The sequence below is a fragment of the Stenella coeruleoalba genome (assembly GCF_951394435.1).
Source record: "Stenella coeruleoalba genome assembly, chromosome: 12".
Taxonomy (NCBI): Eukaryota; Metazoa; Chordata; class Mammalia; order Artiodactyla; family Delphinidae; genus Stenella; species Stenella coeruleoalba.
This window is the reverse complement of record NC_137158.1, coordinates 74,320,433-74,464,611: the sequence shown is the minus strand read 5'-3', so window position 1 is coordinate 74,464,611 and position 144,179 is coordinate 74,320,433. Positions and strand designations below refer to the sequence as shown.

The following is a 144,179-nucleotide window of genomic DNA, read 5'->3' as shown; positions in this document are numbered from 1 at the left end:
GTATAATTGCTTTACAATGCTGTGTTAGTTTCTGCTGTATAACAAAGTGAATCAGCTATATGTACACATATAGCCCCATATCCCCTCCCTCTGCGTCCCACCCTCCCTATCCCACCCCTCTAGGTGGTCACAAAGCACCAAACTGATCTCCCTGTGCGATGCAGCTGCTTCCTACTAGCTATCTATTTTACATTTGCCTACCCATTCTTTTAATCTCTTATTTTTTATTCTCATACTTTTTCTTTTTCATGGAAAGGCATTTTATTTTAAATATAGCAGTGTGGATATGTCAATCCAGACCTCCCAATCTATACTATACCCTCTCCACCCCCTGCCGCTTCCCTCCTGGTAACTGCAAGTTCATTCTCTAAGTCTGAGTCTGTTTCTGTTTTGTAAATAAGTTCATTTGTATTGGTTTTTTCTTTTCTCTTTTTTTTTTAGATTCTGAATATAAGAGATATCATATGATATTTGTCTTTCCCTGTCTGACTTACTTCACTTAGTATGATAATCTCCAGGTCCATCCATGTCGCTGCAAGTGGCATTACTTCATTCTTTCTATGGCTAACATTCCATTGTATATCTGTGCCACATCTTCTTTATCCATTTCTCTGTCAATGGACATTTATGTTGCTTCCATGTTTGGCTATTGCAAATAGAGCTGCAATGAACATTGGGGTGCATGTCTCCTTTCGAACAATGTTTTTCTCTGGATATATGCCAAGAGTGGAATTGCTGGATCATAGGTTAGCTCATTTTTTGGTTTTTTAAGGAACTTCCATACTGTTCTTCACAGTGGTTGTACCAATTTACATTCCCACCAACAGTGGAGGAGGGTTCCAGTTTCTCCACACCCTCTCTAGCATTTACTGTTTGTGGATTTTTTGATGATGGCCATTCTGACTGGTGTGCGGTGATATCTCATTGCAGCTTTGATTTGCATTTCTCTAATAATTAGTGATGTTGAGCATCTTTTCATGTGCCTCTTGGCCATCTGTATGTCTTCTTTGGAGAAATGTTTGTTTAGGTCTTCTGCCCATTTTTTTGATTTTTTTTTTTTTTTTTGATATTGAGCTGCATGAGCTGTCTGTAAATTTTGGAGATTAATCCCTTGTCAGTCGCGTCGTTTGCAAATATTTTCTCCCATTCTGTGGGTTGTCTTTTCGTTGTGTTTACAGTTTCCTTTGCTGTGCAAAAGCTTTTGAGTTTAATTCGGTCCCAGTGGTTTATTTTTGCTTGTTTGTTTGTTTATTTATTTTTGGCTGCGTTGGGTCTTCATTGCTGCGCAGGCTTTCTCTAGTTGTGGTGAGCAGGGGCTACTCTTTGTTGCGGTGCGCGGGCTTCTCATCGCGGTGGCTTCTCTTGTTGTAGAGCATGAACTCTAGGCTCCCGGACTTCAGTAGTTGTGGCACATGGGTTCAGTAGTTGTGGCTCGCGGGTTCTAGAGCACAGGCTCAGTAGTTGTGGCGCACGGGCTCAGTTGTTCTGCGGCATGTGGGATCTTCCCGGACCAGGGCTTGAACCCATGTCCCCTGCATTGGCAGGCGGACTCTTAACCACTGAGCCAGCAGGGAAGCCCCATTATTTTTGTTTTTATTTTCATTACTCTGGGAGACGGATTGAAAAAGATATTGCTGCGATTTATGTCAAAGAGTGTTCTGCCTATGTTTTCCTGTAAGAGTTTTATAGTATCCGGTCTTACATTTAGGTCTTTAATCCATTTGGAGTTTATTTTTGTGTCTGTACATGTACCCATTTTTATCTAGCATTTTCCAAGCAGCAGTATCTGTGAGGTCCTGGGTTGATATGTTAGCTACATTTTTTCCAGTACACATGAAAGAGTTATGTAACTAAAGATATTTCTATAGAGATGGAAAGTAGATTAGTGGTTGCCTAGGGCTGGGGAACGGGTGCTGTTGGGAGAAGTAAGGGGATAATAACTAAGGGTATGGGCTTTCTTTTTAGGATGATGAGAATGTTCTAAATTAGATCATGGTGTTGGTTGTACAGCTCTGTGAATGTACTAAAAAGCTTGAGTTGTATACTTTAAATGGGTGAATTGTATGGCCTGTGTATTATACCTCATTAAAGCTGTTACAAAGTGAAAAGAAAAGGAAAAGAAAGAAAGCTGGTCTGAGTAACATCCCGAATCTTCCTGCATCTCTCAGTGGGGGAGGGACCACATAGAAATATTTGGCTATAAGAGATCCTGGGTCCCTTCTGCTTCTAACATCTCAGGGCTCCTGTTAAAGTTGCATCTGCAAGGAACCGACTGCCCCATGCTTCCCAGATAAGCAAGTGGCGGCAGCCTGTCTGGGAGCTGAGACAGGCACAGCCCAGTCCCATCTGGGAGTGGGCGCTCCGCTGGCAAGAACCTGAGCCTGGCTGTGGGCTGTGGGCAGGGCTTTGCCCCATCACAGTATCAAGGGCTTCACATCAAGCAGTGACTTGAAGCAGCCACAAAACATCCATCACTATTGCACCACCAAGAAAACATCTGGGGTCCAAAGTTGCAGCTGACCCCGCTCGGAGTCGCTTGACCACGAGACCATGGGACACTTCTATGGGTCCAAGGTTGACAAGGTACCTAAACCAAAGGAGACAAAGAACCTGGAGCCACTTGAAACCCCTTAGGCAAGGCAGGGCTCCTTGGGTGATAGTCATCCAGGTTGCCCAGGACTGCTCCAGTTTTAGCACTGAAAGCCCCACATCCCCAGGAAACACCTCAGTCCTGGGCAAACCAGACAGCTGGTCACCCCAGCTCCTCACAAATCCATGACCCCTGAGGCAAACTTCCAGGTAAAAAGACTCCAGAAATGCTACAAGAATTGGCTTTCACCCTCCTCTGCTCCAATATCCACAATGACTGGAATGTGTCCTGGAGAAGGGAAAGAGGAGGGTTGTTTTGTTTTGTTTTGTTTTGTTTTTGCGGTATGCAGGCCTCTCACTGTTGTGGCCTCTCCTTTCGCGGAGCACAGGCTCCGGACGCGCAGGCTCAGCGGCCATGGCTCACGGGCCCAGCCGCTCCGCGGCATGTGGGATCTTCCCGGACCGGGGCACGAACCCGTGTCCCCCGCATCGGCAGGCGGACTCTCAACCACTGCGCCACCAGGGAAGCCCAAGAGGAGGGTTTTGATACAAGCCCGGCAACCCATTTTCCAGGAACAGAAAACAACAAGAAGCTGGGCTGTAGGGAATCAGGCCCTTGGCCAGGGCACCTGTGGGGCGGTGGGCACTTGCCTCTCTCAGCTCCTACCCTCATCCTCCAGGGGATTAACTCTTACTGACTGTGATGGTTAATTTATGTATCAACTTGACTGGGCCACAGGGTGCCCAGATGTTTGGTCAGATAGTATTCTGGGTAGGTCTGTGAGGATGCTTCTGGATGAGAGTAATATTTGAATTGGAGGCTGAGTAAAGCAGATTGCCCTCCCCAGTAAGGGTGGGTTTCATCTAATCAGGCGAAGGCCCAGAAAGAATGAAAAGGCTGACCCTCCCCCTAGCTCTTCCTGCTGGACGGCCTTCTGACTGAAACATTGGCTCTTCCTGGGTTTCAAGCTTACTGGCCTCTGGACAGGAACTACTCCCCTCAGGCCTGTGGACTCAGACTGGGACTAACTCATCAGCTCTTTTGTGTCTCCAGCTTGCCGACTCACCCTACAGATCTTGGGGCTTGTCCACCTCCATAATCGTGGGAGCTGATTCTGTGTAATAAATCTCTCTCTCTTTCTCTCCCTTTCTCTCCCTCCTACTGGTCCTATTTCTCTGGAGAACCTTTATTATACTGATGAATTTAGCTCTCTCCCTGCACTAATTACTTAATGACCTTCAAATGAAGATGTTGATTTTTAGTAACTTTGAAAGGCTCAGGCTGGTGATGATTTCAATGTCAAAGCAAATAAGCCGTCAGTGTTGTTTGTGGCCTGTTACTGTGCAGACTTAGAGGATTTATAAGTGGCTGTGGAAGGAGAAAGGCTGGTGCATCCGAGTGTATTGTCTGGGGGAACACACCCGTCACTGGTCCTCCATGTAGTGCTAGAAATACTAGTGTTATTGAGTTACTTCTATTCTTGGTCACATGTACATTCTCAGACATTTCAAGACATCCAGTGTCTGTGGGGAGTTGGTACCATGAGCTCCAAGGTCTTGTCTGGCCCTGACACTCCATGATTTTTGAAAACTACTTCCCATTTATGTAGCACCACTAACCAGCTTGCTTTGAAATGGATAAAAGTACATGTCCCTACCCCACGCAGTCTTTCCTACCCAACTACAGAAACATTTCTTCCCCTCAGAGCTCACTTCACATGTGGGTTTGAGACATTGTTTTCAAAGGGCTCCAGACGCTGCCTTGGTGTTGTCAAGGATGCCAGTAGAAAGCTTCTTCAGGACTTACGACTTGGCTCAGCTCTTGGAAGGAGAGGAAAAGCACAATCGAAATTCTCCGAATTAGTTTATGTTCATCTACTTCGGCTGAGAAGGGAGCTGACCAACTGTAATCCACTCCAATCCGGAATCCTTTGTTCTGTTTTACTTAGCTGCCGAAAGAACAGGCCTCCAAATACAGCTGGTAGCGTTGGCCTGTGGCTACCCAGTCCTTCAGACCCAAGAGCGCAGGTAAGTACCTTCTCTGACCATTAGGTGTCCCTGTTGCACACAACTTGTATTGACCTGGACTCCAGGCGCTTGACAGTGCTCCAGCTTTAACCATCTAGCAGTGCCCGGCCTGAGGTCAGTAACCAGTAAACAGTGGACAGTGTTTACAGAATATAGGTAAAGCTCACTACACTTGCGCACTGGCAGTTACAGCTCCTTGTTAGTGGAAGATGTAAGAGCTGTGGGTATTGCGAACATCAGGAAAGGCAAATAAAATATATTTTTACATTGTAATTTTAAATTCATATTAAACTAGTTTGAATATACAGAAAATTGCAGAGACTATTATGAGAAACACTTGAATTGAACTGTAACATCTTGCCATGTTTGTTTCAGTGTTTGTTTTAAAGAAATGAAACATTGTTGGGGCTTCCCTGGTGGCGCAGTGGTTGAGAGTCCGCCTGCCGATGCAGGGGACATGGGTTCGTGCCCCAGTCTGGGAGGATCCCACATGCCGCGGAGCGGCTGGGTCCGTGAACCATGGCCGCTGAGCCTGCGCGTCCGGAGCCTTGTGCTCCGCAACGGGAGAGGCCACAGCAGTGAGAGGCCCACGTACCGCAAAAAAAAAAAGAAATGAAACATTGCTGATACAGTTGAAGCTCCATTGCTGGCTCTCCAGAGACAATACTATCTTGAATTTGGTGTTTTTCATTCCTGTGTATTTCTATGCCACCACTGTATTTATATGTACTCATAAAGATTGCATAGTATCGTTCTGGGTGTTTTCAATTTTTAGGTAAATGTTACCATTCGCACTATGTGTATTGTTTTGCAAGTTGCTTTTACTACCTCAGCCATTATTTTTCATTTTGGAGGTTTATTCATGTTGATATAAGTAGCTCTGGCTTTTTTACTTGGATCATTTTATTGTATTCAAGTGAATCTCTACAGCAATCAATTTGTAAAATTATTGGCTGTTTTCAATTTTTTACTCATTGCAGATAAGGCTGCAATGACAATTTTAAAACAACTTTATTCGAGTGTAACTTGCATACCATATAGTTTATCCACTTTAAGTATACAATTTAATGACCGCTAGTAAATTTACCAAGTTGTGCAACTATTTCCACAATCCAGGTTTCAAACATTTCACTATCATCCCAATAAGGCTCCATGCCCATTTACCATTAATTTCCAGTCCCAGGCCAGCCAGGCAACTACTAACTACTTTCTGTGCAATGATTATTCTTACACAGGTCTCTTTGTGCTCACGTGCAAGACAGCTTCTCCCTCGAAGAGTGGAATTGCAAAGGCCGTGGGCACGTGTATTTCAATTCTCAACTTTTGCTTTATCGTGCCTTGTGTGGTTGAATCAATTTACACTCTTACCAGTGGTGTGTAGACATTTTTTTTTAAATGAAACCATGTGTGTTTTTTTTTAATTAATTAATTACTTTTTGGCTGCATTGGGTCTTCGTTGCTGCACGCAAGCTTTCTCTAGTTGCGGTGAGCGGGAGCTACTCTTCATTGCAGTGCATGGACTTCTCATTGCGGTGGCATCTCTTGTTGCAGAGCACGGGATCTAGGTGCACAGGCTTCAGTAGTTGCAGCGCGTGGGCTCAGTAGTTGTGGCTTGTGGGCTCTAGAGTGCAGGCTCAGTAGTTGTGGCACACGGGCTCAGTTGCTCTGCGGCATGTGGGATCTTCCTGGACCAGGGCTCGAACCCATGTCCCCTGAATTGGCAGGCAGAGTTTTAACCACTGCATCACCAGGAAAGCCCTAGACTTCTTCTTTGGCCATATTATTTTCTTTAATTTTGTTCCTTTCTTTGCCAATCTGACTTGTGTAGTTATTTTGTTGTTTTAATTTGCATTTTCCTAACTTCTATCTTTCGGTGTTTATTGGCTTTTTGCATTTCCTCTTCTGTAAATTGCCTATTCATATTCTTTGCTCATCTTCTAAAGTACTGTCTTGTCCTATTGATGTGTAGCAGTCTCTTATATATACTGGATAATTATTCTTTTTCAGTTACATGCTTTGGAAATATCTTCTCCCAATCTGTGGCTTATTTCAACTCTAGGGACTTCTGTTGGACAAAAGTTGTAAATTTTTATGTAGTCAAATTTATCAACATTTCCACATCTTATAAGAAATATTTCCCTACCCCGAGGTCACCAAAATATCTTTCTACATTTTCTTCTAAAATTTAAAAAAATTTACATTTCACTTTAGGTCTTTAATCCACCTATAATTGGTTTTTGTATGTGGTGAGGAATTTTTTCCTCCATGTGGATGTCCTTTTCCTCTATCAAACCACATTCCATGTCAAGTTTCTGTTTCTGGGCTCTCTGTTCTGTTTGTCTGCGCCTGTGCCCGTACTCACCATCTCCATCATTACAGCTTTAGAGCAAGTCTTGACATTTGGAATGTTATTAAGCTCTACAAGGGCAGGGATCAGTGACCTTTTTGTTAACTATCATATTCCCAGCATCTAAAGCTATAGCACATAGTAGGTGTTCAATAAGTATTTGTTGAATGAATGAATGAATAAATGGTAGGGCAAGTCTCTTTTCTCATTTTTTCTTTTTTCTTCAGGACTGTCTTAGCTATCTCTGGTCCTTAATTGTTCTGGATAAATGTTCAGATCAGGTTGTCAAGTCCCACAAAAATCCTTACTGGAAATTTTATTAGAATTGCTTTGAATTTATAGATTTATAGATCAGTTCATGGAGAATTGACATCTTTATAATACTGAGTCTTTCCATTTAGGAACATGGCATATATCTAGATGTATTTAGGTTGTCCTTTATTTCCTTTAGTAATAATTTGCAATTTTCTCTGCAAAGGTGTGGGTGCCTATGTTATTGAAATTATTCCTGGACACCTTGTAGTCTTTATTATTATTATAAATGAATTCTTTTTTCTTTCCATTTTCCCATAGTCTCTTCTTGGTGTATTTATGTTTGTATGAATAAATCTTGAATTCCCCGAATACTTTGTTTGCATCTACTGAGATGATTCAGTTTTCCCCTTTCATCTGTTAATGTGCATTTCTTTGATAATTTATTGATGTTGAGCCGTCTTTGCATATAGGAAAAGCCCGTTAATTTTCTCCATTAGGGTGGACCAGTAGAAGTTTCTGTGGTGATGGAAATGTTCTGCTCTAAGAGAGTAGTTACCGCCCATGTGTGGCTATTGGGCATTTGAAACGTGGCTAGTGTGACTGAGGAAGTGAACTTTAAATTTTACTTAATTTGCTTAATTTAATTATAAATTTAAATCGCCACACGTGGCTCATGGCTGCTGTCCTGCACAGAGTCCAGCTGCGTGCCCGGTGCTGGCCAACCTGTGATGCTGCTCGGGGTTTATCTCCTGTGTTCTATTCCCTTGAATGGGCTCTTTGGGAAATACGATAAAGACTATTGCTTTTCCTGGGGAAATATAAAAAGGCAGCTGAACCCAAACCATGATGCAGTGAAAAGTCACATGACAGCCAGAGCAGCCACCACCGCAGGTTCTTCTGTTTCGTGTTCCTTCTCACAAGCAGGGGGATTTTGCCCCACCCCACTTTACCAGACAATGCAGACATCCACACGTTGAGGGCAACTCCTTAACACCAGCTCTTCTTGGGAAAATAATGCGTATGTGTATTCCACTGTTAAGGAGATACATATTCATTAGAGAAGACACAGGAGATACAGAAAAATGACGAGGAAAAAAAAATCAAATCAACCACGTAACATTTTGGTGTATTTCCTTCTCATATGCTTTTAATATATAAGTTTCTGTTGCTGTTGTTTGTTTGCAGATGTACAGTTGAGATCATTCTCCAGATATAATTTAAAATCCTGGTTCTTTCCTATAATATTGTAACATGAGCATTTCTTCCTCTTATTATAAACTTTGTAAACATCATCTGTTAGAACTACATATTTTTTGCCGTGGAGAGGCTATAATTTACTTAATTTATTGCACATTATTTATTCCTCTCTTTTGCTATTATGCATATAAATATGTTTGGCATGAAGCCCTTTCACCGTTCCAGAATTTACACCAAGTAGAATTACTAGGCACGAGCAAAGTAACACATGGTTTAAGGTCTCTGACGCCTATTGCCCAACTGCTTTCCAAGAAGGCGTGCAGATCTACCCCGTCATCAGTAATGCAGGGGACCCTGCACTTCATTACCACCACCACCACCCCCTTCTCCTGCTCTGCCTGACCGTGATGGGCAGGCGTACTGGTCAGACTGTCCTTTTCTCACTCGACAGCCCTTCTGTTGGCAATCTTACTCCGGGCTTGATCGTCACTGACACGTAGCTGCCTTTCCAGCCTAGAACACACCTTGGGCTTCAACCGCCCCCTGACGGCTCTATTTGGAAGACTCACTGGTGCCTGGGACTCAGCACGCTCACATCTGATATCATGACTCTCCCCCCAAATCCCCTTTATCTGTGTTCCCTGCTCAGCCATCTGCTCTCCCTGCACACTCGCCTCTTTCCGTGCTCTCCACTGTCTACCTGGCTGCCCCTGCCAGAGGCTGGGGGACATCCTTGACCAACTTCCTTCTCCACTTTATACTATCACGTAGCCAGTCCATTCTGCTTCCTACCTGCCCTCTCTTCATCTCCACTGTGATTGTTCCTGTGAATTCTCTCCTGGATTACTTGAATCATTCCCCCCCGCCCCAACTTTCCTAATAAAGAATTTTCAACATATAAAATGTTATGTTGGGACTTCCCTGGTGGCGCAGTGGTTGAGAATCCGCCTGCCAATGCACGGGAACACGGGCTTAAGACCTGGTCCGGCAAGATCCCACGTGCTGCGGAGCTACTGAGCCCGCACTCCACAACTACTGAAGCATGGGCCTAGAGCCCATGCTCTGCAACAAGAGAAGCCCACGCTGGCTGCAACTAGAGAAAGCTGGCGTGCAGCAACGAAGACCCAACGCAGCCAAAAATAAATGAATAATAAAACAAAAAAAGTTATGTTATACAACTATGCAACCTACTACTCAGACTTAATAAATGCTAACATTAGCCATTAAATGCATCACATTTTTAAAAGAATGAGAATACGAGATATAGTTGAAACTCTCTTTATGACTCTAAGTCCTGTCACCCGTCTTCTCTCCCCAGGGGTAACCAGTGTTCTACAGCTGGTGGCCTCCCTTCTATTTTTATACTTCCAACACACATATAAGTCTGCAAATACAGGGTAGGATGCATTTAAAGTGTTATATAAGTGATACCAAATGCCACATAATCCTGCCTGCAGCTTGGTTTTTTCACTTAACATTATATTTTGAGATGTAGCTCTGTTAGCATGTGTGGCTGCAGTTCATTCTAATTGCTGTATAGATTCCACGGTGTGAACTTACACATCTGTTCCCGTATTGGTGGACATTAAGTTACCGCCCCCCGCCCTTTTTGCATTACAAACCATGTTTTAATCAATGTTCTTACACTCACCTTCTCTCACATGCAGATGGTGTCCACAGGACACCTCCCTACAAGTAGAATTGCTAACAGAACACATCTGCAACCTCATTAGATTCTGCTAAATTGTCCTCTTGCAAGGTTTGAGGGCTTGTTTTCCCACATTCTCACCAAAAATGTACTGACAGCTTTTCCACTGCTGCTGACTTGATGGGTGTGAATCACACTGTACTGCGGTTTTGATTTGCACTTTCCTGTTTACAAGGGAGGCTTAGTGTCACTCCCCTTGTGCATTTCCTCGTCTGTGAGTTGCCTGCTCATGACCTTTGCCCCCACAGAAGCCTCCTGCCCTCTCCAGTCTATTCTCTGCTCTTGCTGCTGGAGCGAAAGCTTCTAGAAAAGGCAGCCCTGACCAGGCATCCACTCTGTTCAACAACCCTCTGCTTCTCAAAGCCGAAGACTCATAAGGTGGCCTCAGACCTGCACCACCCCCTGTGGCCTCCGTTCCGGCCATGCCCTTTCATCTCTCTAGACACCAGCTGCCTGGACTTTTCTTAGTCCCTCAGATGTGCCAGGCTCTTTCCTGCCTCAGGGCATCTGAGGCACAGTTTTCTCCACTCGTGGCCGACCTCCTCTCCCAACTCCTGAAACTCTCCAAGCCCAGAAGAATGTAGGGCTTCAGGGTCCCTTCAGGGAAGCGCCGTGAGCCTGATCAACGTGCTCCCAGCAGCCTCTTGGGTCCCGGGAGCCCAGTGGTCTCGTTGTCGTGAAGACAAGATGCTGGGTGCACAGGTGCTAGACCTTTCCACTCTCCCTTCCCTCATGCACCTCCTGCCACGTCTGCCCCATCTCCTCAAGCCCCTGTTGGATAAAAACGGGCAAGACTTGGGAGGATAAGAGACAGTTTCTATATATATCAAGGCTGTAAGCTGTCATGAGATTTAAAAATGCATATAGGGAATTCCCTGGCGGTCCAGTGATTAGGACTCTGCACTTTTCACTGCCGAGGGCCCGGGTTTGATCCCTGGCTGGGGAACTAAGATCCCACAAGCCATGAGGCGCAGCTAAAAACAAAAAAAAAGAAAAGAAAAAGAAAAACGCACACAACGACGAACGCTTGCACCAGAGCTGTCTGAGGCCCCCACTACTGTGTGTGGTTAAACATCTCCGGACTCCCTTCCTTCCGCCTAACGAAGGCCTTTCTCAGAGTGTAATTAAGTCTCATGTGCGCTTGAGCCTTCATAAGAGAAAAAACCCAAAGCGTGGTACTGCATTATTAATACTGGACCAAGAGAGCCTGAAAAGTGTGGCTTTGCTGACCTGCTCAGGTTCCCCCCCCCGACCGGGTTTACTGAGATACTATAACATTGTGTAAGTTTAAGGTGCACGAGGTGATGATTCGATCTGAGTGTATTTCGAAGTGAGCATCACAATAGGGTTAATTAACACCCCATCATCTCACCTGTTTACTGTGTGTGTGTGTGTGTGTGTGTGTGGTGAGAACATTGAGGATCTTCTCCTTTGGCACCTTTCAGGTGTATAACACAGTATTGTAAGCTTCGGTCACCATGCTGTGCATAGAGCCCCAGAACGTATCCGTCTTATTAGCTGGAAGTTTGTGCCCTTCGACCGACATCTCCCCATTTCCCACCTGGGCGGCTGGGCAACCACATTCTACCCTGTTTCTGAGTTCGGCTTTTTCAGATTCCACCCATTAAGTGGGATCGTCTGGCACTTGTCTTTCTCTGACTTACCGCAGTCGGCCGGCTCCTTTGGGAATGGCCTTGCTCCCCGCTGGCAGGAAGGAGGTCCCATCCGGGAGCCGTGGGAACTTCCCTGGGAGTTGTCATCCTGGGCGCTTACGGTGGGGGGAGGGGCTTTTGCTGTGACAGCCGCGGGGAGGCAGCCCTCCGCGCTCTCTCTGCGGGCTGACGGCTGGGCTGACGGACCGACCCAGCTTTTCTCTCTGGATCCCCCTCTGCGTCTGTGCTGAGGCCACTTTTCCCACGAGCTGCCCCAGCGAATGACACAGGGCGGGGCACAGGGCAGGAGCGCTCGCTCAGACCCCTTGCTGAGGGATCTGAGCTCCTTGGTGGACAAATTCCTTCAAGCACCCCCTTGGCCTGGTGCAGCTGCCGTAGAGCCACCTGCAGCCTGAGCTCTCCACCTTCCCCACCCCAACCTCCTTCCTACTCTCTCTCTCTCTCTCTCTCTCTCTCTCACACACACACACACACACACACACACACACACAGGGTGAGGTCTGCATCGCTCCTTTCTCCTCTACCCTGGTGTTTCCCCCAGCACAGCTCACACATCTAACCCATCTTGGTATCCACTTCAGTGGGAAGCTGAAGCAACACAAGTGGTGGCGGGAGGGGTCCCAGGAAACGAGATGGGGCTGAGGACGGGCTGGCTCACTGCCCAGGGCGAGGAGGGCACCGTGCTGAGTGGTATGTGGGCCCCTGACACTCCGTGGCAGCTCCGTCACTAAAGATTTCATCAGTGGTGGTCCAAGAAAAAGGTCCCGGTGGTGGAAATTATCCTTCCAACGTGAAGATGGGAAAACAATGTCTACAGGAGTGGAGTTTTTGGTAACTGCTAAGCTGCCGTAAGGCCCCGCAGAGGGATAATAAATACTTATTACTATTATTATGCCCTTAATGAGCAGTTAAAGCCTGGGCGTGAGGCCTCTTGGTAAAGAGGCTTTTACCTCCTGCAGTAGAAGAACTGACACAGCTGAAGAGTGGACTGAGGACCTGATAGACTCAGAACTTCAGAGATGTTTAGATACTCCGTCAGGGCAGGTCTGTCAGGCTGCTAAGGTCTTTGCCTTGGCTGGGAAAACATGACCCATGAGCATGTGATGGGGGCATCTGGAGGGATGCCTCTGAGGATGTTGGCTCTGCAGACCCCCCTGCTCCCCCCTCTCCCAAGCCCTCAGAGCTTGTGGAAGCGGCCCCTCCCCAGTAAGATGGCCCTTCCCCGTGCTGGAAAGACACAGCAGAGGCCACGGTCCTGCAGGGTGGCAGGAGTCTCCTCTGGAGCTGCCCTCATCTCCTCTCCTGGCCGCCAGGCTGACAACTAGGGGTCACTTCCAGCATAATTTGGCTGGACATGGACTGTTCCTGATCAGGGAGGAAAATGATTCTATTCCACAGATGTTGGGAGAATCAGCAAGCATGTGTGGGCAGGAGCCAGGGGAGTCTGTCTGGGACTGGATTTTGAGGGGCCTCTTCAAAGAGGCTAGAATATAAGACTGGATAAGCAAGAGTGCATCGATTTGGGGCACTTTATCAGACATGGGGTTTAACACCCTGGCAAGGCCTCCAGAGGAGGGGCAGACTCCTGCTGAGGTGGCCGTTAGAAGCCTGAAGTGTCGCAGCCAACACTGGGTGAGGTGAAAAGGCCTGAGTTGCCCTAACAGATGGTGAAGGAAGGAACAGAGACTGAGGGGAATGGCCACACTTGAAAGCTCATCCTATGTGAGGCCAAAGACCCCCAAAGAGCTTCCAGACGGGGCCATCAGGAGCACATGGGAGAGAGGGACCCAGCGTCACCAGGACGCTCGGCCGTGGCTTTCTGCTGCAGCCAGGGTTGGTGGTAGAAGGGATGGCACAGAGCAGGGCTCGTTAATATCCCTTTCCCACCCCCATGAAGTAGTAGAGCTGGGTGGCAATGCTTAGCTACCAGGAACTGGAGGCTACAATGATTTTATAGCAAGACGAGAGGGGACTTGACCAGCAAGAACCATGGGGATGGTCATTAGAGCATGGTGACCCTTGAGGTCAAGTAGTTGGGGAGCCAACAGGGGCACTGCTTAGCATCTACAGCCAGAGAAAGGCAAGACTGGAAGAGCGGAAAGCCAAGGGAACTCACCCAAATAAAGTCATGATCCTTTCCTCAGTTTCTGGACCAGAGTCTATTTTCAGGACTGGAACCCATTAACTGATGAGTGGCCACGTCCTTAGGAAGAAGGACCCTGTGACACCGTGGCAAGTGCGTACTGTGATGATCTCCCAGCCTCTCCCTGGAGGGACCTGTGGCCAGTTACTCAGGTGACTGTATACAGGAAGGACAATACCCAGGCATTTGGAGGCTATGACAAAAGCATTCTTTTCTATTCCAATTAGAAAAGAAGACGAGAAACAGTGCATTCACGTTGGATGGACAACAAATTCATTTGCAGTTTTGCCTCGGGGCTATGTTAACTCTCCTGTCTTCTGTCATGATCTAGTCCAAAGAGAGCTGGATTGCCTGAACTGCCCATGGAACATCACACTGGCCCATCAGTCACATTGATGATATGCTGATCGGATAGGAGAGCAAGAGGTGACTAGGAAGCAGAGGTCTTGGTAAGACATATGCTCACTAGAGGTGGGAGATAAACCCTGTGAAGATTTAGGGACCGACCACTTCAGTGACGTTTTCAGAGGTCCAGTGGTCAGGGGCATGCCCAGATGTCTCCTTCAAAATAAAAGACAAATGCATTGTCCATCACAGAGAAGAAAACTCAGTACCTGATGGGCGTCTTTGGCTCCTAGTAGCAACACATTCCACACCTCCAGCCCATATACCCGGTGACATGAAAGTTTGTCAGCTTTGCGTGGGGTTGGGAGCAGGAAACAGTTTTGTAGCCGGCCCAGGCTGCTTGGCCCGTAATATCCACCAGACCCTATGGTGTTGAAGGTGTCAGTGGTGAAAGAAGATGCAGGGTAGAGCTTATGGAGACCCCTCGAGCGGGAGACTCACAACACAGACCCTCGAAATTTGGAACAAGGCCATGCTATCCAGTTCTTTTGGGAAATAGTTCCTGGTATGTTACTGGGCCTTGGTCATGGGGTGCCAAGTGACCATGCAGGACTGTCCATTATGGGTCCTATCATATGACTCATCAAGTCATAAAGTTGAATGGACCCACCATCAGTCCATGGTAAGATGGAAATGGTCCATCCAGAATCAAGCCTACGCAGGGCCAGATGGCACAGGTGGGCTGCTTGAGGAGGTAGCCGGAACCCACACCATCACCAGTGTCATTTCCCCAGCTCACACTTGTGGCCTTAAGGGGGGTCCTATATGACCAGGAGGAAAAAGCCCAACCTTGGTTAATGGATGGGCTCATCAGTCTGTGGGTACAAGCTGCAAATGTATGGTGGCTGCATTGCAGCTACACTCAGGGGTGCCTTGCAAGACAGTGGAGAGGGAAAATCTTCCCAAGGAATGGAAGTGTGAGCTGTGGCCTCCCACTTTAAGTGGAAGGAGAAACGGCCTAAGGTGAGACTGTACATCACCCTGGGCAGTGGCCTGGATGTCTGATCAGGGGCTTGAAATAAAAAGGATTGGAAGATGGGAGACAAGGAGGTGGGGGTTAGACCATGTGACGGACATACGGGGCGGGGCATGAGATGAGAAGTTATCACACATTATGTCCATCAGAAAGCATCACTATGGAAAAGGCACTGAACAACCAAGTAGACAAAATGACTTAGCCAGCTGACAACGGTCAAACTTTGTTATTGACCCCCTGGAACCGGCATGATGGGTGCACAAATGGAGCGGCCATGGTGACAATGAAGGAGGCTACGTATTAATACATACCTAACGTGGACTCTAAGTCCACTCTCTCTACTTCAGGCCCCTGAGGGCCAATGCTGAGCCCCTGATATGTAGTCTTCCTCAAAGGACAAACGCCAACCTCTTGGGAGCACGTCAGCTACACTTGGCCCCTCCTGTTCTGTTCAGTTCTTCCTCATCAGAGTAGATACCTATTCTTGGTGTGGGTTTGCCTTTCCTGCCCACAGAGCTTCAGCCAGCACCACTGTCTGGGGGCCTCCTGCACGCCTTATCCATGGGCACAGAATCCCACATAGCACACTGTAAGGCCAGGGGATGCTCTTCACAGTGAACGATGTGCAGGAGCGTGTCCTCGATCATGAGATCTGTTGGTCATATTGCACACTGCAGCGGCCGGGAACGCTGGCCTCGTGGAGCACTGAAGTGGCTAACAGCCCAGCTGCAGCCCCAGCTCAGCAGTAACATTCGGAAAAGGAGAGGGGCCACCCTTCGGAGAGCAGTTCGGGCATGGAGTCAGAAATCTCTATTGTGGGACTGTGTCCCCAGTAAGAGTCCATGGGGCTAGGAAACAAGTGGTGGAACACAAGTGGTTCCACTTACCAGGACCACCGATGACCCACTGAGGGACTGTGTGCTTCCCTTTCCCCAACTTTGGGCCCTGCAGAGTTGCAGGTCCCAGCCCAGGAAGGGGGTGCATTCTTGCTAGAGTGCACAGCAAGTCCCACTGAACTACAAGTACTGCTGTGCACCTTCGCCCTGGTGTCCAGTGCCCAGCACGTGAGGGGTCACGATCACGATCCTGGGGGCTGGGAGGAGTGTGGGGGGGGCCCGGGTGACCCCTGTGGTCACCTCCCGCTTCCCGCCTCAGCATGGATCTTCGTAGACCCTGGCAGCCCCTGGGCTGTGCAGCCTGTGGTCGCCGGGCCTCCGAGCCCTCAGGCCAGGAGGCTTGGGTTACACCAGGGACACCCCAAAGACCTGCTGAGGGGAAGGCTGAGGGGAACTGGGAACTGGTAGTGGAAGAGGGAGGGGGTGAGTCTCCGTTGTGGCCCCAGATCGACTGCAGAGACAGGAGCGGGAGTGTGTCCCCCAGCCTCCCTCCTTAGCAAGAGCCCCACGGAAACTGTGGAGGCGCTGCTCCCCAGACCCACGTGAAGAGGTAAGGTAGGTCCGTGAGGGGCGTGGCTGAACTGCGACAGCCGTGAACGTGAGCTGCCCAGACGTCCCGCTGCAACCGAGGCCCCAGCCGCTGTCCCGGCGGATCCGTCGCCGCATCTGCGCTGAGGCAGTTTCCAGCCACTGACGGAGCCCAGCGGGTACCAGGACCTGAAGGCATGGGCGCTTCTGACAGGCCGCCACTGCTCAGGGCTCCCCACCGCCCCGGCTGGAGCTTCCTTAGATCTGTGCTGCGGCCCGAGTCTGTGTGCCCAGTCCTTCCTCCCCGCTTCCCAGGGCTCAGGCCATGCCGTGCTCTGCCGCCCTCCCCGCCCCCATCTCTTGTGCATCTCTAATCTCGCCTCGCCTCTGGTCGGCTTCTTGGAGGGTGTGAAATCACAGAGAGGCTCTTTAAAAAAACTTTTTTTTTTTTTTTTGCGGTACGCGGGCCTCTCACTGTTGTGGCCTCTCCCGTTGCGGAGCACAGGCTCCGGACGCGCAGGCTCAGCGGCCATGGCTCACGGGCCCAGCCGCTCCGCGGCATGTGGGATCTTCCCGGACCGGGGCACGAACCCGTGTCCCCTGCATCGGCAGCCGGACTCTCAACCACTGCGCCACCAGGGAAGCCCTAAAAAAACTCTTTTAAAAAAATTATTTATTTTTGGCTGCGTTGGGTCTTCGTTGCTGCACGCGGGCTTTCTCTAGTTGCGGCGAGCTGGGGCTTCTCCTGTTGCAGAGCACGAGCTCTAGAGTGCAGGCTCAGTAGTTGTGGTTCACGGGCTCAGTTGCTCCGCGGCATGTGGGATCTTCCTGGACCCGGGCCCGAACCCGTATCTCCTGCACTGGCAGGCAGATTTGTAACCACTGCGCCGCCAGGGAAGTCCCATAGAGAGGCTGTTTGGATTTAAAAGCTCTACTGCTGGGACATTTCTCAAGGGGTTAAGGGTCTACAAAGAAGTTTAAAAATGTTTAGAACAAAAGGCAGCCTTTAGAACAAAATCAGCTATGAAAACGCAGCATATTGTTCTCATTTTTTTTTATTTGCTCCAGATCGCTGAAGGAATCAGTGTGGATTGGGAACAGCGTGCAGCCTGGCGTTGAGGGGCCGCCGGAGTAGAAGTCCCTCTTGGGGGCTCTCCTGTCTCCCCTGGCTCTGTTGCTGTTTCTCCTGATGAGCCGTGAACTAAACTTGTGCTCACGTTGTGGCAGCTGCTGTGTTTTTCCCGTGAATGATTTGTGAAGAGGGGTAGGGATGGGACTTACTCAAGGATAAATGCCCTAACCCGGCCAACACAGGTGGCGGGTGAAGGCCCACTGTGGGAAGGACTTTGTTCTCAGGCAGTAGAGGTGACGGCTTCACGTGGAGTTTCAAACAGCCCCTTCTGAGATGGAGTTGGAAGTGACAGCATCGAGGTCCTGGCTGCTGGCTGCTCTGTTCGCGTCCAGACCCCTCCGTGGAGTCTTTGCTTCCTCTGCTTGATATCCGTTTCCTGTGATCAGCATCATAGGTGCTTTTGAAGGCTGCTACCACGTTTGTGCTGTCTTTTGGAATTAATCAAAACTTTAATCCTCTGCTCAAAAAGTTTCTTTTGAACTATGGAAATATCAGCCCTGTCAGAAAATATTTCTGAAGGGAAAACTGAAAACAGCTTAAACTCCTCTCTCTAAAGTTTTTTCCGAGTGAGCAATGTTTTAAACTTAAAAACGTTCCCGTGTAATTATGTCTCTGTGTGTATTCGTGCTTTTCTTCTGCTTGACTTCCATTCTGTTTACTCAGCAGTTAGGAGCCGTGCCACACAGGGCTCAGCTGATGGAAGACATCCTCACGATGTGCTCAGAAAGCGAGAAAGGGGAGCCCAAGGGGAGAAGCCACACGTGTGCTGTGTCCTCCCCAGCACGGCGGTTAAGGGGGAAGGGCATCATCTTTCTGAGATACCCTCCACTCTTCCTTCCTTATTAAAGAAAACATTTAAAGACGTGAGAAACGAACAAAAACGATGTGAGATTTAGGAATCCATCCAACTTAAAATCTGCTGCTGAACAGACCGCACATGAAGAGACAAACGAGGGTAGGGTCAGAGCGACACTTTCCAGCCTTTTGGGAGCAGTGACCCCAGAGCTGTTCACTTGCCCGTTTTCCTCTCCACCCGCCTCAACAATATGACAACCAAGACCGGCTCTGAAGAGACTAACAGCTAATGTTTGGAGCATTTTGCGACACGTCTTGACAAGTGAGGTTCTCCATTATATCACAGAAGCAGAAGCCAGGAAAGTGTCACAGTTTAATCGTTCTTCAGTAAAAGAAATGGTTGCTTTCATTTAGAAATGTATTCTCGGGACTTCCCTGGTGTCCAGTGGTTAAGACTCCTTGCTTCCACTGCAGGGGGCGTGGGTTCGATCCCTCCTTGGGGAATTAAGATCCCGCATGCCCCGAGGCTCAGCCAGAACAAAACAAAACAGAAAAACCCCCCAAACCCCCAAAACTACTAGAAATGTATTCTCTTGAATTTGAGCACATGCTACTAATGGGAGAACCTGAAACCAAAATATGACAAGACCACTCTCAAAGCAACTGGGCAACATACAGAGAAGGCACGTGAGAGGCAGTCCAGGGCTGTGAGAGATCCCGGGGGACAGGCGGGCACAGTGGTAACTGTAACACCGAGTCTGTGTCCCCAGAACCAGAAGAGTGCTTGGCACATAGGACTGCATTTTTTTTTTTTTTTTTTTTTTTGTGGTACGCAGGCCTCCCACTGTTGTGGCCTCTCCCGTTGCGGAGCACAGGCTCCGGACGCGCAGGCTCAGCAGCCATGGCTCACGGGCCCAGCCGCTCCGTGGCATGTGGGATCCTCCTGGACCGGGGCAGGAACCCGTGTCCCCTGCATCGGCAGGCGGACTCTCAACCACTGCGCCACCAGGGAAGCCCAGGGCTGCATGTTTTGAATGAATAAAAAGAAATGAAATTTCTAAATCAAGGTTTAACTCTGGAAAGCAGAAGCATCTGATAGTTGTTTGTTTGGGATTTGTCAGCATAAAATGTTACATAGTGAGTGTAACCAGAGATGTTAATTTTATATACAAGAGAATTACTAGAATTAAACAAATAGTTTAAGAAAAAGGCAGGCAGAACGGGGAAAGCTAAACATGGGTCGCTCCCTGAAGAGCATCTGTTTGTACTGCAGAATTCAAGCTGCCAGAAGGCCAGAGGCTGTGTCCTTGGGATGCTGACGCTGTGTTCCTTTATGCAACATCCAGCGGTGGCAGCATGGGAGTGAGCACCGCCAGGACAAGGCAGCTCTTCCCTCCCTCACAAAGAATGATCCTCTGGAAGGACCTGAGGACTCAAAGTCCTAGGATGGCTCTGATCTCGGTGCACATGTGGCAGAGTTCACCCGGCCACTTTCACAGCGTCCGCACGGTCACGGATCTCATGCTGAGCTCCCCAGAACAGATGACAACGCGAAGCTCCTCAGCACAGGTTGACCTCGTCTTGCTTAGCATTAATTCAGTCAATGGTTTGAGAAGAAAACTGACCAGGTGTACTGGTTATCTGATAGACAGTGGTGATAGCTTTCAGAGGAATTCATATATACTCTACTACTATGTACTTGTAAGTAAGATACAAGTTAGTGACCGTATAGATAATTGAAATTCTCACATAGGATGATGTCTGCGCGTCTTTAACTTCAGATGTGACAAGGTCACCTTATAGCTGATAATTACTAAGAGGGCACCTAGCTGGCAGCTGGCTTTGTGTTTCTGCTTTTCCCCTTATTTGTCTTTCTCATGGGTGTTTGCTCATCAGCTTTTCCCCACAAGGTATTAAAACAGATGTTTCCTCCCCTAAAGTTTCTTTTAAGATAAATTTATTAGTTTAATACATACTGTTTTAATACAATAAAGTACACTCACATAAATTGTGTAATTTTCATACAAAAATCCCCATTTTTAAATGAGTTTTGACAAATGGATACACCCATGTAACTTTGCCACAATCAAGATGTAAACACATCCATCACCCCGAAGGTTCCCTTGTGCCCTTTTCAGTGAATTCTATCCCACTGCTCTGTTTTCTGTCACTAGAGATTAGCTTTGCTGTTTCTGTAATTTCACAATAATGAAATCATACAGAATGTGCTCCTCTGGCCGGCTTCTCTCACTCCGCAGAATGCATGTGAGACTCGTCTATGTTGTTGTATCAGTATTTGCCCCTTTTTCATCCTGAGTAGTGCTCCAGTGTATATACAGACCGCATCTGTTTATCCCTTCACCTATGATGGGCATGTGGGCTGTTTGCAGGTTTTGGCTATAACGGGTAAACTTGCTGTGTGGACTTCTGTTTTCATTTCCTTGGGCAAGTTACACCCAAACCTTCCATGGCTCATTATTGCCTTATTAAATTAAGCACGCTCTCAATCATCCTCCACAGGATGGTCCAAATTACCTTTCCTGGCTTTTCTTCCCAACCTGTCCTCACCTTTCAGCCGAGCGAGGTCCCCTGCAGATCTCTGCACAGCCCCTGTAGCTTCTAGACTCCACTGGGGCTCACACTGTTTCCCACACCTGGAATGTCTTTCCACCTCTGTCAGATTCCCGCCTACCATGAGTCCCATTTCAAAGGCCTCCCTTTCGTAAGTTGTCTCTGACTCAACCATCAGAAGTCATCTCTCCCATCACTGAACTTTGTACCCCTCTGTACAGCACTTGCCTTATAATTATAGTAGATTCTTTTTATTTATGGTAGTTGTGTTCTATGAAGTCTCCACAAACACTGTATTAGTGAATACTAAACTCCCATTCCTAGGGAAATACAGGGTTATGTTCCCATGAGCCTCTGGTCACAACGTTTTCATCCACCAAGTAATACCTGACCTTGTTTCTATGTGTGTTTCATAGGTACTCTTGACTCATTGACTCTGACCTCCCTGGCAGCACCATGACTCACACCTGAACGAGGCTTACCTGACACACCGTCTCTTCTCCTTAGGCACATCCTGGGCTTCCTGAACTCAGGAACACGAGACAGCCCTTCAGCACTATGCTTGGGGGTCATCGTAAACAGCAAAATCACCAATAAAAAGCACAAAAATGCAAAAACTATGGCACTAAATAGACCATAAAAAAGAACAGGTGTTGGGCTTCCCTGGTGGCGCAGTGGTTGAGAGTCTGCCTGCAGGGGACTCGGGTTCGTTCCCCGGTCCGGGAAGATCCCACGTGCTGCAGAGCGGCTGGGCCTGTGAGCCATGGCCGCTGAGCCTGCGTGTCCAGAGCCTGTGCTCCGCAACGGGGGAGGCCACAACAGTGGGAGGCCCGTGTACCACACACACACACAAAAAAGGACAGGTGTTTATAGTAGGAGAGCTGAAACAAAAAGGCAGGGTCCTCACCTTGTCTGTCTGACCTGAGCCTGAGTGTCAGGAAACTCAAAATTTTCATCGGTCTGTGCATGTCCATGAATGACTATAGTGAGTAGACAAATTCACAAATTTTATGGAATTCCAGGAATAACAAGGATTGACTGTACTGATTTCCCTTTTGTAAGCTCTAAGGCAGTGACTGTATCTGCCATGTCATCTAACACAATGCTTGGCCCATGGGAGGAATGTGATATTGAGAAGCATTTGGGGGAAACTGATAGAAAAATAAAGTTATACTAGCTCACCCAATTTCTCAGGTAACTTAAAATTTGTTATGCACCTCCATGTGCCAGGCCCACATGGGGAGCAGGTATATAGTGGTGAACAAAACAAGAGACCCCGTTCTCACTCGCAGGAGTAAGAATAGGAAGGCTAGCAGAAGGAGTAGCAAAAATTGAAATGTAAAATTTCTCCTCAGATGGAAAGAAGATTCCAGAGACTGAGAGCTGATCACTTACTGTAGCTACCTTGGAATAAATAGCAATAAAAATCCATCTGCAAGCCCCTCAGGAGAGCCTGGAGGTAGCTCACTGTAGTGGTTAAAAGCATGACTGGAGTCAGACTGCTTGGTTTTTAATTTTGGTCCCATTAGCTGTGTGACCTTGGGAGAGTTACTTAACCTCCCTGCTTCACTTCTTCTTTTGTAAATGGGAATATCCTATCCTCTACCTCTTTGGGTTGTTACGAGGATCGCATGAGTTAATATTTGTAAAGCATTTGGAACGGTGCCTAATGTAGCAAAAAGCAGGTGTTAATCATATTTTGAAAATTACACAGTGCCCAATTCATCTGCCGAAGAAGCAAACCTTGTCAGATCAACGTGATTACCTTTCAAAGAGAAACAGGGAAGTGCAATATGAGGTAGATAATGTCCTGGGCATCTCATTATCAAGCCAGGAAAGGTGGTCTTGGGCTCTCAGGTGAACTGTGTAGTCTGAGGACGTGCCGAGTAGAGATGTTCCAAGATGTTATCAGGACTGAGTCACGGTTGGTCCTGAGGCTAAGAATCACCGCCCCATTCTGCTCGTCTCCTGGTGAGTCACATACAAACCTACTGAGAAAATGCTCAGTACGTAAAAAAAGGATTAATTTTGAATGGATGGTTAACACTGAAAGAGAAATTAAAGTTTAAATACTCTAAAACATTAGAAAAAAAAAGGTTCTATAAAAACAGCATAGGGAATTCCCTGGCAGTCAAGTGGTTAGGACTCTGTGCTTTCACTGCAGTGGCCTGGGTTCAATCCTTGGTTGGGGTATGTGGCACAGCCAAAAAAAACCCCCCCAAAAAACAAAACAAAAAACCCACAACAGCATAAAGTCAGTAGCCATGAAGTAAAAGCACTGATGGATTAAGAAAACAAAACATAACAAAAGCAAAAACCGAGTGAGTAACTGGGTAGCACAATTCTAAGGCCAACTGAGTCCATGAAATCACCCTGAAGAGCATAGGCAGAGAGCTGTGTGACAAACGCCACAGGAGGAAACCTCCCACATGCCTCAAACGTGTAGCGAAAAGCACAGGACATACAAGTGCCAGAAAACAAGCATTAAGCCCATTTTCTTTCTTATTTTAATCAATCAATTATTAATTAATTAATTAAGCTTTGGCTGCATTGGGTCTTCGTCGCTGTGTGCGGGCTTCCTCTAGTTGCAGCAAGCAGGGGTTGCTCTTCGTTGTGGTGCACGGGCTTCTCACTGCAGTGGTTTCTCTTGTTGCAGAGCACGGGCTCTAGGAGCGTGGGCTTCAGTAGCTGTGCCACGCGGGCTCAGTACTTGTGGCTCACGGGCTGTAGGGCGCAGGCTTAGTAGTTGTGGTGCACAGGCTTAGTTGCTCCACGGCATCTTCCTGGACCAGGGCTCGAACCCGTGTCCCCTGCATTGGCAGGCGGATTCTTAACTACTGCACCACCAGGGAAGCCCTAAGCCCATTTTCTGAACGAATAAAGATGTCAAAGGTTCTATGTCCAATTATAATTCATAAAGCATGGTAGAGGAGGCTGGGGCCTTAGGAAAGGAAAACAGAGTGTATGAGGAAAGACGGAAGGTCGTTATTCTGTCTAGAGGAGAAAGCTGAAGGGTTACTGAACTGTATTCTTTGAGAACGGAAGGGCATTTTTTCCTCTGTATCCTTGTAGAAACCTGAGAAAATAGAACCCAATGACTCAATATAGCAACAAAATCCTTTTACTTGTGGACTCATGACTATGTAAAAATGCCATGAAAAACGAAAGCTTCATACGACTCAAGGTCTCAAGATTTCTGCACCGTAGCAAACATAGATGTCAGTACATCAGAACATAGATGTGCTCAAAGGAAAAAAATGCCAGTTGGCCGAAGGTTTTCAGCGAGTCCTGCTTTTTCTTTCTTTCATTTGTCTTGGAATGTGGAGGCCATTTGTTTCATGTAATGTGAAGTCAGTGCCTTTTTTTTTTTTGGCAGTATGCGGGCCTCTTACTGTTGTGGCCCCTCCCATTGCGGAGCACAGGCTCCAGACGCGCAGGCTCAGCAGCCATGGCTCACGGGCCCAGCCGCTGCGCGGCATGTGGGAATCTTCCCGGACCGGGGCACGAACCCGTGTCCCCTGCATCGGCAGGCGGACTCTCAACCACTGTGCCACCAGGGAAGCCCGTCAGTGCCTTTAACTATGGTACATTAATGGTTGTGAACAGTAGAAAAGAGTAAGATTGTGGTTGATAAAGAAATACAGTGACAAGTTTAAAAAACTTTGCTGTGTGTTTTTACCATTTGCTAGTAACGTAATTATGCTCTGGGATACTGAATCTGGTGCTTCAGTGAAAGGGTTTGTGAAATAATTCTATTAAAACCCCAAAAGATAGTCATTATGACTTCAAGCCAATTCGTGTACTAAAATGTACCCTTGTTTCATGGTGCCCATCACACAGGCAGTGTCTTGGTTATACATGCCTGAGTCACAAATATACACCTAGTCCCTGCTCTCTGCTATTGTTCCTTTAGTCGGAAGCCTGTCTTTCCACCCCCTTCTTTCCACCCCCTTCTTGGGAAAGGGGAGGAGTTATTTCACATTTCACTTGCTTCTTTCTTTCCTCTTCTCTAGACCAGTTTTCTCAGGAAAAAGATTCTCTCATGTCCTTCTCTGCTTCAATTGTGAATTAAAAAAAAAATTGATCCTCGTTATGTTTAAGAACAAGCCACGCAAACATCTTTATCGAAGAAAAAGGCAAAATTAAAGCTCTAAAATGAAATCAGATGTAACAGAATCAGGAGACTCAATTTCAAATGTCAAATTTCTGGAATTTTCCAGAATATCCACAAAGCTCTCTAATTCTCCACCCTCTTCCAGAAACGTACATAAGAGATTTGAAACATTTTCACTTAATTTCACTGTTAATTTACTTACCCCAATAGTACTGCACCTTATTTCAGTATTTCAAATGCAAAGCATTCCAGTTAATTGGTGATCTGGCCTGGGAACCTATCACTTATGATATTGGTCCTATGAGAAAATACATATCAAGTTCAAAATGGCTGTACCGATTAACTTGGAATTAAATGTTAGAAATTAACTTGGTCGTCAAGAATCATTACCACCATCACCAGTTATTGACTTCTTGCTGTACATAAGGGCATTTACTGTGAGGACACAAAGCGGGTGTGTAACAATACCTGCCCTGTCAGGATGTAAATGGAGAGGTCAAAGTAGCAATGAATGACAAGTGGGCAGAAAATACAGCAAGTGCCATGAGAAGGTGCAGTTTGGAAAGTTCTCACAACCTTGACCCTTGACCTGGTTAAGTTTTGGCTGCACCAAGTTTAACCTTTGAAAGGTTAAACTTAAGTAGAGACAGGGGAAATGGGATGGACAAAAGTACATTGGGGTGATGTGGGGCGTGCAAGATCTCTTCAGGGAAGTGATTAGGCCAATTTAGCTGGAAGAGTATTCTGTTGCAAAGTAACAAACCATCCTGAAAAGACGACAGAATTGTACAAGTTAAGCCCAGTCAGCAATGGGGAAACAGTAGAGGTTTCTGAAGAGAGCATGGAGATGATGTTCTCTCTTTAATCTAGCTGCAGGTGCAAGGTAAGAGGAAGAAGCCAGAGGCAGAACCGATTAGATCACAGTGCGAAAGGCACTGAGCCTACTAGGAACTAATGGGTGGTTTCACAGGTGGGAGGGAGCTTTTTTCTTTTTTTTTCTTTTTTTGCGGTACGCGGGCCTCCCACTGTTGTGGCCTCCCCAGTTGCGGAGCACAGGCTCCGGACGCGCAGGCTCAGCGGCCATGGCTCACGAGCCCAGCCGGTCCACGGCATGTGGGATCTTCCCGGACCGGGGCACGAACCCGTATCCCCTGCATCGGCAGGTGGACTCTCAACCACTGCGCCACCAGGGAAGCCCTTTTTTTTTTTTTTAATTTTATTTATTTACTTATTTTTGGCTGCTTTTGGGTCTTTGTTGCTGCACGTGGGCTTTTCTCTGGTTACGACGAGAAGGGGCTACTCTTCGTTGTAGTGTGCAGGCTTCTCATTGCGGTGGCTTCTCTTGTTGTGGAGCACGGGCTCTAGGCGTGCAGGCTTCAGTAGTTGTAGCTTGCGGGCTCTAGAGCGCAGGCTCAGTAGTTGTGGCACACGGGCTTAGTTGTTCCGCGGCATGTGGGATCTTCCTGGACCAGGGCTCGAACCCGTGTTTCCTGCATTGGCAGGCGGATTCTTAACCACTGCGCCACCAGGGAAGCCCAACTTTTTTCTTTTTAAACTCTCTGGAAAGCACTGCCACGGTGAAGATACCACAGTATTTATTCACTATGCTATGAGGATCAATAAGCATTTTTGGAATGTAGATTGGTAAGTTGTAATGGTTCTACTATGTAAGTCGTCCTTTGGTATTCACGGGGGATTGGTTCCAGGACAGTCCCCAAGATATTCAAAATCCAAGGATGTTCAAGTACCTTATATAAAAAGGTGTAGTATTTATTATGCTTTAAATGATCTCTAGACTACTTATAATACCTAATACAATGTAAATAGCTGCTGGTGCACAGCAAATTCAAATTTTGCTTTTTGGAAGTTTTTGGAATCTTTTTCTCCCGAGTATTTTTTTCCCAACATTTATTTATTTATTTGGCTGCGTTGGGTCTTAGTTGCGGCACACAGGATCTTCCTTATGGCATGCGGGATCTTTCGTTGCTGTGTGTGGGCTCATTGCGGTGCGTGGGTTTCTCCCTAGTCGTGGCACACGGGCTCCAGAGTGCGTGGGCTCAGTAGCTGCAGCGTGTGGGCTTAGTTGCCTTGCGGCATGTGGGATCTTAGTTCCCAGATCAGGGATCGAACCGTGGCTTTGGAAGGAGGATTCTTAACCACTGGACCACCAGGGAAGTCCCTTCCTGAGTATTTTTGATCTGCGGTTGCTTAAATCTGAAGATGTAGAACCTGCAGATATGGACGGCCGAATGCAGTTGGGATCAGAGGAAAGATGTATTTCTGCCCTCAGAAGAGGGGGGCGGGAAAGAAAGAGGTAAAAGAAGGGGATCTGTAAAGAGAGGCTAGAATGAAGTGGACCTTGGGTCAATTTTAGGCTTAAAACAAATATGCAGATGTGCAAACACTGGACTAAGTCCTTTGAAGAAAGTGTTTATTTTCCTAGAGAAATAATTTGCTATTCTCCATCATAAAACGTACATTCTTTAGAGAGCTGGACATGCAAGAGAAATATAAACACACTTGATCTCCAGGTCAGCTTTGTAACCTTTGCAAAGCAATCAACCTTTTGACTTTAAAAGAGGGAAAGAATTACAGTGACTGAAATACCAAATTCTGATCGACTGAGATGTCCCTAGACCAATTCAGAGAAATAAATAGTAAACTTACCATTCTGTTCATTAATACTGTTGAGAAAAATGCCTCAAAACCCATTCATACAGAAACATAACCCAGTTTTAGGATAATCCGGTTCCTAGAGAGAAAAGAGGTTGGCTCAGATAGTTCCACATTTAAGCCCCTCAACACCTCTGTGAGGAGGGTTTAACGTTAATATAATTATCTTCCTTTAACAAGGCAAGGAAAGAAAAGCAAAGGACTATCCCAGGGTTACAGAGTAAATCTAGGGAGATGCCTGAATTGGATCCCAACTGTCCTGACTTTAAGATTTGAGGGGTCTATCTGGGGAATAAGGTGGCACAGTATTAAAAGTGCAACTGCTTTCATAACCTTCTTAAATAACTAGGTAAATTAATGAGCTATTGTACTGTAACATGGCAATTCTACTTTTGAACTTGTAATACAGGAAGAAATTTATAGTTGCAAAGACAATGCATTACCAAGCATTTTTAATGACTAACTACACTCCCTTAAAAAACAACAAGAACAACAACAAAAAAACACCAAACAGCCTACTACATATTGGGGGGGGGGAATCCAATTTAACAAATATAAAGCTACAAAGTTGTACTTTCTTTAGAGGAAGCCTTTTCTCTCAGTTGCCTAATTATATTTTCAGATGGAAACAATAAAAATTAAAATGCAGCCCTGAGTCATTTCATCTTCAAGTAAAATGGATACAATTATAGCTTCTAAAAACTAGAATCAAAAAAAAAATACGTTCACTTGTCACGGAGAAATATAAGCATTTTGTAATATTATATAGGAAACTATGCGAATACCTGGCACGCAGATATCAAATCTGGAATGGCGTTTGATGCCATTTAATATTATTTCCTAAGGCAACACGGTCAACTTCAATTACTCACAGACTGACGATTATATCTCGTACCATTTACTTAAACTTATCATTGTTCACTATAATTTCCCAACAACATTAAACTGGGATAGAGGAAACTGATGAAATGTCAGTTAACCTTGCTATTTATACATGCTTTGATTAAAATATAAGTTAAATAGCTAATATAGTTTTGAGCTATCATAGATATGAGTTTATGTACAATTTCAATTCTCCAATATAAAGTCAATTAATATTACACTGTAGTTTGGCCCTGCTTGTCATTTAAAAAAAATGGAAATTTTAAAAGAAAAATAAATTTTTATATTTTTTCCACAAAAATTCTCAATACAACATGCATCTTTGTATAACATACTAGTTATATAGTAGATACTGGCCAACATTTTGTTAAAAATAAAAGTTTTCCTGAGAAGTCCAGTTTACATGAACCGCTAACTGCCCACCTCCCCTTTCAATATAAAGCATGTCAGCACCCAAGGATGATCAGCAATGAGAAACGAAGTCCATCTTTCCATCTGAGGCTCTTAGTGCCTGCGATTCTATTTTAGTGCAATAATTCCTGAAGGTAGTCTCCAGACCACCAACATATCCAGACCTCGCATTCCCTGGCAAAGAATATTTATGTCCTACTAGGTTTTAAAAGACCAGTCAGGGCAAGGCAGAGCTTTCTGTAAGTTATGTCATAACAAGGTCAGCAAGGGCCACTCTGCTCTTTTCAAGCTCAGAAAAATTGAGTCATAATTTTTTGAAAACTCAATGTAAAGGTTCTCTTCAGGGGAAGCACCACCATCCTCAGCACTTACACATAATACGAGAGAGCAAATATTAACTAAATGACTACTCAGGCTAAATGGCCCAAGAAATCGCATTTAAAAATCCCAAAAGAAACAAAAGAAAAAGCTATAATAAACTCCGAGAAAAGCAATATTCATTTTTCTGCCTTAGCTTAAACATGATTGCTTTCACTCATTAGTTAAAAAGAAGCCTGCGGAAATTGATACAAGTAATCCAAGCAATGCAGTGGAATGCCGTGATGTCATGAGAAGACTCTAGAGAGTGAGCTTTCTCTGGTTTATATTAACTATCAAAGGTTCTTCTGGGGCATAAATTATCTCCTGTCCCACAGACTTTAAGAACAAGTCACAAAATCCACGTTAGAATAGAAGTGTTTTAATTTTTATAAATAACTTATCTGTTACAAAGATAGTTTTTACCCAGCTAAATCACAAAACCATCAACTCAAGATATCCAAATTACGTTTTATTAATAAAACAAGTAAAAACTGATTTATCAATCTTCACATAGAACTGCAGATGAAGCTGAAAAACAAGGCCTATTTTTAAAACAAAACGCATCAAATGTAAGGGCTTTGAGTTTGTCTAATTAACTAGGATTGTCATAGTTCTTCCCATATACAAGATGCAAAGCCTGGAAGTTAAGGCTTTGACATTCATATAGAATCACCTGTAATAATCCTGTTTATTTAAAAATATTCATTTGCAAACATTTACAGTGGGTGACAGTCTACATTACCTCCTATCTTTTGCTACATTTCAGCACTTCCCTTAGCCCCATTCTAAGCACTGATATATAATTCCATAATTGTTTTTTAAAATGCATACTGTTATTTCTTTTTCTTGATTTCATTTAGTTATATACACTCCTGATCATCTGAATATTTATTTTCCTTATAAAAATATATCATCAAAATAAAGAGATGCTTGAGGTTGCTTCAGTGTTCAAGTTTGCTTGTTTTTCTTTTTTCCAGCTCTTCTTCAGTTGTCCTAAATATGACTAGCCTTGTTTTATAAATATACATGATACTGCCACCAAGTCAGGTTTAGAAACGGATTGCCCCAACAGTAAAGCATTTAAACTTCTCTCCGAAAAAAGGGCTGTAGGTACTGCTGCTGTTGCTGGTTTTGAAACTGTACTTTCCCAATAGTAATCTCTTGTGAGAGTTCTGTGGGACACGAGGCAGATAAAGCAAGCTTAACCTTGTTGCTGTCAGTGGGTTAAAAATATCTTTTGTTTTAAGCTTCCCTGTGGAAGATAAAACACTGTGTTGTGTTACCCACTGCTAAAGTCAGTATATAGTGTGACCTATAGACGTAAGTCTTGTAATATTTTCTGCAATTCACTGTGCAGCATCTGTATGTCTTCACAGAACATCGGCACTCATGAGGGCAAAGTACAGAATAAGTAGAGGAAAGTTATTTTGTGCATAGTTTCATTTCATTAATGCTTTTTTTATTTTAAGGCATTGCTTCTCTCAGGTAAGGCTTAAAAAGGGACATGATCGTGCTTAATCACTAAAAGGAAAAAAGAAAATTAGTTAACAAAAGACTATTACACTATACATATAGAAATACAAGAAAATAATAAGGAAGAAAAGAAATCACTTAAAGCAGACTCGAGAGATCTGTACAGTAGGAAAGGCTTTGGGATATCTCACTCCATGTTTGTACAGACAATGCATGCTGCTTTTCTTTTCATCTTTAGACCCTAGATGCTGGCTTCACAGAGTGGAGACGTTTTCAGGGAAGACAAAGACAAAGCCAAGAGTACCACAGATTTGTGAAGTTCTTCCCCTATCCATTGGCACTATATGGCAGCAAACAGTTTTTAAATAGTTAAACCTTGTTCCTTTTCTTCATGTTTGTAGTGTTTCACCGAAAGCTTTAAAAAAAAAAAAAAAGCCATTGTTCTGTTCCTTCCTCCTGTCAAAATTCAGTAGTGACATGAGGGGAAAAGGTACTGGGAACACCTAGGTATTAATATATTGAGAATTATCCTTAATGGGCTACTGGTAACACTGTACATGGTTAGGCAGTGGGCAACCAAGTCTTTCAGCAGATTACCTTCATGTGATGAATTTCAACTGCCCATGACATTAGACTGAGGTATTATTAGCTCTGTGGGCTGACATTTAACATTAGCACAACACCATCTTGTCACACCTTCAATTTGACAAAATCCTATGTAGCAGTGAAACTTTTCCCCTGATGACAGACTAGTTTCTTGAACTTCAGATGTGGTTTTAGGGAAGATATAGGGCCTCTTGGCTCAGAAATGCCTTGGCATCTCACACTGTTCACAACGGATTAAGGCTGGATGGTTCAAAAAAGTACAGGCAGTACAATTCCACTGAGCCCCCTCATCATCTTCTGTGTCTTGAGTCTTTGGTGTTTTGATGGTGGACCTTTGATCTGTAAGGAAGCAAAAATCGCAAAGTCATAAATTACTGGCAACTTTAAACACTATTTGTACTGCACAGCATGAAACAGCTTGTTAAACAAGTGAAGCAGCTAGCTGAAACTGACACACACGCTTGATCCTTACAACCTGTCTCTGTCAGGCTGGCACCTCTCCACTGGGGAACAGCAACATGTACATGACATAACCACCTCAATATCTCCTCAAAGGGGAAAAGAGCATCATTTCCCCCAATTTATAGCAGGAGAAAAGGGAAGTCAATTCATATGGTAACTAATAGCCAAGATTACCATAATGTCAACTAATATGGTGAAAAGGTGTCCAACCACAATGTAATACTGCTAGTGCAGTTATGTCTGATTAAAGTTTGAGTTTCATTTCTCACTGAAGTAGTATTTATATTTTTGTTTTCTACCAGGAATGGAAGTTTTTGTTAAATGTTCTCTATCTGAACAACACAAATAAAATATAAAGATGAACTAATTTCTAAAATCTTATTTATTTAACTAAATATCGACAATAGACCTTGGAGGAGTAAATCAGTATAAAATTTTACCAGACTTTATTTCTCACTTTATTTTAAAATCATATTTATTATGGAACACGAGAAAGACTATTAGATTAAAGATTAAGAGTTGTGAGAATGGAGTTCTACTCCTGGCTCTGCCACTAACTCCTAATTTCTTTGCTCTGTGATCTTAGATAAGAAATCATGTATCCTCTACATCTAATCTTTCTTACCTATAAAATAAAGTCACTGCAGCTTTATGAGGCCAATGTTCTAGAATGTTTGAAAGTACAGAGGTAACTTAAATATAAGGAATAATTATATTCCTCCATGGTTGTATCTAAGATGAAATTACGTTTATGAAACTACTTTTTTGGGGGAGGGAGGTACCATTATAATTTCAGAATAGTATCCCTACAAATTATTGTGGAGACGTTTTAAGTAAAAGGAGCATGCATTGTTGGATCTCTCCAGTCAAGGTTTATAATTTGTAGTTTCCAAACTATGTTAAGATAATGTATATTAATTTGAAAATTCTACCTGCTCCATGGAGTTGATAACTAAATGATACCTTTTCTGCTATTTTAAAAGACAAACTATTGTATATAGTAGATGAAAATATCAAGTTTCTATAACAAATTTAAAATCATTAAGCTATGTTTGGTACTTTGTACCCCTTTAGCAGCACTTTACTGTTTGGCGTTAAACACTTTATTGCAAAATTCCCACTTTAAGCATTGGTCAGAATTTTTTAGGCATCACCACAATTTCTGGCACATGCATGGGCAGCATGGAAGTACTATTTATACAGTAATTTTCTTTAAATTGAATAACTTTAAAACAAATATCTATTTAAGGTTTACCTAAGTAAAAATATTTGAAAAATCAAGGGTCTGACAGTACTAATTAGTATCCTCTAAGACACATTAAAATAAATACAGTTAAAAAAAAGTTTGACTTTTTACCATCTACAATTATTTCACACTCCATACCTGGGAAACATTTTATAGCATAACTGTTTTTATCTGGGGATAATCCAGTCTACTTACTAGAATTTTGGTCTCACCAAGGTTAGAAAACATTCCTACCTGGCACATTTTCAGTAAAACCTTGTCTTTCCTTTTCGTTTAACTACAAAGGTTTTTTAGGAAGGCTACTCAATCTATATTAACACTTCAATCTATTATTAAGTGCCAGAATCTTCTTCATTATTTAAGTAATATCTAAGGTATCAATAGAGGACCTAATTTTTTTTTTAAATGGAAAAATCTCCAATGGTTTTCTTACATCTGCACGATCTCTTTTGGTACTTAGAATTATGACTCTTATTTATGAGTGGTATTTGGAAACTAAGTAACCACCAGAATTGAAAAAAGAGGAAATTAGGTGGCACAGGATGACTTGTGATTGCCACACTTCATTTTAGCTGTTAAAAAACCCTGCGTTGGGCTTCCCTGGTGGCACAGTGGTTGAGAGTCTGCCTGCCGAGGCAGGGGACACGGGTTCGTGCCCAGGTCCGGGAAGATCCCACATGCTGCGGAGCGGCTGGGCCCATGAGCCATGGCCGCTGAGCCTGCGCGTCCGGAGTCTGTGCTCCGCAACGGGAGAGGCCACAACAGTGAGAGGCCCGCATACCGCAAAAGCAAACAAACAAACAAACGAACAAAAACCCATAAAAAACCCTGCATTGTCTGTTGGTGGAAATGTAAACTGATATAGCCACTACAGAGAACAGTATGGCGGTTCCTTAAAAACCTAAAAATAGAACTACCATACGACCCAGCAATCCCACTACTGGGCATATACCCTGAGAAAATAATAATTCAAAAAGAGTCATGGGATGGGGCTCTTTGGTGGAGCTAATGGCAGACTCTGGCAGGGCTCAAGGAGAACTTCCCAGTACTTCTGCTGCCAGTGTCCTCGTCCCCATAGTGAGCCACAGCCACCGCTGACTCTGCAGGAGACCCTCCAACACTAGCAGATAAAGAAACAGAGGCTAAAGACCCGTTAGCAGGAAAGTCAGCACTGGAACTCAGGACTTCTGACTGCAGAGACCACCCACACACTTCCACATCTTCTGTTTCTCTCAAGGCCCAGCCCTGTCTTCCGAAGAGAGATCGGGTGCTGACAGGGTCTTGGTGCTCTGGCCGGATGTCAGGCCTGAGCCTCTGAGGTGGGAGAGCCGAGTTCAGGACACTGGACCACTAGAGGCCTCCCAGCCCCATGTAATATCAAACAGCGAAAGCTCTCCCAGAGACCTCCATCTCAACACTAAGACTCAGCTCCACTCAGTGCTTCACCCAGCAAACTACAGTGCTGGGCACCCTATGCCAAACAACTAGCAAGACAGGAACACAACCCCACCCATTAGCAGACAGGCTGCCTAAAATCATAATAAGGTCACAGACGCCCCAAAACACACAACTGGACGTGGTCCTGCCCACCAGAAAGGCAAGATCCTGCCTCATCCACCAGAACACAGGCACTAGTCCCCTCCACCAGGAAGCCTGCACAACCCACTGAACCAACCTTAGCCACTGGGGTCAGACACCAAAAACATGGGAATTACTAACCTGCAGCCTGTGAAAAGGAGACTCCAAACACAGTAAATTAAGCAAGATAAGACAGAGAAACACACAGCAGATGAAGGAGCAAGGTAAAAACACACCAGACCAAACAAATGAAGAGGAAATAGGCAGTCTACCTGAAAAAGAATTCACAGTAATGATAGTAAAGATGATCCCAAATCTTGGAAATAGAATGGAGAAAATACAAGAAACGTTTAACAAGGACTTGGAAGAACTAAAGAGGAAACAAACAATGACATATAACACAATAAATGAAATTTAAAATTCTCTAGAAGGAATCAATAGCAGAATAACTGAGGCAGAAGAACGGATAAGTGACCTGGAAGATAAAATACTGGAAATAACTACCACAGAGCAGAATAAAGAAAAAAGAATGAAAAGAATTGAGGAAAGTCTTAGAGACCTCTGAGACAACACTGAACACACCAACATTCGAATTATAGGGGTCCCAGAAGCAGAAGAGAAAAAAGAAAGGGAGTGAGAAAATATCTGAAGAGATTATAGTTGAAAACTCCCCTAATATGGGTAAGGAAATAGTCAATCGAGTCCAGGAAGCACAGACAGTCCCATACAGGATAATCCAAGGAAAAACACGCCAAGACACATATTAATCAAACTATCAAAATTAAAAACAAAGAAAAAATACTAAAAGCAGCAGTGAAAAGTAACAATTAACATACAAGGGAATCCCCATAAGGATAACAGCTGCTCTTTCAGCAGAAACTCTGCAAGCCAGAAGGGAGTGGCAGGACATATTTAAACCGATGAAAGGGGAAAACCTACAACCAAGATTACTCTACCCAGCAAGGATCTCACCCAGATTCCACAGAGAAATTAAAACCTTTAGAGATAAGCAAAAGCTAAGAGAATTCAGCACCACCAAACCAGCTCTACAACAAATGCTAAAGGAACTTCTCTAGGCAGGAAACACAAGAGAAGGAAAAGACTTACAATAACAAAGCCAGAAGAATTAAGAAAATGGTAATAGGAACATACATATCGCTAACTACCTTAAATGTAAATGGATTAAATGCTCCAACCAAAAGACACAGACTGGCTGAATGGATACAAAAACAAGACCCATATATATGCTGTCTACAAGAGACCCACTTCAGACCTAGAGACACATACAGACTGAAAATTAGGGGATGGAAAAAGATATTCCATGCAAATGGAAATCAAAAGAAAGCTGGAGTAGCAATTCTCATATCAGACAAAATAGACTTTAAAATAAAGACTATTACAAAAGACAAAAATGGAGACTACATAATGATCAAGGGATCAATCCAAGAAGAAGATATAACAATTGTAAATATTCATGCACCCAACATAGGAGCACCTTAATACATAAGGCAAATGCTAACAGCCACAAAATAGGAAATCGACAGTAACACAATCATAGTTGGGGACTTTAACACCTCACTTTCACCGATGGACAGATCATCCAAAATGAAAATAAACAAGGAAACACAAGCTTTAAATGATACATTAAACAAGATGGACTTAATTGATATTTATAGGACATTCCATCCAAAAACAGCAGATTACACTTTCTTCTCAAGTGCTCATGGAATATTCTCCAGGATAGATCATATCTTGGGTCACAAATCAAGCGTTGGTGAATTTAAGAAAATTGAAATCGTATCAAATATCTTTTCCGACCTCAACACTATGAGACTAGATATCAATTACAGGAAAAAATCTGTAAAAAATACAAACACATGGAGGCTAAACAATACACTACTAAATAACCAAGAGATCACTGAAGAAATCAAAGAAGAAACCAAAAAATACCTAGGAACAAATGACAATGAAAACATGATGACCCAAAACCTATGGGATGCAGCAAAAGCAGTTCTAAGAGGGAAGTTTATCGCAATGCAATGCTACTTCAAGAAACAAGAAACATCTCAAATAAAGAACCTAAACTTACACCTAAAGCAATTAGAGAAAGAACAAAAAACCCCCAAAGTTAGTAGAAGGAAAGAAATAAAGATCAGATCAGAAATAAATGAAAAAGAAATGAAGGAAACGATAGCAAAGATCAATAAAACTAAAAGCTGGTTCTTTAAGAAGATAAACAAAATTGATAAACCATTAGCCAGACTCATCAAGAAAAAAAGGGAGAAGACTCAAATCAACAGAATTAGAAATGAAAAAGGAGAAGTAATAACTGACAATGCAGAAACACAAATGAGCATGAGAGATTACTACAAGCAGCTATACGCCAATAAAATGGACAACCTGGAAGAAATGGACAAATTCTTAGGAAAGCAAAACCTTCCAAGACTGAACCAGGAAGAAACAGAAAATATAAACAGACCAATCACAGGCACTGAAATTGAGACTATGATTAAAAATCTTCCAACAAAAGCCCAGGACCAGATGGCTTCACAGGCGAATTCTATCAAACATTTAGAGAAGAGTAACACCTATCCTTCTCAAACACTTCCAAAATATAGCAGAGGGAGGAACACTCCCAAACTCATTCCACGAGGCCACCATCACCCTGCTACCAAAACCAGACAAAGATGCCACAAAAATATGAAAACTACAGGCCAGTATAACTGATGGGCATAGATGCAAAAATCCTCAACAAAATACTGGCAAACAGAATCCAACAGCACATTAAAAGGATCATACACCACGATCAAGTGGGGTTAATCCCAGGAATGCAAGGATTCTTCAATATACACAAATCAATCAATGTGATAAACGATATTAACAAATTAAAGGAGAAAAACCATATGATCATCTCAATAGATGCAGAAAATGCTTTTGACAAAATTCAACACCCATTTATGAAAAAAACCCTGCAGAAAGTAGGGAGAGAGGGAACTCACCTCAACATAATAAAGGCCATATATGACAAACCCACAGCCAACATCGTTCTCAATGGTGAAAAACTGAAACCATTTCCACTAAGATCAGGAACAAGACAAGGTTGCCCACTCTCACCACTATTATTCAACATAGTTTTGGAAGTTTTAGCCACAGCAATCAGAGAAGAAAAAGAAATAAAAGGAATCCAAATCGGAAAAGAAGAAGTAAAATTGTCATTGTTTGAAGATGACATGATACTATGCATAGAGAATCCTAAAGATGCTACCAGAAAAATACTAGAGCTAATCAATGAATGTGGTAGAGTAGCAGGATACAAAATTAACGCACAGAAATCTCTTGCATTTCTGTACACTAATGATGAAAAATCTGAAAGAGAAATTAAGGAAACACTCCCATTTACCACTGCAACAAAAAGAATAAAATACCTAGGAATAAACCTACCTAAGGAGACAAAAGACCTGTATGCAGAAATCTAAGACACTGAAGAAAGAAACTAAAGATGATACAAACAGATGGAGAGTTATACCATGTTCTTGGACTGGAAGAATCAACACTGTGAAAATGACTCTACTACCCAAAGCAGTCTACAGATTCAGTGCAATCCCTATCAAACTACATATGGCATTTTTCACAGAACTAGAACAAAAAATTTCACAATTTGTATGAAAACAAAAAAGACCCCGAATAGCCAAAGCAATCTTGAGAAAGAAAAAAGGAGCTGGAGGAATCAGGCTCCCTGACTTCAGACTATACTACAAAGCGACAGTAAACAAGAAAGTATGGTACTGGCACAAAAAGAGAAATATAGATCAATGGAACAGGATAGAAAGCCCAGAGATAAACCCACGCACCTATGGTCACCTTATCTTTGATAAAGGAGGCAAGGATATACAATGGAGAAAAGACAGCCTCTTCAGTAAGTGGTGCTGGGAAAACTGGACAGGTACATGTAAAAGAATGAAATTAGAACACTCCCTAACACCGTACACAAAAATAAACTCAAAATGGATTTAAGACCTAAATGTAAGGCCAGACACTATAAAACTCTTAGAAGAAAACACAGGCAGAACGCTCCATGACATAAACCACAGCAAGATCCTTTTTGACCCACCTCCTAGAGAAATGGAAATAAAACCAAAAATAAACAAATGGGACCTAATGAAACTTAAAAGCTTTTGCACAGCAAAGGAAAACATAAACAAGACAAAAAGACAACCCTCAGAATGCGAGAAAATATTTGCAAATAAAGCAACTGACAAAGGATTAATCTCCAAAATATACAAGCAGCTCATGCACCTCAATATCAAAAAAACAAACAACTCAATCCAAAAATGGGCAGAAGACCTAAATAGACATTTCTCCAAAGAAGATATACAGATTGTCAACAAACACATGAAAGGATGCTCAACATCACTAATCATTAGAGAAATGCAAATCAAAACTACAATGAGGTACCACCTCACACCGGTCAGAATGCCATCATCAAAAAACCTACAAACAATAAATGCTGGAGAGGGTGTGGAGAAAAGGAAACCCTCTTGCACTGTTGGTGGGAATGTAAATTGATAGAGCCACTATGGAGAACAGTATGGAGGTTCCTCAAAAAACTAAAAATAGAACTACCATACAACCCAACCCAGCAATCCCACTACTGGGCATATACCCTGAAAAAACCGTAATTCAAAAAGAGTCATGTACCACAATGTTCACTGCAGCTCTATTTACAATAGCCAGGACATGGAAGCAACTTAAGTGTTCATCGACAGATGAATGGATAAAGATGTGGCACATATATACAATGGAATATTACTCAGCCATAAAAAGAAACGAAATTGGGTTATTTGTAGTGAGGTGGATGGACCTAGAGACTGTCATACAGAACGAAGTTAAGTCAGAAAGAGAAAAACAAATACCGTATGCTAACATATATATATGGAATCTAAAAAAAAAAGAAAAATGGTTATGAAGAACCTAGGGGCAGGACAGGAATAAAGATGCGCAGACGTAGAGAATGGACTTGAGGACACGGAGAGGGGAAAGGGTAAGCTGGGGCAAAGAGAGAGTGGCATGGACATATATACACTACCAAATGTAAAATAGCTAGTGGGAAGCAGCTGCATAGCACAGGGAGATCAGCTCTGTGCTTTGTGACCACCTAGAGGGGTGGGATAGGGAGGGTGGAAGGGAGACACAAGAGGGAGGAGATATGGGGATGTATGTATATATATATATAGCTGATTCACTTTGTTATACAGCAGAAACTAACACACCATTGTAAAGCAATTATACTCCAATAAAGATGTTAAAAAAACAAACAAAAAACACCCCTGCATTGTGAAGTAGAACTGATTTCAAGAACTAAGTAAACCTCTATAAGTGAAACTAGTAACTCCCTATTTTAGCTTTAAGGCAAAAATGACTGATTCTTTATTTCTCCCAAAGTAGCCAGTACACAAGCTTCTATCTTTTCTGCAAAGGTTTTTAAGTACTGGAGTTTTTCTTTTCGAACTTTTTATCATGGGAGAACGGTGAAATAAACCCTCAGGCACTTATCCTGCTTCTACAACTCTCAAGACAAATCTTATTTCATCTATATTCCACCTCCCTCCTAACCTCAACACATAAGTACTGGATTATGTTGAAACAAAACAGGATCTTTTTATATGAAAATTTTAGTTTTTGAAAGACAGTAAGAAAGAGTGTATTAAGGCAACTCACTTAGAGGCTAAAATACCCACTTTGCTTATTTTAGGAAGCTAGGCTATACCACTGTTTTCTTTATTCCTTTATTCAATTAACATCCAAATAGCATCCAATGTCTGAACACTGGCTTCCCCATGTACTATGCCAAATACCCTAATCTCACTTTTGCTCCTTTGTAATAAGAGTTCATTACGTTCCAGCTAACAATGTTTAAAGACATTTAAATTAAAAAATATGAAGATAAAGCTAGGCCTAATTAAATTATACTTGAACAAAAACGAGTGGACAGCACAGGATACTGAAAGAGACTATGAAAATTCTTGTAACAAACTAAAAAACTAGTAACATACTTGTTTCTTTCTTATTCCCATTTTATATGTTTTTTAATGCCTGGAGTAAAAAAACCCACACAAATGTTCCGACATCTCTTAGTTTGGTGTCTATACAGTCTGTGAATATCAGTGATGTAAAAATGATAATAGGTAATTATTTTAAAAAACCATTCGTCTGAAATTCAGAGTATTTTGATTACAGAGAACTATGCGTAAACTATATAGGACAGAATACTCATGAAAAATAAACTTTCCTAAGGTGTCTTCCTTAACGTTTGTCTAAAATTTCAAAGAATGCAAGTTTCCGCACCTGGTGATCTTTTTTTTTTGGCCAAGATTTGCTATTTTGGGAGTATATGATGAATCCTTAGGACATGCATATTACTTTTCAAGAGCTAAGTACATTACATTTTTGCACCCCTCCAATTCCCAGCATGTAAGTGAAAATAAATATCTTCCGAATGAATCCATCCAAGAATGCCGAAGTTTGAAGCACTTCTAGAGTGGAAGGTTTTCCAAAACCTTGCTTTTCAAAATGCAACAGTTCTCACGCTTACTGGACACACTAACCTTTGGGTTTTGGTGGCACAGGACCTACAAATCCAATATTGTCATAAAAGTTATGAATAGCGCTGGGATTAAAATGTGGTCCTGAAATACATAAAAAGTAAGTATATCAATGCTTATAGCTCAAAAATATTAAAAAAATTGTTAAAAAAACCAAATATTTTTTTTCTAAAAAATATCACAGTATAAATAGAAGAAATAAATACTTTTTGCACCTCTAATGTCAAATTACATGTCAGGGTTTCAAAAACAGCTGAGATAGGTATAATATAGTACCCATAACAGAGGTCTAAGTGGTAAATTGGGGAAGAAGTCAAATTAATGCCAGTAAGACAGTAACAGAATTAGAACTAGACGCCTGTTCTATGTGACAAGATAACTTAAAATTTAACAATTTAAAATACAATTTTAACATGGTCTTAAGCAACTAAATAGCTTGGTTTCAAGTAAGTATAGAAACCTTGTAGTAATGTAATAAAATGCTTCAGATTTTAAACAAAGTTCAAGAATTATAGTTTCTAGACTGGCACTAACTTCCTTTTTCTCTCCAAAGTTAAATTATGGCATTTTCAATGAATGTTTCAAGATAAACAGCTTACTTACTAAAATAAAACAAATCATCTTTCAGTTTAATGGATTTTGGCACATACTAAGAAGTATGATTAAGGGCTTATTTTTCGGCTTCTTCCCTTTCCTGTCTTTTCCATTCTATATATTTCTATTATTTCTAAACTTCAGAATTAGGTTTAAGTTATAAATATTCCTTTTAGTTGTCTATGGAACTGAATTGTAAACATTTTTTTGTTTTACAATAAGCAGTTATTGCTTGTCAAGAATAGCTCAAGTATAATAAACTATCATTGTCCTAAAAATATATAAGCCGTATTTTTATTTTCTTCTCTATTTTAGCAATTAAGAAAGTACCATTAGGGTGGCGATGCCTTTTAAATTATGTTCTTAAAAGCATAATTCTTGAAAGGGAAAAAGGTATATGAGGTACGTACATCTTAATCTTATTAAATATTGTACCAGATTATACTAATACATAACAGCAATACTTTTGACAATACAGCCAGACATACTAATCACTGTCTTCCCTTAACACATGACTAAAGGGGCTTTGAAGGCTATACAATGTATCAAATTACTCCTCAACCAAATACATAACTTTGGGGGGGAGTGGAGAGTGAGTGAAAACAAAAATCCAAGTAGCACTATACGCTCCAAAGTCAAATCTGAAACAGTAAGATCACAATTGATAAGTCTGGTTTTAGCCATGGGAAAAGAGTTGGTAAAAATGAGTTTCAGCTGAGTATGCATTGAACTTTACCTCTGGCTTGAAAAAGATCAATTTCTTTGGTTAAGCAGTCAATGTCAATCTGGAGTTGTCTATTACAACTTCTCAATTGCTGCATTTCTTCGAGCTGAAAAATAATTCCATGTGAGAAGGATCTACATTGAACTCTTGTGTTATTAGCTTAGAAAGAGTGAAATTTTGCAGGGGGAGGTAAGGACAGAGAAAGAAGTATGAATTAAGAGCATTTCTAGAAAACAAGATCAAGCTTTCATACTTATGACAGATTGCCTATTCTCATGTTCAAGCATAGCAGTCACAACAGTTAGAGAAAGAAAGACTTACTGAAGGTATTTGGGATATGGAATTTGATCTTTTCAGACGCCTTCGAGTTAGATTGTTTTCCATTTCATTGACCTCAGATTTTAGTTTATCCAGCTTTTTCTTTTGAATCTCAAGTTCTCTTTGAAGTCGTTCCATTCTGGCCTTCTGATGTACCAAAAGAGCTGCAATACATATTAGTAAATATGAGGACCCACCCAGGTTAGTCAATTAACCTTTAAACAGCCTTGGGAAAACAAAACAATGACTACTTCTGTGACAAACAAGAGGCTGCCAAGAATCCCAAAGATAAAAATAACACAAAATATTGTGAGTTAAACATTTAAAATTTCAAAATTTTTACTTGAAAATTATTTTAATCATTTAAGCATACAAATGTCACTCATTTTTTTGGGGGGGGGGAGATTTTAATATGGCCAATGACAGCATTTTTGCCTATAACCGCTCAAAAGGTCTAGTAGAGTCAATTAACCTACTTACTATTTAATTCAAATTTGACCCCTTGAAAGGATAAGCCCCTCTACTCCAAAGAGTCTGACATGTTTGGACTATACATAAGGTATCCTAATATAGACATGTTATAGATATTTTAGAAGGGAACATGAGTTAGGTTAAATCCATTTTGATGTACACAACAACTAAAACTGATTTCAATTCATATGAATGTTAACATTAAATTCCTCAAACTGCAAATTAAAAACAATACCATTCAGATAAATCAAACACATTTTCTTATATTGCAATTACATTTTGTGAAAATATTTTCCTAAGATTTCATAAGGAAAGAAAATAAGCAATCAATCTTGTCACATGAATGATGAATTGCTTGGGAAACCTTATTAAACCATAAAAATTGGTATATGTTCCTGCCATCTCTGGACAATGTGAGCTTCACTTCTTAGGACACTGGACTGGTAGTGAAGATACCTGAATAGACTTCTATTAAAAGGCAGCTTGGGATGATTCTACCATGAGAAAACAGGCAGATTTTGGAAAATACAATAAATAACCTCTAAAAATGAAAAAGTCAAGTCGATTAAACAGATTAGATTAATGCTAAACAGTCATCATCAATCAAACTCAAATTTCCATGAATCTAAAAAATAAGGAAAAGGCTATATACATTCAGGCCATTCAATCTGGTAGTGTACTCTAGAATCAGAATTAGGGTGTGAGGTGCGGGAGGCTAGTTAGGCTCAAGTACTTTAAAATTAACTTTAAACAATACATAATTTTTCCCAACAAAAATTTGACACTAATATAATCCACAGGTATTTCCTCTGTAATTCTTTCTTACTTATTGGAAGAAAAGAGTATTAGGGCATTATGTTTCAAGTTTTAAAAACCACGACTGATTCTTGCTACCCTCTCCCCCATTTTAATATATATTCTAAGAACACAGGGCAGTGTTTTTGGAGGTACACATGTTCCTGGTAGAAAACTCTCCATGTCTCTGTACATCCATACCTACCCCAAGCTTGTTCTGTCAGGCTTTTATTAATGTGGTTTATTTTATTTGAATTGCAGACTTTTATCCCTCTATTTCCAAAATATAAGAATTCTGCATTAGGGTTTATTTTATTCTCTTAAAAAAGATGAGGAGTGGGCTGTTAATTTTTGAGTGGGATAATAAGAGGAGAAAGACAGAGGCACGAAGTGGGAATGAAGGGCAAGGCAAAGGAGAACTAGGAGTACGTAATACACTTTCCTTCGTTTCTAAACCCTAACCACCTACCAACATGTCTCAAGTGGCATTAGACATTTGTTCAAATTAATGATTACTTAAAAGCAGTATTTCTTAAAAGTAATGGAGATTTTCTCCCTAAAAGTTTTTTCCTAAATATGTTAAAAAAAAAAACCCACAACTTTTAAAAAATACATGTATTTATTTATTTTATTTTTGGCTGCGCTGGGTCTTCATTGCTGCGCACAGGCTTTCTCTAGTAGCCGCGAGCGGTGGCTACTCTTCTAAAACACATTTACTTAGTGGTTCTAATGATATGTGATAATTCATATGTGTGCTGAATTAGAAAATAAGATATACATTTGTTATATTATTTAATATTATATATGGAGAGGGGATAAGAACAGATTTTCTAAGAAATTGAAACCCAACCTATATTACACTCTGAGTGGTCAAAATTCATACCACGAGGGCAGGGAGAGAACCTCAAAGTAAGGAGTTATAACAATTAAATACGAAGAATCAATTATATTAGCGAGGACTTCCATTTAAAGATGATTGAGCATTGCATTTACATAATCTTCTGCCTCCTGAAACCCCATGAAAATGACAGAGGAATAAAACTGATAGAATCCAACAATGATAAAAAATAGGAAGAAGGCAATAAATGGACGAGAAATTTCAACAAGTTTCTGGAGAATGAAAGTAGATGAAGTGGCATAGGTTTATGAAGGAGAAAGCTGCAGTCTCATAGACAAGTACTGTACTGCAAAGAGGCAGCTAACTTGCCTGCAGAAACCTAAAGAGGCTCCAGACTTTGGAGAATGAAGGTAACAACAGAAGGCAGAAGTGAGCAGTGGGCCAGAAAAGGGGGTTAATTGGATGTCTCTATGGAACAGCTGATCTCTCCCCATCCTGTGGAAGGGCAGGTAGCTGTATGCTTATTCTTAAGGCTCCTTCAAACACACATTTCTCAAGCTGGTTCCCATACACAAAGAATGCTAGGTGGTGATAGTGGAGTGTTCTCTTGCAGCACAAGGCTCTTCACTTATTCCTCACAAAGCAAAGTCTGCCAAGTGACGAGTCTCACTTGCCTACCCAGGGCTTTTAGCCCTCATAGTCCTTCATTCTCAAATATGAAGCAATAGCCAAGGATCACCACACATTTGAGCAACATCTGACATGTGAAGGACCTAGATAAAGAGAAAGACTAAACCCAGACTAAGTGAATATAACTGAATAGGGAGATGAGAGAACTCAACTTCTAATGAACACCATTAAGAGAGTTCAGACAATGAGCATCCATAAAACAGCAATCTGCTATGAAAAAGGAATCAGAGAACTAGCTCTTAGAAGTTAAAAACATTACTGCTGAAATGAACAATTCATACATGGACTGACAGAAAATTTAAGGAAATCTCAACTACAAAACAGAAGGACAAGGAAGTGGGATATACTGAGAAGATGACAATGAGAAATAAATAGAAAATTGGTCCAGGACGTTAAATAGCTGATTAAAGTAAGTTCTGGAAAGAGGCAGTAAGAAACTGGAAATCAGGAGATTTCCTGGTCTGAAGGGAGACACTAGCCTTCAAACTGAAGGTCCAATGAATGTAGAAAAATGGACGATTAAAAAAAAAAAGACCTATGCCTAGATACATTACTGTGGTCTATATAGAGTAGTTATACATAGAATATATATGTGTGTGTATATATATATATATATACATATATATATATATACACACACACACAAGTATGTATACCTTGATAAAATTAAAATAATATCCAATTATATACAAGTAGTTAAACCATAATAAGGCACAGGTAAAGACTATGCTGCAGCTTCATTTGTAATATTTGCATTGTAATAATATTTTAATTATTCAGCCAAATCACATTAATTTTCCCTATTCTGGAATCCTAAATTATTTAAATCGTAATGGAACTGAAATTACTTTTTGTACTAGTTCAAAGGGCATTAAGTAAATTACTACCATGAGTGAAGTGTGAAGGAAGGAAACAAAGGGAATAAACTACATCAAGAGCTTACATATTATTACTTCGTATTTATAAATCATTTCACACTAAAGGGGAATCTTTTTCTGTTAGATGAGTTCATTTCATTTTTCACTTGGAAAAATTCAGCATTTTAGATTTTTCATGATAAAGTATATTTCTCAATTAAACTGCAATCTCCTTGAGGGTAAACATTTTTGTATCATCTTGTATCTATTTTTAACCCTGAACATTGTAGGCACTTGATAAATACCTATTAAATGTAAAATAACAACAATAATTTGACTTTTAATGGATAGTAAAATGAAATAGAAATGTCTAGGAAATACTGTTAAAACAAAAATTGGACATTTATTTTAAAGTCTCCTTGAATGTGTACTTCTAATACATTTTACTTAGCAAAATTTTAATAATTTTAAAATATGGCAAGACTTTTTTAGGTTGCTCACACTGCAGAAAGATGGCTCTTTTATATGCCAGTTCTACTAAGGAAATAAGGGTTATATTTAACATTTCAATCATACAACGATTTCTTCAGTTTTCCAAACTTAACTATCTACCTTGTCCTTTTAAATAGACAAAAAAGGAGGAGGAATAACAGGTAGAGAAAAAATACTCAGTATGTTTTAAATCTTCTTTCAGTCAAAATTAAATTTTAATGAATAAAGGTAATTTAGGCATGCAACGCCCCCTGGTGGTTGTTAAAATAACTGACAATTAGTTACTTAAAATACATACTAAGGCTCTTAAAACCGCTTCTATAGGCATACTAGATATTTCACACAGCAATCTCGGAAAACGTAGTCTTTACCGAACTTTGGCCAGCTTCCAATAAACAATGGAGACAATTAATTACTCAACTTTACTTGTAAATAGAAAAACTCACCTGAAGTTTCAGACAGCGCTAGCTTTACTAATTTTAGGCATTCTATAAATGTAAATGACATCTAATTTCTCCAGAAGTTAAAAAAAAAAAATAAGAGAATTGGATGGGCATATTAAAAAAAAGATGCCTTTGCCATTGGAAAACGTACCAGGCATTTATGGATACAAAGATTTTAGGCTTATTTAAAAAAAAAGAGAGAGAGTGAAGGAGATAAACGTTATCACTGGAAACATAAGACACTTATTTCTACTGTCTTTAAAATTTTTGTCTGTCAGGGCAATTTTAAATGCCCAAGTGTGGTACCATGTGGCCTAAGTCATTGTACCCCAAAAGGCACAATGTCACCTTCTAAAATAAATCAAGATTTCTCTGGACTGTAACTGCGGACAGCAGGGATATTTAGATGTTTTATATGCCACTGTATAATTACAATCACTTATTTGGTGATTGAGTCACAAGATTCAGAGACGGCAATTACTCTTTAAAATAAAGCATGCTGATGTTTTAATCTATTTTGCCACTTTTAAGGACAGCTTGAAATCAGATCTTGCAACAGTGTTGCAACTGGGCCTGTAATCTGGGCAACACATTTTACAACAAAACCATGAAAATAATGCTTAACCTCTGTAATTATTTTTAAGAAATTTAAATTACTTATATATTAGTATTAATAATAGATGAGTATGGGACCCCTGCTAGACAACTTTGTTGTCATTTATTTGCATATAATTAAGATGCTGCATGCACTCTTACAGCATTATGATACAGATACTGTCTAAAAGCTTTGTTTTAGAGAAAAAGAAAACTGGGGCCTACAGACACCTAAAGAGCCTCAAAGAAATACAACTGGATGAACCATAATAGGAATTGGGAATGTTTATAGCCTAGAAAGATTTATACTTTAAAAGGGGATATGGTAGTTATTTTCAAGTTTTTGAAGGGATGCCATATGAAAGAGAAATAAGGTCAGTTCAATATGATTTCAAGGAGTATCACTATAACTAAAGAGGAGATACACACAAGATTTTTGTTCTTTTCTCTCAAAATCTTGGAGTGGAGAAGGGCTTTCTAAACATAAACAGAAGCCAGAGGAAAAAAAGATTAAAAAGTTTGAATGTACAAAAATAAAAAAATTTATAAAACAACAAAAAAATTTATTGACCAAGTTAAAAGTAACAACATATTAGAAAAAACAGACTAGGCACAAAACAAGCAAGTTCACAAAATAAGAAATACAAATGGTTTAAAAATTAATACATGAAAAGATGCTCAACCTCACTCATATTCAAAGATGCAAATTTAAAAACACCAAAACAATATATTTTTACCTTTCAGACAGACAAAGATGTATTTTTTTCAATCACCTACATAGTGATGGGTGGGAGAAAGAAGAAAAGGACATTCTTATAAATATTACTAAAAATGTTCCCCATGTATAAATATAGGAGTATAAACTGGTAGAATCTCTTTAGAGAGAGTCTCAAAATTAAAACTGGCAACATGCACTGAGGCGGTCATCAGTGTCCTTCACCAAATATTTCTGCCTCTCTGCTTTCCAGGTATGTGGTAGAATGGCGCCTCTCCATTCTCTCTGAATTAGGGGTGGCTATGTGGACTTGTTTTTTCTAAAGAGTAACAAGTGTCGGAGCAGAAGCTTAAGGAGTCAGAGCTGATTTGCTGTATGTCCTTTGCCTTGCCTGAACAATCACGGAAGCACAGAGATGGAGCTTCCCTTAACCTGGGTACCTAAGTGAGGATGATGTAGAAGGGCCCACCAGCTAATCTAATTGGCAAGTGAACTAGAAATAAACCTTTGTTGTTTAAAGACACAGTTTCTTACAGCAGCATAACCAAGCCTAAATGATACATCTATCAAGATTAAAAATGCACATATCCTTTGACACAGCAGTTTTCCACTCCTGGGAATCTCTTCTGCCAACATACTTGGGTGTAGGCAAAATTTGTATGCACAAAATTTTTACTGCAGCAGTTTGTAAAAACAAGACCCTAAGATCTGTCAAAAAAGGACTGATGAGAGATCATGGTACAAAATACTATGCAGTCGTTGTCGTCTTTTTTTTTTTTGGGGGGTACGTGGGCCCCTCACTGTTGTGGTCTCTCCCGTTGCGGAAGACAGGCTCTGGACGCACAGGCTCAGCGGCCATGGCTCACAGGCCCAGCCGCTCCGCGGCATGTGGGATCTTCCCGGACCGGGGCACGAACCTGAGTCCCCTGCATTGGCAGGCGGACTCTCAACCACTGCGCCACTAGGGAAGCCCTATGCAGTCATTTTTAAAAGAAGCAGATCTGCAATGCCTGACATGGAATACTCTCAAAGAGATAAAAACAAAAACACTGATAAAGATGGAGAGTAAAATACTATGCTTCATTTGTATAAAAAAAGGTATAAATATACATATGCTTCATATACAATTTCAATTTCTAGAAGAACACAAAACGAACTGTTTGTGACCAGCTACTGGTTGTCTCCGGGGAGGGGAACTTTCCATCATAAACCCTTTTTGGTCTGTTTGCATTTAAAAAAAAAATCAAGTATATTTAGAAAAATGTTTTGGTGTAATCCCTATAGAATCCTAGCTGACTTCTTTGTAGAAGGTGACAAGCTGATTCTAAATTATATATGGAATAGCAGGAGACCTCAAAGAGCCAATCTAAAAACAGAACAAAGTAGAATTTACCTGCCCCAATTTCAAAACTTACTACAAAGTAACAATAATCAGTGTAGTAATGGCATAAGGATAGACATACAGATAATAAAAAAAAAAACCCTGAAAGTCCAGAAATAAACCCATGTGTTTACGGTCAACTCATTTTCTACAAAGGTCCCAAGACCATTCAATGGGAAAAGAAGAGTCTTTTCAACAAATGGTGCTGGACTGCTATATTTAAAATAGAGAACCAACAAGGACCTACTGTATAGCACAGGGAACTCTGTTCAATATTCTGTAACAACCTAAACAGGAAAAGAATTTGAAAAAGAGTAGATACAAGTATACCTATAGCTGAGTCACTTCGCTGTGCACCTGAAACTAACACAACATTGTTAATCAACTCTACTCCAGTATAGAAAAGAAAAAGAAAAGGCCACCTATGGTACAGGAGAGAACTCTGCAGCAACAACACAACAGCCCAAATGGTGATGGGACATCTGGACTGCCACATGCACAGGAATGAAACTGGACCCTTATCTCATACCATTACACAGAAATTAACTCAAAATAGATGAAAGACCAAAATTTAAGCTCTAAAACAATAAAACTCTCAGGAGAAAACACAGGGGTAAATCCTGATGACCCTGGATGTGGCAAATGATTCTTAGATATGACAGCAAAAATATAAATAATGAAAGGAAAAAGATAACTTGGGCTTCAGCAAAATTAAAAACTTGTGCTTCAGGGACACTATCAAAGTGACAGGATAACTCACAGAATGGGAGAAAATAGTTGCAAATCATATAAGGGACTTATATCTAGAATATACAGAGAACTCATACAACTCACTAATAAAAACAAATAACCCAATTAAAGAATAGGCAAAGGAAATAAACAGGCATTTCTCCAAAGAAAATATACAAATGGCCAGTGAGTACATGAAATGATCCTTGACATCATTAGCCATCAGAGAAATGTAAATCAAAACCACAATGAGATACCACTTTACAGCCACTAGGATGGCAAGAATCAAAGAAAAAAGCAACTGTGGTGAAGGATGTGGAGAAATCAAAACTCTCGCACATTGTTGGTGGGAATGCAAAATGGTGCAGCCACTGTGGAAGACAGTTCATTCCTCAAATGGCTAAACACAGAGCTACCACAGGACCCAACAATTCTACTCTTATGTGTATACCTACACATATGTGTATACATATGTCCACACAAAAACTTGTACACAGATGTTCACAGCAGCATTATTCACAATAGGCAAAAGCTGGAAACCACCTAAAAGTCCATGAACTGATGAATGAATAAACAAAATGCAGTATATCTATACAATGGCATAATGGGCCATCAAAAGGAATGAAGTCCTAACACGTGTTACAAGGTGGATGAGCTTTTAAAACATTATGCTAGGTGAAAAAAGCTAGTCACAAAAGACTACATATTATGTAGTTCCTCTTATATGAAATGTCCAGAATATGTAAGTCTACGGCGACAGAAGGTAGATTAGTGACTACTTAGGGCTGAGGGTGGAGGTGATGGGATAGGAGGTGATAGATAAAGGGTACAGAGCTTCTTTTTGAAGTGATGAAAATGTTCTAATATTGGTTGTGGTGATGGTTACACACATGTGACTATACTAAAAATCACTGACTTGTAACACTGTAAATGACTGATGAACTTTATCTCAATAAATGTTAAAATAATGACTAAGACTTTTTAAAAGTAAATTAAAAGAATGAAATATTCGTACATGCTAAAATAAAATGATCTTAAGATGTTAAACAAAAAATGTATATAATATATCCCCAAAGAGTCTGTTTATGTTATACACACTGTGGAGTATGTACATATTATATAATGCCACATATATGTATTTATGTATACCCATATACATATATATTGCATTCCCATTTAAAAAAAGTGTGTGAGACAGACAGAGAGAGTAATTATAAAGGGAAGGAGGATCAAGAACTGCTAATGGAGATTACCTCTGATAATTAAACAGTGGGATGGCTGGGGGAAGGGACAGGTCAGGGGTCAAAAGGAGACATTTTTATTGTATCTTCCCTTTTTTGGGTTAAATTTCTTTTACCATATGGATATGTTATTTTCATTAATACTTGTAGAAAATTCAGTTTAACATAGGAAATAACTTGCTAGTAGGCAGAACTCTTCAGAAATGGAATGTGCTGCCTTAGGAGGCAATTTCTCCCTCAGAAAGCACGCAGTACACAATGGGTTTACGCTTGACAGGGGTCCTGCAGGACCAACTGCTGGATGGGTAAGTGGACTGGATAACGTTTGTTGCAGAGTTCTAGATGAAACAAGTCTCTTCCAGCCTTGAGATTTACTCCAAATTAAAAAGGTAAGTAGTCTTAAGACCAGGAAGAACCTACGAGAAGTAGGCCAGATTCGAAAGGAAAAAAATTCTTTAAGTGGTTTGAAGTCAAGCTTAACTACTGAGTTAATTTAATGTGACCTCAATGTCAACATAGTGAGTCAACGTTCGAAAAAAGGCATTTCCAATCAGCAGGTGAATCAGAGTCAAAGTGCAAATTTTAAAATTTAAATTAATTTCTAGTTCCTTTTGAAAAGAATATCTAGCCCCCTCAAGTTTTGTCATGATTAGCATTTTTATTAAATCTCATTAAATAGAAAGGTGTTGTGATTTGGAGGGAAGTACTGCTGAAAAAAATGACAAGGAGGGGCTTCCCTGGTGGCGCAGTGGTTGAGAGTCCGCCTGCTGATGCAGGGGACACGGGTTCGTGCCCCAGTCCGGGAGGATCCCACATGCCGCGGAGAGGCTGGGCCCGTGAGCCATGGCCGCTGAGCCTGCGCTTCCGGAGCCTGTGCTCCGCAACGGGAGAGGCCACAACAGTGACAGGCCCGCGTACAGAAAAAAAAAAAAAAAAAAAAAAAAGACAAGGAATGTGAAAGTCGAAGAAGCTAATTTCCTCTCATACATTTTCTTATTTGTATTTCTATTTTAGGTTTAAAGTCATAGTTGCTGTTTGACAATGTAATGGGACCATAAATATAACTGGAAGAAAAAGTATTAAAGTATCATTAAAAATGCTTATTACTTTAGCTAGATCAATGCCATAGATGCTTTCTGTAGCGATAATGGAGAAGATGAAATCATTTTTGGCAGCAATGTTAGTTTGGTAAGAGCCTCTGGCAACTGTAACAAAACACAGACCACAGGCCACTGCCCCCAATCCCCTACCATGAAAACTGGTTTGAATGAGTGGAGCATTTGTTCTCCACACCTACAGAAGTTTCCAGTGTTACAAAAAGCAAACTTCTATGAATGGGGGGAGGACACCAGAAAGTCTCAGAAGACAGTGAATGATTAAGGACTAAAGTATAATTTACTTCCTTTACAGGGGGTGATGGTGATAGACTTGGTGCTGAGATGAGCAGGGTCCCGAAAGAAGTTTCATTAACTGTCCTCTTTTTTCATTCTATAGCAGAGGGCGTATGAAACAATAGATCTTTAAAAAGAAATTCTCATTTTTGAAATTTTTATTGTAGTATATTTATATTTCAAATGTTAAATGATAAATAAATGAAAAATAATGCGTTTTGTTTACCACATTTATTTAGGCACGTTCTCGCCTCAATTTGAGAAAAATATTTTCCCATGATTCTAGTACCTGGCTTAACTTGCTCTTCTACTCTGAAACAGTATGATTCAGGAGCTTTAGAAAGATCAATTTCACTGCAGGAGGCAGGGATATTTCTTTTCTCTTTATTACCCACACCACACAAATTAGAGTTCAGAAAAGATCCTTACTTAAATATCAGTATTATTTGGGTCACCTCATTTAGTGCTGTGTAAACTGTAAAGCATTACACATGTATAAGTTAACATCGCAAGAGATGCATTTTGCTGGAAAGAACAGTCCTTTGATTTGACTAGAACCAAGTCAATGAAACACTAGATCAAGATTTTGACACTGGATGATACAGAAATCTTGGTCAACACCAGTTCCACGTTGAACAGAAGGAAATGAGATAAGAGGTTGCAGAACAGCACCCACCCCAGTACCGTGTGCACATGCACATAACACAAGGGTACACAGCCATACGAATGTTAGGAAATTCCTTACATAGGTAGGTACGCTTAAAGAAAGTGATCATGGTTGTTATAGCTGTTTGGAGGTTGTTCAGTAAAGAGAAATAATTTGAGTGGCCCATTCTGGGGAAACCTGTTTTTTTTTTGTAGGCTTTGAGCTCTCAAAACAGATCCCTTATTCATTAGCAAAGCTTTTTTTACCTTCAGGTGTCTTTATAAGGTCTTCCGGGACTTCCCTGGTGGTCCAGTGGTTAAGACCCTGCTTCCACGGCAGGGGGCACGGGTTCGATCCCTGGTCGGGAAACTAAGATCCCGCATGCCACGCAGTGCGGCCAAAAATAAAAGAAAAAAATAAAAAGGTGCTTCCTACATCTACCAAGGTTATTACTTTATTGTTTCAAGTTATTTCAAATTATAGCTATATATTATCTATATTGTGATTTCTTTTGTGATAGCTGCCTGTTTTTATTTATTTTTATTGAGTGATCTTCTAGTTCCATGCTTCTCAAACTGAGGCATACACAGCCCCTACAGTGGTGCACCAGGGGTTATATGAAGGTACAAGATAAACCTGAAGCATCTTTCCAGAGGGTTTATTTTGAAAATCTGGAAAGACAGTGCCATGGGCTCTGTTAACTGCCTACGTGAGAGTCCTGACGCTGCTACTTGTCCTTTGGCTAGGTATTTAACCTATCTGTTCCTAAGTATTTTAAGCTGAAAACAGGAATACTACTAGTGCCTATTTTATAGTTGGTTGTGAGAAATAAATGGGCTTTCAGAACAATGCCTAGCACATTATAAGCTTTCAGCAGGTATTAGCTGTTATATATCTTAATATTAGATTATTCATTTCCCCCTTGAGCAAATATAAGCAATGATGGAGAGACAGGAAATGCTGGGGGGTGGATTCAGATAGGGAGATCAGGGATAGTCTCATTGAAAAGGTAGACTTCTGAGTAAAGACTTGAAGGGAGTGAGGGAGTTAACTGTGGAGTCAGGGAGAAGAGAATTTCAGACAGAGGGAATAGCAAGTTCAAAGGCCCTAAGGTATGCCTTCTATGTTTAAAGAATAGTAGCATGAAGGCCAGCAGGGCTGGAACAGAGTGAGTGAGGTGGTAACTAAAAGGAAAAGAGATGGGGGAGAGGCAGTGGATGGCTGAATGAAATAGGTAGTGATCATATGCAGAGGAATCATATGATCTGACTTATGTTTTAAAACTGTATCCCAGTGGATGCTGAGTTAAAACAAGACCATAAGTAGGCAAGGGTGAAAGCAGGTAGGCTACTGCAATAATTCATCTAAGAGATGACAGTAGCTCAGGCCAGAGTGGTGACAATGAACGGGGGTGGTAAGAAAAAAGAATTCTTGATATACTTTGAAGGTTAGAGTTGACAGGATTTATCGTCAAATTAGATGTGAAATATGAAAGAAGGAAGGAGTCAGTGGTATTTCTGAAGTTTCTGGCCTGATTAAGCTGCCATTAATGGAGATAGGAAGAGTAAGTTCGGGGCAATGTCAGAAGCTGTTTCAGACAGAGTAAACTTGGGATGCCTAGTAAACATTCAAATGGAGATGTTAAGTAGGCAGTTAATTAAACTGCTTGAAATTCAGGAAATAAGTCCAGGTTAGAGTTACAAATTTGGGAGCTATTAGCATAGAATAATATTTAAAGTTATGAGGCTGGCTGAGATCATCTAGGGAATGGTAAGGACAGAAAAGAGAGAAGGCCCAAGGATTGAACTCTGAGGCTTTGATCTCACTTCTTTGAACAAAGAAGTAGAAGAACAAAGAAGTGAAAGGTCAGAGAGATGAGGGAGAACCACCAAAGAATAAAAGGAGAGGTGGAATCCTAGTGTATTATCCTATAGTAAGTCAAATGAACAAAATGTTTCACAGAGAAGAAGGTGCTTGACAGCGGCAAACGCTACTGATACAGATCAAGGAAGACAAGGGCTGAAAGACCACTGGGTTTAGTAACGATGCTGTCACTGATGACCTTGACAGGAGCAGTTGTGGCTGACTGCAGTGGGAAAAATCCTGACTAGAGAAGACTCGAGAGAGAATGGGAGAGAAGTTGGAGTTAGCACATTTAAGCAATACTTTATTTTCACACTCCAGTTAGTATACAAATATCTCACATCTACTTTAAACAAAAATTCCCCTTATCAAGTTATCTTCATAAAATAAATTACTCTCTGGGGGTGGTGGTGGGAGGAGGAGAGACACAGGTGAGGGAGATTAAGAGGTATAAACTTTTGGTTATGAAATTCTGAGTCACAAGCATAAAATGTACAGCATGGGGAATATAGTCAATAATTATGTAATTTTTTGTATGGTGACAGATGACAACTAATCATCGTGATCACTTTGAAATGTACAGAAATATTGAGTCACTATGATGTGTACCAGGAACTAATACAGTGTTGTAGGTCAATTATACTTCAAAAACAAACAAAGAGACATCAGATTTGTGGCTATCAGAGGTGGGGGGGGGGGCGGAATTAGATGAAAGCAGTCAAAAGGTACAAACTTCTAGTTATAAGATAAATAAATACTAGGGATGTAATGCACAACACAGTAAAGATAATTAACACTGTTGTACGTTGTAAATGAAAGCTGTTAGGAACAAATCCTAAGAGGGACTTCCCTGGTGTTCCAGTGGTTAAGAATCCGCCTTACAATGCAGGGGATGTGGGTTCGATCCCTGATCGGGGAACTAGGATCCCACATGCCGCGGGGCCACTAAGCCCACGTGCCTTAACTACAGAGCCCACGCGCTCTGGAGCCTGCGCACCACAACTACTGAGCTCACCTGCTATAACTACTAAGCCTGTGCGGTATGGAGCCTGCCGGCCACAACTAGAGAGAAGCCTGCACGCTGCAACAAAGAGCCCAGGCGCCACAAAGAAAGATCTCGCGTGCCGCAACTAAGACACGATGCAGCCAAAAAAATAAATATTAAAAAAAAAAATTTTAAAAAAGAGAATAAATCCTAAGAGTTCTCAGTCAGAAGGAAAACATTTTAAAAATCTATTTCTTTAATATTGTATCTATATGAGATGATGGATGTTCAGTAAACCTACTGTGGTAATCATTTCATGATGTACATATGTAAATCAAATTATTATGTTGTACACCTTAAGCTTATACAACGCTATATGTCAATTGTATATCAATAAAACTGGAAGAAAAAAATTACTCTCCATTTAAGAATCAGTAACTATCCAAACACAGGAAATCTACTATTTTGTTGGAAGGAGAGGAGAAGAAAGGACTTTGAGGGAAGAACAGGAATTAAGTATCAGTGGAAAAAAATACTGTTATATTAAAAATAATTTACTGCCAAAACTAAACAAAAATGGTTCCAGTTTAGTCACAGATATATGGAAAATAAAGTCTCAGCACAATTTCTAGTGAAATCAGAATCACCCATGGAGCTTTAAAACACACATGGGCACCCATGCACACGTGCACCCAGGCTTCACCATTAAGAAGCTCTAATTGAGCAAGTGTGGACTGAATCTGGGCATTTTTATGTTTTGAAAGCTTCGTAGGTGATTACAGAATTTGAAAGCACCACACCCTAGCTTGGGTTGTGAATCACTAGAATATAATTGTTTAAAACATAAAATAAACCAAAACAATCAGGCTCCTCTAAGAAACTCAGCAGTAAAATCACTACTTTTAGAAATTCTAAAAACGACAAGTGGTACTAATAGTAGTAGGAGGCTACATGCTGCATGGGGGTGATACAGTATTTTCCAATCTATAATACTTGGAACAATTCATTGGCGATATAAGGATGACTGAGATACATCCTTACTCTAAAGGACTCCAGCTAATTTACAAAACCTGAGTCAATAGTCAAGACAAACATCCTCTCCTTTTTTATCTGAATGAATTTAACAGTTTCCTACGGAAGATTAAATAAGGGGTCAGATAAAATGTGATATGATAGAAATTATCTCTAATTGAATTAATATAGATATAATTTAGTATTACACCAATATTAACTAGCCTGTTCCAGAAAAGGACAATCAAGTGAGATAGATTTAAAACTAATGTTTTCATTCACAATTCCGAACAAAGAGAAAGGTTGCACTAACTGATGTTTAAGGGAGACTGAAAGAAATAAGTACCAGGAACAGGATTCAAATTTCTCTTTGAGTTATTCAAGAATTCACAGCAATTTAAATTTTGTTATAAAATAAGACAAGTAATGTTGTATTAGAAAAATGAAGAACAGAGAATTCTTCTGGTCAAAGAAGGCAGATTTACTATATTAGTTCACTAATCTCTTATTAAAATGTTTTTATGAATTTTTATTTGAAGAAAATTTAAGGGGAAAATCTGCATCACTACAGGTGACAGAGTTACTGAAAAGAAAGTTTTATAAACGTTAAGAAAACAGACAAATCAAGAGTTGATTATTCTGAAGATCTGATAAGGCTACCATTCAAGCTTCAAGTTATAAGATAAAACTGATATTCAAAATTTATATGAACACTCTCAAAGGTTCTTAAGACAGTATTATTTCAGGCAACATTTAAAAGATAAAATAATGGTGATATCCACTTCTGCAGTGAAATCAAATGTACACCAATTAAGCCCAGAATGGAAAATGATCCCATTGCCAATATTATTATTACCTTGTGTGTAGGCAGCATCATCAGATCCCATACTCAACTTCCGTGCTTCACTTATTCTATCCACATGTGCTAAAGCAGGGTCCGTGAGGTGCTGAATATTCTCTGTTTCTACATAATGATCAGGATGGTTCAGCAGATTTGTAAGTTCAAAGGTAGGGGACACCACCCCTGGTGAAACTGCAGGGGGTTTATTGGGAGAAACGGTAATTTTGAAAGTATATTTTGTATTGGGTTGAGTGACCACCACTCGAGGAGAAGTTGCAGAGTTATTGCCTATTGCTCGACTTTTGGGAGGGTGGTGATGAATAAAGGCAGGCCCCATGCTCACTTGCCCGGACATGTTCCTGGAGGCAGCAGATGCTCCAGAGTTTGTGGATATGAAGAGAGTGGGCTGATTCCGCATGACCTGCTCATCTCCTGTGGTGGCATTAGCTGAAATATAGACCTTAGGTTGACTACGGGACATCACCTCATCGGTATTTGGGGGACTGGCAGCTATGTAAACAGTGGGTTGATTTCTGTTTAAGGTCTGGCTGTTGACCGAAGAGGAACTGCTGGAGGTTCGAGGTCCAGAAGAACGCAGTTTCGAAGAACTGCTTCTTTGCGGGGGTTCAAGTTTGATTTCAATCTGGTTTTTCCGAGGTCCTGTTGAAATATTCTGAATGTTATATTGGCTATGGGCAGAAGACTGTGAGCTACCAGACGAATGAATTGTTGGTGGCTGTGGAGTAGTAGGTGAACTGATGGGCATGTAGACGTGAGAGGTCTGGTGGCCTTGCTGATTTGGCTGCTGGGCTGAGGTATGTGGCAGAGGATTAGATGCAGGATATGTAGTCCAGGGACCAGGTTGTGAAGGTTGATAAACTTGTTGAGGGTTCATGGGATTAAACTGAGATACCCAGCCAGAATGCTGTTGTGTCTGTCGAGTTGTACCACTAGGAGTTGTAATGTAGGGCCTAATATAGATAGAATTTCCCTGTGGACTGTTAAGTACAGGTGGAGGTACACCATGTATGTGCAAAGATGTAGGAGTATTACGACCAGTCTGGATATTTGGGGCTAAAGTTACCATAATGGGATTAAATCTTGGAGTTTGTTGAGAAAGGTTAGATGTTCCTTTGCTGCCTAAGTGAAATCCAAGATGTGGTGCTGAATTTGAAGCACCAGATGTACTGGACATTCCAAAAACATTAAAGCCTTGAGGAACTTGAGCTGGTGCTGTCTGTGGCTCCTGCTGAAATAGTTCATTATTGGACTGACCACCTTGAAGTTGTCCATCACTAATGCTGTGCGTTAGAGTCCTACTTCCATTCATTCTATTTCCTTCTCTTCCATGGTGGTAAACATTCTGTGATTGCAAGTCCAAGTTGAGAGAAGTCATGTGATTGCGTAGACCAGAAATTCCAGAATCATCCGAAAAATTCAAGTCTCCTTCACCGTAAAGATACCTTGTACTCTCCTGAGAGAGAACTGCACAGCAGGCATCCAGGTTATTATTATTCTATAAGACGAAATAAAAACAGCTTGTGTTAACAACCAGAAGCCAATGCATATACTCTCATCACTACTTAAATATTACACGATTAACAAGAGATTATTTAATACAATTATAACAGATACACTTGAGCTCTTTTACTTGAGAAGAACTAGTATTTATGCAAATAGTTGAATTAAAAATCCTCACTACTAATGTAATGGAAAAGTTCTCTAACTAGCAATAGCTAAAAGTGAACAAAGTCAGTATTCTGTTTTAGGAGTTATTTTATAGTAAAATGGATTCATGCAAATATAGTAAAATTACAACTTAATTAAAAATGCAGTTTGAATTTTGAACAAAATATAAGCATTCAACTTAAGCATATAATATTGTATAATTAATATTTTGCATATTCATGTGCTATGTAATTCTTTTAAACCAATGACCTTTTAAAAACTATTATTTGTGGTATTTAAATTAAAAAGTTCTAAAATTCATAACAAAGGCATTACAATTCCTTATGTGCTTCCTCTTGTGTTAAAAACAAACAAGCCACATACATATACATATGTAAGATCAAGGTAGCCTCCAGAGTAACTGAGATCACATCTTTGCCTTTAGATAGCATCATATAATTCTACTCCAGAGAAATGAAAAACAAAACAAAACAAAAAAACAATTAGACTGTTTCTAAAGAATTCTCAAAAGAAACTACTTACAAATTATCCATAAAAATATTTACTGAACACCTACGATATGTACATCATTCTGTTTGAGACTGTGGAAGACTCAAATGATGTATAAAACCAGACTTTTCCCTAGAAGAGCTTGCAAGTCAATTAGGGAGACAAACCATGGATTTATGAAAAGGTAACATTATTAAAACATGAATATATGTCAAATAATAAGTGGTATTGAAGTTCAACAGAGAGTTAATACCGTAGGCTACCGCAGAAAGGACTGTGTTAATGAAGGAGGTATAATCTCATGGGTTTCACAGTATATGTAGGACTTGGATAGGAAAAAAGGCATTCCTGGTGAAGGGAATGGCATGCCTAAAGACAGACATAAATGTGATAGTAAGGAAGAGTATGTTCTAAACAAGGTGACTGGAGCAGATCTGGCTGGAGTTAAAGGTTTGTATTGGAAATTTTGTGGAACAAATTGTTAGAAAAGCAGATTGGGGTTAAATAATTGGGGCTTGTTAAAAATGAGTTATACTAGAGTTTGGGCTTTAATACAGGCAATGGGGAGAGCCACTGAACATTCATTAACAGAGAAGTGAAGACACAAAGGGTGTTTGGGGAAGATAAAGAACTCCACTGATACTTAAGATGAAGAGGAAAGGAAAACTTTTTGCCAAGAAGATCGGTTAGAAGATATGAAATAATGACTGATGGTGGAAACAAATTATGAAAGACTACAAATAAACAGTCAACACAATTTGGCTATAAGGGAGAAAGAGAATTCAAAGACAGCTGGAAGACAAAGAGCCTGACAGAAGGGGGACAGTTTTAGACATAAAGAGGATGAATATAGCCAAGTTAAAATGTCTACAGGTGGTTTGACATGAGATAAAATCTTATTAGAGAAAATGGAACTAAAAGGCATCTCGAAGTCTTGTTAAGAAATGGTAGTCCACAGTTTGACCAGATAATACGAAAGAAAAGATTAGTGAGCAACGTTTGACTTTTTTTCTTCCCCAAACGAACACTTCAAATCTCTCATGCTATAAAAATCCTTTTATCCTACACATAACTCTGAATTGATATATACTAGTTTTTCAAAGAAAATTTAAAAATTCATCACAATCTTTATCAATTGATTACTCCTTATCATAGTTAGACCTTATCTTTTGCCCAACCTAACTGATGCTTTTTGCTTCAAGCTAAGTTTATTGCTATTCTTAGTAAATTCTTCTCCCTCCTAAGTCAAAGCTCACAAAGACCTCTTCTTCTCATCTCCTTTGCCGACATTCCCAAATTAAAATGTATATTCCCTACTAAATCCAATCCCACACTTCCTTTTTAAAAGCTGATACTCCCATTTAAAAAGTCTTCTTCTCTAATTCTCTTGAGCTCTCAAAAATCCTTTCAATTCTTTATAATCTCTCATTATTTAATATGTCCTAGTCCCAGCTATGCCATAACTCACGTGCCCTTAGGTTTTTTACTCTCTACAGACATTAGTTTCTTATCAGCAAAACATAAAAGAACTTACAGGGATTTTACAAGGCTACAATAGGATAAAAGGAAACGTACCTTTTATTAAACATTTTATTTTGGAAAATTTTAAACACATATGAAAATAGTAAATATGACAAACTCTCCTATATGCATCATGCATCTTTTAAAATATCAATATATGGCAAATCTTTCTTCATCAAATGTGTAAGCCCCAGCTGCTCCCTTCATCAAGCTAGATCAAGCCTGACATTATTTAATTTCCATCTGTAAATATTTCAGTATGTATCTTAAAACATAACCACAGTGCCATTATCATACCCTAAAATAATCAACACTTAAGATCGCATAATATCCAAATAGTGTTAAAGTCCCTTGATTGTCTCATAAGTATCTTTTTAGTTAGTTTAAATCGGGATCTAAGCAAGGTCCACATATTTAATTTGGTTGATATGCCTCTTAGATTTCTTATAATAATAATTAATCCTCCGCTCTTTCTCAAATTTTCTAAGCCATTTGTTTTTTGAAAAATGATCATTTGTCCAGCAGATTTCCCATCTGGATTAGCTGACTGCACCCTGTGGTATCAATATTTTCTGTATTTCACTGTGAACTAGAAGGTACAACTAGAGGTATGCGCAGGTTCATGTACAAATTGTTAGCAAGACCCTGTATGGGCTTTATTTCATAGTGTATCACACAGGAGGCACAATAATATATCTGCCTGTCTTTTTGTGATCTTAAGGCTGATTGGTAGGTTCTGATGTTGTCACAGCTTGATCCAGCTAATGATTTTTTTTGTGTGTGTGTGTGTGTGTGTGTGTGTGTGTGGTATGCGGGCCTCTCACTGTTGTGTCCTCTCTCGTTGTGGAGCACAGGCTCCGGACGCACAGGCTCAGCGGCCATGGCTCACAGGCCCAGCCGCTCCGCGGCATGTGGAATCCTCCCGGACCGGGGCACGAACCCATGTCCCCTGCATCAGCAGGAGGACTCTCAACTACTGCGCCACCAGGGAAGCGCCAGCTAATGATTTTTATCAGCCAATGATAATCACTGTTTAGAAACTTTATCTCATTAGGGGTTGCAAAATGGTGCTATTGGTGATATTCCAAATATAAGATTCCTTTCTCATGTATTAGCTGCAATTCTTCCTCATAGAACTTGATCTCTTTAACTATTTACTTACTCTTTGCACAGAAGAGGCAGGATAAATAAGTTCTCTTTACTGGCTTTTAGAATAATGAATTGGTGCCCTAGCAACTTCCAAAGGTGACACTTATTTTCAGTATCATTATAAACTCCTGTATCTTTAACATTTTGATATGTGTCAACTGATTGTGGTCATTATATCCTATCTTCAGCCTAGTGGGAATGACTCCAAGTTGGCTCCTGTGTACATATGACATGAGCCCATTAGTCTTTCATAGCTTCCTTGCTTTCTAATATGACAAGATGTCTAAGATCATCTTGTACACATCTTATCCCAGACCTGGGACCAGCTGTTTCTCAAAGAAGCCCTGGCTACTTTTAGTGGGAAACTGTATAGGACTCCCTTTAAGTGTATCAAAAGAGATGGGATGAGTTTTTAAAAGGTTGAAAAATCACTGCTTTTTTATATATATACAAATGTGCATTCTTTTCAAAACCACAAAAGAGTCTGAATCATTATTTTCAGTTCATCTTTCATTTTTCTCCAAGCTTCTTGCACAGAGACATTACAGATAATATCAAAGTATACACTATAATCATCCTTCTCAAACTCTGATTCATTCACCCTTTCAACCGATATTTACTGAGCATCCCAGTAGGATGTAGAAAGGAATATAATCGCTGCTCTTAAGGATCTCACAGTCCAGTGGAGGAGATTAATGTGTATGCAAATAAATATAATGTACAATGGTAGGTGTTTTAATAGAAATATGAATAAGGATTATGGGTGGAGAGCACCTGAGAAGGCTTCAATTAAGGATATGGTAAGTAACACAACATATTACTTTGAAAAGAAATAGCAATTTTTATTTATTTATTTATTTATTTTTGTGGTACGCGGGCCTCTCACTGTTGTGGCCTCTCCCGTTGCGGAGCACAGGCTCCGGATGCGCAGGCTCAGCGGCCATGGCTCACGGGTCCAGCCGCTCCGTGGCATGCAGGATCTTCCCGGACTGGGGCACGAACCCGTGTCCCCTGCATCGGCAGGCGGACTCTCAACAACTGCGCCACCAGGGAAGCCCAAGAAATAGCAATTTTAAACTTACAGATTTAATCGTCATATTAAAAGAATTAAAAACTAGTGAAAATTTCAGTTAAAAAAATTAAAGTGTCAACTATGCAATATTTTTACACTATTCTAAGTTATGATTTAATTACCAAATTTTAAAGATATGAATTACATCCACTGATAACATAGCTATCTTAGAGAATCCACAGCACAAGGAAATGATGTGAGTAGTTCCCAAAAGAGGGGGCTGAACAGTAAACAAAGTCAGGAAGAGAACAGAGGATAGATATTTCTGTTCTCCTCCTAAGAACATGTATACAAAGTGGTAGTGTGACATGATTCTTTAGCTACTAATTTTCAATATTCTATATACTTTTTTTTTTATCTAGAAAAGTTCTGAACCAGTATATTATAGGGAGGATCCCTCCAGAGAAAAGACAGCCTACCCAACTGAGAAAGGGAGAGTGGCTCTCAAAAGAAAGGCTGTCACCAAATAAGAGGTGTTTATACTACATTTAGAGGTAGCTTATTTGCCGTTACAGTTTAAAAGTAACTCTAAATTTGGGAAAACTTACACCTTAGTTGTATCCCCAGAGGAGCCCTCCCCATTCCTTGCTTGTCACATTTGTGTTATATCAGCTAAAAGGGACATTATTCGAATGATTAGCAACTCAATTTAAAGAGAGTTGGGTGTTGGGAAGCATGCCATACGGAGGTTTGTGTTTGTAAAACCAGATTAACACACTGAAAGTTGAAAACATGTTTACTTATTTTATTTTTTAAAAAACTAGGTAATTCATTTACAAAGATCAAAACAATATTAAAAGATACACGCTGAGAAGTCTCACTCCCATCTGGCCTGTTCCTCCTTGCCCACCATGGGTAACCATCTTTTATTAACTTTGTTTTTAATCCTTCCAGTATTTCCTCATGCAAACAGGGGCAGACGTACATACATGTGAATATTTATTTATAGATGTATTTACATACATCTATATATACTGCTCCACATTTTTTTTTTAACTTAATATATCCTGAAGATCATACTGTAAGAGTTTCTCTCTCCTCCCTCCCTCCCCACCCCCTCCATGTTCTGGACAGTTCTTTCAGTAGCAAATCTTATACAATCTTATTGAAGAACCTATATATAATATTTTTGTAGTTTTCAATGATTCACTGAACATTCTCAGTATAGTCTTATCAGAAAATGCTATTTGAAAAATTAGGAAGAGGTACCTGAGTTCTAGGGGAAGACACCTTCCCCTATCTCTGCTTCTTCCCATACTTTCTTTACCTTCTGACTCCATTTTTATTACCCTTTTTTCCTCTTTCATTTCGCTGCACATCCGATATCAACAAATATGGACTATTGATTCATTCACCAAATATTCATTATGGGCCTTCCACTATTATTACTGTTATTCGTATTGGTTGCTAACATTTATTGAGCACTCATTATGAATCAGGTATCCTTAGTTGCTTTCCTGCATTATCACATTTAACTCTCTGTGAACTTTCTTTATTCCCATTGTACCCCTGAGGAAAATGGGGGTCAGAGAGGTTAATTCAATTGCTGCTAATAACTGTCAAATCTTGAACTCAAGTCTCTATCAGGAAAATATATACTATTTGTTATTATTTAAATTTTTAAATTTATTTCCCCCTAGCTTTAACTGAGGTATGATTGATAAATAAAAATTGTATATATTTTGGTTGTACATGATGTTTTTTAAAGGTATACAATGTGATGATTTAATATACATATACATTGTGCAATGGTTACTACAATTAACACATCCACCACTTCACATAGTCAACTCTTCTTTCCTTCCTTCCTCCATCCCTCCCCCAACTCTCCCACCCTGGCTTCTTTCTTTCTTTTTTGGTGGTAAGCATACTTAAGATCTGTTCTCTTAGCAAATTTCAAATATACAATACAGTATTATTAACTCAAAACATATGCTCTTAAACAATATACCACAGAAAGAGCCAGACGTGTTTGGAGAATTCCAATCAGTTGAGGATGATTATAGCATAGGGTGTGAGGGAGGAGGGACTGGGTAAGAGATCATGCTGCAGAAGAAGGCACGATTTTAGATCACAGACCTAGTATGTCCTAGTCAAGATATATAAACTTTACTCTGAAGGGTATGGGGAACAACCATGAGGTTTTTAAACAGGTAAATATGATAAAACCTGCATTTAAAAAGACATTTCTAGCAGAAGTGAGGAGGATAGATAGGAGCGACCAAAGCTGGGTTAGACTAAAGGTGGGTAGACCAATTAAATGTACAGATAAAAAGATGATAGGGTGTGAACAAAATGTAGTCACTTGATATCAAGTACAGATATTGAGCCTTTAAAGTTTCATATAATTTCAAACTTTAAAAATCATTCATCAAGAATAAATATGTCTGAAACCAAATCACTTTTTTATATCTCCATTTTAACAAGCTGAAAAATAGTTCTTGATAGAAAGGTTTCCAGTTTAATCAAATGAGTAGGTACACTATCACTAACTATTTAGAATTACGGATTTCTAAAATTGTACGTACTAAGAAAAATGTAAAAATTTATTAGATAGTGGTATTAATTGGAAAACTTAAAAATAAACATTTTTCTTCTTTAGAATTGGGACTTCAGGCATTGTCTAGTCAAATTTCCTCATTTTACAAATAAGAAAACTAAAGTACAAAAGAAGGCATATTACTTGTCAAATATGTTTAGGGTGCCCATTTAGGATTAGATCTCAAGTTTCCTGATTCCTTATTTAATGATTTTCTCACTTTCATATGAAGACCTGGAATTTTTAAAAGTTCTGGCAAAATGGGGAAAGGGGGGAGTGAAGCAAGCTCATAGTAAGTGTGGACCATGTATCAATGCTTTATATTGAGATCTCATTTAATCCTCACATCTACTTTACAAGGTAGGTATGATCCATATGACAGATGGGGTACAGAGAGCCTAACAACTTGCTAAAGGCCACATGACTATCAGACACCAAAGCTCATCTCTCCATCATAGTACACTAATGCCAAAGAAGATAAAAGAGTTTTCTTTCAGTGTTTAAAAAAATACCAAGTTTGTATTAATAAATTCAGAAATCATTGAACACTGACCTGTAACATGCACCTGGATACAACAACTTCAGGTACTTCAGGGAATTTTTGTCGCAGGTCATGTAAAACCTGAAAATCAATTTGGTGGCTTCCTTGGGCCATTCGTATATTGCCTGATCAGGACTATTTGTACAGTAGGCAATTCTAGGCCTTAGTGGAAACAGTACTCATCTCTTCTGTCCAAGCATTTTCTGTGAAAGAAAGAAAAAAAACTTTAATGAGAACTGTTATAGAATGAATATTGTTGTGGATTTAAAATTTCAATACAAAAGGGTATGTGCTTTAGTACCTAACATTTAATATAAACTATAAAAATATTATTTAGTCCTATAATGCTTCCCATATAGTTATACTGTCTTTTCAGTTTATAACTACTGGTGGCAAACTTTAAAATGTTCTAATTCCTATGTATTTGTATGCTTTATAATGGCTGTGCCAAAAGGCATTCAAATAAGAAACTGTCAAGGTTGTTTTAAAATGGAAAACTGAGTAACTTTACTGATTTTTTTCTTAATGATCAGAGGACAGTCTAAGGTAAGTAATCTTGTTTATTCTACTTAAAATTTTTAAAGTTTGGATCCTGAAAAAGCTTGGTCCTACAAATAGCTTTGCCTGCTTTGTCTAAAACTGATCTGTGAATCAAAACATTTGATATTTTGCCTTAATTTTCAGATATACTTAATCTTTAAATGTGTAATCAATTCATTCTCAGGGCCTTAGCAGCATTTTATTCCCTCTGTTTCTATAAAATCAGTATTTTAAAAATGCTAATGCTTGGGCCCCAACCCCAGAGGTTCTGATTTAATTGGCTGGGAGCAGCATGAGCGTGTGGATATTTAAAAGCTCCCCGAGTGATTCTAACGTATGGCCCAAGTTGAGAATTACCTAACTTATTTATATTCCTAATATTCCTAATGTAAACCGTGCTTAATCTTGAAAGCCTCTTTGGGATATAAATAGTATAAAGTATATTAAACCTAAATAACATATTAAAATATTTAAAATCATTCCATTTGCATAATAATTAAAATACATTTCATTTTAGTATAAATTTGACAATACGACAATCTCTTTAAAACAAATTTCTTATCTGTAGCATTTCTCTTTTCCATAAGCTTAAATACAAGTCTGTAAACTCTATGAATATAGGAATTAGGTCTCTTTTGTCCATTATTACACACCTAGTGCTTTGTAGACAGTTTTCAGCATAACAGTAGATATTAAAACACTTTTGAGTAAATTTAGTTATGACAGGCCTCCCGAATCCTCAACACAATAAAAGCTCATTGAGATATCATGTTTGGTAAAGACTCTCAAGCTTTTTATTATCATTTGGTTAATTCTTCCTTAATTCTTTTGTCTGTGTGACTTTAGCTTAGTTACATCTCATAGGTAAAAGCACTGCCAAACCAAGTTATCTGCATTACACATTTCTCAAATCTATTTCCAAAACACACACACACACACACACACACACAATTTTTAGCACTCAATGTAGTGTTTCTAGAAAAGGGTTGCAGGAGAAAAGAAAAGTACTGGAAATTAGTAAAGATATTTAAACATAACAATAAAGGGCGATAAACAGGCTACAGTACTGCTCATCTTGAGAAAGCCTCCTTGACTTCACTCCAGCTATCAGCTCATTTATCTGCCCATTCCCTCTTTTGGGCTAAACTCCTTGAAAGGGTGGTTTATACTTTGTCTTCATTTCCTTCCTCTTATCACTTTTAAATCCACCCCAGTCAGGTTTTCATAGTTTTTCTCCACTGAAACTACACTTATCAAAGCTGTCCTGGATCTTCAGGTTGTCAAACTTAACAGTCACTCCTCAGGCCTCATCTCACCAGACCTCTCTGTAGCTTATGAACTAGTCAACCACTCCCTCATTCTTTAAACAATTTCTTCACTTGGCCTCTGAGATTTATACTCTTCTGGATTTCCTCCTACCCACTAGCAGCTCCTTCTCAGTTTCCTCTGTCAGATCCTCTTCCCTTTCGGAACATCTAAATGTTGGTGAGTTATGGAGTTCAGATCTAGGGTTTCTTTTCAATCACACCTACATTCCTCTTCAAGGTAATCTCATCCAAACACACTACTTTAAAGAGAGGCTTTGCAAATCTGTATGTCCAACACCAAGGGAGCTCTCTCTCCCTTGAGTTCCAGACTAATATAACCAGCTGCCTGCCTCACATATCCTTTTGGATATCTAAAATTCACTTCAAACTTACTATGTCCATAATTGAACTCTCAATTTTCCCCCATCCAAACCAAACCTTTCCCAGTCTCTTTCATCTCCGTATATGGTACCACCAATCATTCAGTTGTTCCTTCTCACATGCCATATCTAATCCATTATAAAGTTTGGTTGGTTGTTATCTGCAAAAGAATATTCTGAATCTGACCACTTCTCCCCACCTCTATTACCGCTCTTGTCCAAGCTGCCATCATAGTTCACCTAGACTACTACTGCGAAGGTCTCCTAACTGGTCTCCTCCCTGCCTTAACTCTTTGCTCTACCCCCACCTCCCACTCTATTGAACAGAGTGATCTTTGTGAAAAGTAAATCAGAACAATCATTTCCCCAGCACAAAATCCTAAACAAGGCCCCTGGCTAACTACCACCCCTGGGGCTTTGTCTCCTACCACCATCTTTATTCCCTCAGTTCCAAACTAAGTTCCCTCATACTGGTTACTTTCCAAAGAGAAGCCAATCTCATTCCTCCCTTAGGACTTTTAGACTCCTTGCTCCTTCTGCCTGGAACACTTTTCACTCAGATACTTGCATGGCTTTCTCTCTTACTTCATTAACATATCTGATCAAATGTCACTTCCTCAGAGACTGCTTCCTTGACCAATCTATCTAAAATAATGCCACACTTGTTTCCCTTCCCTCACTATCACATCCTCATACCTTGCTTTTACTTCATAGCATTTATCAATATCTGACATACCTACCTACCCACCTGCCTATCCCTAAAGCGTTAGCTCCGCAGGATTACGAACTTTGAAGTTCACTGCTGTATCCCCAGGATCTAAGTCAAAGATGTAACATTTGTTGGATGAAATAAAGGTTTTACTGTATGGTTTCTTCATATTTTTTGCTTCTAACATGCATTTCAAATAACCTAGATTGGAAATTTATATACATAATTTGAGGGAGAAGCAAATAAATAAATTCTCAGTCTAATTCAGGACAACCTTTCTTATTTAAAAGTAGATGAATCATGTAAATAAATTTCAACTTATTCTATTGTTAAAACATATACAGAAATTTCTAAAGTTCTTTGAAAAACTCTTATCACACTTGCTTGCTTTCTAATAAAGACTATCAAGTACACAAACAAGAAAATTGTTCAAACGTACAACTGTATTTTAGGGATTCCACTTCCTGTAATGCCTAAGTAGCTCCTACTGGACGAATTCTCTCATGAGCAACTTCTATAACTAGACAACGCATAAAGAGATTGAAGGCAGAAACAGCAAAGGGGGAGTGGTGGTGCTGGGGGTGGGGAGGTGAAGGAAGTCAGTACGTAGAAGAAGTGGACAGCACAGGGTGATTTTCCATTTTTTAAATGGCTTTTAGCCAGAGAGCAGGCCTCAGTTGGTTTGCTCAGCTAAAACCCAAACAAGTAAATCCATAGTCTTACTCACTTAATGAACCAAAGGATAGGTCATGTTGTGGCATGACCACAACAGCTGAAAATCTAGCCAGTAAATCATAGAAAGGAGAGAAGCACCAAATTCTGTGTATAAATTCTGCACGTATCTCTGATCCCCAAACTACACATATGCGAGAGATTCCAAACAGCCAGGCTAAGGCTAAAATAACAGAACTGACATTTCAGTTTGAAGTTTGAGTTGAGCCAAGTTAACTGCCTACTGAAACAAACAAGTAAGGAAGCAAACCACCAACCAAACATCAATACCCAAACATCAATACTAGAGGAACACAATAGACTCCAGAGTCTCTACAATGTGTCATTCATAATGTCCAAGTTATAAACTAAAATTACTACACATAAGAAACAGGAAAAACTGACCCATTCTCAAGAGAAAGGCAACTAAGGGAGACCAAGCCCAAGATGACCCAGATGCTAGAATTAGCACATAAGGATTTTATAGCAGCTATTTTAACTATGTTCAAGAATGTAAAGGCAAATATACTTGGATTTCTCAGCCAAAAAAAAAAAAGAAAGAAACTATTAAAAAAATGCAAATTCAAGAAGTGAAAAATGTCTGAAATAAAAAAATTCACTGGCTAGATTTAACCACAGATCAGAAATGATGGAAGAAAGAGTCAGTGAACTTGAAGACAAAGCAACAGAAATCATTCTAACCTGAAGAGTGGAGGAAAAAAAAAATGGTTGAGGTAGGGAGATGAACAGACCCTCAGGGACCTGTGAGAAAGAATCAATAACTCTAATATAATATACCTGTAAGTGGAAATCCAGAAGAAAAGGGGAGGGAGAATGGGGTAGAAAAAAGTATTTAATGAAACAGTGGCTAAAAATTTCCCCAAGTTAGTAAATGATATAAATTTACACATCCAGAAGGTCTTGACTGGCTCCCCGGCCATCTTGAGGTTGCTCTTGGTTGGGCGCCATCCTGCACCTAAGGCAGGAAGGTGGTGGTCACAAAGAAGACAAAAAAGTTGCCTAAGTCAATCAACTCTAGACTCCAGATCAACTCAAGATTCCAACTCCTTATGAAAAGTGGAAAGTACATGCTGGGGTACATGCAGGCTCTGAAAATAAGACAAGGCAAAGTGAAACCTGTCATCCTCACCTACAACTGCTCAGATTGAGGAAATCTGAAACAGAGTATTATGCCATGTTGGCCAAAACTGGTATCCATCTACAGTGGCAATAATGTTGAATTGGGCACAGCATGTGGGAAATACCAAAGAATATGCACAATGGCTATCAATGATCCAGGTGATTCTGATATCATTAGAAGCATGCCAAAACAGATTAGTGAAAAGTAAATCATGCAAAATTTTTCTATAATAAAACTGGCCAGAGCCTGTTTTAAAAACAACAAACAAACAAAAAGATCTTGATCAAGAAGATCAGCAAACCCTCAACAGGAAAAGCCAAAGAAAACCACAGAGAGGCCTAACAGTCGAAGTGCTGAAAACCAAAGAAAAAAAAAAATCTTGAAAGGAGCCGAAGAAACGAAATACAGGGAAACAACAATTCAAATGAATGCCGACTTCTTATCAAAAACAGTGGAGTCCAGAAGATACCGAAATGACAAAATTTAAGTGCTGAAAGGGAAAATAAACAATCAACCCACATCCTGCATCCAGCAAAAGTAAACTTGAAGGACAAGGCAAGATAACTATTTTTAAATATAGCCTTTGTGGGTGAGTGAATAAGTTTTACAACTAAACACATTACTGAAACAAACAGGTATTTATTTAATTACGAAAGGAAAACCAAGAAATACTTTACAACTTACTCTGGAAAATTGTTTCTAATAATAAACAAAAATATATTTTCTATGGTTAGGATGCAAAATGACTGCTCTTCTGAGAAAATAAAGAAGTCATACTTTATAGGTATGCTTCTAACAGTAGGTGCAAAATTTTGGCACCTAACCTGCCACCAGCTCAAATGATCTAGGAGGAATAATTTCTTAAGGATTCTAAACAGTAGCAGAGTATACACAGTACTACAAAACCCAACCATAAATATACTGGAAAGATTTACAAAATGTGCCATATTCTTTCCTTTCTTAGAGTATGTAAGCAATTTATTTCTGACCTCTCAATATTATGACAGTGCAGAGTACTAAGTATCAGTTAATGGCTCACTCAGACTTCACGTTATGATAATTATCAAGTCTTCATTTTCACTATTGTTTACCATGGTGAATTCTTCCAGGACTGTAAGAGTATAACACAAATAATGGTTTAACTGTACTCACAAGAAGAGACCACAGTCTTCAGATTAAAAAACAACAATAAAGAAAAGCAACAGAACTTATAGGTCTGATCAAAATTTGAGCATTTATGAGGTAACTGGATATTTAAAATTAGACTATCATCACCATCCACAACCCACAAATTTAAGGAGTGCCTAGTATGCAGCAGATACCATGTTGGAGATACAAGTATTAGAGTCTATACCCTTGCTCTCCAGGTCACAGACATTCCTGGATTAAAGGCACATCAAAACAAGCTCATAATTTAGGTAACTATTTTAACTTGTCCACTATTTTATATTCTGTCTGCCTCCTGCTACCAGATCTGCTGCCTGCTATCTCAGTCTACCTTGTTGCTGACACAGCAGTCTTTTTCATCCGTTTCACATCATTCAAAAACAGACTGGAAAGGAGTACATGAGGAAAAACTATAAAGAGCAGCAGCAAGAAAAAGGTAGGGGCCACATCGTGAAGTGCCTTTTGGGCCATTAAAATTTGGAGGTTTTAGCTTCAGGGTAATGGGAAGCCACTGATAGATTTAAGCTCAGAGGCAGGAAAGGTGACATGATCAAGAAAACCTGTATGTATGAAGAATGGCTATAGTACAGAGAAAAGGGGCAAAAGAATATATGAGAAGACCAGTTAGAAAAATGCTGTAGTGTAACCATGAAATAGTTAATAGCTTGTAACTGCAGAGATAGCAATGGACAGTGAGTAGAAGGAAAATCTTCAGGGATATTTAGGAAGTAAAATTTAATAGAACTTTGAGATGGAGTAGACACTGGGGTAAAGAAGGAGGTATAAAGGTTGCTTTCTTATTTGCTCAGATGGTGGTCCCATCTATAAACTAGGGAACAACAGAAAAGGTCCAAGAAAACAAAGGGGTAGATTCTAAGTTTAGTTTTGAACATACTGAGTCGAGGGTACCTTTAAAACCTCAAAACAGTGATATCACAGAGGGAGTTGGGATATATGGACCTGGAGCTCAGAGGAGAGGTCTAGGCTGCAGATAAACATTTGAGAGGCATCTATGGTGCTGGCATTAATTAAAATCTGAGCATAGATGAGACAATCCTACCATATAATTTAAGAACAGTCAAAGAAAAATATTCTTGGTTATATTATGTATAAAACATCATACAGTCATTATTAATTTTTTCCCTAAAGGCCAACATTCCTTCCAGCCCAAACACTAAACATTATATACAAAAATTGATTTTAAAATATCTTAATTTTTTGTTCCGGAACTATTTTAAGGATATACCCTATAATGAAAAATTAAATAAAAATTTAAAGAAGAAAACATGTACATAGTTTTTTAAAAGCCAAACAGTACTACAAAGTTTATCGAGAAACCAGCAATTTCCCTGTCTCATGCCTCTCCACTTTTATCCTATTCCATATTCCACTGTCAACACTGAGCTGTTTCTCCACATTATACAAAGATGATTATAGGGCTGTTTCTTGATTTTTCAATTTTATACATTTTCTATGGACTTCCTACTGTGGAAAATGAAGAGTTAGCTTTATAACTTAGTTCCCATCCCATAATATAACCATGCTTCTTCACTCCAATGTCCATCTGCCCAATACTTATTTCACAATTTTTTGCTTAAATCCATATTCAGTATTTATATTACTTTTTCCTGTAAATACTGTTAGCCTACACTTAATCTATTATGAGGGGTGGATTATATTGCCAAGGTCCTTCCCCTACTAGCATTTTGGGAAGAAAAGTGTGTGTGTTGTTAATGAAAAAACTGTAGAATATTAACCATATGTGACCAAAAGCTGGCTTTCCATCAAGTCCAAGAAAACAGCAAAGCTCTCGCAATTCTAACCCCAGGATAAATGGGGAGAAATGAGAGGGGAGGGGATAGGGGTAAATACTACTATTCTGCTATTGAAATTATAGATTTAGATGAGATGTATTACTTTTAAACAAACCTTGACAAGAGATTAAAAAACAAACAAAACCCCAAACTATGACTATACCGATCTGTAAAAGATTAAAGTTGACTGCTCCTGGCCAGGAGGTACCATACAAAATAAATGATGGAGGAAAGCAAAATTCCCAGAGATCTAACTTTTAAGAAAAAAAGAGTGGACTTCCCTGGTGGTGCAGTGGTTAAGAATCCATCTGACAGGGCTTCCCTGGTGGCACAGTGGTTGAGAGTCCATCTGCTGATGCAGGGGACACGGGTTCGTGCCCCGGTCTGGGAAGATCCCACATGCCACGGAGCGGCTAGGCCTGTGAGCCATGGCCGCTGAGCCTGCGCGTCCGGAGCCCATGCTCCGCAACGGGAGAGGCCAGGGCAGTGAGAGGCCCGCGTACCGCAAAAAAAAAAAAAAAAAAAAATCCATCTGACAATGCAGGGTATATGGGTTCGATCCCTAGACCAGAAAGATCCCACGTGCCACGGAGCAACTAAGCCTGTGCGCCACAACTACTGAGCCTGTGCTCTAGAGCCTGTGAGCCACAACTACTGAGCCCGCATGCCACAACTACTGAAACCCGTGTGCCTAGAGCCTGTGCTCTGCAACAAGAGAAGCCACCACAGTGAGAAGCCCGTGCACCACAACAAAGAGTAGCCCCCACTCACCACAACTAGAGAAAGCCTGCGTGCAGCAACGAAGACCCAATGCAGCCATAAATAAATAATAAATTAATTAATTTATAAAAAGATAAATAAAAACGGAGTAACTGGTAATGTATCTTATATAAACTACTTAGATTCATGTAATTTAAACTTGACAAAGTGTTGGCCTTTATTATTAAAGTCTTATTAAAAAAAAGAAATCAATGAATAAATTAAATGTAACTCTCAGATAAGCTTAAAACTTTCCTAAGCAGTAGAATTTCAAGAAACAATACTCTAACCATCTGTTTCTAAAATTTTCTGGCAAAAGAACATATTAATAGTTAAAAACAGAAATAACACTGCTAAATATTTCACCCTCAATTTCTACATTAGTGGGCATTGTTTCATTTAATAAGATGAGACAATTAAATGGCTGGTTAAGTATAAATTCTAGGATTCTATAATTTGTGCTCATTTATTTATGAAATTTAATCTGTCACTTACTTGCAGTGTCTTCTTGGGCAAATCATTAAACTCCTCTGTGTCTCAGTTTCTTCACCTACAAAATGGTGATGACAGAGTAGCTACCTCACATGATTTTGAGTAATACACATAAGATAATAAAAAGGAACACAGAGCAAGCAAACAAGTAAATAAAATAGCTTATGTAAATGGTAGCCATTAACACTATCATTTCTTCCTTGTAAAATGAAGGAAACTCCAAGAATTTACAGGATTAGTGATAACACAGTGAAAATTAATGGTATTACACTTGCCTGGCCTGTAGCAAAAACTACAAACACTAGTAGTAATAATTATTTATTCTAAATATCATGAATTTCCACAAAGTACAAAGGAACAAAACCTTAGCAAACACAGCTGCAGGCCACTCTGGCTGCAGAATATTGAAGGAGTTGACTGAGCCTTTGAGGCCTTCCTTTCCCATGTATATGGGACAAATAATTTGTTTTAATTAGGTAACTCAGATAAAGCTACCTGAAAACCAAATATTAGGTTGCATATAAGTGCCAGATAAGTGATATAAACTGTGCTATAGGTGTTTAAAGGGCTCTCTGGGCTGAGGGAAGGTGTGGGAGGGTCTTGAATCATGGGTACTTAAATAAGGTTAAAGTATGAAGCAAGGCAACCAAATACTGGGCAGGTTCTGGAGACAATGAGTCAGTCATCTGTCTGGCTAAAAGAAGGAGGGACAGGAGGAAAGGGAATTATGAAGAAGGAGTTTGGGGTGGTGAGTATCTACAAGAGAAGACGAGAAAGGCCAATGAAGGCTGCAAGTGTACAGTGGCCTTTATCATAGAAGATCTTGAGTTAACACTAACGGTTTAGTATTATTATGTAAACTGGTATACATATTTTATCTTTGCCCAGTTTGTACATGGTTGAGTTTTGCTGGAACAAATTTAATTATTATAACAAAAAAAATACAGTTCATGTTGAAATATCACAGAGAAATAGGAAGAAATATATAAAACTAAAGTTCATTTCTCAACTGCATTAGGATTCTCCTTTAGCTTGTGGACAAGAAGGTCTTTCCACTTTAACCATATATACCATCCTAAAATTTAACTCTGATTTCCATAGTGACTTCCAGAGATGATAATTTTTTCTATAAACAATGAAATCTTGAGTTGGATAGAACTCTAGGAAATTGTCTTATAAAAGTATATATATTTAAGAGGTAAGCCTTGCTGCCCAGTAGACTCCTTTTACCAGACTTCCTCTTCCATTCATCTATCCAATTTTACCTCCTAAAACTAACCCTTGACAACAAACAGAAATTTTTACACTAGTAATGTTAGTTTCAAAGTGGAGAGACTACCTTGTTCACCGCTGCTGTACCCTAAACACTTAGAAAGTGTAAGGCAAGTAGTAGATGTTCAAAAAATATTGCTGCAATAAATCTCTAAATACAGATCAGAATACATCTAGATTAAAGACTACTATAAAAAATGGTAGCTATCCCTCCAAACTAAAGTGTCTGCCTTACCCCTGGCTATGTCAGTGCTGCTGTAATACTTGTTTTGAAACTGTAAATTTGTTTCAATGCAATTGATATGTTAGGGAACAATTTGAACACTAAATGAATTTTGCTGTGATTTTATCTGCCAGAAACACTAGGTGAATGCAGAAAACCATACTCAGCTGAAACAAGCTGCATGTGAATACACAAAATGTGAATGTGAACACACCTCAACCATCTGCCAGCTACCTCAGCTCACTGCATCTTCGTGGAATCAGTCACACCCATCCACAACTTGTGTTCAACTTCCCTTGTGATTTCAGAAAACCCTTCTTCAACCACTTCACAATAGCAAGCTTCCACAACTATGTGGAAACTTCTTTTACAAGGCAAACTTCAGGAGGGTTTAAAAGCAAAATACAATATTTATTTGTATAAATATTGTACAAGTATTTACATATTTCTTAGCCACTTAACATGTGTAAAACTATACTATCATGTTTTTTAAGGTTCCTATCTTTCTAAATGTCCACTGATGACATTTTGAGTGTTGTACCCCAATTCCATGTTTCCCGTAAGTCTTGTAGGGTTTTGTTTTTTTATTTTTTGACTGTATTATTTTCCATAGTATGGTGTTTTTTAGGAACACATATGTTAAATTTTAACAGAACTGTTTGTACTGCAAAGCCCCTGACCTCAACAACGGTTACTCAACTCCCCAGGATGTCTAATTGGAAGGTAGAATGTTTCAACTTACATATTTGGTTGTCAATATGATGTTAACAGTTTCTTATTACTAATTTTAACTTGTGTCTCTCTGTGGACTGGCTGACAGGATCAGACTGTGCAGTGAGTTAGCTATAACTTTTTTAAAGTTAAAGCAAGTTTTGAAACTTTTTGGCCTCAATGAAGATTTCAGAATTAAACTTAAAAAAAAAGTATTACCTTCCTAATTATATACACTATTTAAAATACCTTTTTCATTATTGGTGTAATATGTAAGCATCTCATCAAATGCCAAGTAGGTAATCGTTGATGCACTTCACATCTGATTAACTTTAAAAGAATTTACAAATGCCATTAATTGAATAATGAAAAATCTCAAAATTAACTTCAACAGCAAATTTTTAGAACTGTATTTCTTGGAGCATGATATTACATCTTTATTAAGGCAAAGCAAACTCACTGCCCCCCAAATTCTATAATATCAAGTTATTTTCCTAACATTTAAAATGTAAGAATTATAGCTATGGCAATTAAAAATCTAAAATTCAAATACTATCATCATCTACAATTAAAAACAGGATAAGTATAATTCACCTGTAGCATAAACTTTACCATAAAACAGCTGTAATACTGAATCATTTTACATAGATATTTGCAAAAATAAAATAACAGAAACACACCAAGTTAGTCACCTAAATGCTACTTACTTTACCTATCATGTTCAGATTTAGTGTTAGTTAAAAGATTAAAGGGAACAAAGGATTATGTTACCAGAAAATGTATTTCTCAACTTTATAAGCCTACAGTAATTTATTTTCTAAAGAAAAACAGTAAATATTAATAACTGAAGTAACATAATGATCCACATTACCTCCTCTTAAAAAAAAATTTCCCAATTTTCTCATTTCATACACTGCCTCAAGTTCATTGAATGTTGACCATTTCTTATGGTTAAAAGGCTTACCAGTTATAAGTTCCTCTAAAAGGAATGTGCAAGTCAGCCACACTTGGCAATTTATGTATTGTGGTTTTGTGGTGAGTGCTACCATTTTCTAAGGATCAAGAAAAGTGCAATAAATCTAAGGCAGAATGGTTATAATCCATCAAAACATATTATATAACTAACTACCTTGTGTGTATTTTCCAATTCATACCCCATTATTATCTTTCAATACATTAGGGCTTTAAGATGGAAACAAAGTTACTTCTGAGTGAGCCCCTTTTCATGTAATTTTTGGATAATGCATCCTGTATGCAAATATCTTTAAAAGAAAACATGATATAAATATGTGATATGATAATAAGCTCCTATTTATGGGTAAAAGGGAAAAAAAGAGGAGAAAAAGAAATGAAAGCACTTGAAAGAACCAGTTTACATCTTACATCAACCATAAACATTTGGAATGAACTAACAGTCTCAGTGACATGTAAAAATTATAATAATGTGGTTAAAATATTAATCTAGAATGGCATTTTAAGATGAAGATTCAGAGAAAGTTATAAGAAGTTTCACCATCTCCATGTAGTTTCAACCCCTTCCTTGACCCCTGTTTTTTCTGTTCATCTCATCTAACTTTGCCCATCTTCTTTCTACTGTCATGGCCCTTAGCTGACTTCTCCCCAGTGTAGACTGCTGGCCAGATGCTAGGTATGTGTGTGTGTTACGGCACTGAGAGTGTGATGATTAACTTCATGAGTTAGACACAGTATAAATGGACAGTTATTCTTGATCTCCAAAACCTTTAATAACTAACAAAAAGTTATATCAGTAATTTTAAAATCATATACATACACTTGATTGGTAATTGACAACTGTGGTGAATCATGAGACTGCTAAGCCTGCTAATGGAGAAAGTACATAAGGATCTATGTGCAAAGGAAAACATTTAAAAGAAAGATTTCATTACTATAACAGTATTCAGAATCTTCAAAAGAAATTACAGTGTATTTAAAATGAGTGGTTAAAACAGTGAAACAATATTAAATTGAATCAACTCTCTAAAATAAAGTAATTTTGTTTTTTGTTAAGTTATGTGCCAGTCTTTCAAATCTAACACTACAAAACTGTTGAAAAGATGGCTATTAATCTTGTTATAGTTATGGGGAATGAATTTTATATTAGATGGTCAAGAATAATCTCAAAACTGTACAGAAACTTCTATCTCAGCAGATTTATTACATATAAATCTATTTCACAATTCTCCAAACAATTATAGATACCCTTAGAGAATACTCAATATTTTTAATTGTATAATATAGTTGAATAAAGAACCAGAAATCTCATTATACAATGCTTATCCATAAATCTAGAGACTTTCATAATAAGAAAATATGAACTGCAAAAATATATGAAAGTGATCATCTACTTCATATTTTGATTTATGAAATGACATATTTTCTAATATATTACTGTTATATATTATATTTGCATATGTACTATATAGTATACATATTTTGCTTACTCAATAAACATTTGTTGAGTGTCTACTAGTCACTCTATATGATAATGGGTGCTGAAAATATTAAAATTAATAAAAGCACAGTTGCCTCCACTCAAGAAATTTACATTATAGTAGGGGAAGACAATACATCAACAAGTAAATATAATAACTGAACTGTAACTGAGTTGTGCTGCAGTATACATGGGAAACAAAGAAGGGACCCATCAATTCTGAGGGAAGTGGAGGGTTTATGGAAACGATTAATTAAAGAAGGCAACACTGAGACAGCGGAAGCAAGAACTACAATCCTGCAGCCTGTGGAACAAAAACCACCTTCACAGAAAGATGGACAAGATGAAAAGGCAGAGGGCTATGTACCAGATGAAGGAACAAGATAAAACCCCAGAAAAACAACTAAATGAAGTGGAGATAGGCAACCTTCCGGAAAAAGAATTCAGAATAATGATAGTGAAGATGATCCAGGACCTCGGAAAAAGAATGGAGGCAAAGATGGAGAAGATGCAAGAAATGTTTAACAAAGACCTAGAAGAATTAAAGAACAAACACCTAGAAGAATTAAAGAACAAACAAACAGAGATGAACAATACAATAACTGAAATGAAAAATACACTAGAAGGAATCAATAGCAGAATAACTGAGGCAGAAGAACGGATAAGTGACCTGGAAGACAGAATGGTGGAATTCACTGCCATGGAACAGAATAAAGAAAAAAGAATGAAAAGAAATGAAGACAGCCAAAGAGACCTCTGGGACAACATTAAACACAAAAACATTCACATTATAGGGGTCCCAGAAGGAGAAGAGAGAGAGAAAGGACCTGAGAAAATATTTGAAGAGATTATAGTTGAAAACATCCCTAACATGGGAAAGGAAATAGCCACCCAAGTCCAAGAAGCGCAGAGAGTCCCAGGCAGGATAAACCCAAGGAGAAACACACCGAGACACGTAGCAATCAAATTGACAAAAATTAAAGACAAAGAAAAATTATTGAAAGCAACAAGGGAAAAATGACAAATAACATACAAGGGAACTCCCATAAAGTTAACAGCTGATTCCTCAGCAGAAACTCCACAAGCCAGAAGGGAGTGGCATCATATATTTAAAGTGATGAAAGGGAAGAACCTACAACCAAGATTACTCTACTCAGCAAGGATCTCATTCAGATTCAACGGAGAAATCAAAAGCTTTACAGACAAGCAAAAGCTAAGAGAATTCAGCACCACCAAACCAGCTCTACAACAAATGCTAAAGGAACTTCTCTAAGTGGGAAACACAAGAGAAGTAAAGGACCTACAAAAACAAACCCATAACAATTAAGAAAATGGTAATAGGAACATAGATATCGATAATCACCTTAAACATGAATGGATTAAGTGCTCCAACCAAAAGACACAGGCTTGCTGAATGGATACAAAAACAAGACCCATATATATGCTGTCTACAAGAGAACCACTTCAGACCTAGGGACATATACAGACTGAAAGTGAGGGGATGGAAAAAGATATTCCATGCAAATGGAAATCAAAAGAAAGCTGGAGTAGCAATACTCGTATCAGATAAATAGACTTTAAAATAAAGAATATTACAAGAGACAAGAAAGGACAATACATAATGATCAAGGGATCAATCCAAAAAGAAGATATAACAATTATAAATATATATGCACCCAACATAGGAGCACCTCAATACATAAGGCAACTGCTAAGAGCTATGAAAGAGGAAATCAACAGTAACACAATAATAGTGGGGGACTTTTAACACCTCATTTACACCAATGGACAGATCATCCAAACAGAAAATTAATAAGGAAACACAAGCTTTCAATGACACAACAGACTAGCTAGATTTAACTGACATTTATAGGACATTCTGTCCAAAAACAGCAGATTACACTTTCTTCTCAAGTGCACAAGGAACATTCTCCAGGATAGATCACGTCTTGGGTCACAGATCAAACCTCAGTAAATTTAAGAAAGTTGAAATCATATCAAGCATCTTTTCTGACCACAACACTATGAGATTAGAAATCAATCACAGGGAAAAAAAACCGAAAAAACATAATCACATGGAGGCTAAACAATATGTTATTAAATAACCAAGAAATCACTGAAGAAATCAAAGAGGAAATCAAAAAATACCTAGAGACAAATGACAACAAAAACAATATGATCCAAAACCTATGGGATGCAGCAAAAGCAGTTCTAAGAGGAAAGTTTATAGCAATATAAGCCTACCTCAAGAAACAAGAAAAATCTCAAATAAACAACCTAACCTTACACCTAAAGGAACTAGAGAAAGAAGAAAAAACAAAACCTAAAGTTAGCAGAAGGAAAGAAATCATAAAGATCAGAGCAGAAATAAATGAAATAGAAACAAAGAAAATAATAGCAAAGATCAATAAAACTAAAAGCTGGTTCTTTGAGAAGATAAACAAAATTGATAAACCATTAGCCAGACTCATCAAGAAAAAGAGGGAGATGACTCAAATCAATAGAATTAGAAATGAAACAGGACAAGTAACAACTGACACTGCAGGAATACAAAGGATCATGAGAGATTACTACAAGCAACTAAATGCCAATAAAATGGACAACCTGGAAGAAATGGACAAATTCTTAGAAAAGCACAACCTTCCGAGACTGAACCAGGAAGAAATAGAAAATATAAACAGACCAATCACAAGCACTGAAATTGAGACTGTGATTAAAAATCTTCCAACAAACAAAAGCCCAGGACCAGATGGCTTCACAAGCAAATTCTATCAAACATTTAGAGAAGAGCTAACACCTATCCTTCTCAAACACTTCCAAAATATAGCAGAGGGAGGAACACTCCCAAACTCATTCTACGAGGCCACCATCACCCTGATACCAAAACCAGACAAAGATACTACAAAAAAAGAAAATTACAGACCAGTATCACTGATGAATATAGATGCAAAAATCCTCAACAAAATACTAGCAAACAGAATCCAACAACACATTAAAACGATCATACACCATGGTCAAGTGGGACTTATCCCAGGGATGCAAGGGTTCTTCAATACATGCAAATCAATCAATGTGATACACCATATTAAGAAACTGAACAATAAAAACCATATAATCATCTCAATAGATGCAGAAAAAGCTTCTGACAAAATTCAACACCCACGTATGACAAAAACTCTCCAGATGGGCTTCCCTGGTGGCGCAGTAGTTGAGAGTCTGCCTGCCGATGCAGGGGACACGGGCTCGTGCCCCGGTCTGGGAAGATCCCACATGCCGTGCAGCGGCTAGGCCCATGAGCCATGGTCACTAAGCCTGCACGTCTGGAGCCTGTGTTATGCAATGGGAGAGGCCACAACAGTGAGAGGCCCAAGTATGGCCAAAAAAAAAAAAAAAAATCCTCTCCAGGAAGTGGGCATAGAGGGAACCTACCTCAACATAATAAAGGCCATACATAACAAACCCACCACAAACATCATTCTCACTGGTGAAAAACTGAAAGCATTTCCTCTAAGATCAGGAAGAAGACAAGGATGTCCATTCTTGCCACTATTATTCAACATAGTTTTGGAAGTCCGAGTCACAGCAATCAGAGAAGGAAAAGAAAAAAAAGGAATAAAAATTGGAAAAGAAGAAGTAAAACTGTCACTGTTTTCAGATGACATGATACTATACACAGAGAATCCTAAATATGCCACCAGAAAACTACTAGAGCTAAACAATGAATTTGGTAAAGTTGCAGGATACAAAACTAATGCACCGAAGTCTCTCGCATTCCTATACACAAATGATGAAAAATCTGAAAGAGAAATTAAGGAAACACTCCCATTTACTATTGCAACAAAAAGAATAAAATACCTAGGAATAAACCTACCTAAGGAGACAAAAGACAAAAGAAAACTATAAGACTGCTGAAAGAAATTAAAGATGATACAAACAGATGGAAAGATATACCATGTTCATGCATTGGAAGAATCAACATTGTGAAAATGACTCTACTACCCAAAGCAATCTACAGATTCAATGCAATCCCTATCAAATTACCAATGGCATTTTTTATGGAACTAGAACAAAAAAATCTTAAAATTTGTATGGAGACACAAAAGACCCTGAATAGCCAAAGCAGTCTTGAGGGAAAAAAACAGAGCTGGAGGAATCTGACTCCCTGACTTCAGACTATACTACAAAGCTACAGTAATTAAGACAATATGGTAGTGGCACAAAAACAGAAATACAGATCAATGGAACAGGATAGAAAGCCCAGATATAAACCCACACACCTATGGTCAACTAATCTATGATAAAGGAGGCAAGGATATACAATGGAGAAAAGACAGTCTCTTCAATAAGTGGTGCTGGGAAAACTGGACAGCTACATGTAAAAGAACGAAATTAGAACACTCCCTAACACCATACACAAAAATAAACTCCAAATGGATTAGAGACCTAAATGTAAGACCGGACACTATAAAACTCTTAGAGGAAAACATAGGAAGAACACTCTTTGACATAAATCACAGCAAGATCTTTTTTGATCCACCTCATAGAGTAATGGAAATAAAAACGAAAATAAACAAACGGGACCTATTGATACTTAAAAGCTTTTGCACAGCCAAGGAAACCATAAACAAGACGAATTGACAACCCTCAGAATGCGAGAAAATATTTGCAAATGAATCAACAAAGGGTTAATCTCCAAAATATATAAACAGCTCATGCAGCTCAATATTAAAAAAAAAAACGAACAAACCAATCAAAAAATGGGTAAAAGACCTAAATAGACATTTCTCCAAAGAAGACATACAGACGGCCAAGAAGCACATGAAAAGGTGCTCAACATCACTAATTATTAGAGAAATGCAAATCAAAACTACAATGAGGTATCACCTCATACCAGTTAGAATGGGCATCATCAGAAAATCCAGAAACAACAAATGCTGGAGAGGGTGTGGAGAAAAGGGAACCCCCTTGCACTGTTGGTGGGAATGTAAATTGATACAGCCACTATGGAGAACACTATGGAGGTTCCTTAAAAAACTAAAAATAGAACTACCATATGACCCAGCAATCCCACTACTGGGCATATATCTAGAGAAAACCATAATTCAGAAAGACACTTGCACCCCTATGTCCACTGCAGCACTATTTACAATAGCCAGGACATGGAAGCAACCTAAATGCCCGTTGACAGACGACTGGATAAAGAAGATGTGGTGCATATATACAATGCAATATTACTCAGCCATAAAAAGGAACGAAACTGTGTCATTTGTAGAGACGTGGATGGACCTAGAGACTGTCATACAGAGTGAAGTAAGTCAGAAAGAGAAAAAAAAAATATCGCATACTAATGCATATATGTGGAACCTAGAAATATGGTACAGATGAACCGGTTTGCAGGGCAGAAATAGAGACACAGATGTAGAGAACAAATGTATGGACACCAAGGGGGGAAAGTAGTGGGGAGGATGGTGGTGGTGGGATGAATTGGGAGATTGGGATTGACATATATACACTTATATGTATAAAATGGATAACTAATAAGAACCTGCTATATAAAAAAATAAATAAAATTCAAAAAAAAGAATGATGACATGAAAAACAAAACGATCACAAGATTATAATTTAAAAAAAATAAAATAAAGAAGGCAACACCTAAGCTGGGTCTTGGAAGATAAAAATGTGTTCGCTAGATTGTCAGGCAAGAGGGAAAGAATATTTCAAACATAAGTAGTTGTCTGGGAAAAGACTTTAAATGCATGGCAAGTTTGGAAAACCACAAGAAGCTGGTTAACGTTGAAGTGCAGGGAGTGAGACTAACAGTGAAAAAGTGTGATAAAGGAAGAGGCTGAAGAAGTAGGGTAGGCACAGGCATATCATAGATGATCTTAATTGCTTTCCTCTGCACCATATGTGCTGAATCCCACAAGTCAGCAAGAACAACATGCCTCTCACTTTCCAGATTCAGATAATTTATCTCTGAAGTTCCAAGCCCTGCCTGGTTCTGTGACATTCCACCAAGTCCCAGAGGTGGGCATGCATTCATTCAGCAACATTCACTCTGTGCCATTTAGCAGTGTATAAGCTGCAGTGGAGATGAGGAGGAAGTGTCTAAAACTTAGGAATTAAGGAGAGGCAGGAGAAACTTCACAAAGAATGTAGTGCTTGAACTTAGCCATTACAGATGAATCATAAGTCTTGCAGGATATCACTGACTACTGTTTGTGTTGCGGGAAAGACCATGAAAGAATAAATTTGAAGAATTATAGCTGTAGTGTAGAAGGGTAAGTGAGATAAGGCTAAAAAGGTAGAAAGTTTTCAGTGAAAAATGTACAGATTCTAGATAATGTAAAAGAGCTAAGAAAATTATAGTGGCCTGGAACTTTCTCATAAATATGATCTACTTTTTGGTTCACCTTGATATCTGGGATCCATTCCACAAACATTGCCCACTATAAGCCTGGTAATGTGTTCTAAACATGCAAAGATGAATAAAATATGGTCCCTGCTTCTGAGATTATAAATTAGTAGAATTCAGATTTATATTGGACTTCTTATAGCATATATTTGTTATCTTACTTCATCCTCCCCACATGTGAAGCAGAGAAGACAACAGGTAAACCATTTTTTTTTTCTTTTTAACTGAAGAGAATCATGGAAAGACGTATTAAGAGATATATCTACAGTTCCAACTAAGTCAGTAGCAGAACAGTATTCTAGGCCAGCAGTTCTCAACTGTGGTGTCACTACCCAGTGCTAGCACAATCAGTTGTAAATGAAATTTGTTGCTGATCATTAAGTACCAGAGCTCCATCTATAACAATATAAAGTATCTAACCTATGGACAAACACATGTGTTTAAAGAGGAGCACATAAGGATGTCACTGGAGTGTATATTACTAAAAGAACAACCTGAATGACCATTGAGGAATGAATAAATAAATTACTGTATAGCAATACTAAAGAACATCATACAACTTTTTTTTAAGTGGAGTAAGATATCCAAGTAATTATATGCAAAGACCTATAAGACATTACTGAATGAAAAAAGATGCAAAACCCATGTATAATGATACTCTTTGTGTTAAAAAAAAAAAAGGATACAAAAAAATTTTTAGACAGATTATTTTTATATGAATGCACAGGAAATGCTCTGAAAGGGTAACACTAATGAGAGCCGGCTGGGTAAAGGGACACATGGATGGAAGATGGACCAAGGAGATTTAGTCATCTCTGTTATGTCTGAATTTTTTATAAGGATATATATTCATGTATTACTTGTATAATTAAGCATAAACAATTGAGCTTAAAGCAGAATATTTTCCCTATAAAGTTATTTCCTACATATTTCCCCATAACACTACTTGTATTCTGATATGTGGGTAGGAGAGTAAGAGCAGAATAGAAAGAATTTATTTGCAAGTACCTGAACTGAGCCAACTCAATGTACTTTCAAATAACTCAAAGCCTATGTTATCAATGCTGAAACTGTTACCGATACAGTTAGCAACTGCAACAACGCTCAATCATCAGGAGTCTTGACAGACGAGATTTAAACGTCCATACATAAAGGTGGACAAGAGCACTCTCCTCTGAACCTATAGCATAACCACTCTGGTTTAGCCTCACTACAGGTTGGGCTCTGTGATGAACGCTGTTAACCTGTATTATTTCAATTACTTCTTACAACATTCTTGTAAGGATTAAATGAGAAACTGCAGGTAAAACTCTTCACACATAATGCCCAATCACATAACAATAAGTGTTGTCCTTTATAGGTGTTCCTACTGCCTAATCTCTAACCTTATCAATTACTGTACTGCAGTCAGCTTTTCAAAAGCCTCACTGTACTGCAGTCAGCTTTTCAAAAGCCTCACTGACTTAAGTGTGCCAATGCTAAGAAACCTGCAATGGATTCTCATTACCTACTGGACTAAATCCAAACTCCTTCATCAGACATTTGAAAGCATGTGTGACGCAGCTCCATCACCCATCATGTTCCTTCTGTACCCTACTATTCTGTAGGCACATTGGAGTGCTCACAATTTTCAGCATATATTATATACTCTGACTTCCATAACTTAGGAGTACTCTTGTCACTCTCGCTAAACAGTTCTATCTACTCTTCAAGGTTCTGTAGAAATATTACCTTCTCTACAAAGTTGATTCTCTCTGGCACTCTCAAGTACATTGCTTATCTCTATTATGATACTTTTTTTGTATCACTTGTTTGTAAACTGACTGAAAGCAAGTTTTATTTATTTTTACATCCCTACTGTGCCTAGCACAGTGTTTTATACACAATTTGCATTTAATAATGTAGAAAACTTTCACCATTACTCATAGCCCCAGTGATAACCAGTACAACTTGAAATTCTGAAGCAATTCTCTCTAATTTCCCCTTCAATTCACCTACCAGTGGTAATGACCCTATAGTAACTCTGGTAGTAACTCTTTCCAGTCCTAATTCAACACTCAGTCAGATATAATTATTTCCATACCAAACAAATGAAGTGGCACATAATCAGTGACCTAATGCTGACAAGACTGGCTGACATTAAATTCATTATGCATTAACACTGGAGGAAGGAATACAAAGCATAAGCTAGAATATTGGAATCATCTTTTAAAATCACAACTGGGATATAAAATTCCTCTGTTCAATTTTGGGTAATCTCTAACCTAACTGAATTGAACTTTAAAATCAAAGGATGTGTAAGGTCATCTACCCATTTAGTAAATAAAGTCACCTTTTATGGATTAATTATTTCTAAATCTATACAAATTGGTAAAAGCAGTAAATGTCCTTAAAAGCTAAGTGACCTCAGCCCTCTAACCATTCATAAGTGGTTTTTTCTCGGTTAAAATCTAAGGTAGCAAGAAACCTTAGTTTTTAGTTTTGTTGTTAAATTTCACGACATTCCAACTACTAATGACTTTGGCTTCTTTTGAGCAATCAAGTAAAAACATAGCAAATACTAGTTATATACTTACATTTAAAATATAATTAAATTCTTCAGGCGAAAGTATTACATAATACGTTACTTGATTCTATCTAGGAATCTTCTTCCAATTTTTGAAAGCCATATTAACTCTTTATGTGAAGGCATTCGTAGTGCAGAATAGTTGAGGATCTCAGGACAGAGAACTGGTTTCATTTAATTCTCTAAACTACTTGTACCACATGTGAACCTCTTAAAGGAAGACAGTTTTGTTGTTACTGTTTACTTTTCAATGAAGACCAGAGTACTTTTTGGAGATTTACAGGGCTTAACTCAATAGCATGTCAAATTTATTTTTCTTAAATGGTTTTTGCATTAGTTTGCTACTACTAGCAAACAAGTTAAATTAGAAATATTCAGGCAAAGGTACATTAAAGTCAATACTAGCTGCATGTTATCTAGGTGTTAGGGATGTTACCAAACTTTAAAGCAAGATGACCACAAGTTTTGAAAGTAAAGTGTTGGTTATTATAGATTTCATAGTAAGGCAGTTACATGGCTAAGCTTGGCTGGTACCATGGACTTTAGCATACCTGGAAATAGAAAAATTCAAATGGTAGCTGTTCTTGATTGGCCCATTGCCATTTTTGCAGCTTACAAATTTTTAATTAAGTAACTGCAGTGAGCTCATCTCTACTGGATACTTCTTTTCCAGGGCAGGTCCAGGAACTGGGTCTGGAGCCTTGAAAGCAGAAGAGAAACTAGAGTAAACTAGGGGTAGGCAGAACAAGAAACGTGACCAGATAACATTGAGATCTAATAGCAGTGAGGTAGTCCCCAATGTCTCTCACATGAAATATTCTTAAGTGGAAAAGAATCTCTTAAATTACAAGTTACCAGAAGATGCTATTTGCATTAGTTCAGTCATTGTCTTAATCTACACAACTCCACTCTGAACTCCTAATTCTAGAAACTAAAACAGTAGCCTTTATGAAATCTCTATTGGCTTTTAGCAATAGACTGTCCAATATGGAACCACAGAGTATAAAAGAACGAGAAAAACAACAATAAATTCACTTTCATTGGTAAAACTGGAATTGTAAAGTCCTCATTTCAGGTCAGTTTTCTCTTTTGCTATCTTATTTCCAATCATCTTCTAATTGTTCCCCTAAATTCCTACAATCAATTGTCAGAGGTTTCTTAAGAAATGCTTTATATATATCCAAGCAATGAACTGAATTTCAAGTTCCAATTTTTAAAAATACTTTGTAATTCTTAAAGAGGGAGGCAAAGAACAGCTCATAAGATGTGGTTCTTAACCACACTGGAAATTCTTTTTTCCATTACCAAAACAGATTCAATGATTTTTTTTTTTTTTTTTTTTTGGTTAGGTCCACATTATTTAAAAAAACACACACACGCAAAACTTGCAACTACAAAGGTTACAGAAATGGTAGGCTATTAAAAATGTTAGACTGTTGTACTAATTAGATTACTAGGGCCTGGAAATGATGTCCTTATGTTTGGTGAGCTGATACCCTTAGGAGTCTCTCTCTAAGAAACGAATCAATCCCACAGCAGTCAAAATAAACTGAACCCTCTGCTGCTGTCAAATGATGGCAGATTGTGAGAACTGTAACAGGACAAAAAAGTAGTGAAGACAAGGATTCAAAGAACTTAACTCCCTGCATTTCTAGTAACTAGAAACACAACAAAGCAAAATAAAATGAAAGTAGTTTTTAAGAAAAATGTCAATTTTCCACCTTCTGTGATGGCATGTTGCAGGTGAAAATATTCAGGTGGAGAAAGATCTAGGTTCAAATCTGGTTCCAGTATAAACTAAAACTCTGCAGAAGTTTCCGGTCTATTAAATGGGATACCATCCCCCACCTCACTGGATTGCCATGAGAATTAGCACCTAATGACCTGGCACACAGTAGGTATTCAATACATTTTTCTGCATAATGGAACGTTATTTTTTTGTTCTAAACATATGAGTATACTTAAGCTTTCATTTTAATAAATGCTAAAGCAACAGCTGTGTAACAAGCTTTAGGTTTAAATAACTCAACTGTGTCACATCCTAAGAGATATAACTGATTCATCAACACTGATTTCAGAACAAAGCAAATGTAAGAACGCTCAGTTCTGAGAATTGATGATAAATAAAAATATAACAATTTACATTTAGGATATAAAGAGAATTAGTGGTAAACAAGTAAGTAGACATGTAATTCTTCCTCCTCCAAGTAAAGGAGAAAATACGTTTGTCAACAGGTTAAAAGGTTATAGATCTGGGATACAGTGCCTTTTAAAAAACAAAAGGAATCAATGTATGATCTAACTAGGTCTTTAAGTCAGGAAATGCTTTAAGGGCAAAGAAAAGCCTTACATTTGAGCAATAATTTTCCTCTTACTGATAGAACAGTGGGTTCCACACAAAATTATTATTTACCAAATATGGTTCAAAGATCAGATTACACCTTCCCTGGCATTACCAAGTAATAGAGCATTATCGCAGGCCACAAGGAATTTTAAAAAGAAAAAGAAAAAGAAATTTCCTTAAAGTTACTCGAAATGTATTCACTGCTACAACTTTATTTCAAATAGTTTTTAAAAGTTAACATGGAAAGAAAGAGTCTTACTCAAAAGAGATTGCAATTTACTTAGAGATGATAAGATTAAACTAAATTTTGCCAGAAGGCAAAAAAAAAAGAAAAAAAAAGTATTTAAAAATGAGGATTCCTATTCATTAACCCATATGGATAGACTTTCAGTTTAAAGACATCAAGAAAAACACTTTTATAGACAAACCATTAATTTTTGTTTTTATTTTATAACTACTATCATATTGAAATCTCATTACTCAAATAATGTTTCAGTTGATTCTTTTGGATTTTCCAGATATAAAATGTCATCTACAAATAAATGTGCCTCCTCCCTTTCAATAATTACACCTCCTGTTTTGTTTTTTGGTCTAATTATATTGGCCAGCATTCCCAAGACAATATTATGTAACAGTAATGCTGGCCAGACCTTTTTTGATTCATGACTTTTAAAAAGGAATTTAGTATTTCACTAAATACTAAAATAGGAATTCTAGTATTTTACCATTTCTAGTAACAAAATGCTGGCTTCCGGTCTGAGATATATAAAATCTTGGCTATGTTCATTCGTTCTTGTTTCACTAAGCATTCTTATTAGAAATAAATGTTGATTTCCCTTTTTTTGATATCCGTCAAGATATTCATAGCCCCCGTGACCTACTAATATGACTTAACTTGATTTATCATTACATTCCTAGAGTGAATATTACTCAGTTATAGTATTATTCTGTTAATGTAATGCTAGATTCCATTTGACAGTTTTATTAAGCATTTTTTGCACCAACTTTTGTGAGACTGATGTGCAATCTTTTATGTTCATATTTTACGTTACGTGGCTTTATAAAAAGAACCAGGAAGCTTACCTTTTCTTCTCTATATTCTGATATACACAGCTAATTATCTAGTGCTTTTTTCAGGAAAGAGTCTCATATCAGCTAAGACCAGCATTTTCATTTGTGGCTCCGGATCCTATCCCTTTCTTTCACATTTCCACAACACCCTTTCTTTTCAATCTCTCACTTCAACCTACGAACCTGTTTAAGTCTTAACCATCTTAAACATATATCCATGAACACATTTATACCACAAAAACTTTTCTTATCAGTTAAGTCTTGTTCAGCAAGTATTTATTCACAAAGCTGTTTATTAAAACTGCTACTCTATTCAAGGAACTGAGAATGAACTGCAGTTCCTGCCCTCTATTCCTAATCTAGTAAGGAGCACAACCATGCATACAAAAAACTGCAATAGCAATGCAAAGAATAAACAAGTTATGCTAGGACATCTCTCTCTCACCATCTGTGCCTTGCCAAACTTCTCTACTGAGTAGTTATGCTATGGTCTCAAATTTGTTTTAATCTGCCTTCAAGTTTTATCCCTTGGTAAGTTTTATTCAAATCACCAAATCCAATGACCTCTTCAGGAGCCTTACCCACCATTTTGCAAAAACTTTGCGGCTTGTTTCATATTTTTTTAATAAATCCAATTAGATCTTCAAATGTACTGTTAAATTTTGTTTTTTTAAAGGAAATTCATAGAATATTTTATTCTTTAAAAATTTATTCATTTATGGCTGCATTGGGTCTTCACTGCTGTACGCCGGCTTTCTCTAGCTGCGGTGAGCTGGGGCTACTCTTCGTTGCGGTGCGTGGGCTTCCCATTGCAGTGGTTTCTCTTGTGGTGGAGCATGGGCTCTAGGCGCACGGGCTTCAGCAGCTGTGGCACACGGGCTCAGTAGTTGTGGCTCGCAGGCTCTAGAGCGCAGGCTCAGTAGTTGTGGCGCACGGGTTTAGCTGCTCTATGGCATGTGGGATCTTCCCGGACCAGGGATTGAACCCGTGTCCTGTGCACTGGCAGACAGATTCTTAACCACTGCGCCACCAGGGAAGTTCCCATAGAATATTTTAAGTTTTACTAGGCACTTTTAATTCACCATATCATTTGATGCTCATGAAAAACCACCCAGTAAGGCTAGGTAATTATTACTCTCATTTGCAAGGTTCAGAAAAATACATCAATTTACTGATTATCAAAACTCCAATAAGCAGCAGAGTTAGGGCCAGAGATGTATTTGTGGCTTTCTAACTCCAGGTCCAGGGTTCCCTCCTCTATATTTTATTAACTTGATTGATTAATTACTAACTTGAATACTTACTGATCATTCTCTTCTTTAAAACTTTTCTGGTCAATATTGCATATTCTTCTAGCGTCCTAGGTTCCTTATTTTGGTACTTCTTAATGTTTGTCAAAAGGATGTATAAGTAAAATCTATGACATTTATTCTCTCACTTCTTGCTCTGGCATCTCATCTACAGTTACAGCATCATCTAGGGAGAAGCTCCTTTAAATTGTAGTTTAACCTTCCTGTTCTACTTGATGAAACGTAAGCATTCAGAATCATAGAATTTGATGTTGAAAGGATCTTAGAGATTATTAAGTCCAACATCTTTATTTAACAGAAGAAAAATATAAAGTTCAACTCACACAAGTCAGTAGCAGAATTTGAATAAAAGTTTAAGCAAAATTTGCCTTTTTAAACTTATGAATCATAAAACAAATATATACATATACAGTAAATAGAAAGCAACTAAAATTTCAAGAGTAATTACTGGCCCCTGTTTCATTTTTGTTAAAGATACTTCTCCATATTTCTAATATGACAATACTAATGTATGAGTCCATTTATCAAAGTAATTTTTTTAAAAAAATCATGGAATGGCAATAAAGTTAAAACCTACTCAATTCTATATATTCGTGCATTAATTATCTATCTTCCAGATTTTTAGAGTGAACTGGGAATCAAAATCACACCACTACCTAGCCTAATGCTTCCTACCTAGGTTGATAATCATGACCTAGTCTACAAGGCAGGAACAGATACCACTAGACTGTTTGCTGAACACCACTTAGAACAGTGCCTGGTACATGTATTAAGCACTGAAAACGTGTCAGCTACCACTGCTTCTCCACCAATTACTACTTCTGAATATATTCATATGATTATAAATATGGCCGTATTAATGATTCAGCCATACAGACAAGTATCCTGTTAGAGGACCAGTACCTCACTCTTCTCCTTTAGGTCTATTGTCCAAGTTTTGTTCTAGTGAGCAGGGCCACAACCCTTTGTTATCTAGGAATACCTTTCCAACAACTCCCAAGCTAGAAGTACTTTAATATCTCAACATCAGAGTCTATAGGCTCTGAAAATTAACAGCTCATTTTAAAAGGAAATTTTCTACTCCAACACTTCTAAACTTTTAAGCTCATTTACCCATGATACAGAATGCATGAGAAATAAAAGGGAATCTCATGTGAAGCAGGAAGATTTTTTTTCCTCTTAATTGTGCTTAAGTTTAAACTTAAACTCTTCCCCAAACTAGCTTCCCCTCTTCAACTTCCCATTTTTATCAGAAATAGCAATTTTCTTGTTAGCCTGAAAACTGAAATTACCTTAACTTTTCTCTTGCCTTCCTTTACCTTTCTCAACTGCTTCAAATTCCATCCATTTAATAACTATCATTCCTCAAAACACAACTCCTGAGACTCTCCTCACTGGATATTACAGTCAGTACAGTTCACAATCACTTCCACAGTTCTGAAATCTAAAAAGTTCTGAAAAGATTTTTTATGAAGCTTCATGTCAAAACTCATCTGGTAGTGGCAAAAATCTGCTTTGAACTGACGTGAAGCTACTTATAGGCTTTATTTAGCCACTTACTGTAAACATTTCCATTTTTCACTGCAGAGATATTAGTGTTTAACTACTGGGTGATGCCTCAAACCTTGCTGGGCATGTTACATAGTATACAATATATACACATGTTACCTTTCTAAAATTCAAAAAATTATGAATTCCAAAACATAGCTGGCCCCAGGGTTTCAGAAAAGTTATCATGGACCTGTACAATATTGTTCCAAGAATCCTAATTTAGGCACCCTATTCTTAACTTTCTTTTTGATACTTCCCCTTACACCACTCCATGCATTTCAGCCTCCATATTTACCACCAAGTCCTATAGGTTCTTCTTTCCAAACACCACAATTGCCAATTCTACTCCACAACTACTGCTACCACACTATCCCAATCATCCAATTTCTAAACGACCAGACCCATGGTTTACCTCCCTACCATTAAGTTCTTCCCATCTGACCCATCAAGCAGATTAAGCAAGGCTCCTATATAACCACTTAAAATATTTCACTGCTTTGCACAAGAACTTAATAAACTGGAACAGATACATAATAAGAGGGTAAAGATGGTGATTGTGGGATTATAGATGAATTTTTGTTACCTTATCTATAACTGTAAGCTAAGAAGAGGTTCTCTTTTTTTTCAAACTTTATGAAGTTTTAAAAATTTCTAAATTGACGTATTTATTCTGTAATTAAAACAACACAAACAAATGAAAAATATACTAGACCGCTCCCCTATTTATCACTTCAACTAAAATTCCTCAGTGTGGTTTTCAAGGTCTTCTCCAGTTTGGTTCCACTAGGACTGGTATCACGGACACCCCCCTGGCCAACCCCGGCTTTTCAGTAAAGGCCAGTTTTACTGAAATATAGCTAATTATTTTTTAAAAAGAATGATTTTTAATGAGTAAAATAAATGATCACAAAGAAAATCAATTATACTGAAAAGCACAGTAATCAAGTGTTCTTTAGAACCCATACTTATGATATATTTGCTTCTTTATTAACACTCAACAATAAAATCCAGCAGGGGTCTAATAACAACTATAATTTTGAAGTAGTAATCTACATAAACTGTACTCAGAGACAGCCACAACAGTAAAGTAATATGAAAATATCTGTGCTTTTTTTCTATTAGTAATAAAGTCACAGGTACTGCTAATACTACTGTGCTTTACTGTTTAAAATCATAATGGAAGGAAATATTAAATTTCAGTTACAGGTTATTCGTTGGTAAAAATATACAGATTTTTTTTTTCAGGGACTCCTTTAAATTCTCTCCTCAGATGCTCTTCAGGGTTATGGAGTCTAGAATTAAACCCTATTAAATCCACCTACTTTTATTTCCCACTAGTCCCCACAGTCAGAGAACTTCAGTCAGGTTTTGTCTGAACACGTTCAACCCTGCTTTCATTCCTGACTATGTTACTGCTCTAGCTTAGGATATCATTTCTCCACCTGCACGCTTATCAAAATCTTAACTATCTCTTGAAAAGCAATTCATGTTCCATCTCCTTTTCGAATTCTTTTTCTACTTCTTCAGCTCACATGGATCTCTCTATTCCTAGAACTCCTAATGCACCTGTGGGTCAATGCTTCATGACCCAACATGTAATTATTTTCTTCGAGTTCCACTTCCACATCTCTTCATCCAAGGTGTAAGATCCCTGGGGACATGGGTGACATGCTTGTATACAGGACACTGCACATATAATATAGGCACATCGAATGTATTCAATAAAGAAACTATTCTCAATAAACCAAGTATCAGAAGACAATTTCTTTGGGAAGTTTAAGTACCAGAAAATACATCAAGAGGACTGAAAATTCCACTAAGCAGCAAAAACAGACTCATAAATTAAGCTTAATATTAATAATTCACCTCAATCAGAACCTAGATAGTCACATTATATTAAAAACTCAGAAACTTATTTACCTGGCAGTAATGAATTCCAAGTAATAAATCAGGAACGGAGTGCTAAAGTAGGCATAAAACAATGATTCATTCAAAAAATATTTGCTAAGCATCTACTACATGCCAGGCACAATTCCAGAGTCCACTGATTCAATGGTAAAAAAACAAAAAACCCAAAAACCCCCCAAAACAATGAAAAACAAAAACGCACACAAGAATTTACTGTTAGGCCTTGGACTAGAACCTGGGGTTCCTGATTCTCATTATGAGGCTCTGGAACAAAAAGCTGTTTCTGTCTTTCAGAATAGGTAAAGTTGGGGTGGAGAAATGTTCTCAGAAGGCAGTAAATCATATAAAACATTATAAAGAAAAAGATTTGGAGCTATTAAAAATATATATATAATCTACATAGTATATAAATATAACATTAAAATCTCTATACATAAAGTCTATAAAGAAATAGATTTGGGGATAAGTTTCAATTGTCTGTAGAATATTTATTGCCTAATGATACTAGATGAATGAGGTATTACTCTACTCACTGATTAATATTTTAATCACAAACACTTCATGAAGTTTTATTCTTCTTCAAAGAGCTCTGCCAAGTTGCCTCATTTACTTTATATAAAAATATAAAAACTTAAATACCAATATCACAGAAGTTGGGTGGGTGATAGCAGTCATGGTGGTAAATACTATTCGAAGTAATCTTTTTCATCGGAGGGAAGAGCCCAAAAGAGGAGGATAATGTGAATGCGGGTAGGAAACAAGGAACTGCTCTCCACACATTTCAATCTCTAGTGCTGTTTATGACCAAATAGAAATTACTTTTCTTAAAGGAAAGTTCTTAGACTAATAGCAATGGAATTCAGAGACTGAGTGAGTGAGTAAGGGGGAAGGATAAGTGGGTGGGACTGGAACAAATAAATAGTCTGACAGTGCCATGCTAGTAACCTTAAGTCATCTTATCCAAAACTCAGCCCACTGCCTCCCACGCAATAATATAGCTATATGTTAACTACTAATAACAGAGCACTGATTCTGAAGTTAGAAATCTCAGGGTCTTCAATTCTTTTCCTCACCATATACAATCACTGGCAAAGTTCTACTGATTACTCCCACAAATGTTTCTTGCATTAATCCCCTTTTGTAGTCCCACAACCTCCTGGTTCAGGTATCTTTTACCTGGATAATCAAAGTAACACAATAATCTCTTATCTGATGGCTCATTCCACTCTTAGGCCGTTCTAAGCTATATTTCACAGTGGTAACAAGCTTTCTAGCTCCTAAACATAGCTGGATCATGTCACTTTCCTCCCCAAGAGAGGTAAAAGATTTTGTAGAATTAGACTGTACTGAGTTTTGGTAGAAGGTGATGACATTGACCAAGGGAATAATGGAAAAGAGGTTGGGCAGGAAGAGAGGAGACTTAAAGACCAAGAACTTACAACAAAGGAGTCAGAAAAGTTAGATAAAATGCAGGAAAGAATGGGATCAAGAAAGCCAAATGAAAAAAGGAATAACAATAAAGTTTTAAGTTTATCATTTTTATAATAATTTTGTAACAATGAATAGCTAACGTTTATTAAGCATTTATGTGTGTGCTAAGCACGGGGCCAAATGATTTATAATGCATTCACTCATTTAATGCTCTCAATAATCATGAGAAGTAGGTACCTCTGTATCAGACTCAGCTGACTACACATTGTTCTCTCCCAGAGAAAATAAGGATTATTTTATATAGCGCCCCGCCCCCCACAATGCCTAAAACAGAGCACCAAACAATTTACATTCTTACTATGTTGGTGTCAACAATACCAGAGGAAAGCCATTTTTCCTATTAATTTCATTAATATGTCATTGACTAGCACAATATATACATGTATATACAGCTATATACATACATACACGTACGTAAACATACACATACAAACACACTAGGGATCTGGAAATAAAATACTATGGCTTTCAAAAATAACTCTTCTCTTGGGGCTTAAATCTGAATTGGAACAGTAATGGCTCAGGGTATTTTTGTCTTGTAAAGCTCAAAGAGGGAAGGTAAATAAAAATGTTTTTAACTGAAGAGAAAAGAGGCTTATGCCCCTACCATCTACCTGGAAATAGGGAGGACCTAGTCCTCCTAAAGGCAGATGAAAGTTACTTTCTTTTAAAATGTGTATAGGAAATTTCCTATGAGATACTACTATGGTCTAAATTCTAAGCCCAGCCTACTATTTGCCATGTGTGCTCCATTCCGTACAAGAAGTCTGGGCCAACTTTAGATGATTTTGCATAAATCCACTACCACTCGGAAAAAAGAACAAATAACAAATGGCAAAATGTGTGTTTCACTGACCTTGGGTTAGTAATGTTGCTATGTTTGGGTGCATTCTTCAGGAGTGTAATATTTGTTTGAAAGCATCAGGGTACTACTCAGAAAAGACTTTTTTTTTTTTTTTTTTTTTGCGGTATGTGGGCCTCTCACTGTTGTGGCCTCTCCCATTGGGGAGCACAGGCTCCGGACGCGCAGGCTCAGCGGCCACGGCTCACTGGCCCAGCCGCTCCGCGGCATGTGGGATCTTCCCGGACCGGGGCACGAACCCGTGTCCCCTGCATCGGCAGGCAAACTCTCAACCACTGCGCCACCAGGGAAGCCCCAGAAAAGACATTTGACCAAAACCTATACTCTGGAATCTCAAAAACTCACTTACTTTTAAAAGCAAGCAAATCTTCTAGCTTTAAACTTTAGTAGTATGTGTGTTCACTCATTCATTCACAAATACTTACATAGAGCTTAAATGTCAAGGCATTGTACTGATGCTGTAAAAACTTATTTAGTGGGAGAAACTGAAAAATAAACAGAATATTATAATAAAATATGGTAAATCCTGTGATAGGGGAAAAAAAGTCCTGAGATATTTAAATTATAAATAAGAAAAAGCATTAATCAGTTACAACAGAAAATATCATGCCACTTAAAAAAGTATTTTCCAGAATACCTTAATATGAAGAAAACATACCTGAATGGAACTCAGAAGATCTTTTTACCACGTCTGTAAACTGAGGCTTACCCTTTCCCTTTATCAATTTAATTCTGGCTCTAAGTCAGAAATCTAAGTCTCTCCTTGCTAGCTATTTTGCATTCCTATTTTAAATTTTTGTTTTTGACCTGTCTCTTTGGCTATCTGTTTTATCTACAAAAGAAATGTTGCCACAGAAAGCCTTTCAGTCACTTAATAATAGTGTCAAACCCTTTTCACAATATGCATAAAGCTACTTCATTTACAAAGATTTAGGACAAAGCTCTGAAAATTAGTAAAGCACATGTGTCTATACTACTATTATAGCCATCTACTTTTCAAATAAGCATGATTAAACACACATTACAATAAATATATATCCCCCAAATTTGTCTCCCAACCACATAATTTCTGGTGCACTCAATGTGAGATAAACAACAGTGTTGATAAACAGAACCAATCAAAATTTTCACAAAGTTCTTCACGTGCTAGGAGAATCTTGCTTTTTGCTAACAAGCCTTAAACAATGGCACAGTAAAAAGAAAAAGGTTACAGGTATAATTTTTAATAACTATCACTATAATTTCTCAAATATCAACTCAACTGATGACTCTCTAATTTCTATTTCTAGCCTGAATTTCTTGCTTGAATTCCATTTGCATATCAAATTACCTACTTGACAGGTCCAGTTAAGTGTCTAGTAGGCCTTTCAAAGTTAACACATCCAAAAAAAAAAAAAAACTCTTGATTGCCCAGCCCAAACTTGTTACTTCACTGTCTTCCCCAACTCAGCCAACAACGACTCCATACTTCCCAACTGCTTGGGCCAAAAATCTTGGGAGTCATCCTTGACTTCTCTTTTATGCCTCAGATCCAATTCATCAGCAATTTCTGCCCACCCATGGTTTGTAATATATCCAAAATATGATCTCTTCACACTCTTTCCTGTTGTTACTCTGGTCTAAGCCACCATCAGCTCTCATTTGGATAACTGCAGTAATTTCCAATATGGCTTCCCTGTTGACATCTTTGCCCTGCTCTTATAGTTTATTCCACAAAGAGCTGCCAGAGTGAATCTTTTAACAAGGAAAGTTACCTTCAGTTAACAGTTTAAAGAAGAAAAACTGTATGGTCATATCAAGTGATTCTTAAATTAGGAAGAGACAGGCACCTACAAAAAACCTACAGCTAACATGTACTTAATGGTGACAGACTTCATGCTTTCCCTTAAGATCTGGAATAAGACTAGCTTGTCTGATGTCACCACGCCTACTAAACACAGTATTGGAAGTACCAACCAGAGCAGTAAGGCAAGAAGAGGAAATAAAAGGCATTCAGAATGGAAAGGAAGAAATAAAACTGTCTCTATTCATAGACACATTAGAAAACCCACAGTCTCCACAAAAAAACTACTAGAATTTATTAGTTTAGCAATGTCTCAGGATAAAGGGTGAACTCACAGAAATCAACCATATTGCTATAAACTAGCAATAAACAACTGGAAACCAAAATTTAAAACACAGTATCATTTACAACTGCTCCAAAAAAAAAAAAACGTATCTAGTTATAAACCTAGCAAAACATGTATAGAATTTGTGTGTTGGAAGCTACAAAATGCAGATGAAAGAAATCAGGCAACCTAACTGTAAGGAGAGATAAACTTGTTTATGGCTTGAAAGACTTAACAAAATAAAAATGTCAATTTTCCCCAAATTGATCTAAGGGTTTAATGCAATTCCTACCAAAATCCCAGCATGATTTTTTTATAGATTCTAAATTTTCCATGGAAAGGAAATGCAATAGTTAAAACAATTCTGAAAAAGAAGAATTAAGTTAGGGAAGTTTTACTACCTGGTTTTAAGACTTACCATACAGCTACAGTTATCAAGACAGTGTGGTAGTAGTACAGAGATAAACACAAAGATCAGTGGATCAGAATAAAGAATCTAGAAACAGACGCTCACAAGCACAGCCATCTGACTTTTGACAAAGGTGCAAAAGCAATTCAATGGAGGAAGGATAATTTTTTTTAACAAGTGGTGTTGGAACAGCTGAACAATCCACAGACAAAAAGTGAACTTCAATCTAAACTTCACACCTTTATGTGAAAATTATGTAAAACTGGATCATAGATCTACATACGCAAGATGTAAAGCTTTTTAGAAAACTTTTAGAAGAAAATAGGAGAATGCCTTTGGAAACCTAAGGTTAAGCAAAGAGCTCTTATTAGACTTGACAACAAAAGGCACAATTCATAAAAGAAAAAAAGATAAATTAGACTTCATCAATTTTTTTTTTCTCCGCAAAAGCCCCCATTAAGAGGATGAAAAGATAAGGCACAGATCAGGAGAAGATATTTGCAAATCACATACTTGACAAAGGGCTTGTGTCCAGAATATATAAAGAACTCACTAAACTCAACAACAAGAAAACAAACAATCCCATCAGAACATAAGCAAAAGACTTGAACAGACACTTCACCACAGAGGATACACAGACAGCAAACAAGCACATGAAAATACATTCAACATCATTAGCTATTAGGGAAATGCAAACTAAAGCCACAAAGAGATGTCACTACATATCTATTAGAATGTCTGAAATAAAAAATATACTGACAATACCAAATGCTGACAAGGATGCAGAGAAATTAGATCTCTCATATACTGCTGATGGGAATGTAAAATGGTTCAGCCACTCTGGAAAAGTGGCAGTTTCTTACAGAGTTAAACATACATTTATCATACAACCCAGCCACTGTATTCCTGGGGATTTATCCTAGAGAGATGAAAAAGTATTTTCACATAAAAACCTGTGGAAAACTGTTCACAGCAGCTTTAGTTTTGGAGCCCCAAACTGGAAACACAAAATTCCTTCAATCAATGGCTTAACAAATTGTGGTACATCCATACAATGGTATACTTCTTAGCATTAAAATGCAATGAACTACTGATACACGAAACAACTTGGATGTATCTCAAGCGCATAACGCTGAGTGAAAAAAAGCCAATCTCAAAATATATAACACAACACATGATTCCATTTTTATAGCAATTCTTGAAGAGTGAAAGGGGGAAAAAAAGGAAAATAGCTCACGTCTTAAAATCCTTCCGTGGCTTCTAATTTCATCCTGAATACTAAAATCCTTTCTACGACCTAAATAGCTACATGGAAAGCACATCAGTAGATGAAAGGATCTCATCCACTCTTCTCCCGCTCTCTTAACTCCAACTGCACTGGTCTTCTTGCTGTTGGAACACGGCAAGCATGCTCCTGCCTCTCTATTTAGAAAGCTCTTTCCCTTTATTACTTCACTCAGGCACCTGCTCAAATGTCGTCTAATCAGAGAAGACTTCCGTGTTGCCTCCCAAATAAAATGATGTCTTCTTTCTCTTTCTCTCTCTCTAGGAACCTTAAAACCAACAAACAGAACTCAAACATCTTCCTCACCTGTTACTGCCCCTGGTATGCTCTTGTGCTGATGAATGGCAGGCATTATACTATGCACTCAGGTACTCAAGCCAGGGCATGTGTGATTACTTACTTACTTCACACTCAGTATTCTCTTCTCAAATTCATCACCTACTCTTCTCCCTAATTACAGCCTTAACTCACGTCTTTATCAATTCTCAAATAAACGGTTATAAGGCTACCTCCCGCCCCCCCCCCACTCTTTTCTAAATATTCTCTACACTGCAGCCAGAGAAATCTTTCTAGAATGTTAATTTAAACATTCCATCATTTATGGGATGAAGTCAAATCTACTTTACAGAGCATACAAGTATTTTCATGCTCTTTCTTCTCATTTTCCACCTCACTTCCAATTAACCCACCACTGGTACCTAATGCACTCTGGAACTATTCACAGTATTGAATAGGTGTGGACTTTGCTACCTCCATCCTTTATGCATGTTGTTCTCTCTGACTGCAATGGCCTTTCTTCTCCCAACTTGTCCTCCTCTTCCTTGCCTATCTGACACAAACAGATTGTGTCACCCTTCCTATGAAGAATTCTCTCTTATATCCCTCCTTCCCTCAGAGTCAGACACTCCCTCCTGTAGATTCCTAAAGTGTTTTATGTCTAACCTTGTCACTGCATTTGCTAGTGTTAGTACACTATTGATAGCTTGTATACCTGTCCCTTGAGGGCAAGAACAATATGTTAGTCATCCTTCCAATCCCATCACCTAGCAAAATACCTGGCACACAGCAGGACTCAAAACTAATTCAAAACTACTGGATAGGTGAATTAGGTTGACCAATAAAGAAGGTAGAGATGAGGCATGGTGAAAGAATGAGTCAGGCAAGATTTTTTGGGTTAGCTATTTTGCACAGGTATATCATAGAAGCCATATGAAACAAACTCTATGGAGTTTCTTTCTATTCTTTTGGTCATGTGATACCCTATAGAAACTGAAGTACTGATTCCGTAGCTTGGTTTGGCGAAGATCACCAGTTCACTTTTCCCATGAACCAGTTACCTTCCTCAAAAGAGTACTTCTTGTTCCATTCACAGAGCTACAGCAACGGCTCTGAACAGTCATCCTGTAAATTCATACCATTGTTCATGAGGGGAAAATCTCATGAAGAGAATGAGGATGTCTCACTCAGGCCCAAGCACCACCTCAGCTAGAAAAATCTCAAAAGAGAAAAAGAAAAGTCAAGCCCAACCAATACATGTCAATACATTTTCATATGTAAAAAAGCAGAATTGGCTTTGTGGAAATGGAAATTTTTTATTTTTTGAAACCCCACTTCCACATGTTTATTTTTCCATTTCCTTAGAAAATCATCATAAGGTAGCAAACAGTACTTAGTTAAGTACAGTTCAGGTATATGCTAGTCACAAGGTAAACAGCAAGTTACTCTCAATGCAAACACACAGTACCTGTATTTTCACCAACTTTTGTTTGTCAATGGTCCCTTAGATATCGTGAGTACTTTTTCTCTTCAGTTCTAGTAACTACTTAACTGTGATGCCTACATGCATCTGCTTGAGTTCCAAAGAGTAGACGCCCATGTTTGTCAGGTCACTAACAGTCTTTTAAAAATTAACCAAGCAATTATACCACAATCTGTGCTCAATGAATTAAAATGGAACAAACACTCTGTTCTGAAGCCCTTTTAAAAAGCAAACTTTCTTGCCTATATTGCTATCTTCTTTGTTACTATTTTCTAGTGATAACATAGCACCAATAAAAGCTGATGAACAGAAAATGTTTGTATAAGCATCACTGTATAATACAAACTGTATTATTAGTAGGTTAAAATATTACTTATACAATAGCAATTAATACTAATTAGTACAGCAAAATATTCTACAACAATCACCAGTTCACTCAATGAATTAAGATAAAAAAACTTTTAGGAAAACTCAAAGCAAAAAAATCACAGTTAACCCAGTAATGAACATCAGGAAATTCAGCACTGTATCTTTTTTGAATGTGAAATATGGACACAGAAAATAATACTATTAAAATAATTGAAAAAATATTAACTAGCAATTTAAAACAAAAAATTACGAAGGTCACCTTATACAGATAAAGTGGTATATGTTTTATAGTATTATATTTAAGCTCATATATTTTCAGTGTTTTCAAAATCCGATCCATGCCAATTTTCTAATGCTTTTCATAAAAAAACCTAAATCATGGGTTGTGAACTAATTTCAAATTAAAAATGTGGGCTTTTTCACAGGAACAGATAAGAAAAACACAAAGAATTAATAATGTGCATGTTTATTTTGTAATTAAAATAATAATGGTGATGTTTTGTTTATTTCACCCTTGGTCTGAAGAGGTACAGTAAATTAAACAGTATAGAAGTTATTTCCCTTTTATTCTACTTGTTGGGGAAAATGAATTGAACAGGTATTCTGAAAGAAAAACCTAACAAAGCTAAATTCCAAATGTAAGATTACCTCCCATTATTTGAGCTATATGTCTACTAGAAAAAATAATTCACCTTGTTCTGTTTGAAAGATTAATACTTTTTGAAACTGAGCTTCGCTAAATAGAAGCTAATATTGATATAAGAAAGTTACAGGGAAGAAAATCTGCCTCAAAAAGCATAGGATATATCAGACATTTTGACGACTACTTATTGATGTCTACTAAATTCAGGTAAGTACTGTGCTAGGTAACATAAATACAGAGCTAGCTAACATAAGAAATACAGATAATGTAGTTAAAACTACCATGCAAGGTAGGTATTATTATACCTATGTATTTTTCTAAAGACAAGTCCTAGAGTCAAAGAGTTTGAGTGATTAGCCCAAGACCACAAAGCTATAGTTAGTAATAGAACTCACATTTGAACTTGGGCTCATCTGACTTTAAAGACCAGGTCTTTTCTTATCATACGTCACAGATTCCCAACACGATAAAATTAAGATGTTTAGTTAAAAGGGAGGAGGTTGACAAGTTGACAAGTTAACAGAGACCAACTCAAACTCAAAAGTAGTATTTTCTTCAGCAGCTGAGAGAATTAAAACTAGGTAAACTCCCTTCTACTCCTATTTTCCCAGTTCATATCAGAATGATTGTTTTTGTTGATTTCTCTGATAAACAAAACTTGCCTGGTGTGAGAACTGTGTTCAGCAAGGTCAAATTGCAGATTTCAAGTTTTCATTTGTATTGGCAAGTATTTCCTCCCATTGATAGGGAATGGAAAATCATTCCGCTGAACTGCCATTGGCTCTATACTAATGAAACAAGCAGTATCTGGCCTGCCTGACTGGCAAACCGACAGGAAGCAAACTTGTGATGTGCTCCATTTTGCTAACACTAAAAAGGTTAACATTAAGATATTATGGGTCAAAATAAGTTTTCCTTAATATAAATGTTAGAGGAAAACTTTAAACATTAAAACTCAAAAGAAGAGTATTATTTAATAATTCAGATGAAAGTATAGTTAATAAACCAAAGAATAAAAAGAATTTACTAACTGAAAATTTACTCTTTTTGTGCACTTTTTTCCCCTCAATAATTCACTGTCATCTGTTATTCTCCCAGAACCTGTCTTCTGCACTAGCCAAACAGACAAGTTAAATGGTCAGAATCAACCCCCAGAAACTCTGAAGTTTTTGATGGTAGCACCAATCTCTATACTATACCTCGGAATGTGGCATTGCTTTTGACTTACTATTTTGGAAAGCTTGGGCAGGGGCTGGTTGCAGAGACCACGAATTTTCTTTAACAGAGTAATTCTTTTGAATAATTTTATTAAAAACAATCAGCATTCATATATTTCCACCAAAATCTTTTAAATTCTACACTTCTTTACTCTTGCTTCTCTCCTCTGTCTCTCTCTGCAGGACCATTCCAACCTCTACTTTATTATTTGGCTTCTGAGGCTTGTACCAGGACTGTTTTTTGTTTTTCTTCTTAGGTGAAACAAGAATGCCACTTTCTTTAACAAGGCAATTAAAATACTACAAATTCTTAAAATGCCCTGGTCTATGTTGTACCTGTTTGTGGATAAATCAGACTGACTTTCTTTCTGAAGCCACTCAAACTGACACCCTGTAGTAGTATCCCTTTCCAGTGGTAGGTTATTACAGTTCAAAGCAAACAAACAAACAAACAAAAACCCACAAGAGTATAAAAATATCCAATTGTAGATATTTTTATCTCATTTCTAAAACAGTATTGTGTCATGCCAAGTTTAAAAATGAAGCAATTTGTTTCTATACATCTTCAAGGGGAATTTTTTTAAAAGCCAAGAAATATTTTGCATAAATGACTAAAGATCTTAGAACTTAAGGGAAGTCTTCAGTTTTAGGAAAGCTAAAATTATTATTCATTAGGCAGAGAATAACTTGCTACAGAACAGGAAAAAGCTTCCTGGTACTAAGATTCAAACATCTGAAAAATGGTTACTGTTAAAGTAGGGTAGGGTGGGGTGGGATGTTTTCCCTTTTCCGTGAAAACACCAATATTCCCCACATCACAGGAATGTAAGAAAGTGACTGAGCCATTTAATCCATAATGTCAGTATAAATGTACAGTTTCACTGAAATTGCCTTAAAGAGGTAAGACAAACTTGTCTTTTAAAGCCTGGTTAAGAGCACATAATTATACATGAATTATTTTTTCTAATCTGCTTTTAAACATTTCTATTCACTTTTTCACTTTAATGTCAACAACTTCATAGGAATAGGTTAATAAATATTAATTTAGCTGCAAATAATTTCTTTCTTTTCTTCCTTTTAACTTCTAGGACGTTTTTTCAAACTTTTGGCTAGATTCAAAAAAATAGCATTCAGAAGATTTTGTGTGATATCTGAGTCTGTGCTTAAAACTAGAGATTCAAAGACTTAAGTCCAGTGCAAACACTTTTCAAAACCAGAAGGTGCTTACTACCAAAAAGAGTTGTGATACACAGGAAAACTATCACTAAGAGCCATTCAGCACTGAACGCGCAGTATTCCTTGAGCTCCTTAAGTACAGGCCAGGCACTGAAGATATGGTGAAGTCAAGACTGAAAGGAAAATAAGACACGGTTTGTCCTTGAGACAGTTTAGTGATTTCCCAGGCTAAAAATGAAAAACAAATATTGCAATTTGACTATTCCACTCTTTCTTCATAAAACTTATGCACAATTTGCATTACTTTCTCTTCATAAAAGTTTTCCTTAATACTTTGTGAATTCTCTGAATTACCCCTTTTCACACAATAAAGGTATAAACTAATGACAAAGCGAACATTTATTGAATATGTAAACTGTACTAAATGTTTCACAAGTACTTCCATGAACTGGGATCTTATACGACATTTTTATCTACTTGTCAAAATGCTGAAATCCAGCTCATCAAGATATGTCACAACTTTTCCTCATCATAAAGACTAGGTTTACTCCTGACAGCATATTGACTAGATAACATGTGCAAACGCTCCAGAAAGTATTAGTGACCATAAATTACAGTTGAGTTTTAATTAACCTTATTCTATCAGAGAAGAGTGCTTTAGTTGTTCAAATAAACTGTGTATTAAACAATGTCCCCCACAGTGCTGTGAAAGCTTCTTGGAAAGATTACCAACATCAACTATTTTGTTTTATAACTCCAGATAAGCAACAGACAAAAAAGTTGCAGTTTATTGAGCCCCTTCTATATATCAGATAATTTACACAAAATGTATAATTTGGCATCACAACAACCCTATAGGTATTCTATTCATTTTACAGAGAAGAAAACAAGCTCAGAGAGGCTGAGAAATTGTAGTTGGCCCCAAATCACAAAGCTAGTAAGTGGCAAACCAGGATTCAAACCAGGATATCAGACTCCAAATTTTCTATTGAGCCACAAAGCAGCTTTCTGAAGCACTAACAATAGGAAATCGCTATTAACTAAAACTCTGAAGTACAAACATAATGTTGTTCCCAAATTATGAAGTATATTTCTAAAAAAAGTTTCTTATTGGAGTATAGTTGATTTACAATGTTGTGTTAGTTTTGAAGTATATTCTTAAAGAAAAAAATTTATGTATGGAAGTTTTTGTTTTTGAAATCAAAGATAATATCCACTATGTAGTTTTTAAAAGAGCAAATATGCAATGTCTGTTCCCCAACCTCCTGTTCTGTTTTACTTTTCTCCACAGTACTTTTTTCTCCCAGACACGCTCGATTTTACTCATTTATTATATCTTCCACTACTAAAATGTAAACTATATGAGGACAGAAATTTTGTCTGTGTTATCCACTGCTGCCATCTCCAATATCTCAAAGAACCCTGTGCTCAATAAATATCTGTGAAACGATAGAAACCTTGGCACTTAGTAGGTATTCAATAAATATTAGTTTCTCTTTTACTATGCAGGAAACACTAAAAAGGTTAATGTTAAGATATTAAAGGTCTAAAGAAATTTACTACTCCCTTGATACCAAATTTTGAACTGAAACATTATCAGAAATCCAATAGAATTTCTTGCTCAAGTTTTACATTAAAAATGTTGAGGCAAATCAAAAAGATACATTCGGCAAAGCCTCATTTATAAAGCACTGTCAGGAGATACGGGGGTCTACATGAATTATATTTTGAACAAAGCACTTTTAAGTGGCAAAACTTTAATCAATTTTCACAGAGATCTTTTACTGATATTAATATTCACAATTTTGCTTTGTGGCAATTCTGACTTGGATCTCCTTCTAAAACATCAACTTCTCAGCTGACGCATCTTACTGTGCTTTTAACAGTAGCCCATTCCTTCTGAGGATTAAGAAATTAGAAACTAAGCATACTTTGTAAAATGAGTCAATAAAAATCAAAGTGAAAAGTCTAAGTAAAATGCATAAGTTTAACGCTAGAAGGCTAGTAGTAAATACTACTTAGCACCAAACATTGTGTTTTGAGGGATGGAATACTTAGAAAATGAAGAAAAAGACAGCCATTCTTTTTTTTTTTTTTAACATCTTTATTGGGGTATAATTGCTTTACAATGGTGTGTTAGTTTCTGCTTTATAACAAAGTGAATCAGTTATACATATACATATGTTCCCATATGTCTTCCCTCTTGCGTCTCCCTCCCTCTCACCCTCCCTACCCCACCCCTCTAAGCTGTCACAAAGCACCGAGCCAATATCCCTGTGCCATGCGGCTGCTTCCAAGACAGCCATTCTTAATCTCTGACTCTTATCAAGATCACAGGCGAGTTTAGCAGTTAACTAAAGGGAATGTAAAAAGTACAGTACTGGGCTTCCCTGGTGGCGCAGTGGTTGAGTCCGCCTGCCGATGCAGGGGACACGGGTTCGTGCCCCGGTCCGGGAACATCCCACATGCCGCGGAGTGGCTGGGCCCGTGAGCCATGGCCGCTGAGCCTGCGCGTCCGGAACCTGTGCTCCGCAACGCGAGAGGCCACAACAGTGAGAGGCCCGCGTACCGCAAAAACAAACAAACAAACAAACAAAAAAGTACAGTACTGGCCACCCCTGAGTACTTACTCAGGGATTTTAGCTTTCTGATTAAGTAAGTGTCCTTGATTTTTAGGGTCAGAATCATAAAAAAATGAAATGTTAAAATATTATAAGTATTTTGGAAATATGAGCCAGAGGCAAATAAATATGAACATGCATACGTTTAGATTTCATACAATTTCCAAGTCTCCAAATCCTTACCATCTTAATACAGAGGACTTAAAATAAAATGACATATAGACTGTGAGAGTCTACCGAAAGATTCAGCCCAAACCTCCTTAGAATCGTTCAGCATGATCACCTTCCTGTGCTTGGCACCCACCACTACCCACATTTCCATTTTCCTAGTTGCCTAAAACTGTTCATCTAATCCTCTACTAGCATCTTATCCCCTAGCTTCTCCTCCTTATTACTGTTTTGCCCCATTTTCACATTTGCCTCTGTTATTTCCTCATAATCCTTCTATTTTATAGAGTCCCAATCTTAGATGGACCAAATAAAGATGACATAAGTGAAACAATGGAAAAGTGCTACTACCGTTCTCTCTTGGGTCATAGGAGCATGGCCAAGTAGAGATATAATGAAATCGAAGCTTTTCTGAATTACAGTTTAACTTACAAACTTTGTATGTTGTAAAGATTATCAGGAACTTTTTTTCAAAACATCTATAACAAGGTAAACAGTGCCTTTTAAATAAGTTGATAACCATTAAAAAATACACTTTTAGTCTTGATGAATTTATACAACTAAAATAAATGCTGTTTCAGAAAATTCACACATTCCTCATGGGACTTTTTTGGCACGAAACTCACAAAGTTTCATGTAAGTGGTGCCCATCACACCCATTTTGCAAAATGCCATATGTTCATAGATACATATGTAGATTTCATCCTCAACAGTATTTTGAGAATTTTCCTTACAGAGAAAACTACAGAAGTAGAATAAATTTTTATTTCTGTCAAGACACAAGACTAATCATGTTATGACACTTACCCAAGTATAACGTGTTACTAATACTAAACAAGCAATTCTCAATAATAACGTAACTGGGGATCTGAGTAGTTGTGCCCACTTAACTCTGCAGAGTTTAAAAACCTCCTGATTTCATTAGATGCAATAACTGTATGCAAGTTTTAAACAATATCACTAGCTGAAGGCAAGCGCTTCTTTCCAGTAAAGAGAGGACCAAATATAGGTGTTATTTCAATCAAATCAGATTAAATTAAAACTTATTTTTCAGGAAATTTGTATCAGATGAGACTGATCATTTATCCACTTCTTAACAAGTTACAAAGGCACAGGTTCTACTATGTGACAGTTCACTAAAGAGGGTTGAACCACTTGCATTTCATCAGTGTCCCCTGAGAATACTTTTGAACTCAGAAAAGGTATTCCACGTGCCCAAGAGAAAAATGAAATAACAGAGTATATTCAGTGGATGACTTACTCATCTAATTAACGCATTCAACTTTCAGTTGATCCTTTAAAGATTTAAATCTTAAGCACCCTCTATTAGAAACTGATTAGATTTAAGGGGAAAAAAACCCCAACAGAAGTTCTGAATCACTGGAATTTTTGTTCTATTTCCTGTTAACACACTGATAGTGCCATCATTCAATATATTCCTTCCAGACACGTTTTTTCAAAGCTATTGAATCCTTTTTAAACTTGGCCCTATTTTAATTTGTAACTCATTTATCTGACAATTCTTCCCATTGTTTCTAATTTAAGTGCTCAGCCAAAGCTTACAGTAAGATGAAGAGCGTGTCTGTCTTTATTAGAAAATGCAGTGGTTTCAAAATCTGAAGTTTCAAACTGTCAGGGTTTAAAACCAATCACGACTTCACTGTTCCAAGGAATTCAAAGATACTTTTAAAAAGGTGTCAATACTCTGCTACTGTATGAAGAGTGTGGTAAGCAGCAGTAGTGTAAAAACTGAAAGCAAAATTGTATTCCATGCCCACCAAAATTCCCGGCCAAATCTGAAATTGCATAATGAGCAACGTACTCTTTAAGAGTGAGCTAAAGCACAAACGAATTCCTTTTATAAAATGCGAATCAACCTGACCCTAAAGTTCGACACTTTACAAACTTACCTAAAACAGACAAAATGGATGCAAAAGTATACTGCCTCACTGTTGCCTCAAATACGACCTTAGTGTTCAAGAACTTTCCAATGAAGAGAGGCACTCAAAACAGCCTCGCACTGGAGACCCCGAAACGCATGAACTCCTGCGAAACCCCCGTGAAGCTGCAAATTCCCTCCACTCTCCTGGAAACCCAGCTTATCAGAAACATTTGAAGAATTCCTCCACGACAATTAAGCTGACTTGAAGAATGGAAACCGAACATCGCAAATATACTATATATGGAATGAAACATGGCCAAACGCATAGATACGAAGCCACATGGGCTCCGCCACTCTGCTATACTACCCAGCCCGAGCAGCCTTACAGCATCAGCAACGGGAAGATACACCTGTCACCTGTTCAGCGATACCCAGACCCTTTCAGCCTCCCGGCCCCAACCCCAATCTTAGGGTTTGAGGTTGACAGGACAGAAAGCTAGAACTATCCTCTGAAATCTAAGGGCCACACACTCACAGCGGGGCTGGCTCCCCACTTCCAGAAGGCTGCAGAAAACCCACATCGGAAAAGGAAAGACGCTCTCCCCTCGACCTCCACGTAACTCCCTCGATCTCTCCCCGCAACACCCTCGCCCCTAAGTCATCCCTCCTCGGGCCACGGCTCCCCCAGAGGAGATCTCCGTCCCCCCCGGCCCAGCCCCCCCATATCTCACACATGCCAAAGGGGCGGGCCGGGGGCACCCGTGCAGGCAGGGGCCCTCCCCGCCCCCGGCACCCTCCCCCACCCGGGGCTCTCCCCGGCGCCCGACTCCAATGAATCTCCCCCTCCCCCTACACACTTCTTCCCGGGAGCCCAGGCCGGGCCCGATGCTCCCCACCCCCGCCCGGTCTGGAGGACTTGGGGGGCCTCCCTCTCTGCCTCGCCACTGGGGAAGGAAGGAGGCGGAGGGAGGAAGAGCGAGAGGAAGAAGCGGACGCCCCGCAAGGGCCTCGCGAGTCGGCAGAGTCCCTTCCAGATGAAGGGGGGGTGCGGGGAGCTGAGGGGAGAGCCGGGATTGGGGATCCCGCCGAGGCCCGGCAGCGCTGTCCGCTTACCCTTCGCCGCCGCCGCTTCCCCCTCCTCCTCCTCGGCCGCCGCCGCCGCCGCCTCTCCCACTACGGCAGCCGTCTCCACCGTCGCCGCCGCCGCCTCCACCACCACAGCCGCCGCCAGCGCCGCCGCCGCCTCCGATTCCACCCGGCAGGGGGGACACCTCAGCTCTCCCTCCCTCCCCGCTCAGCCCCTCCGATCGGCCGCCGCCGCCAACTCCCTCCGGCTGCCGCCGCCGCCGCCGCCGCCGCTCGTGGCTGAGGGGGAGGGGAGGGGGTCGGGCTGGGTCGCCCCGCCGGCGGCTGCTGCAGATCAAAAACGATGGCTGGGTGGCGTCGCCTCTCCCCGCTCCTCGGCTCCAGCTCGCTCGGCCTCCCTACCTCCTTCGGCCCCCACCCCCCTCGCGCTTGCTTGCCCTCCCCCCACCCCCCCAGCTCTCGCTCGCTCTCGCCGCGGCTCCGCCAGTCCAGTGCAAATCAAAATACTGTCACACAATATGGCGGCGCGGCCGCCGGCAAACACCGCGAGATCTGTGGGCGCTGCTGAGGCGGCGGCTGTGACTAGGCCTCCCCCAGTCGGGCGGCGGGGGAGCGGCCAGCGGCGGCGGCGGCGGTGGCGGCGGCGCGGAGATGCTCTTTCTCCGCCCTGCACCCCTCCCCCGACTCTCGCAGACTCCACACCCGTCTTGCGAAGGCTGCAGGGAGAACGCTGCCCGGTCGCGCGGACTGGCGCGGGCAGCCGCCGGGGCCGTGCTAGAGGGGGCGCCGAGGCAAACGGCCAGAGGAGGGCCCGATCCTACTTTTTAAGTTTTATCCCGGCCGCCGTTACTTGGAGGGGGTGTGTGTGTGGAGAGAAAGAGCAGGTTTACCCCCCAACGGGGGCCGATAGCAGTTTAGGTCGAAAGGAGAAAAGAACTCAGCTCCCCGCGGCTCGGCCCGTCCGGAAGCGGGCGGCGGGACCAGTGGGGCTGCTGGCCTCGCCGCGCGGGAAGGGGGCTTCGAGCTCCGGGCGGGGGGCGGACCCGATGCCGCGGCACTGCAGCAGCTCCGCGCCTTCACCGGGCCCGGGCCGCCGAGGGCGGCAGGTGGGCCGCGGCGGGGCGGGGACACACCCCTTTGGAGGCAGGCGGCGCCGAGAGCCGCTGGCTGACTGTGGTCAGAGCGGGAGACCAGAGTCGTCCCGAGAGTGTGCGGGACACGTCCTAGAAGGCTCGGAACTCGCAGCTTCGAGTTTGGAAAAAAATGTTGGGCTCTGAGTCTTCTTGAGCGCTGGAAAGAAAAAACCAGTCTAAATACTGCAAGGGTTTTGTTGTTTCGATTTTATTTAAATTGCACGTTCCTAGAAGTCCTAGAAGCAGAGCCAAAGACACTTTAACTTCGGGGGGGGGGGGCAGGCGAAGCAAAGACTTCTGTTTCTATCTTCTTAAAGAAATATTTGTTTAATTTCCCCCTAAAATGAAACGTGTTTAACACTCACACGTTTCTCACAATGTAAGATATTTATTTAAACATTCTAGCGCTTTAATGGTGTCCAAAACACTACATTTTTAAAATTTTTGTCCATTTCTCTGCCAGTTTCTTCCTTGAAACAATTCTTACTCCCCAGAAAAATCCTGAAGGACCATTTTTATTTTTCTATTTCCAGTATGAGCGCTGTAGTTACAGCGAGAGCCTTTAAACACACACACACCCACCCAAAACAAAACAAAAATCTCTTAAGAAGTACAGGCTTCTCTACGGTTAAGGTACTTTTGCCAGTTCTTTTCCCCTCACTCATCATTTAAAAATACCTGAAATATTGGGATAGGGCACCAATTCAATACCTTTACCACGTCAGAAGCCGGAAGTACTTATTATTACTTACTGTATCAGAATTTAAGTATTTTTCTCTCCATTGTCGATATTAAGAGGAGTAAATTAGGATTTAAAAAATGGGAAGACTATAGTTTTAATGTACGCAATGCTTGGTAATAAAAAAAATCACTGAACCTTAATACTTCACAGTAGTCCTTTCTGAGAAACTATTTCCGAACTAAATGTTAAAGTAATTAATGAAATGAGTTTAGAGAAATTGAATCCATTATTAAGTAAATTTCACTTCTCTTTGAAACCACTATAAAATATAGAGCGAAAAATTGCTTTTGAAATGGTAGAATTACATATTTTATACAAAATATTGTTAGAAATTTAATGAAATGTATATATACATATTTTAATAGAAATATAATGCTTTGTAAACTTACGAACACGATAGGTGTGAATAGCTCAAGTCTAAGAACCAGTGGGTGGCAGAGAATGTATGTATAACAATACATCCTCGCACCAACACTGAAGAGCTTTAACCTGGATCTAATCATGAGAAGCATCAAACAAACCCAAATAGAGGAACATTCTACAAAATAGCTGGCCCATATTCTTAAAACACGCTCAATGTCATGAAAACAAAACAAAACTGCAGATTAAAGGAAACTAAAGACTTAACAACTAAATGCAATATGTGACCGTGAACTACATCTTTACTGGAGGAGGAAAATTTTATACTTTAGGATGTTACTGGGATAATTGATGCAGTTGGAATATGAACTGTAGATTAAAGTACGTTATCCATGTTAAGTTTCCCGAATATATTATGTATGAGAATATTCTTGTTCATCGGAAAACACACTGAAATATTCCCTGTGGCCACCAGGGAAGTCCCCTTGGTTATTTTTAAATTTTAAAATAGTTTAAATATTTTAAAAAACTTGGTGAATATGGGAATTTCTCTACTATTCTTGCAATTTTTCACTGTATGAAATTATTGCAAAATAAGTTTTAAAAAACAAAGAGCTTTAAACTGCAGAGTTCCCTACTTAACCAAGAGAAGGAATGTTGTGAGATGGACAGGTAGAGATAGAGAAATAGATATCCTTTCATAATGGAACTAGCCATCTGTTTCTCAGTGACAGATGGGAGTTTTGGTCATTCAACTTTTCCTTCTTCTCATCTATTTAATCTACTTGAATTTGGAACAGAAATAGGAACGCTTACTATATATTTGGTAAATGTGATATCCATATTTAGTGATCCAATAAATATTCAGTGTCTATTATCCACAAGGCTCTGTGGAGAAAACATGAGGGAACAAAGCAGACTGTGCCTTTCAGATGCTCTCTGTAATGATTAGAGAGAGAAAACAACATATAATCCCTATACTACATTCAAGAGTCTTTTAGTCTAGTGCTGTGTGGCCACTAGCTACCTGTAGCTATTTACATTTAAATTAATTAAGCAAAATGAAATGTTCAGGCCCCCAGTTGCATTAGCCACATTTCAAGTGCTCATTAACCGTCTTCACAGAAAGTTCTATGATTGAACAGCACTGGTAGTAGAAGAGAATACACTATGTAAATAACACCAATACGAAGTAGATGGTAATAAACACCATAGAAGCTTAGAAGAAGGAGAGTTTACTTTGCAGGGGGTGGCAGTAGAGGAAATGTCAGGGACAGTTTCAAGAAGATTGTGTACAGGCAAGTGGAGATGGAGCAAGAGAATTCCAGGCAAAGACAACATGAACAAAGCGGGAAAGGGAGAGGCATATTCAAGGGATCGCACTTAGTTCTATGTATCCATAGTGCAAGGTACGTAACAGAGTGTAGCGCTGTACAACACCACAAATGCTGAACTGCTGAGCTTGGACTAATTCTCTAAGCAACGGGAAGTTACTAAAGAAGTTGTCTTTTGGACAAGACAAAAAATATGATCAAATAGTTCTTTAGGAAGGATAATCTAGCAGCACATGTATGAAATGGATTAGAGTTGAGGGCATAAAGACTGCATAGCATTGCAATAGCCCAAATGAGACATAATGAATTTATATAAAGCGGTCTATCAGTAAGGATGTAACAAATTCCAATTTAAAATGGCTTAGGGGGCTTCCCTGGTGGTGCAGTGGTTGAGAGTCCGCCTGCCGATGCAGGGGACACAGGTTCGTGCCCCGGTCCGGGAAGATCCCACATGCCGCGGAGCGGCTGGGCCCATGAGCCATGGCCGCTGAGCCTGCGCGTCTGGAGCACAGATTCAAAGTAGAGGGAAAGACTGAAGGTGCAAGAATGAGATGATGACTCTTGAGCGTCTAAGAGAAACTTATAGGAATAATATTGAAGGCACAAGAAGAGTTTAGCTTTTTAGGACAAGGGACATTTTCTGAGACAAAAATAATTAAGAAAGGAAGACTATCCTAAAATATTTGTGTGTGTTTGTGCATGTGTGTGTGCAAATTGAAAGGTGATTCTAAAATTTATGTGGAAATAGAAGGGTCTATAGTAACCAAGACAATTTTGAAGAAGAACAAACTTAAGACTTAACGCTACCACGTTTAAAGACTCATTAAAAGTCTCAGTAATTAAGACAGTGTGGTATTGGCACAGAGACGGATGAATACACAAAAGGAACATAACAGAGAATCCAGAAATAGAACTTGATTTATGACAAAGGCACTGCTGCAATTCAGTGAGAAAAGGATATATTTTCAACAAATGGTGCTGGAACAATTGGCCATTCATATGGAAAAAAAGGATACTTGACTCCTACCTCACACCATATACAAAAATTAATTCAAGATGGATCATAGACCTAAATGGGAAGTTTAAAAAAGCTTCTGTTAATCAAAAGACACTATCAGGAAAGTGAATAAGAAAGAGAGAACATATTTCAATACATATATCTGACAATGGACTCACATTCAAAATATATGAGAAAATTTCCATAAATCAAAAAGAAAAACCAAACAACCCAATTTTTAAAATAAGGAAAAACTCTTGAAGAAGTACCCTATAAGATGATTTCCAAATGGCCAATAAGTTCACAGAAAAGTGTTCAACATAATTTCTTATCAGGAAAATGCAAATTACAAACGCAATGACATATCAGTGCCTACCTAACAGAAGGGCTAACGTTAAAAAGTCCAACAGTGCCAAGTGTTAGCAAAGAAAAGTGTAGAGCAACCTGAACTCTCATATACTGCAGATGGGATTGTAAATTGGTTCAACCACATTGGAAAACTCTTTGACAGTGTCTACTAAAGCTAAACATATGCCTACTTTATGACCTAACTATGTTGTTTTATTTTATGGGTCAACTTGGCAGGGCCATGGTGCCCAAACAGCTGGCTGAACATTATTCTGGGTGTTTTTGTGAGGGCGTTTTTGTATGAGATTAACATTTAAATTGGTGGACATCGAATACAGCAGATTGCCCTCCACAATGTAGATGGGCTTCATTCAATCACTGAAGGCTTGAATAGAACAAAGGAACAACTTTTCCCCCACTAGGAGGAATTTCCCCAACTGGATGGCTTCCTGACTTGAACTGGTACATAGGCTCTTCCTGGTTCTCCAGCCTGCAGGCTTTTGAACAGAAACTGCAACACTGGCTCCCCCTGGCTATCCAGCCTGCCAGCTCATCCTGTAGATTTTGGACTTGCCAGCCTACATAATCATGTGAGCCAATTTCCTATAATCTCTCCATCATTCTTTCTCTCTGTATCCTATTGGTTCTGTTTCTCTGGAGAATTCTTATACACCAACAATTTCATTCCTGGGTATACACTCAGGAGAAATAAATGCACGTGTCCATCAAAAAACCGATAAATGGAATATTATTCAGCAATAAAAAGCAACGAAGCACTGATACATGCTACAACAGCGATGAACTTTGAACACCTTCTGCTAAATGAAAGAAGCGAGTCACAAAGGACCACGTATTGTATGTTTCCATTTATATGAACTGTCCAGAATAGGTGAATTCATAGAGACAGAAAGTATATTAGTGGTTGCCAGAGGCTGGAGGAAAGGGTGGAACATGGAGTGGCTTTTAATTGGTACACAGTTTCCTTTGGGGATGATGAAAATGTTCTACAGTTATATATTGGTGATGGTTTCATAACTCTGAGTATACTAATACTCACTGAATTTTGTACTTTGCAAGGGTAATTTTATGGTATGTGAATTGTATCTTAATAAAACAGTTACATATTTAAAAACGAATTAATTACTGATACACTTAACAAAATCAGTGAATCTCATGCACATTCTGAGAGGAGAAAAAGAAAACAGACAGAAAAGAATACACATTGTATAATTCTGTATATGTGAAGTGCAAGAACAGGCAAAAGAAACTGATGGTAATACAATTCAGAATAGTGGTTACCTCTGGGGGGTACAGGATGAGGAGTTTTGATTAGGATGACTCATGCGGGAGCCTGCTGGGGCACTAAAATATTCTTCATCTTGATCTGGGTGGTGATTGTTTGGATTTAAACACATGCAAATATCCATCGAGTTATATATACACTAAAGTTAAGCGTGACTTAGGCACTTTACTGAAAATATTTTGTACTTCAATAAAAACATTTTCTAAAAGGAGAACAATGGGTGACAATGTAGAGAAATTTAATCTTAGAAAGAGGGACAGTAGAGAGGTTGTGGTGGCCTCCAAGCTTTTGAATATGCAGAAAGCAAGGTCCTTTGCTCAGAGTAAGAGTGTTGGGTAGGGGATTAAAAACTTATGGAAAGGAGATAGTGATATGAAGGAAGAGGGTCACTCATTAATTGTTGTCTTATTTCTCTCTAGGATAAACAATGTGATTTATGTCACATGCTCTCATGTGTACCAAATATGGTATGTGTGTGCTGTGTGATGCCACTGTGGGTAGAAGCACCAGAAGTTTTTATGAATAATTTAAAAACTTATTCCAGGAGAATAATAATAACAGACAGATCCATGAGAAATCAACAGTCTTTTTCATGGACTCAGCTACCCTTTGCCTCAGGACTAGACTTGAAAACAGAGAGAATTAGAATGGCTAATATTCTCATCTTTGTCTCTCCCTTTCACCCTAGATCATAAACTCTTGAATAAAAATCTGTTTCATTCAGAATAGTTTATGCCAGCATAATAAGCTAGTGTTTAAATTCCATAATCTAGCTTTAGGCTGGACTGGGGTGCTCAGTACTTTTAAGGCTCTTTTTCACCTTTAGATAACCATTAGTTAAAAAGTCTGTTATCTTCCCAGCCAACCAGTCATGCTGATTTCCATTTTTGAGACTAGATCATGATGCAAGAGCTTATCAGAAAATGTTGCCACTGTCTGATGTAGAATATGGCACGTTGATACACTGGCTTGTTGCACAAATGTGATAGGAACCCAGAGTTTATAACCCAGTTATAAACCACTATTTATTATACAGTGCTTTACAATTTACAAGGTTTTCTCACATATATTATCTTCTCTGTTTGTCACAGTTTCTTTTGTTTTCTACATCATTACTACCACCACCAATTCACAACTAAAGATTTTAAGGTTCAACAGGTTAAATGACTTACTTTAGATTGGGTAATCTAAAACAATTATTAAGTGAACAGTGGGACTTTGAACAGATCCTCTGACCACATAGCCCAGGTCCTTTTCACCATACCATCCAGCAAGACATCTTCTCTTTGCTTAAAAAATTTACAATGATGATAATAATAGGGTGGGAAGTTTAAGAGAAACAAAGTTACTCTGGAAATTCAGAAGAAGAGGGGATCACAGGAAAGGTTTCTTGGGGATTATATTCCAGATGGGCCTTGAAGAGGTGACGGGATTGCAAAAGACCAACCCCCCCCAGAACCAAACCAAACAAACAAAAACAAGGGAAGGCATTGCACGTGCATGTAATAGTAGGTGCAAAGTCATAAAGTCAGAAAAGCATAGACCATATTTTGGGAATGTTCAGTAGTTTGGTTTTGTTGACTGTAGGAAAAACGTAGGATAGTGGTAAGAGAGAAAACAGAAAAAGGTAGCATTACGAACTAAGTTTGGTAGGCAGCAGTGTACCATTGAAGTCTTATGAGCAACTGAATATACTTGCATCTGTACTTCATCTGTCCTCTATTCGGTGGAGAAAGAAGAGGCTGGAGGTGGGAAGACCACAAAGACAATCATTTCTAGGCAAAGGTATGGACAACCTGAACAAACCTGTGGCAATAAAAAAAAAAAAGTCAGGAGCAAGAGAAATTTCGATGGTAGATTTTTTTTTTTAACATCATTATTGGAGTATAATTGTATTACAATGATGTGTTAGTTTCTGCTTTATAACAAAGTGAATCAGCTATATGTATACATATATTCCCATAACTCCTCCCTCTTGCGTCTCTCTCCAACCGTCCCTATCCTACCCCTCTAGGTGGTCACAAAGCACGGAGCTGATCTCCCTGTGCTATGCAGCTGCTTCCCACTAGCTATCTATTTTACATTTGGTAGTGTGTATATGGCCCTGCCACTCTCTCACTTCGTCCCAGCTTACCCTTCCCCCACCCCGTGTCCTCAAGTCCATTCTCTACGTCTGTGTCTTTATTCCTGTCTTGCCCCTGGTTCTTCAGAACCATTTTTTTTAGTTTGTTTGTTTGTTTGTTTGTTTAGATTCCATATATATGTGTTAGCATACACCATTTGTTTTTCTCTTTCTGACTTACTTCACTCTGTATGACAGACTCTAGGTCTATCCACCTCACTACAAATAACTCAATTTCGTTTCTTTTTATGGCTGAGTAATATTCCATTGTATATATGTGCCACATCTTTATCCATTCATCTGTTGATGGACACTTAGGTTGCTTCCATGTCCTGGCTATTGTAAGTAGACCTGCAATGAACATTGTGGTACATGACTCTTTTTCCATTATGGTTTTCTCAGGGTATATGTGCAGTAGTGGGATTGCTGGGTCGTATGGTAGTCCTATTTTTAATTTTTAAGGAACCTCCATAATGTTCTCCATAGTGGCTTATCAATTTGCATTCCCACCAACAGTGCAAGAGGGTTCCCTTTTCTCCACACACTCTCCAGCATTTATTGTTTGTAGATTTTTTGATGATGCACATTCTGACTGGTGTGAGGTGATACCTCACTGTCATGTTTTTCTCTAATGATTAGTGATGTTGAGCATCCTTTCATGTGTTTCTTGGCCATCTGTATATCTTCTTTGGAGAAATGTCTATTTAGGTATTCTGCCCATTTTGGGATTGGGCTGTTTGTTTTTTTGATATGGAGCTGCATGAGCTGTAAATTTTGGAGATTATTCCTTTGTCAGTTGCTTCATTTGCAAATATTTTCTCCCATTCTGAGGGTTGTCTTTTCTTCTTGCTTATGGTTTCCTTTGCTGTGCAAAAGCTTTTAAGTTTCATTAGGTCCCAATTGTTTGTTTTTATTTTTATTTCCATTTCTCTAGGAGGTGGGTCAAAAAGGATCTTGCTGTGATTTATGTCATAGAGTGTTCTGCCTATGTTTTCCTCTAAGAGTTTTATAGTGTCTGGCCTTACATTTAGGTCTTTAATCCCTTTTGAGTTTATTTCTGTGTATGGTGTTAGGGAGTGTTCTAATTTCATTCTTTTACATGTACCTGTCCAGTTTTCCTGGCACCACTTACTGAAGAGGCTCTCTTTTCTCCATTGTATATTCTTGCCTCCTTTATCAAAGATAAGGTGACCATAGGTGTGTGGGTTTATATCTGGGCTTTCTATCCTGTTCCATTGATCTATATTTCTGTTTTTGTGCCACTACCATACTGTCTTGATTACTGTGGCTTTGTAGTATAGTCTGAAGTCTGGGAGCCTGATTCCTCCAGCTCCATTTTTCTTTCTCAAGATTGCTTTGGCTATTCGGGGTCTTTTGTGTTTCCATACAAATTTTGAAATTTTTGGTTCTAGTTCTGTGAAAAATGCATTGAGAGGTTGAAAGGGATTGCACCGAATCTGTAGATTGCCTTCGGTAGTATAGTCATTATCACAACGTTGATTCTTCCAATGCATGAACATGGTATATCGCTCCATCTGTTTGTATCATCTTTAATTTCTTTCATTAGTGTCTTATAGTTTTCTGCATACAGGTCTTTTGTCTCCTTAGGTAGGTTTATTCCTAGATATTTTATTCTTTTTGTTGCAATGGTAAATAGGAGTGTTTTCTTGATTTCACTTTCAGATTTTTCGTCATTAGTGTATAGGAATGCCAGAGATTTCTGTGCATTAATTTTTTTTAACATCTTTATTGGGGTATAATTGCTTTACAATGGTTGTGCTTTAATTTTGAATCCTGCTACTTTACCAGATTCATTGATTAGCTCTAGTAGTTTTCTGGTAGCAACTTTAGGATTCTCTATGTATAGTATCATGTCATCTGCAAACAGTGACAGCTTTACTTCTTCTTTTCCGATTTGGATTCCTTTTATTTCCTTTTCTTCTCTGATTGCTGTCACTAAAACTTCCAAAACTATGTTGAATAAGAGTGGTGAGAGTGGGTAACCTTGTCTTGCTCCGGATGCTAGTGGAAATGCTTTCAGTTTTTCCACCATTGAGGACGATGTTGGCTGTAGGTTTGTCATATATGGCCTCTATTATGTTGAGGAAAGTTCCCTCTATGCCTACTTTCTGCAGGGTTTTTATCATAAATGGGTGTTGAATTTTGTCAAAAGCTTTCTCTGCATCTGTTGAGATGATCATATGGTTTTTCTCCTTCAATTTGTTAATATGGTTTATCACATTGATTGTTTTGCGTATATTGAAGAATCCTTGCATTCCTGGAATAAACCCCCCTTGGTCATGGTGGATGATCCTTTTAATGTGCTATTGGATTCTGTTTGCTAGTAGTTTGTTGAGGAGTTTTGCATCTATGTTCATCAGTGATATTGGCCTATAGTTTTCTTTCTTTGTGACATCCTTGTCTGGTTTTGGTATCAAGGTGACGGTGGCCTCGTAGAATGAGTTTGGGAGTGTTCCTCCCTCTGCTTTATTTTGGAAGAGTTCGAGAAGGATAGGTGTTAGCTCTTCTCTAAGTGTTTGATAGAATTCGTCTGTGAAGCCATCTGGTCCTGGGCTTTTGTTTGTTGGAAGATTTTAAATCACAGTTTCAATTTCAGTGTTCATATTTTCTATTTCTTCCTGATTCAGTCTTGGAAGGTTCTGCATTTCTAAGAATTTGTCCATTTCTTCCAGGCTGTCCATTTTATTGGCATAGAGTTGCTTGTAGTAATCTCTCATGATGTTTTGTATTTCTGCAGTGTCAGTTGTTACTTCTCATTTTTCATTTCTAATTCTATTGATCTGAGTCTTCTCCCTGTTTTTTTCTTGATGAGTCTGGCTAATGGTTTATCAATTTTGTTTATCTGCTCAAGGAAGCAGCTTTTAGTTTTATTGATCTTTGCTATTGTTTCCTTCATTTCTTTTATTTCTGGTCTGATTTTTATGATTTCTTTCCTTCTGCTAACTTTGGGTTTTTTTTGTTCTTCTTTCTCTAATTGCTTTAGGTGCAAGGTTAGGTTGTTTATTTGAGGTGTTTCCTGTTTCTTAAGGTAAGATTGTATTGCTATAAACTTCCCTCTTAGAACTGCTTTTACTGCATCCCATAGATATTGGGTCATTTGTTTCTAGGTAATTTTTTAATTTCCTCTTTGATTTCTTCAGTGATCACTTCGTTATTAAGTAGTGCATTGTTTAGCCTCCATGTGTTTGTATTTTTTACAGATCTTTTCCTGTAATTGATATCTAGTCTCATAGTGTTGTGGTTGGAAAAGATACTTGAAAAAATTTCAATTTTCTTAAATTTACCAAGGTTTGACTTGTCACCCAAAATATGATCTATCCTGGAGAATGTTCCATGAGCACTTGAGAAAAAGGTGTATTCTGTTGTTTTTGGGTGGAATGTCCTATAAATATCAATTAAGGCCATCTTGTTTAATGTATCATTTAAAGCTTGTGTTTCCTTATTTATTTTCATTTTGGATGATCTGTCCATTGGTGAAAGTGGGGTGTTAAAGTCCCCTACTATGAATGTGTTACTGTCGATCTCCCCTTTTATGGCTGTTAGTATTTGCCTTATGTATTGAGGTGCTCCTATGTTGGGTGCATAAATATTTACAATTGTTATATCTTCTTCTTGGATTGATCCCTTGATCAGTATGTAGTGTCCTTCTTTGTCTCTTGTAATAGTCTTTATTTTAAAGTCTATTTTGTCTGATATGAGAATTGCTACTCCAGCTTTCTTTTGGTTTCCATTTGCATGGAATATCTTTTTCCATCCCCTTACTTTCAGTCTGTATGTGTCTCTAGGTCTGAAGTGGGTCTCTTGCAGACAGCAAATATCTCGGTCTTGTTTTTGTATCCTTTCAGCCAATCTGTGTCTTTTGGTGGGAGCATTTAGTCCATTTACATTTAAGGTAATTATTGATATGTATGTTCGTATTCCCATATCCTTAATTTTTTGGGGTGTGTTATTGTAGGTCTTTTCCTTCTCTTGTGCTTCTTGCCTAGAGAAGTTCCTTTAGGATTTGTTGTAAAGCTGGTTTGGTGGTGCTGAACTCTCTCAGCTTTTGCTTGTCTGTAAAGGTTTTAATTTCTCCATTAAATCTGAATGAGATCCTTGCTGGGTAGAGTAATCTTGGTTGTAGGTTTTTCTCCTTTATCACTTTAAATATGTCCTGCCAGTCCCTTCTGGCTTGCAGAGTTTCTGCTGAAAGATCAGCTGTTAACCTTATGGGGATTCCCTTGTGTGTTATTTGTTGTTTTTCCCTTGCTGCTTTTAATATGTTTTCTCTGTATTTAATTTTTGACAGTTTGATTAATACGTGTCTTGGCATATTTCTCCTTGGATTTATCCTGTATGGGACTCTCTGTGCTTCCTGGACTTGATTAACTATTTCCTTTCCCATATTAGGGAAGTTTTCAACTATAATCTCTTCAAATATCTTCTCAGCCCCTTTCTTTTTCTCTTCTTCTTCTGGAACCCCTATCATTCGAATGTTGGTGCATTTAATGTTGTCACAGAAGTCTCTGAGACTGTCCTCAGTTCTTTTCATTCTTTTTTCTTTATTCTGCTCTGCAGTAGTTATTTCCACTATTTTATCTTCCAGGTCACTTATCTGTTCTATGCCTCAGTTATTCTGCTATTGATCCCATCTAGAGTATTTTAAATTTCATTTATTGTGTTGTTCATCATTGTTTGTTTCATCTTTAGTTCTTCTAGGTCCTTGTTAAATGTTTCTTGCATTTTTCCCATTCTATTTCCAAGATTTTGGATCATCTTTACTATCATTATTCTGAATTCTTTTTCAGGTAGACTGCCTATTTCCTCTTCATTTGTTAGGTCTTTTGGGTTTTTATCTTGCTCCTTCATCTGCTGTGTGTTTTTCTGTCTTCTCATTTTGCTTATCTTACTGTGTTTGGGGTCTCCTTTTTGCAGGCTGCAGACTCATAGTTCCCGTTGTTGTTGGTGTCTGTCCCCAGTGGCTAAGGTTGGTTCAGTGGGTTGTGTAAGCTTCCTGGCGGAGGGGACTACTGCCTGTGTTTTGGTGGATGAGGCTGGATCCTGTCTTTCTGTTGGGCAGGTCCACGTCTGGTGGTGTGTTTTGGGGTGTCTGTGGACTTATTATGATTTTAGGCAGCCTCTCTGCTAATGGGTGGGGTTGTGTTCCTGTCTTGCTAGTTGTTTGGCATAGGATGTCCAGCACTGTAGCTTGTTGGTCGTTGAGTGAAGCTGGGTGCTGGTGTTGAGATGGAGATCTCTGGGAGATTTTCGCCATTTGATATTATGTGGAGCTGCGAGGTCTCTTGTGGACCAGTGTCCTGAAGTTGGCTCTCCCACCTCAGAGGCACAGCACTGACTCCTGGCTGCAGCACCAAGAGCCTTTCATCCACATGGCTCAGAATAAAAGGGAGAAAAAGTAGAAAGAAAAAATTAGTAGAAGAAAGAAAGAACAAAAGAAAGAAAAAAAGGAGGGAGGGAGGGAGGAAGGAAGGAATGAAGGAGGGAAGGAAGGAAGGAAAAAAGAAAGAAGATAAACTAAAATAAAGTAAGATAAAATATAATAAAGTTATTAAAATAAAAAAATAATTATTAAGAAAAAATAAATTAAAAAAACAACGAAAAAAATGGACAGATAGAACCCTAGGACAAATGGTGGAAGCAAAGCTATACAGCATAAATCTTGCTCTCAGTCTACCTCCTCGGGCTTTCCTGGTGGCGCAGTGGTTGAGAGTCCGCCTGCCGATGCAGGGTACGCGGGTTCGTGCCCCGGTCCGGGAAGATCCCACATGCCGCGGAGCGGCTGGGCCCGTGAGCCATGGCTGCTGAGCCTGCGCGTCCGGAGCCTGTGCTCCGCAACGGGAGAGGCCACAACAGTGAGAGGCCCGCGTACCACAAAAAAAAAAAAAAAAAAAATCCACCTCTTCAATTTGGGATGATTCGTTGTCTATTCATGTATTCCACAGACATCAAGTTGATTGTGGAGCTTTAATCCGCTGCTTCTGAGGCTGCTGGAAGAGATTTTCCTTTCTCTTCTTTGTTCTCACAGCTCCCGGGGCTCAGCTTTGGATTTGGCCCCGCCTCTGCGTGTAGGTCGCCGGAGGGCGTCTGTTCTTCGTGCAGACAGGACAGGGTTAAAGAGCCGCTGATTGGGGGCTCTGGTTCACTCAGGCCCGGGGGGAGGGAGGGGCACGGAGTACGGGGCGGGCCTACGGCGGCAGAGGCCTGGGTGATGTTGCACCAGCCTGAGGCGCGCCGTGCGTTCTCCTGGGGAGGTTGTCCCTGGATCCCGGGACCCTGGCAGTGGCGGGCTGCACAGGCTCCCCGGAAGAGGGGTGTGAGTAGTAACCTGTGCTCGCACACAGGCTTCTTGGTGGCGGCAGCAGCAGCTTTAGCGTCTCCCAGCCGTCTCTGGGGCCCGTGCTTTTAGCTGCGGCTCACGCCCGTCTCTGGAGCTCCTTTAAGCAGCGCTCTTAAACCCCTCTCCTCGCGCACCAGGAAACAAAGAGGGAAGAAAAAGTCTCTTGCCTCTTCGGCTGGTCCAGACTTTTCCCCGGACTCCCTCCCGGCTAGCCGTGGCGCACTAACCCCCTGCAGGCTGTGTTCACACCGCCAACCCCAGTCTTCTCCCTGCGCTCCGACCGAAGCCCGAGCCTCAACTCCAGGCCCCACCCGCCCCGGCCGGTGAGCAGACAAGCCTCTCAAGCTGGTGAGTGCCGGTCGGCCCTGACCCTCTGTGTGGGAATCTCTCTGCTTTGCCCTCCGCACCCCTGTTGCTGTGGTCTCCTCCGCGGCTGCGGCTCCGAAACTTCCCCCCTCCGCCACCTGCAGTCTCCGCCCGCGAAGGGGCTTCCTAGTGTGTAGAAACCTTTCCTCCTTCACAGCTCCCTCCCACTGGTGCAGGTCCCGTCCCTATTCTTTTGTCTCTGTTTATTCTTTTTTCTTTTGCCCTACCCAGGTATGTGGGGGGTTTCTTGCCTTTTGGAAGGTCTGAGGTCTTCTGCCAGCGTTCAGTAGGTGTTCTGTAGGAGTTGTTCCACGTGTAGATATATTTCTGGTGTATCTGTGGGGAGGAAGGTGATCTCCGCGTCTTACTCTTCCGGCATCTTCCCGGAAGCTGCGTTACTTATCCTTTTTCATTTCTAATTCTATTGATCCGAGTCTTTTCCCTTTTTTTTCTTGATGAGTAAGGCTAATGGTTTATCAATTTTGTTTATCTTCTCAAAGAACCAGCTTTTAGTTTTACTGATCTTTGCTATCGTTTCCTTCATTTCTTTTCATTTATTTCTGATCTGATCTTTATGATTTCTTTCCTTCTGTTAAATTTGGGGTGTTTTTGTTCTTCTTTCTCTGATTGCTTTAGGTGTAAAGTTAGGTTGTCTATTTGAGATGTTTCTTGAGGTAGGATTGTATTGCTATAAACTTCCCTCTTACAACTGCTTTTGTTGCATCCCATAGGTTTTGCATTGTCGTGTTTTCATTGTCATTTGTTTCTGGTATTTTTTGATTTCCTGTTTCATTTCTTCAGTGATCTCTTGGTTATTTAGTACTGTATTGTTTAGCCTCCATGTGTTTGCATTTTTTACAGATTTTTTTTCCTGTAATTGATATCTAGTCTTATAGCGTTGTGGTCAGAAAGATCCTTGATAGGATTTCAATTTTCTTAAATTACCAAGGCTTGATTTGTGACCCAAGATATAATCTATCCTGGAGAATGTTCCATGAGTGCTTGAGAAGAAAGTGTATTCTGTTTTTTGGGGATGGAATGTCCTATAAATATCAATTAAGGCCATCTTGTTTAATGTATCATTTAAAGCTCATGTTTCCTTATTTATTTTCATTTTGGAGGATCTGTCCATTGGTGAAAGTGGGGTGTTAAAGTCCCCTACTATGATTGTGTTACTGTTGATTTCCCCTTTTATGGCTGTCAGCATTTGCCTTATGTATTGAGGTGTCCCTATGTTGGGTGCATAAATATTTACAATTGTTATATCTTCTTCTTGAATTGATCCCTTGATCGTTATGTAGTGTCTTTCTTTGTCTCTTGTAATAGTCTTTATTTTAAAGTCTTTTGTCTGATATGAGAATTGCTACTCCAGCTTTCTTTTGATTTCCATTTGCATGGAATATCTTTTTCCATCCCCTTACTTTCAGTCTGTATGTGTCCCTAGGTCTGAAGTGGGTCTCTTGTAGACAGCATATATACGGGTCTTGTTTGTATATCCATTCAGCCAGTCTATGTCTTTTGGTTGGAGCATTTAATCCATTTACATTTAAGGTAGTTAGCGATATGTATGTTCCTATTACCATTTTCTTAATTGATTTGGGTTTGTTATTGTCGGTCTTTTCCTTCTCTTGTGTTTCCTGCCTAGAGAAGTTCCTTTAGCATTTGTTGTAAAGCTTGTTTGGTGGTGTTGAATTCTCTTAGCTTTTGCTTGTCTGTAAAGGTTTTAATTTCTCCCTCAAATCTGAATGAGGTCCTTGCTGGGTAGAGTAATCTTGGTTGTATTTTTTTCCCTTTCATCAGTTTAAATATGTCCTGCCAGTCCCTTCTGGCTTGCAGAGTTTCTGCTGAAAGATCAGCTGTTAACCTTATGGGGATTCCATTCTATGTTATTTGTTGTTTTTCCCTTGCTTCTTTTTTTTCTTTTTTGTGGTACGCGTGCCTCTCACTGTTGTGACCTCTCCCGTTGTGGAGCACAGGCTCCGGACGCGCAGGCTCAGCGGCCATGGCTCACGGGCCCGGCCGCTCTGTGGCATGTGGAATCCTCCCGGACCGGGGCCGAACCCATGTCCCCTGCATCGGCAGGAGGACTCTCAACCAGTGCGCCACCAGGGAAGCCCTCCCTTGCTGCTTTTAATATGTTTTCTTTGTACTTAATTTTGATAGTTTGATTAATATGTGTCTTGGCGTGTTTCTCCTTGAATTTATCCTGTATGGGACTCTCTGTGCTTCCAGGACTTGACTGACTTTTCCTTTCCCATATTAGGGCAGTTTCAAGTATAATCTCTTCAGATATTTTCTCAGTCCCTTTCTTTTTCTCTTTGTCTTCTGGGACCCCTATAATTCAAATGTTGGTGTGTTTAATTTTGTCTGAGAGGTCTCTAAGACTGTCCTCAATTCTTTTCATTCTTTTTTCTTTATTCTGCTCTGTGGTAGTTATTTCCACTATTTTATCTTCCAGGTCACTTATCTGTTCTTATGCCTCAGTTATTCTGCTATTGATTCCTTCTAGAGAATTTTAAATTTCATTTATTGTGTTGTTCATCATTGTTTGTTTGCTCTTTAGTTCTTCTGAGTCCTTTTTAAAAGTTTCTTGTATTTTCTCCATTCTATTTCCAAGATTTTGGATCATCTTTACTGTCATTACTGTGAATTCTTTTTCAGTTAGACTGCCTATTTCCTCCTCATTTGTTTGGTCTGGTGTGTTTTTATCTTGCTCCTTCATCTGCTGTGTGTTTCTCTGTCTTATCTTGCTTAATTTACTGTGTTTGGAGTCTCCTTTTCACAGGCTGCAGGTCAGTAATTCCCATGTTTTTGGTGTCTGACCCCAGTGGCTAAGGTTGGTTCAGTGGGTTGTGTAGGCTTCCTGGTGGAGGGGACTGGTGCCTGTGTTCTGGTGGATGAGGCTGGATCTTGCCTTTCTGGTGGGCAGGACCACGTCCAGTTGTGTGTTTTGGGGTGCCTGTGACCTTATTATGACTTTAGGCAGCCTCTCTGCTAATGGGTGGGTTGTGTTCCTGTCTTGCTAGTTTTTTGACATAGAGTGTCCAGCACGGTAGCTTTCTGGTCGTTGATTGGAGCTGGGTCTTAGCGTTGAGATGGAGATCTCTGGGAGAGCTTTTGCCGTTTGATGTTGCGTGGAGCTGGGTGGTCTCTGGTCGACCAATGTCCTGAACTCGGCTCTCCCACCTCAGAGGCAGAGGCCTGACACCCGGCCGGAGCACCAAGATCCTGTCAGCCACACGGCCAGGTATGTGGGGAGTTTCTTGCCTCTTGGGAAGTCTGAGGTCTTCTACCAGCGTTCAGTAGGTGTTCTGTAGGAATTGTTCCACATATAGATGTATTTCTGATGTATTTGTGGGAGGAAGGTGATCTCCACGTCTTACTCCTCCGCCATCTTGAAGGTCTCCCAGATGGTAGATTTTTTATAAAATCATTTTAGGCAAATGAAAGGGGTAAGGAAGAAAAAACTTATCAAAGGAAGACTGATTTTGAGCCTACAAAATGGTGAATTGTTATCACATTAACAGAAACGGGGAAGTGCTTTTGGTGGAAATAATGAATTAGGTTTTCAATGTGTTGAACAATGGTTTTAGTTGCCCTCTGCAGCTTTCCAAGCCTCTGTCATTCAGATGTTTAAAGATGAGAGGATGAATTGTCACAGAATACGAATGGCCGATAAATGTATGAAAATATGTTACCTCATTGGTAATAAAGTAAATGACATTAAAAAAACAAAGGAGGTATTTTTTCCTTCCAGTGTATCAGATGGAGAAAGATTAAAAAGACCAACTATTCAGAAACAAACTTAAGAAATATTTAGGATTTATAAGAAAATGAAAATCTCTGCTGAAGAAAACAAGAAAAACTAGAAGAAAACTAGAAATAATATACCTTGAGTTGGAAGATAATATTTTAAGGACAAAATTATCCCCAATGTTATAAATTTAACTCAAGCACAATCAAAGGTTGACAAAGTAATTTTAAAGAGCATCTGGATATTTCATTAAATAAAAGTTGCAGAACAGTGTGTATAGCATGCTACAGTTTTTGTAAAGAAAAGGGGAAATACACACACATACACACACACACATACATGCACTGGGGAGGAAAATGGGGGCAGCTGAGATGAGGGGGAGAGAGTGAGACATCTAATTTTTTTAAATTAATTTTTATTGGAATATAGTTGATTTACAACTTTGTGTTAGTTTCTGCTGTACAGCAAAGTGAATCAGTTACACATATACATATATCCACTCTTCTAGATTCTTTTCCCATATAGGTTATTACAGAGTATTGAGTAGAGTTCCCTATGCTATACAGTAGGTCCTTATTAGTTGTCTATTTTATATATAGTAGTGTGTACATGTCAGTCCCAATCTCCCAATTTATCCCTCACCTCACCTTCCCCCTTGGTAACCATAAGTTTGTTTTCTACATCTCTGACTCTATTTCTGTTTTGTAAATAAGTTCATTTGTGCCCTTTTTTTAGATTCCACATATAAGCGATATCATATGATATTTGTGAGACATCTCATTTTATTCCCTTTCCTCCTGATTTAGAAAATGTGAAAGCATTACACATCAAAATTAATGAAATCAATTGAGAGGAAGAACTAGAATGGTTTTTTTAAGGAGAAATAATTAGGGTGGGGGTAGGGTGGGATTCAATGACTAGACAAAAGGCTTGTTATAAGGATTAAATGAAGGAACATAGGTAAAGTTGTTACAACAGTTCTTGGAACATGTGGTGTACACACAAATGCTTGTTGATATCATTTTTTTAATAATCTTTAGATGGGAACTACATGACTCAAATATGTAAAGAAATATATTGATAGAGTTTTTACGACATGAAATTTAAAAACTTGTGGATGGGGAAAAAAGATTGAGAAAAACATAAACTGGAAAAATATACTTACAACATATATGAGGGATAAGGTCAGTCATTCCGCAGATATTTTTTGAGTGTCTGCCTTGGGTGAGGCACTACACTAGAGGCTGGCCACGTGGTGATGAAGAAGATGGTCTTGGCCCTCATGGAGTTTATAGTCTATATAGAATAGTATTACTATCCCTAATATATAAAGGCTTATTAAAAGTCATAAGGTGGGAAACCTACAGGCCAACAGGAGATGGACAAAGGACATAAAGGGGTTGTTTTTAAAAGTATTGCTGATGGTCAATAAACATAGAGAAATAAATTCATTCTCACTAGTCAATTTCACTCAAAAACAATGAGATTTAATTTTTTGTTTATTAATGGTGAAAATTTAAAAAATGTGGAAACTCAGTGTTGGCACGGTGGAGACAGAGGCAGTCTTATATCCTGGGATTGGGAGTAGAATAGTATAAGCTTCCCACAAAGCTGTTTAATAACATGTATTGGAATTTTAAATATGCAAACTGTTTGACCTAACAATTCCACTCCTAGGAGGAAAAAATTGGACATATATTTGAAGGTATATGTTCAACGATGTTTACTTCAACCTTCCTTATGATAGCAAAAAAATAGAAAACAACCAGAATATATCTTAATGAGTAACCAGCTAAATTCTGGCGCATTTATAAAGAATATGATGCAAAGATTAAAAGGGTGATGTACTACACACATTGACATGAAAAGATGCCACAATATTATATTAAGTGAGGAAGGCAGATTGTGTGACAGATTATTTAAAAAAACTGATCACATTGAAAACAGTGGATGTATATGTATAGAAAACATTCTTGCAAAATAGGCTCCAAAACATAACACTGGGTGACGACAAGAGGGGTCACCTTTATTTTATGTTTTATACTTTTCCGGGGGTGGTATTTTCTGAATTTTTAGCAATGAATATGTTACTTATACATCCACACACAAAATGAAACTCCAATAAAAATAAACAAAGTAAAGCTATGTCTCTTACATATTTTCCTTCAGAAGTTCTTTAGGAATAATCTTTGTTTAACTAAAGCCACGACGATTGAAATTTTTATGATTAGGACTCTCAGGTTTTGCACATTCATAATTTTTCCTGTCCTAAGTCAGTAGGGAAATCTTTTGTAAATAATAAAATATTTCAAGAATTTGGAATGAAATGACAATCACAGAGTACTGACCTCGTTTCCACGATGGTTAAAAGAATCGAAGGAAAGGAAACCTTGACAGGGCAGCAGACAAGAAGTCTGAGCGGCAGCGGCTGCCTGAGGTTTGCAGCAGGTTCTTTGGCAGGGGCAGGGGGTGGGTGGAATGGAGGAGAGACAGGCAGTTTGCCTCTTTTTTGGTTTGCCAGCCATACTTACTCTTCCCCAAACTGTGTAAATTTCCACGTATGTAAGTCTTTAGGATACAAGAGAACTCCTCTCCTTGTCCCTGTCACTCTTCTATCCTTGTTGAATCAGGTCTTATGTGCACTGTTATCTGGACATTAAGTCCTCTTGGCTCTGCAGACATTATTACGCAAAAATGACTGAAAATCCTTAATTCAACCCACTTTGCTATGGGATTCAGAGGCCTAATGCTTATCATGTTTGCAACAGACTCGTTCTGTGACTCACAACGCTACCCATCTTTGGACAGAGAAGAACTGTGTCTCAGCCCCAGATCTTGGAGTCGGAGAAAGGGACCCAACTCCGCAGACCATGGGGTTATTGTAAGGAGACAGTGATTTCGTATAGGTCCCAAGCCTAGTCTGAAAGCAAAATTGACCAAAGTACAACTGCTGCTGTATGGAGAGGGCCACATTATTAAGATACTTAGATTAAAAAGGAGTTCTTATTGTCAGAAAGTTTACCAACTACAAACTTAAGATGATAAACTTTGTATGGTCTTTGATGCCTTCATATGTCTCTGTATATGAAGGGTCTCTCCCACCCCACCCTACCTTCCTGCCCGGGTGAATCCAGCACGAGCATGACGCCAAGCACACAGTAAATTTTCAGTAAGACTGTTTAGTCCAAATTCTATAGATCTGTAGAACAGAACCCCCTCTTACTTTTCCTCTTATTTCTCTTAGAGCAAAATTCCTATATAAATACAAGAACAAAAAGTAAAAAATGAAAACCAAGTTTGATTGTTCAGAGGCGGGATGAGGAGAGGCACTGAATAATTGTCATGTTCCTAGACCTAGTTATTGGTTTACTTACTAGAAAAAGTCACAAGTTTTTCTAAACAATTTTTTCCAAAATAAATGCTGAAATGCTCACTATTATAAAATGGAAACCTTATGAATTCTGAAGAACTTTAAAATAATAAGTCTATGTATCTGAATTGGAGGAAAAAAATGACATGTGAAGGAAACACTTTAGACTCTAGTTTCAGCTACTATAGCATTTCTTTAAAAAAAATTCAAAAGAATGTTACCTCAGATTTATGAGTAACTGCTTTGTCTATGTTACACTCAAAGTCAGCATTTCACTGAAAAATTTTGTGTTCTATTGTTTTTTTCTTTGAACTACTTTTCTTTCCACGTGATAACATCAGGATTTTTCATTTCTAACAGCTCATCTATTAACAGCAGAGAACAGGCAGGACATTTGAGATAAGAAAAAATGACTTGGAGGTGCTTTTATATGTTCAATGGTTCCTGAGTCTGAACAGTCTTGTGAACTTTGGATGGTATCCTTAGAAAAAGGAAATGAGTTCAAAGAGACAAGCTATTGCAGTGTTTGAATTTCAAGCTTGTGGTGAGCCAAGTAACATGATGGGCTCATGTAGCAGAATTTAATAATAGATTATCTTAATGACGCACACTCCCACCCCAATTCTCCCCTACTTATGTTAATACTCGACATTTCAGTAAGATATTTGAACAGGAAGAAAGATGTTCTAATCATGACAAAATGATTTTCAACAGTTTTCAAGTGATACTCCCAAATTTGGAAAGGCTGCAGTACTGAGCCACTTTTAAAGAAATGAGTCTAGTCCTTTAGGTGAAATGATGGGAGATCGTATGAGATCCTAGTCGTGGTTCACCTGTGCCATTTTCCACAGATAAACCAGGGTACATGTTATTAATTTGTAAAATCAACTACTTTGTGAACATTGGTAGAGCATTGGGATCTAACCTTTTGCTGTTGCACCTGTCATTTTTTCCATCTTTACCCATCAAAGTGTGACCTGTTCTATAATGTGTCTGTCTTTGGTGAAGGACACGCCCAACTTCTGAAGCTCCAAAAAGAGAGTTTATCTGACTAGAACAGACACTTGAAGACTGAATTCCCAGACTCCTGTTACTGAAAGAATAGGAGGCGCCAGCAGGAATCTGAGCTGTCTGGCAAAACCCACCGTGCCCATCAGTACAAATGAAGATGAGATCACTGTAAAAACCAAGAGTATCTTTCAAATTAATGAGAACTCCTTTAAGCTGAGAGAAGAATTTGAGGAAACTATACTAGGTGGCCAGAAAACCAAGAATACAGTGACCTTAGATAATGACTCCTTGATTCAGGTGCAGGCCTGGGCTGGCAGGGAGACCCCCAGAAGAAGAAAGTTGGTGGATGGGAAAATGGCGATGTAAAGTGCAAAGTGCTATGAACAATGTTACCTGCACTGGGACACATGAGAGAGTATAAACAAGGCACTCAAACTCTGAGGCACTCCCGAACTGTGATCCAAACTCCTGAGGTGGTTTCAATAAGATTCCAAAATTTAAAAAAAATTACCTGTTCCTTCGGGGTCTAGCTGAAACGCGAGACCCTGGTCTTCCTAACAGGGGTCCTCTTTCCATCTTTTGGACCTTCACAGCACTTGCTTTGTGCCTGTCTCAGGGCACTTCCCACAGTCCACTCATCTCCATTCAGGTTCCTCCTTCCTTGACTTCACTGATTCACCTTTACCTTTGCATCTGCCGTGGTTCCTAGTACAGGACTTGCACATAACAGGAGTAACAGATGTTTCTGTGAAGAAATGAATGAATGGATGTATCTTTAACCAATCTGGAAAAACGTAAAATTAGGCATAAATGTATCTGTCACTGATCGAACTAAATTAGTAACATGCAAAAGTTTACTTCTCATTTATTACACAGTAACACATACTTAACTTAGAAATTTAAGAAAATACAGATAAGCCCAAAATTACCTATACTCTTTCTATCCAGAGAGAGAAACTCTTCCATGCTTTTTTCTATTTGTAAATGTATATGTGTATATACATAATGGAAATATACACACATACACACACATACACACCCACAGGTATATTTTTCTCCTTAACCAAAGTATTATAATATGCTATATTGCTTTGTAGCCTGTGTTATTTCAGGTTCTCTGAAAAGCAGACACCGAGATAGGACTAAAGGTACCTGAATCTCATTAGGAGAACACCTGTGAGAGAAAATGGGGAGGGAGCTGGGAGAGGCTGGAGGGGCATCAGACTGTGATCTAGGTCTGATCCCAAGTGAAGGAGAGAAAGACAGGAGGTTGAGTGGTGTCATCTAGGGAAAGTTCAGCAAGTCTCTGGGGGAGTCCTGGACTAAAAATTGGCCATCAGAGGAGTCCCACGTCCCCAGGGAAGAGGCCTGCCTTACTAACCCTGTCCGGCTGTCATTGGTTGCGAGCAGACAGTGGGGGTGTGCCCTTGGCACAAACGCTGTGGACAGATTTCTCAGAGCAGCCGCCCGAGGCCCTTGGTCAGTTATACTCTCTGAGGTTGGAAGTCTGATGCCAAATACCCACTTTTTGTTATGAACATCTTTCCAAACCATAAACTATTCGTCTATAGTGTTCTAATAAATATTTCTATTTCACAAGTAATACACGGCTGTTTTAGAAAAACTGGACCATACCTGAAAGAACATCAAACTTACTAATAATTCTAAGCCTAGAATTACCTACTGTTAACATTTTGGTATATGACTTTTCTGATAAAAAATTGCAAATATGCATATATAAATAAAACAGGCTTATATATTTGTGTGTATAATGTATACATATACACACACAAAATATGCATACACATATATGATCATAATTTTCTAGCATTTGTGAGAATGATGGGATCTGCTCCTGAGCCTTTCTTGGGCATATTTTTGAATGGCTATGTGAAACAGAACAGGCTGTAAGTTCATAGAAGCTGATTGAGAGGTTTCAACAGGCAGGACTTTAAGACTTTGTATATGTCAATGATTTCCTTCTTGGATATGAAAATAGATTTAATTTTATACCTCTTTGTCAAAACTGCTTTTCAAACGGCATATATAGTTTTGTATTAAATAATATAAGAATGTAATGAGTAGATATGTCTTAATCCTTCGAAGTTTCCTTCTGTTCTCCAAAATGGTGGCTCGACTTCTGAGTCGATAGTTTTATAAAGTGATTTATTTTGCAGTCACAAAAATAAGATTTGAAAGGATGTTGACCTGTTCAGTATAGTGTTTTCTGACAAGTATTCTTTGAATACCTAGCACTCTTCTTAGTGAAGACAAAATATTATATGGAAACAATAGATGAAGACACTACAGCTTTTGGACATAAAATAACTTTCACATGGATGAAACAAATAAATAAAAAGAGATTTTAAAATGTGGACTGGCATTCATAGAGTTAGGATTTATAAACATGGGTTCTTATTACTCCTAACCATATATTTTTTGATGAATGTTTAAGTGTGATATGCAGAAATGACCATTTCATCCCCTTATTAACTCCCTGCTGGACTTCATTTTAAGAAATTTTAATAGTTGAAAACATCATCTTTATACTGCAGGCTTCAACAACCTCAGTGTATAATTAAGATTACAATGACCTTAATACTCTACATTATAATGTCCCCAAGAACCTATGACTTGATTAGTAGGCTTTCGAGTTTTTTCCCTGGGTTATTGTAATTCCCGGTAATATCCATTAGAGGAGAGAGAACTCAAATGTTCCTTGGGGCTAAACTCCGCAGCTGTTGGCTCCTTGCCATGCCTTCTGGTTTTGGCTGCCTCAAGTGCTAGAGATTTGCCCTTGGTGTCACTGGTGGTGTTATATGGTTGCTGACCACCATGTCAAGAGCCCACACTGTCCCACAGAGATGTGTCTCTGGCCAACCGCACTGTGGACCTCTGCCAGCTATCCCAGTTCACGATGATTCCAAGGAGGAGAGGGAAGGCAGTCTCTTGTCATCACTCAGTCTCTATCCCGGTTATCTCATAGCAAAACTCCCCAAGCCCTGAATGGTACAGCATTCAATTTACACACAGGTTCATTTTTGCCAAGGTGCATCGAATGCCCTTGGGTAACTGAGGCAGGATCCTCCCTTTCCATGCAGCAAAAGATGCAGAGTCCAGGATATTCCATGCCAGTGACTTAGGCCTTGAAGCTAAGGATCATTGGTATTGACAACCCCTCTCTCAGCTTTCAGCCCACCTCTCCCTGGCTTTGCCTCCTTAATTTCATGCTGGAACCCCTGGTCCTTTCCTCAGTCTGACATTGGGCCTGTCTTTTAACTGCAGTGGAGTGTGTGTGTGTGTGGGGGGGGGGGGCGATAGGGTGAGGTGGGGGGGACATGGTAATGGGGAGAGAGTTGATTTTAGACACATGACTGACAAAAAGTTCTGTTGCATAACACTAAACTGTTCTCTAAGAATAACATTCAATCAGAAAAAGGTGGAAGGAAAGAGAATGATCCTAAAGTGTCACTTTCAGTCCTAAATTGAATTTTAAAATAACCCACAGAACTACAGAATTTTACAGCTGGAAGTGATTTTAAAGACCATTTCATGCACTTCACTTGACCTGTGCAGAAACTAAACGATTTGCTCAAGATCAGAGTTATTGGCAGAATCAGTTCTAGAATCAAGATTATCTGACTCCAGTCAATCTTATACCCATGATTCAGCAAACATGTCTTATTGATCAAAACCATTCTGTCTGATTTTTCCTTTTATATGAGAGAAATAGGACATTTGAGGTCTCTTGAGCCAAACATACAAATAAGGGCTTAAATTTAATCAGAGTAACTATTAACAATATATAGACTTTTTAGGATGAATCCCTTTACCTGGATTCACTCACAAATGGTCAGGATCACAGGGTCTATCCTCAGTTTACCATCTTTCTAGTCCTATATAAGTTATTCTTCCTATATTCTTCCTATATTGTTAATACTTCGAGACCAACGTTCTTCAATAACAATAAAAAGAAAAAAAATTATTCTTTCTTCATCCAGAAGACACTTATCTAGCAAAAATGCTATCTAGTTTATCTAGCTTCATTTTTATCTAGCAAAAACCTGGATGTAGGAAAAATAGATTTCCCCTAATTTGCACTGCACTATTAACTTTCTTTCTGTTGCAACTTATAATGGCAGCTGACGTTAGATACACTAATGTAATTACTATAGTCTCTTGACCAGAATTAAATATTTCAAACCAATGCTGTATTCACAGATGAACATTTCCACTAAAATTAGACAGATTCTTAACATAGCATTTCTATTCCACTGTAACACTTTTCATTTTCTGTTGTATTTGAAATATGTAAAAACATTCAGAGTTAGCTGTCCAGTCAAGGAAAAAAAATTAAATCTCTGTATTTATTTAGCATGAAAAAGATTCTTTAAATAAATCCCCAGTGAAAAGCTATGATTGATAGTAACAATGGAGCTAGGCATATATTTTTATTTCAAAAACAACATTAAGGGGAAGGAATGTACTTAGCCAGTTACAGAGTTAATCCTTTTAGCTGAGATTATCTTCAAAATTCTCAAAAAGGTTCTGTCAAGTGGGAGAATATAATATCATTTTATGGGATTTGCCCCTGAAATAAGGAAAAATAACGTTTCTCTCTGTGTCTGTATGTGTACTAGACTTTGTAAAATGTCCTCCGTATTTTAATTCTCCCTTAGAATACCTTGAAGAGTAAATACTATAATCTCCAATTTATAAATTACAAAACTGAAGTTCAAAGAGCTTAAATGACTGGTTCAGGGTTACACATGTAGTAAGTAGTACAGTCTTGA

The 144,179-nt window shown here is 39.1% G+C and overlaps 1 protein-coding gene and 1 pseudogene across 4 annotated transcripts; one reads left to right on the top strand and one right to left on the bottom strand.

Moving 5' to 3' along the window:
- Positions 1 to 30,139: 30,139 nt before the first annotated feature.
- On the bottom strand, positions 30,140 to 116,585 carry TAB2 (TGF-beta activated kinase 1 (MAP3K7) binding protein 2). 3 transcript variants are annotated; one of them, XM_079939023.1, is made up of 10 exons: positions 115,131 to 115,561; positions 91,480 to 91,628; positions 79,745 to 79,825; positions 77,293 to 77,347; positions 68,282 to 68,472; positions 59,285 to 60,785; positions 43,290 to 43,450; positions 42,981 to 43,074; positions 41,654 to 41,734; positions 30,140 to 32,101 (listed from the first exon to the last, which is right to left on the bottom strand). In XM_079939023.1, the coding sequence occupies exons 5-10, from the start codon at positions 68,381 to 68,383 to the stop codon at positions 31,959 to 31,961; spliced, it is 2,082 nt and encodes a 693-aa protein (XP_079795149.1). In that variant the 5' UTR covers positions 68,384 to 68,472; positions 77,293 to 77,347; positions 79,745 to 79,825; positions 91,480 to 91,628; positions 115,131 to 115,561; the 3' UTR covers positions 30,140 to 31,958. The 3 variants fall into 3 exon arrangements, with proteins under 3 accessions (XP_079795149.1, XP_079795150.1, XP_079795151.1); XM_079939024.1 differs by lacking the exons at positions 77,293 to 77,347; positions 79,745 to 79,825; positions 115,131 to 115,561 and adding an exon at positions 116,216 to 116,585; XM_079939025.1 differs by lacking the exons at positions 77,293 to 77,347; positions 79,745 to 79,825; positions 91,480 to 91,628; positions 115,131 to 115,561 and adding an exon at positions 116,216 to 116,585.
- LOC307195505 (large ribosomal subunit protein eL30-like) lies at positions 71,965 to 74,638 on the top strand (annotated as a pseudogene). Its single transcript has 2 exons — positions 71,965 to 71,992; positions 72,898 to 74,638. The product of its transcript is annotated as a large ribosomal subunit protein eL30-like (transcript).
- Positions 116,586 to 144,179: the final 27,594 nt, after the last annotated feature.

Coding starts and splice junctions, on each gene's coding strand:
- TAB2 (XM_079939024.1), bottom strand. CDS start 68,383: ATGGCCCAAGGAAGCCACCAAATTGATTTTCAGGTTTTACATGACCTG. Junction 60,786..68,281: donor TATCCAGGTGCATGTTACAG/GTCAGTGTTCAA, acceptor TTCGTCTTATAG/AATAATAATAACCTGGATGC. Junction 43,075..43,289: donor CCATATCCCAAATACCTTCA/GTAAGTCTTTCT, acceptor ATTATTTTTCAG/CTCGAAGAAATGCAGCAATT.